At 37.1% G+C, this 144179-nt stretch overlaps 8 protein-coding genes across 21 annotated transcripts in view; 4 read left to right on the top strand and 4 right to left on the bottom strand.

Moving 5' to 3' along the window:
• Window positions 1-5424: 5424 nt before the first annotated feature.
• Window positions 5425-21514, bottom strand: mknk2a (MAPK interacting serine/threonine kinase 2a). Its single transcript, XM_067362953.1, has 14 exons — window positions 21343-21514; window positions 20828-21001; window positions 20640-20715; window positions 20342-20443; window positions 20145-20242; window positions 15540-15619; window positions 15057-15130; window positions 14764-14868; window positions 14616-14671; window positions 14271-14366; window positions 9866-10060; window positions 9188-9352; window positions 9027-9067; window positions 5425-8715 (listed from the first exon to the last, which is right to left on the bottom strand). The coding sequence occupies exons 2-14, from the start codon at window positions 20876-20878 to the stop codon at window positions 8424-8426; spliced, it is 1431 nt and encodes a 476-aa protein (XP_067219054.1). The 5' UTR covers window positions 20879-21001; window positions 21343-21514; the 3' UTR covers window positions 5425-8423.
• Window positions 21515-23058: 1544 nt separating this feature from the next.
• znf414 (zinc finger protein 414) lies at window positions 23059-30006 on the top strand. Of its 6 annotated transcripts, XR_010891921.1 has the most exons (8): window positions 23059-23195; window positions 23560-23637; window positions 23708-23839; window positions 23999-24104; window positions 24671-25224; window positions 28185-28255; window positions 28866-29018; window positions 29551-30006. XR_010891921.1 is itself a non-coding variant. In XM_067362865.1 (7 exons), exons 2-7 carry the CDS (start codon window positions 23628-23630, stop codon window positions 29625-29627), a joined length of 1029 nt encoding a protein of 342 aa, XP_067218966.1. In that variant the 5' UTR covers window positions 23059-23195; window positions 23550-23627; the 3' UTR covers window positions 29628-30001. The 6 variants fall into 6 exon arrangements, 5 of the variants coding, with proteins under 5 accessions (XP_067218966.1, XP_067218965.1, XP_067218968.1 ...); XM_067362865.1 differs by lacking the exon at window positions 28185-28255 and having other exon boundaries at window positions 23550-23637; window positions 23711-23839; window positions 29551-30001; XM_067362864.1 differs by lacking the exon at window positions 28185-28255 and having other exon boundaries at window positions 23711-23839; window positions 29551-30001.
• A 340-nt stretch (window positions 30007-30346) lies between these two features.
• On the top strand, window positions 30347-41853 carry mllt1b (MLLT1 super elongation complex subunit b). 5 transcript variants are annotated; one of them, XM_067362483.1, is made up of 12 exons: window positions 30347-30475; window positions 31711-31891; window positions 33299-33381; window positions 33944-34087; window positions 34191-34316; window positions 37313-37921; window positions 38003-38087; window positions 38177-38285; window positions 38470-38569; window positions 38661-38735; window positions 38832-38903; window positions 40034-41853. In XM_067362483.1, the coding sequence occupies exons 1-12, from the start codon at window positions 30464-30466 to the stop codon at window positions 40160-40162; spliced, it is 1725 nt and encodes a 574-aa protein (XP_067218584.1). In that variant the 5' UTR covers window positions 30347-30463; the 3' UTR covers window positions 40163-41853. The 5 variants fall into 5 exon arrangements, with proteins under 5 accessions (XP_067218584.1, XP_067218586.1, XP_067218585.1 ...); XM_067362485.1 differs by having other exon boundaries at window positions 38661-38726; XM_067362484.1 differs by having other exon boundaries at window positions 38006-38087.
• A 571-nt stretch (window positions 41854-42424) lies between these two features.
• Window positions 42425-60190, top strand: sap130b (Sin3A-associated protein b). Of its 2 annotated transcripts, XM_067362404.1 has the most exons (22): window positions 42425-42493; window positions 43275-43403; window positions 46423-46688; window positions 46826-46987; window positions 47404-47527; window positions 47609-47730; window positions 47835-47959; window positions 48048-48192; window positions 48288-48378; window positions 48490-48594; window positions 49484-49625; window positions 49770-49888; window positions 50022-50294; window positions 50436-50610; window positions 51231-51335; window positions 52627-52988; window positions 53251-53472; window positions 55324-55449; window positions 55558-55661; window positions 55747-55860; window positions 58307-58354; window positions 58451-58543. In XM_067362404.1, the coding sequence occupies exons 2-21, from the start codon at window positions 43298-43300 to the stop codon at window positions 58310-58312; spliced, it is 2994 nt and encodes a 997-aa protein (XP_067218505.1). In that variant the 5' UTR covers window positions 42425-42493; window positions 43275-43297; the 3' UTR covers window positions 58313-58354; window positions 58451-58543. The 2 variants fall into 2 exon arrangements, with proteins under 2 accessions (XP_067218505.1, XP_067218504.1); XM_067362403.1 differs by lacking the exon at window positions 58307-58354 and having other exon boundaries at window positions 58451-60190.
• Window positions 60191-62898: 2708 nt separating this feature from the next.
• Window positions 62899-96053, top strand: myo7bb (myosin VIIBb). Its single transcript, XM_067364193.1, has 48 exons — window positions 62899-62942; window positions 63089-63139; window positions 63345-63446; window positions 64567-64719; window positions 65265-65449; window positions 67645-67766; window positions 67847-67989; window positions 68156-68269; window positions 68542-68695; window positions 68807-68883; window positions 68997-69116; window positions 74358-74500; window positions 74753-74963; window positions 75047-75182; window positions 75252-75421; window positions 75509-75649; window positions 75743-75901; window positions 76470-76562; window positions 77110-77204; window positions 77286-77370; window positions 77461-77679; window positions 78204-78404; window positions 78638-78943; window positions 79066-79218; window positions 79663-79737; window positions 79851-79999; window positions 80119-80245; window positions 80930-81049; window positions 81131-81304; window positions 81399-81626; window positions 81716-81883; window positions 84714-84831; window positions 88680-88806; window positions 88983-89146; window positions 89611-89792; window positions 90258-90382; window positions 90517-90659; window positions 90826-90979; window positions 91060-91215; window positions 91304-91409; window positions 91487-91600; window positions 91687-91777; window positions 91888-91994; window positions 92862-93047; window positions 94698-94814; window positions 94897-94980; window positions 95086-95205; window positions 95295-96053. Exons 1-48 carry the CDS (start codon window positions 62916-62918, stop codon window positions 95385-95387), a joined length of 6588 nt encoding a protein of 2195 aa, XP_067220294.1. The 5' UTR covers window positions 62899-62915; the 3' UTR covers window positions 95388-96053.
• A 10351-nt stretch (window positions 96054-106404) lies between these two features.
• On the bottom strand, window positions 106405-113909 carry amotl2b (angiomotin like 2b). Its single transcript, XM_067362549.1, has 10 exons — window positions 113625-113909; window positions 112111-112848; window positions 111674-111836; window positions 110691-110892; window positions 109268-109563; window positions 108924-109111; window positions 108749-108838; window positions 108483-108652; window positions 107477-107614; window positions 106405-107288 (listed from the first exon to the last, which is right to left on the bottom strand). Exons 1-10 carry the CDS (start codon window positions 113663-113665, stop codon window positions 107203-107205), a joined length of 2112 nt encoding a protein of 703 aa, XP_067218650.1. The 5' UTR covers window positions 113666-113909; the 3' UTR covers window positions 106405-107202.
• A 16571-nt stretch (window positions 113910-130480) lies between these two features.
• On the bottom strand, window positions 130481-140573 carry aire (autoimmune regulator). 4 transcript variants are annotated; one of them, XM_067363693.1, is made up of 13 exons: window positions 140427-140573; window positions 140107-140281; window positions 139881-140021; window positions 136075-136140; window positions 135872-135985; window positions 135571-135710; window positions 135313-135434; window positions 134400-134463; window positions 134093-134224; window positions 131574-131695; window positions 131403-131475; window positions 131242-131325; window positions 130481-131118 (listed from the first exon to the last, which is right to left on the bottom strand). In XM_067363693.1, exons 1-13 carry the CDS (start codon window positions 140571-140573, stop codon window positions 131038-131040), a joined length of 1461 nt encoding a protein of 486 aa, XP_067219794.1. In that variant the 3' UTR covers window positions 130481-131037. The 4 variants fall into 4 exon arrangements, 3 of the variants coding, with proteins under 3 accessions (XP_067219794.1, XP_067219793.1, XP_067219795.1); XM_067363692.1 differs by having other exon boundaries at window positions 134400-134481; XR_010891982.1 differs by having other exon boundaries at window positions 131242-131510; window positions 134400-134481.
• A 1125-nt stretch (window positions 140574-141698) lies between these two features.
• The window catches only part of rab6bb (RAB6B, member RAS oncogene family b), a 7882-nt gene continuing 5401 nt past the window's right edge, over window positions 141699-144179 (bottom strand). Inside the window, exon 8 of the mRNA XM_067362386.1 lies at window positions 141699-144092. Within this exon, the coding sequence (XP_067218487.1) occupies window positions 144028-144092 (65 nt within the window). The 3' untranslated portion in view covers window positions 141699-144027. The remainder of the gene's footprint in view (window positions 144093-144179) is intronic.

Consider the following 144179-nt stretch of genomic DNA (forward strand, 5'->3'; position numbering starts at 1 on the left):
TTTCTGTGATTTGGGGGATTTTTGTTACTTGAATGTATCAATCTCATTGCTCATCACCTGATAAAATACAAAGCCACAGCCACAGCCAGTTATTTCCTATTGTTTACACGACATGCTCTTCAGAGTCTATTTCTACTCGAACTTCAACGGTCGCAGTTCAGTTCAAACATGTGCTTTCAGAAATTCATTTTGTTGCTGTTGATTCCATCATATATAAGTGGTAAGTCTCAAAAAAGGTACATAGTAACCTGTTTGTTTGTTTGTTTGTTTGTTTGTTTGTATTTGACTGTATTTGGAGAGCTACATGTCTATAAGTCTACAATAACGGTACATTTGTACATAACATCTAAATAGTTTACATTTGTAAATTACATAAACAGTACGCATAGTGGTAAATAACATCAGTACCTTTATTAAAACAAGTATATGTTTTTTCTCTAGTTTTCTACTACTGTATTATATTGCATTATTTAATTTTTTTGTTTTCTTATTTTATTGTTATATTTCATCTCTACTATATACAGTGGGGATCGAAAGTTTGGGAACCCCTTTCAGAATCTGTGGAAATTTTTAACAAAACAAGAGAGATCATACAAAATGCATGTTATTTTTTGTTTAGTCCTGTCCTAAGTAAGATATTTTACATAAAAGATGTTTACATTTAGTTCACAAGACAAAAAAAATAGCTGAATTTATTAAAATAACCCCATTCATAAGTATGTGAACCATTGATTCTCAATACTGTGTGTGGTTACCTGATGATCCACGACTGTTTTTATGTTTTGTGATGGTTGTTCATGAGTCTCTTGTTTGTCCTGAGCAGTTAAACTGAGCTCTGTTCTTCAGAAAAATCCTCCAGCTCCTGCAAATTCTTCTGTTTTCCAGCATCTTTTGCATATTTGAACCCTTTCCAGCAGTGACTGTATGATTTTGAGATTCATCTTTTCACACTGAGGACAACTGAGGGACTCAAACACAACTATTAAAAAAGGTTCAAACGTTCACTGATGCTCCAGAAGGAAACACGATGCATTAAGAGTCGGGGGGTGAAAACTTTTGAACAGGATGAAGATGTCCGCATTTTTCTTATTTTGTTGAAATATAATTTTTTTTCATTTAGTACTGCCCATCGGAAGCAACAGAAGATACTTGCATGTTTCCCAGAAGAAAAATTAAGTACAATTTACCTTGATGCTTTGAAATGATATGTATCGTGAAAAGCGCTATACAAATAATTGTGAATTGAATTGAATTAAATATTTGAATTCAGAAGTTGTCACCCCTCGGCTCTTAATGCATCGTGTTTCCTTCTGGAGCATCAGTGAATGTTTGAACCTTTTTTAATAGTTGTGTTTGAGTCCCTCAGTTGTCCTCAGTGTGAAAAGATGAATCTCAAAATCATACAGCCACTGCTGGAAAGGGTTCAAATATGCAAAAATACTTGAAAAAATGAATCTGCAGGAGCTGGAGGATTTTTCTGAAGAACAGAGCTCAGTTTAACTGCTCAGGACAAACAAGAGACTCATGAACAACCATCACAAAACATAAAAACAGTCGTGGATCATCAGGTAACAACACATTAAGATCCAAGGGTTCCCAAACTTTTGAACAGGGTTATTTTAATAAGTTCAGCTATTGTCTATATGTAAACATCTTTTATGTAAAATATCTTACTCAGGACAGTATAAACCAAAAAATAACATGCATTTTGTATGATCTCTCTTGTTTTGTTAAAGATTTTCACATTTTCACAGATTCTGAAAGGGGTTCCCAAACTTTCGATCCCCACTGTCTGCACTATGTCTGTTTCTTCTGCACTGGAAGTTCCTGTCGCCAAGACAAATTGATTGTGTGTGTAAACATTCTTGCCAATAAAGCTCTTTCTGATTCTGTCATTATTTCTTTTAGGTGGCTGTCAGTCCAACATTAGTGTAAGTGGAGGGCAGAATGTTTGCTCCGGTCAATATTTTAACCTCACATGTCAGTTTGCTTGCCATGGACAACAAAACCATGTAAAATTGATGAAAGAGCAACAATTATTGCACAGAGCAGAGTCTTCGAATAATAGTATCACACTATTTATACAAGTTTACAGTGCAAATAGGAATAATTCAGGAACATATAGCTGCCTAACAGAGCCATTGGATTCAATAAGCATGGCTTATTTAAGAGTGGAAGGTAAGTGTGAAATCCTCTCAGCTCATTTTTAACTAAAAAAAAAAAAAATTGACTAAGAATGTTCTTTTTTCTCTTTCTTCTTTTTCTTTTTTGTGATTCAGACTGTGTTTTTCCTTCACAATCATCGTCATCCCCTCTGGCTACCACATACCAAAGCCCCACACCATCAAGTAAGTCTCTCCAGTAAACATATCTAAGACTTAATCCATCAGTATAAAAAATTTGGATTATTTATATAAACCATAGCCAATATAATTTATATTAATGGCTTTATTGGCTTTATCCAGGAATGTGATACAGATCAATATGCAGGATAAACTAAATATAACTTACTGATATATTTCTGTTGACAATTGTAATACAATATTATTTATCTCTCCTATTGTCCTGCTAAGAAAATGCTCTGACCTGTGACTTGGGACAAACATTATCAAGTTTAAAAAAAAAAAGGTACATACACATGCCAGAGTAGATTATAATACACTCTAAAAATGCTGGGTTAAAAACAACCCAAGTTGGGTTGAAAATGGACAAACCCAGCGATTGGGTTGTTTTAACCCAGCGGTTGGGTTAAATGTTTGCCCAACCTGCTGGGTAGTTTTATTTAAACTATTGTTTAAAAATTGCTATATGGCTAGCTTAAAATGAACCGAAAATAGTTGGGAAATTAAAAACCAGATGCAATTAAAGGCAACAATAATAGACAAAAGGTGAATGTTTATTAATAAGCTTTAATATTTTATTAATATAAATTGAATAGTTTAATAGTTTATTAATATAAATGTATTAATAAGCAATTTAATAAATGTTTATTGTTTAATAATTATTCATTGAACATTAATAAATGTTCATTTCCAACATACTTTGGGTTCATTTTAATTAAGCAATACAGTAATTTTTAAACAATAGTTGAGTTAAATAAAACTACCCAGCAGGTTGGGCAAACATTTAACCCTACCGCTAGGTTAAAACAACCCAATTGCTGGGTTTGTCCATTTTCAACCCAACTTGGGTTGTTTTTAATCCAGCATTTTTTAGAGTGATAGATTTTTAAAATAAAATATTGATAAAGTAACACAATTTTTATAAGAAAACTGCAACTGTTGTTCTTTTTCCATGGATATTTCAATCACGTTTGGCATTTCATAATATTTAATGCATTCTAACAACTTTATGTGTTTTTCTCTCTGTTTCTGTAAGGGGTCTTGGCTCCAGAGCTGATATGGTACATACTGTTCAAGACAGGGGTTTTTCTCATTGGGTCAATAACTGCAGTGCTGAAAGTCAGACGCACTGAAAAATGAACAGAATTTCTGTCATTTCAATTAAAATATGCATCATCACTTGCATGCTGTTATACAAAATTCAGTATTCTTGTAAATGTCATATATAATTGCTATAGCTAATATAATATAATCTAATGTCAGATGTTCTCAGATCTTGGCCTTCTTACAAGAGAGAATGCAAATCATGACTTTTTGGACACATGCCTAACTGGACCAGTTCTTGCTTTCTGTTACAGATTATGATGTTAATATACAATACATTTTTCACAAGAACAGCTGAACTTGGCAGGTGTCTCTCAGAATTTTTACTAAGTAAATAAATAAAACTATGTATACGTATTCTCACAAATCTGATTTGATAGTGATATGGATCCCATCCTCTGATTCTTTTCAATGTCTTTTCAATACCCTTCGTTAAGAGTTTGTGAGAAAATGTGTATCCAGTCTGCTATTAGTATCTTGAATGACTAGTTGATTTTCTTGTGTTTGTCTGTTTTTTTTGTGTGTGTGTGTGTGTGTGTGTGTGTGTGTGTGTGTGTGTGTGTGTGTGTGTGTGTGTGTGTGTGTGTGTATACATGTTTGTTTTGTGTGAACCTTTATGAAAGACAATTTTCTATAAATTAATGTTTAGACAAAATAATGACAGGATTTCAACACTTGGGGGAGCTCGTGTCCGTAAACTCTGGAGGAAGCTTATTTCATGTGAACAGGATTAGATTGCATTTTTAAGCGGAGGTTAAAGTCTGAAACAGCCACTGCTGCTTTCTTACAAGAGTAGGTTACCTTGGTTGCCTAATAATTTGAATAATAATAATAATTTAACAACCAATTTTAAAATAATATAATGTTGTGTAGTCTATCATAATCTAGACACAGCCATTTTTACTAATTGAGAGATTTATTAGGGAAGGAATAATTACCTAATAATTTTATTGGAGTCTTACACACAAGGTTTCACAGACAGGGCTTAGATTGAGTCAGGATTAGGCATTGGTTCAATTAGGGTATTTATGTAGCTTTTATAAACATGCCTTAAAAAAACATTATTGGTGTGCATCTTGAGATGACACTGACAATTTAAGATACGGCAATACAAGTTGCTTTCACAGCTCAACATGCATTTTAGTCTGGGACTAGTCTTAAGCTTTGTCTGTGATGATGTAGCCAAGCAGTTAGTCTGAGCCGTGCATTAATTTGATGACAGCTATGTGACAGATAAAATAAATAGAAAAAATGCTATCTGCTTTACCATTAGAAAAATGTTCTTGACTCATAAGAAAATGTAATTAATGCTGTCACGTGACAAATCTGTTTCACTGTTAAAATAAAATAAATTGCTAACAACATTGAAATAAAAATGTAAAGCCAAGACAAATAATAGAAATTGTGAAATAATGGAAATAATTAGGCATTTTATTTATCGGTGTTTATTTAGAAATTCCTCAAGTTGTGAGTATCTATATTTGTGCCCTTTCTAAAGATCACAAGAACGCGCAGTAATTTCAGACAACTTAATCCAGATATTTTAATCAAATCTGCCAATTCGTTTGAAGAACCAAATTACCCAGAAATCAGTTATCACGATTAGAAGAACTTGCATCTGTCAGATCAAAGAATTTATTTAGAAATGCTTGTAAATACACACACACAAAAAAAAGGTCAGCCATAATTTTTTATATTTTTACTTTTTTTTTTTTTTTAAGGTATTCTGACACAATGTAACTCATCCATTTAGCCCTTTAAACGAAGTTTAAACTAATTAAATAGACATTCTGCAGTATTGGCCTGCAGTATCAGAAACTACCTTTAATTTATGCTTAGAGAAAGAGAAAAAAAAATATTTTTTGTTAAAAATACTCCATTAAATGTAAATCACCACTGAAAATAAAGAAAAACACTAAGAAGCATTACAGTTAGGCCTACATATTTCCCCAAACAGTAAAAAAAACCACACACACACACCATTATACAGAAATAGCTCTTCATGTTTTTCTAGGTGAAGGACTCGGTGATATGCAGGCTGTAAGCATTCACAAATATAAGCGGTTATGGCAACGTCATCCATGTGATTAGTACAAGTCTATTCACAATAGAGACTAGTAACTGGCATATGAAATACATGTTATGGCATACTGAAGTGTTTATTAAAGTTGTGATGTAAAAATGACCTCTGAGTGTGTCTACACAAAGGACAAAAGTTCAATGATGTTTGTGAGAGACAAATGAGAACAAGTAATTTGTGTGAATTATAACATTTTAATTTTTGAAAGAGTCATTTAAAAAGTTCAAGGTACATTCCACAGCACAAGATAATAGGCCTGGTCTGTCTGTATCTGAAATAGGGGAGGATAAAAATAAGCTGATTACATGGGTGCAAACTCCTCACCTTTCAGTGAGAACTCACCTTTTTGAGATCAAAATAGGTCACCTATGAGATTTGCATAAATCCAATGAGAAAGTGATTTTATGGTTGGGGTGGGTACAAGGGTAAATAAAGAACTGGTTGTTTCAATTAGTACTGTACAGTGTTTCCTTTACACTTTACTTTTAAAAACTGTGTATAATGGGTAATATTTTATGTATATGCGGTCTGAGATGTGGCAAACAGTATTGCAGTCCAATCAGCCAATATTGTCTTAAATATCCTGCGTAACACTACATCTTTTATAACATGAGGTTTTAACCAAATGTTGATTTTTGTAAAATGTTGCAGTAGGTTAATTTTTTCGTGAAAAATTTCAGTTTTGGAAATATAGGGTAATAAATACAAAAGCAAAACTTAAAAAAAAAAAATAAAAAAATCCTGTGCACAGCATGCCCCTGCCTGTGCAATGTTCTCCCCCTTACCCATTTGCATCCCTGTTATTATTAAAGCATATTTACAGACGCAGATGTTCACAATTTAAATGAACTATGTATGCAGTTTGTTTTTCCATCCTAAAATAATAATCCCCTGAGCTTAGGTAGCCAATTATGAGAGTGTTTTTACAAGAACAAAACAAAACAACAAAAAAGCCCCACATAAATAAAAGTAACAACTCTAGTTGAACATTTTTCCATGTTTTTTTTTTTGTTTTTTTTTTTATTTTGGCCCCCCTGGGTCAGGTGAAAAACAAAAAAAGGTACAACCACATGAAAATACATGAAAAAACATGAAAGCTACACCACTGGTCAATAAAATGAGTGTAGAGGGGCATCTATGAAAATGCAATGCCAAATAAAATAAAAACAAAAAACAAAAAATGAGATCTTTCTCAGAAGGAAAGATTAAACTCAGCATATTCCATCCAAGGTGGTTTCAATAAAAAAAAAAAAAAAGAAAAAAAAAAAAAGCATTTCAAGAAAGTCTTACTGTAAAATGTAAGAGACCGCCAACTTAAAAAAAAAAAAAAATAAATAAATAAAAATCCTCAATGATAGGCTTTTCTTTGTAGGAGCACTTGGTTTTGTTCCTGGTTTAATCGCCATATTTGCTGGTGACATTATATATATGAGAAAAACCAAACATTAAAAGTGTCTAGTCATTATAGACAACAAATATGGAACAACAGTAATGAGTAGTATTTTTGAAGAATTTGAGCCTTTGGTCTGTAAATTGGCACTTATTGAGGACCCAAAAAAAGGGGGGGGGACTCACATTCTCATAATACAAGTTCAACAACTTTTAAAAACAAATAGACAAACACTTAAAAAAAAGAGGGAGATGAAAATCTCCCTTCCTAACATAAAAAATAAAAAAGGGGGCAGGGGGAGAAATAATATAGCAGCACAGTACATTGGTGTCTGGAGGTTTCCTGCAAAGCTTCACCTTTCTCTCATAGGTCTGTCTACAAGCACAAAAAGGAGGCTAACAGAGGACTTAAGGTCTTTTCTTGGAAAAATCACCTTTATTCAAACAGTGAATGGAGTCATTGACAGAGCCTGTGTGTTGACGAAATGTTCAATGACTAACTGAATGAATGAATGGTGAACAAGGAGCTGGAAATGCAAATGCTAGAGACTTCCTCAGAATTTGCTGCAGAGCCTTGAAAATTCACCTCTGTCAAATCCTCAAAACCCCCATGGCATGGCATGACATTTCAGGTCAAAAGGGGAGGAAATGAAAAGGGGGTGGAAATATGATTGTGCAACCAATTCCTGTTTTCCTGAGAGGCCAAGTACAGAAGTTGTGCCATCTCCCTGAAAGAAGCTAAACTTTCCAGTGCAAGGACAGGACATGTAAAACACCAATGAATTAACATAATGGGTCTTTCAGCTTTAAAATCTGCTTTGGTTGTTCATTCAGAGAGAGATCCTGAGGTTTCTACTGAAAACACTGCTCAGATTTGCTTTTGGCAGAAAACAAGTGTTTTTACAGTAACACAGTGGACTGAAATTTGTAAATGAGGTCCTTGATAAATAAAAGGATAGAGAACCCTGCACAACATGGCTGCAATTTCTGCCCTGAATAACTTGAATGAATTAATTTGCCACTCAAGTCCCAGCAACAGTTGCTGCTAAAATACATATTCACAGTCTGCCATCATTATCACTGTGTGACTTTGTGAAGAAAAAATATAAGTCTGCAAGACTGCATAAGTACAAATGATTCAGTTGCTGGGGGTCCCGTGTGTGCAAACAGCAAGAGTTTTTTCTGATGCTTCGAAATTAAATGGCTTATGAGGGGTCCAGCTTTAGATGAATGGAAGCAGCTTGAGTCCTTTGATTCTCGTGCTTTTCGTAAACATTTTTTTATACTGACAGATTCCAGGGACTTTCAGACGTCAACAAGTCTTTTTCCAGCCACAACAGCCTATTTATCCAATCAAAACTGCACAGGGCCTTTGAGGTGCTTCAAGTGCTACATGAGTCCTTCCAACAAAGTAATTAGGCAGAGAGGTCAGAGGTCAATCACTGCCATGTTGAAGATTCTGATAAAGTTCATCAGGGGTGACCAGAGGCTGGAGAAGGTGGTAAAGATCAGGCACAGTCGCCCACAATCACAAGTGGAGCGAGGAGCTGGCGCAGTTCAGCAGCACACACCGGCCCTCGGTGCTGGCTGCCTGCGGTCTTCCTGCGGCAGGCCAGCTTGGACCTGGAGGGAGGGGACAGCAGCATGGAACCGGAGCTGCTGGAGAGGAGATGGGGGGAGGAGAGCTCCTTCTCTAGCTGTTGCTGCTCCTGCTCCTCGCTTTCTTCCCTCTCAGCCAGCTGCCGGTTCATGGCTACGGCCTGCCCTGCAAAGAACGTCAGGTCCTGAGCACTACCGCCCCTGGAGAAAGGACATTGATAGCCAGGACAGCATGAATATTAATTATCTGCTTCTAATAAAAGTGACATGCACACACTTTAAAGAAAGCAGCTTTACTGTATTTAACATAAAGCACTTTATACAATAGATTGCTTTATAAACATGACGTGACTTGGCCAAATTGAAGCGTTTTTAAATCAACAGTCATTTTTGTTGTGTTTGTTATTGAGAAGAAAGTGCGTAGCACACATTTACATATGTGGGAGACATTGGGATGTTCGCTAACAGTATACCATTACTCACGCATTTCAAATTTAGAGCACTTTACCCACCTCTGATGTAGTATAGATGCAGACACAGTGTTTGGTGCACACTAAAATGAAGGACAACAGAAATGGGTCACTAAACAATTTACAAGTCAGAGAAGCAAATATATGTTAACTAGGTTCAATAACGTCACCAGAGTCCTAGAGATTGGTGGGAATGGACATACCCCTTTAACCCATGGGTGCTGCAGCACTTGAGCGGCACTGAGGCGGTCTTTGGCATCCCGCACCAAAAGCTTGGTGATGAGGTCTTTGGCTGCAGGGGATATGTGTGCCCAGTCCTTCTCTGGAAACTCGTATTTGCCTTCCTGAATACTCTCAAACAGCATGCTCTGTGGATGCATTGTGATGAATAGTATTAAAAGTCCAATCTGAAGTAGTATCACTTATCAGGGATTTTTTTTTTCTACTGGTCTGGTCAGGACAGTGGTTCAGATTTTCATTTTTGCTGCCACAAAAATAACTATTTATTGATTAATATAGCAACTCAATCAATAAATTGAGCAATTCATATATTATATATATGTTTCAGGGATTGGCCTGGGGAAAGTTATTTATTTTATGTTTTAACTTTCTATTAGTTTGGCTAGTAGTTTTTGCAGTGGTATCGTAACAAGATATATATATATATATATATATAGTTACGATACCACTGCAAAAACTACTAGCCAAACTAATAGAAAGTTAAAACATAAAATAAATAACTTTCCCCAGGCCAATCCCTGAAACAAGATGGCTAGACCAGGTCCTAGTGGGTCTTTCATACTACAATTCTTTGGAAAGTTTTTAACTTTCTGTACTTTTGATACTGAATGATTTCCCAGAAAACTAGATGTGTACTGTACCTGGCAGGCTTGGCAGGGCTCTCCCCAATCCCAACCGCAGTCTGTTCCACAGCGACCCACAAAGGGCGGGTATCCACTCAGCATGATGTAGAGGATGACGCCGAGGCTCCACAGGTCACAGCGCTTATCGTAGATGCTAGCTTCTTCATTAAAGGCTTCCACAACCTCAGGGGCCATGTATTCAGCTGAGCCACACTGTAGGAATAAAACAAACTATAGTACATACTATAAAAGTCCTCAGACATACAAAGGAAAGTCCATAAATCTCCCACATGGTTTTTAAATGCCACAAATACACTATTGGGTAGAGCACAGGGGAACAATTCACTCGCAAGTTCTGGTTTCACTTCATGTTTACAACATATACACTCATTACTACATCCCATCAGAGTGTCCCTAGTTTGGACAACAAGTTCTGATGTATGGTAACAAATCAACCAAGAGCTATCATTTGTCAGATCTGTCAGCACTCCCTCAGCTAGGCCTCTCCTGTTTGCTTTCACAGAAGGAAAGATTTCTCAGAAGGAAAGATTAAACTCAGCATATTCCATCCAAGGTGGTTTCAATAAAAAAAAAAAAAAAAGAAAAAAAAAAGCATTTCAAGAAAGTCTTACTGTAAAATGTAAGAGACCGCCAACTTAAAAAAATAAATAAAATAAATAAAAATCCTCAATGATAGGCTTTTCTTTGTAGGAGCACTTGGTTTTGTTCCTGGTTTAATCGCCATATTTGCTGGTGACATTATATATATGAGAAAAACCAAACATTAAAAGTGTCTAGTCATTATAGACAACAAATATGGAACAACAGTAATGAGTAGTATTTTTGAAGAATTTGAGCCTTTGGTCTGTAAATTGGCACTTATTGAGGACCCAAAAAAAGGGGGGGGGGGGGACTCACATTCTCATAATACAAGTTCAACAACTTTTAAAAACAAATAGACAAACACTTAAAAAAAAGAGGGAGATGAAAATCTCCCTTCCTAACATAAAAAATAAAAAAGGGGGCAGGGGGAGAAATAATATAGCAGCACAGTACATTGGTGTCTGGAGGTTTCCTGCAAAGCTTCACCTTTCTCTCATAGGTCTGTCTACAAGCACAAAAAGGAGGCTAACAGAGGACTTAAGGTCTTTTCATGGAATAAATCACCTTTATTCAAACAGTGAATGGAGTCATTGACAGAGCCTGTGTGTTGACGAAATGTTCAATGACTAACTGAATGAATGAATGGTGAACAAGGAGCTGCACCTGCAGAGGCATTATCAAGTTCATTGTTCTGAGTTAAGCTGGGGTGGCCTGATCCAATTCAGACCTGGGAGCGTCAGCGGACAACTGTTCCAGCAGGGACCACAGGCTGCTGTCTGCACTGCGTCATGTGGAAACTAGGCCAAAAGGTTGCTGCTCGAGGGGGAAAAAAAGAAAAAGGATTTAAGCTGCTCTACACCGGCTGGGGATAAACAAGTCCCAAACCTGCTTGAGTGTTACATAACACACATACAAATGGACACCCTGAATGGTGCACTAATAATTAATGCAACAGACAAAAACACTGAGGAGGTTAGCAGTTTAGCGGGACAAGCAGACTGGTTTATTTTTATGGAAGTGCAGCGGTCTGGTTAAAAAAAATAAATAAATAAATATTTGTTACACAACTACTGCATGATTCACTGATGCAAACGGAGGAAGCTGCGGCTATTATGCCGATGTTTTGTGCAGACCGAGGGGAAGGAGACTACGTGTCCTGAAATATCCTAAATATATGGCTGTACTGCCTTCCCTCTGACCCTGACAAATCTAAGCCCAAGCCTTGGTAACCTCACAAGCACACTCCATGTTCCCTCAAACCATCAGAGCTCTCTAAATCTGTCAGGGGCATCACTTTCAAGGAAACGAGATAACTGACAAAACTTGTGTGCTGTGATAAATGTGACCGTGTGCTTTTTCCATAAGAGGTTTGGCCAGTTGATTTTATGACACAATGCCTTTGTAATCAAAAGTAGAAGCTATTGGTTAAAACAATTGAAGCTAATAAGATCACCTGATAGTGGAAGTGCAATTGGACCCCTTTCACTAGGGACACAGTGGTGCACTGTGATTCAACAAACCGAGAGTCCAGCAGTGATCCCCAATTGTCAGTTTATTGCCCAGCTGATTCTGCTTTCAGCATGACTGGGCTCTTACATAATGCTCCTCTGTGCAAGAGGAATCTTAGGAGTGTCACAGAAAGCAGTCTGTTGCTTATGAGCAGCCCCACCCACTTCCTCCCATCATTAAAAAGGAAAAACAAGCGTTTCCAGACAACATGTAGGCTACAGAGTTAGGATTAGCAAGTGATGTACACAAAGATAAGTCATCTTGTTTATATCAGTGACCTCAACCACTGTTAGTTAGCGCTGGCATTACATCAGTCTCAATAACTGTATGTTCTCAGATGGTTTATGAATGGAATGTTTTCATGGCAAGAGGACTTAAGCTCTGGCAAAACCAGGGACTTTCCCTGGTCACTATTCTAGCAAGTAAAACCACAGCTGTGGGTGAAAAATGCAACAAAAAGAGTTAAGGGGAAAATCAACCACAGTATTCAAAAGGGATAGTCCACACAAAAATGAAAATTGTTATCAAATACTTATACCCATAAGACTTTTGTTCAAGCATGTTTGAGGTTCTGTTGACCAGATTTTATGTATGAACAAAAGCTTAAATTAAATTGGTTAATCATATGAAGTTATAATGCCTCTTCAGAAGACTTGGATTATACTGTTTGATCTCATAAGGATTGCTTTTAAGATGAGTTTATGAACTTTTCGAAGCGTCAAATTTTAGTGGAATAACTTTAAATGGAGGGACAGAAAGCTCAGGTTTCATTAAAACATCTCCATTTGTGTTTTGAAGATGAACGAAAGTTAAGGTTTTGGAACAAGACGAGTTAAATTTTCATTTTTGGGGGAACTAGGCTTTTCACCTGGTATGCTCAGAGGGAAAAGTCATTTCAAATGAGTTATTGTGAACAAAAGTAAAAAGCCATGTAGAACTATGCCATGGATCTGTTCTTGAACATCCTGGTGCAGTTATGATCGAATTATATGTATAGTATATGGAAAGGGTACACCATCCAAGTTGTCCCACCCTGTTCCAGTTGTAAACATCAGGAAGAATAGACTGTACAAAACCACAAGCCTGTAGTAACCCAGTCTGAGTGCTTCAGAAAGTGTCTGAAAACCCCAGGGTGTGGTGGGAAGAGGGAGATATGGGTGAAAAGACCTCCATGAGGAATTTTGTTTATGTTCTCTGTACATGAAGGTGTTCACATTAGAAGACCTTTGCCTGTTCCCTTCAGACTCAGAGGCAATAAAACTACTTTAGGTCTACTATTCCTTGATCTGTAATCTTGACATAATTGTGTGACCTATGGTAACACTTCACATCAAAACAGATGTGGAAACCTCACAAAACTCAGTTACTGGAGGCGATCACTTGAAGGTTTATTGGCTGTAGCTTTAAAGCAATAACCTTTATCTCTGCTGTTCATATTTTGATATCAAGGACAGTGAATTGGCAATAAAAATGGCATTTAAAACACTGGCTACTTTTAGTGACTTGATTTATGTACACTAAGACCAAATGAAATGTAGGTGACAGTGTTCATATGGAAATAAGTTCAGTTTGTGGGTGTTTGCAAGTTATCAAATGCTACATAAATGTGAAGTCCTCACAACCTTTAAAGGGTTAGTTCACACAAATTCTCAAAAATGCTGTCATTTATTCCTTACCCTCATGTCGTTCCACATCTGTAAGACCTTCGTTCATCTTTGCAAGACAAATTAAAATATTTTTGATGAAGTGTGAGAGGTTTCTGTTTCTCCATAGATATCCAACTACCACTCCAAGATCCAGAAAGGTACCAAAAAAAAAAAAAAAAAAAAAAAAAAAAAAAGTACCCCATGTGAGTCAAGTGGGTTAAACTCAATTTTATGAAGCGACATGAGTGCTTTGTTTGTGCTCTTGTGAATGAGCATTGCAGATCAATACTGTAAGTAGAGTGGTAAATTATGTTTTTTTTGTGCAAACAAAGCACTCGCGTCACTTCATAAAATTGGGATTAAACCACTGGAGTCACATGGAGTACTTAAATTATGTATTTCCTATCTTTCTGGACCTTGGAGTGGTAGTCACGCTGGATCTCTATGGAGGGACAGAAACCTCTCGGATTTACTCAAAAAGATCTTAATTTGTGTACCGAAGATGAACAAATATTGACCTCTTAAATTGGCTTTCTGGCTACTTTTCCCTAGGCCTGTCCTGCAATCACCTGTCCTATAGCTCTTTTAGTCATGTTTTAACAATTTCAAACACTTTAACAGCATTACAGAACAAAGCAGCTAATATCCTCCTGGGTTAAACTCACCGGAGTCAAAAGTTCAGGGGTGGAGATGGGAGAGCGGTCACTATTCAGTTTGATCCCACTACCCAAATCAAAATCACAGATCTTCACTGGAGAAATCTACAGAAAAGAAAAAGAAAAAGCAAGTTAAGAAGAGTGTTGCATTGAGTACTCCTAAACCGGGGTCAATTCATGTCTTGTTCAACAGTTCAAAAAGAGAAAAAAGAAAAGAGAAAAAAAAAAGAAAAAAAAAGACAGCACAAAATGTTACTGTACCCAACAGATTCGTCAAAAATCTGCTCAGAAATGCAGTGCATGTGTGTTCTCCTCAGATGTCTCATGTCTCCTCATTTACAGAGAGAGACTCACCCTGTCACTATGCTCACAGAGGATGTTCTCTGGCTTTAGGTCTCGATGCGCCATCCCTAGAACAAGTAGAAGACATAATGAATAATCTATGTTGGTAATATATAGACTGCATAAAGACACTGTATGCATCAATAATAAAGGTCTCAACCTTTGTTATGCAGGAAGTTCAGAGCACTGGCGATGTCCTGCACCACTATGCTGGCTTCCTGTTCATTGAAGTGTTGTCTTCTGTGTATGTGAGTCAAGATAGAACCTGAGAAAATAAATAAATGCATGAAGATTGCTAATAATTTAGATTATCAAAAAGTTCAAAGTTCTCATCTTCTCATGATCCTTCAGAAATAATTCTAATATGATGACTTGGTGCTCAAGAAAAAATATATTATATTATATTATATATTATATTATAAAAAACATTTAATAAACCCACACACCACTTACCGCCTCTCAGTTTTTCAAAAACCAAATAAAATTTGTCCTCTTCCTCAAAGTATTCCACCAGTTCCAAAATGTTTCTGTGATAAATTATAACAACATTAGGCATTGTAACATGTTCTCTTAAAGGATTCTTAATGAGCTTCACAAGTTGTCCCAAAACCTAGTTAGCAGTATTGCAAGGTCTATGTAGGCAGCCACTTTCTACAGCAGCATCTTAACAGTCATAAGACTCAACCCACAATTGATTTTTATAGTTTGCCATTAGCATGTTGCTAAGCTAACTGCATAATACTCGAAGAATAAAAGATACACAACTTCAGGTAAAAGTAATCCACTTTAATTACATTCAAACTATTTAATTAACACATTAGTTTACAAACAGTATTAATGAAGTTCCTCTCCCCTTGTCCACCATCTTGGATTCATTTTTACCCACTAAACAAGGTATCAGAAAGGACCAATAGTCTCACACAGAGCTTTCCATACCTGTGGCCCTGACACTGGTAGAGCATTTCCACCTCCCTGAAGACACGGCTCCGACTGTGGCCCGGCCTCTTCTCAATTATCTGTATAACATTGAAACAACATCTTAATTACCTAATACAAACCCAAGGAAGGACACATAATTCTGCAATTCAAGGTCAGAACACAATGAGTCTGTTTTGATGGGCTCTTTTGCTACCTGGAGACAGCCCTTTAAGTACACATTTGCTTTTAAGTGGTAAAACTCAAGACATCTCAGTATTCAGCTTGAGGCAACAGATCTGCGTGTCCTTTTGTGGATCACCCACGCACAGCATGTGTGGGAGATTAGCAAGCACACAGATGACACGCCACTGCTCGTCTACAAAAGAACATCTCAGACCACTGATTCAGCAGGTCACCACATGGTCATCAGGCTTTACAAGCCAGCAGACTAGACGGATGATCAGGTTTCACAACATTCAGGGCACCCAGGGCATATGTAATGTACAACGTAGTGGCATGTTCTTAATCACAAACAAAGGGTTTACTAATGTTGCGTTCAAGTCATGTCATAAAGATTGTACTTACGAGTTGAATGCACATAAACGCTACCACAAAGTCATACATAGTAGTGGGAAACTGGGTCTTCTTTAAGTGGCATGTCACTGAGAATGGCAGAATACCACAATTCTTATTAGGTATTTAGCAGTGACATTGCCAGGCTTTTTTATTTACAACAAAATAAGCTAATTGCCTGCACAAAATACCATTGTAATATAACAATATATGTAAAGCAAAACACCTGATGCACATTCTTTGTTCTTCATTTTCTATATAGTTTAAAAACCATGCTGTATTTTTGTTTAGTTAAAGCTGCGGTCCATAAGATTTGCCTCTTCGTCGCCATCTCTGTTTGAAACCTGCAATTGCAGTTATATGCATAATCATCATCTTTACGTGCATTGGGTCTCATTCATGAAACATTCATAAATATACGAGTAAATATGTGAGTGATTTGCGCGTAAAGAGACCTTCCCGAAAACTCTTCTCCTGATTCACAAATACTTTGTAAACGTCAGAAGTGTTAGTGAAATGTGTGTGTTAATGAATTCCAATCAGTCGTAAATGGGACGCGCGTACACGCTCATTCTCAATTACCATAAATCCCGCCCATTAAATCCGACTGACAATATGGGCATCATATTATGACACCAAACGAAGGATTTTGGACATTTTATAGGAAACAATTTCCATAACAAATAAGGGGCCATTAGTTTGCCCAACCGTATTGAAATCAATCCATTATTTGATTAAAGTGCTCCGTTTTCAGATGCTATTAGTGGCTCTCACAATAAAATTAAAAAGAAAAAACGTATGTAATTACTATATATAATATGTTTTTCAAAATGCTGTGTAAATATGTACCTTATTAAGGTGAATTAAAAAGCAGCCTTTTTAATGACCAAAACGTTTGAATGTTAAACGCACCATTTACGCGTGGCTGGGAGCAGGTGTAGATTTCTTTCGTACCAACTAACATTTGGAAAATACAAACATTTTAATGAATCCGAAAATTTACGCCAGAACCACTTTACACACGATTTACACAAAAATCCGTTCTGCTCGTGATTCATGAATGAGACCCATTGTGCATCGATACGGCTCCTCAGCGCGGATGAATCTAATGTTTGCTATCAGTCACCATACCGTTGTGAATACTGTACTTCGTAATCACAGATTGTAGTAGGAAATTTCACTGGAAAAGGTCATCCGAACAAGTAATACGTCTGCCACTTTTGTTCTAACCAACTGAGGGAAAAAGCATCACAAATTGCGCTGCTAATGGTGATTAAATCTAACGTTTGCTTAGCTTATGTCGCATCAAACCGTGCAAATTATTGTTGTTCTACTTTCTCAAATTGTTAAGGTTAACAAAAGCATTGCATGAAAATGTGCATTTAGTGTGTATTAGCGTTACCAATAGATTTCAATTTCTGTAGCCACATTCTGAAGTCTTTTGCTTTTTGACCACAGCTGAATCTCCAGTTGTCACTGATGATTGTCATTTGGACCTTTCTGGATTACAATCCACCATAAAAATGATATTATTATTATTTATTATTATTATTAATTATTTTTATTATTATTATTATTATTTTTATTATTATTATTTTTATTATTATTATTTTTATTATTATTATTTTTATTATTATTATTAATATTATTATTAATATTATAATTATATTATAATTATATTATAATTATTATTATAATTATAATTATAATTATAATTATAATTATTATTATTATTATTATTATTAATTACAACTGCTGTGAGAAAAGGCTATAAATGATCCGCTACCAGCAGCATCATATATGCAGAGATTCCTTTCTTTCTGTTTACAGATGTGACGTAATGACGCAAAGACGAATGGCTGCATTCCTGTGGAAATCCGCCAGTATCGATTTATTATAAAATATTACTACAAGTTTACGGTTGTGAATCGGGCTAAGGTAAGGAGATAGTTTTGAACACTGGCTGGTTATGTACTTGCTCAAATTGATTTTGGATCATTTTTAACCAAAAATAGTTACAGACTGCAGCTTTAATTAAAAGATGGTACACAGCCATCTTGCTCTGACGAAAGGCATTTGAATGCACCAGACGTCGTAAACAGGACTTCCCAACTCGTAAATACGAACTTCCTAGGAGAATGCACCATAAAAGATGATGAAAATCCTTAAAATCAAATCATGCCACCTGGTTTTGTTTACTAGGTGGAGATCCATCACTAGGCCATCGGCAACTGGGAATGTTGTGATAAGTGGGGTATAGCAGTTAATTTAGATAGTACTGCTTCAATCACATAAAACACAGTCTATTGAATTTTACATTGCCATACAAAAGTATGGGGAGGTTGGTAAGGTTTTTTTGTTTTGTTTTGTTTTTTAAAAAGCAAAAAAAGTTTTGCATTCATTTGTTCAAAAATAAATTTGAATATATTTTTAAATATGTCATTCCTGTGATGCAAAGCCGAATTTTCAGGATCATTACTCCAGTCTTTAGGGTCACATGATCCTTAAGAAATAATTCTAATATGATGATTTGCTGTTCAAGAAACATATCATCATCATTGTTGAAAACTGTTCTGCTGAGTAATACTTTAAATGGAAATTCATGATTTTTCAGGATTCTATGATTAGAAAGTAAACAATTTTTTTGAACAGCATTCATTTTTAACAAACATTTTGTAACATTATAAATGTTTAACAGTCACTTTTTAATCAATTTAGTGCATCCTTGCAGAACTTTTTTGTTGTTGATGTTGTTTGAAAAAGAAATACTTGCTGACCCCAGACTTTTGAATGGTAGTGTATATTTCTGTAGGGCTTGTCCTCTCAAGATGTGCTGCCCCCATTTCCAAACTTTTCACCCCAATTTACATCAAATCGGATGCAAATTACAAATGATCAACAGGGAAACTACAAACTTTCTCCAACTTCCAGAAGAGCACCAGCTAATATGAATTTAACAATAATCCATGACATCAGCCATGTGGAGAACCTGCGGTTTTCAATTTTGTGTTTCCTTTGGTAAGTTACAGAACATTTCCTATGAAATGCCACATGAATGTCCTGCACATGCTTTATTTAGTACCCTCCGATTCCATAATATTACCTTTCCATCTACTAGAGGTCAAACAGATGTAACGAGAGGAACCACTCTGCTTTTTCAAAGATTACATGTCCTGCTACACAATAACAATTGAAAAGAGGAAGTTTCTCTGCTGAACAGGCACTATAGTCATTTATTTTTGTTTCACAGCTGCAGCAGGACAGTAGCTGGAAGGCCAATGTTCCAGAGAGAAGTACACAAACAAAACAGCATATAAGAACACAGCTCAAACAACCGTGAATCAAAGCTAGTGTCCGGTATTTCCTGATGAGGGCTGAAACCTGAAACACTGATACGGAGCCATCTGTTCCAGCATAACCTCCCTCATATTCTTATGTAACACTACATTGAAGGCAGGACACATAACTCAGAGCCAAAATTTGCTTGCCTCAATACATACACCAAGTGTCAAACACATCTTGTGGAGTGTTCATAAGTAAATGCAAATTTAAGTAAAGATACTAACAATGTGCACCTGCAATCCAAAGTTACCTAGATTTAGATGCAACTTTTGTAGCAGAATACACTCTAAAAGACAGTTATTTGACTACATGCATACATACATCTTAACACAAGCCTTTTGATTTGCTTCCTCCTTTAAGCTTTATTTTCTCATTGGTTTTAAGCACATTATCTATGCATTGCTCACTCACTCAAAACATTAACTTGGTTTAAAACATCAGTGTGTCATGAGTCAGTGACATCACAAGATCAGCTCAGATCATTTAACACACTTCGGCAACTACCATAAGCCTGATCTGGCTACAATCTGGTATTGCGATAGCAAAATCACAGCAATAATCATATGAGGAGGGTATTTTGCTTTGTAACTGGAGTTTAACCTGTACATAGATAAGACTAATTGTTTGATAGCCACATGAACAATGATAATTAGTTTAGCAATGTGCCGTTTTAACATTAACACTAAAAAAAAGGGTGCTGATACTTGCCTTAACTGCATATTCTTTATTGGTGATCAGATTGATGCAGGTCTGTACAACAGCATAAGCCCCTTCTCCAAGAACCTCATTTTGCAGTTTGTAAACATCTGTAAAGAAGAGGGAAAATATAATTTATCATTTTTTCTACAGGCAGTGAAGCTCAACTCCGGGCTCCAGAATTTACAAAACACACAAATAAAGCCTGCCTTCAAAACGTCCAGAGAAACTGTCAGTGGCTCTGCATCTTTTTTTCTTCTTATTTCTTTTCTTGGCATCAGGGATATCGATGGGCTTGCTGGATGGCATGTCTTTAAAAAACAAAACAAAAAAACAGTTAAGATAAACAATGTGTGGCAAGTTCATCCCTCTAATCTATGAACTTTGCCTAACACAGAATGAGTTCTTGAGGTGATATCTCTTATCTCTACCTCCTCAGTATACGTCAACCATTAAGAATGACAATAACTGTCAATATTAATGAAACAGGAGGCAAAATAGCTGTACCAGGCCTTGAGGAGAGGTCTAACTTGAAGGATGATTCTGAATCTATGAATTCATCAGTCTTGAAAGGATTTTGCCCCTGGGAACAGGAAGACAGGAACATTTCTGCCAAGTGTTACAAATTAAAGTCTGCCATTTTACATTCATTCAGGCCATTAAACCATTTTCTGTCAGAATAGCAAGTAACCAACCTTGAAGGAGCGATGGAATCCTGTGACCTCCGAGATTTTGTTTTGCACCATGTTTTCAAATGGTTAGATGATGAAGTTCAGTTTGGTGCCTAAATCAGTGCAGTGGCTCTTTTAAATCAAATATTTATCACCTCTGATCTGATCACCTCAAGGTGGTCGTGCAACAGATGACTCCTGCATACACAAGGAGATAAAAACAGCATTAATATGAGCTCAGACACTCTTCCAGGGAAACAGATAATCTGGAGTCTCAGAGATAGAGATGACTACGAGAGAGGAGAAAAGCTCGAATACAATTTCTCCATTATTATTATTATTATTATTATTTAGTTTTTTTTTTTTTTCTTCATATTTCAAAAGTCAGCAGTCAGAAATATGGCATGGAACAAATATATTAATTTGCTATTAAAATCGAGTAATATCAACTGACAATTCTTATGCATGTTTACAATCTGTTTAGTATTAGTTCACAAGCTATCAGTAGCCGTTTTAATCAAGCTGACCGAGTAACCTACCTCTGAGCTGCATGTGGTTGCATTTAGAAAGTGATGGGCTGGAGTTTATTCGCTCAAAAAGAGTTCTCAGAATCATTTCATAGGCAGAGGAAAGGGTTTCATCTTACCCCGTTACTAGCCGTGAGGCGCCAGCGTTCACGCCGTTGCTCCAACCCACCGTGTAATAGGTTTCTACTATGTGTTTGTCAATTGTAAGCTAATCTTGAGAGCACAACGTATATATAAGGTTTTATTCCGCACTCCGCCCACTCTATATGCCACATCCAATCAAATTGATTGCTTGGAAAGTCAGCATTAAAAACTCAGAGCACTATTGGACATTTCATTTCAGGGGCGAGGCATCCCTATCCATACGTCATCTATTCGGATACAAAACTGGACAGGCGCTTTAGTGGCAAATTCAGTGGACTTCTTTATTGCCCCATCTACTGGACAGTAGATAAATTAACACAGTTACACTTTAGATTTGAGGCAACATATTTTCTAGCTGTTTCTCACACTTTTCTAAAGTTAAACTACAACAAAAGCCAAAACTTTACAGATTAATTTATAAATAAATAATTGTTACCATAAGACATTTGACCTTGCAATAAACATGTTTTATATATATATATATATAAATTATGTGTGTGTGTATGTGTGTGTGTGTTAGGTCAATTACTGTACCTGTGGCTAGGAGTTACATTTTTAAAAATGGATGATTGCAACTTCTTAAGTAAAAAATATGTTTTTATTTACTGTCATAAAAATATGTGTATAGTTTGACTTAAGTATGGTTGGGAACAGATATTACAGAAGGGGCTTTCAAATGTGTTATTATTATATTTTAAAATTTATAATAATTTTTTCAGAGGAGGGGAGGGGGTAACCTTTTTTATTTTTGCATTATTTTAATATAACATAATATAAATTAGTTTAATTAATCTTGGTTTAGAACCACTGGCAGGATGTGTTGATCACTGCAGTCATCTGCTAGTCATTTAGGTCAATTAAGTCTAAATAACAAGTTATGTAAAATGTATTCAACACCATACAATGTCACAGATCACAATTTTCCAGACACAAAATTAGATCAAATAAACTCAGATTATTTAAATAAATTTCTGCTAATAATTAGAAGTGTAGCGGAGCTAAATTTCTTTTTCTTTTTTTTTAACCCACAAGGTTAAACAACATCAAACATGTATAGAAATAATGCTTGGAAAGCAACTGTAACAAATTGTACTACTTATCTCATTTACTTGCCATGTCTACAAGCTGTATCAACAATTATAGGATTTCCCTTGACATTATGGAGCCTTCTGATTGCTCAACTACAGACAGGAAGACATATAATAACAGGAAAACCTTTTAGACTGCTAAAGTCATTGAATATTTAAGAAAAAAAACCAAGTAGATATTACAGTACAAACCACACAATATATAGAAAATACCCTCAAGATGCCACTCCCACTAGCATAATGTATTTATTCTATCAACAACATTGCAGACTGAGCAGTATTTTAAATTCCTGTCTTTTTTATTAATCTCTATGTTGTGGATAACACATGAACTAAAACTAAAATCTGCTACAAAAATAAAATCGGTTGTAAAAATAAATCAGAAACTCTGAGTTGCGTGCAGTTTTGAATAAAAATGGAAATGAAAAATAATGTAATCATGTTGTCTGTCTGTCATCAGTCAACAGTATGAACTGGAACGCCCGAACGCGCGTTATGTTCTCGCGATATTTAAAGATGAACGTGTCGCACGTAGCCAGAGTGGAAATACGATCTAGCTTGGTAACGCCTTTCATTTGAATTACCGTGTATTTTTGAAAAGAAGCTTTGAAAACGCCGCGAAATCCATTCATAGTAAGTGTCATGATCATTGTGCACTATAAATAATTTCTCATGAATACATGTATTCTAAGCAGATAATGTGATCATTTGTTGTTGTCTGCTAGCTCGTGCGTGCGTGCTGTCCGTGCACGTCCCTGATTGTTTACGTTAGTGAGATGTTCTATTAGTTTCGTCAGTAAAGTCAATGGGTTGCTTATTGTTTGAACACTGTTATTGATCAAATTGCATGTTGCTCTACACTTATTTCTTTTAAGTCTACTATGTTGTTACTCTTTGCACACCCACATTAGAACTTACTACGTGCCATTCACTGAAAGTGTGCATGAGAATGAATGCGCTATATTATATTTTATTTCATTTATCTTGTCTGAACTAGAGCAATCTTAAAGTGCAGTTCTGGCTGGAAAAGCATTGATTCCATTTCCTTAACTCTAAGCAATCACCATGATGGAAGGTATGTCAATATTAGTACTATGTTTTAATTTGTTGTTTCAATGTTCATGCATAGTAAATCCTATTTTAAGTAGCAGACAATGTTCCACCAGGCTGTCAATTGTCCTGCTCGTTTTATGGGTGCAAGAGGACCTACAACAGTCCAGAAGCACTGAATAGTCATCTTCAGGACCATCAAAAGAACACAGCTCAGTCTCTTCCAGGTATAAGATCAACATGCCTGTACAAATTATTATTATTTTTTGTACTAGTGCACTTGATGGATGAAATGCTGTTTGTTATCATATAATCAGTTAATTTATAGTCATAAAAAGTGTCACATCAGCAATTTGGTGTCTAATGCACTCTCCTTTATTCTTCAGGGAAAGCTTTCCTGTGCTCTCAAATAGGATGCGATGGTTCATTCAACAACATGCAGCAGCTCATGGAACATATGAGACACCATCACAAGCCAAATTATTTTTTCCTGTGAGTTCCGCTTTGCATTTAGGCTTCTTTCTGTCTTAATAAGGATATGTTTATTTATAAATTGTCTCTTTCTGCTCTTCTGAGAAAATTTGCTTATTTGAAATATCTTGTAATAGTCTTGAATATCTTATTTAGTAAGTAGTTTAGTAGTATCTATATTAAATTTTAGTAGCGCATGTGTGATTTTTCGCCATGAAAATTGCCAAAGAAGCTGTCATGGCATTAAAAACAAACAAACAAACATTTCACTCTTTTTTGCCGTTGTTTCAGTATCAAATAAAACAACTAGCTCAGTTCACAATTTTCCCTTAGAGGTCCTCTTTTATCTGGAACCAAATTTGGAACCAATGTCTTTAAAAATGCTCTCTCAATTTCACTAAGCAATTTACAATTTTCTGTTATCAATGTATTTTTATCTTACCTTTTTTTGTGATTTTAATGTTTTTCTTTTATTGATTCATTTTTTTACATTTGTAAAACTTTTTTTAATCCCAAATCACTTCTGTTTTGTAATATTATATTTAAGAATTATGCTTCCTCATTATCATTATTTCTATGCCCTTTAGGTGCGAGAGCTGCAGGGCCAAACTGCGTTCTTACCGCACTCTCCTCAAACACCTGCAGACCTGTGCCAAGGTTGCTAAGAATAAGGCTGCAGTAAAGACAGAGCCTGGAATGGCACCTGACGCAGAGCACACCGGTGTTCCTCTCACTTCTGGTGACATGGAACCATCTGGACCCCTCTTAGCCCCAAATATAACTGAGGAGATGGAGTCTATGCCATCTATGCCCTCTTTAGCAACACATTCAACACCAGCAAACATGCCAGTAACCCAGCGGCCCCTAGAAAACAGTGCTTTCACGAACCCGACCCCTGCAGGCCCTGCATCTCTGCTCCTTGCCACTCTAAGTTCTGCCTCAACCCAAAATCTTCCTTGCAAACCAGAATCCCCCTACAGCCCATTTCCACCCACTCTGTCTCCTGTTAACCCAGCTATCCTGCCAGATCCGGGGCAACAGCAGCAGCAGAGGTCTCCCAGGTCTGGTCCTCCCAGTCTGCCCTCTTCACCGCCCCTGCCGTCATCGCCAGGATCAAACGCAGTCTGGAGGAAGAACCAAGGTGAATGGATCTCATAAAGCTTTCCTCTGTGAGTGAGGAAAGCCGACTTAAAAGGTTAGTTCACCTAAAAATTAAATTTCTGTCATTATTACTGTCACCATCATGTCGTTCCACACCAGTAAGACCTTCGTTCATCTTCGGAACACAAATTAAGATATTTTTGATGAAATCCGAGAGCGGTCTGATTCGTCCATAGACAGCAATTTAACCACCACTTTCAAGGTCCAGGAAGGTACTAAAGATGTTGTTACAACAGTCAATGTGACTGCAGTGGTTCAACCTTAATTTTATGAAGCAACGAGAATACTTATTGTGCACAAACACAAAACAAATATAACGACAATATCTTGCTGTTCACGTGAGGAGCACGATGCATGCATGTGATGCTGATGCAGGAGCCGGCCAATACTGAGCTGCCATTCTGACGTAGAACCTGGAAGCACTGAATGTAAACAGCGTACGAGAATGACACAGAAGAGAAGATATTGTTAAATAAAGTTTTTGCACACAAAGTAAATAAAATTAAGGTTGAACCACTGCATTCACTCTGACTTTAACAATGTCTTTAGTACCTTTCTGGACCTTAAAAGTGGTGGTTAAATTGCTGTCCATATACCTCTCGGATTTCATCAAAAATATCTTAATTTGTGTTCCGAAGATGAACAAAGGTCTTACGGGTGTGGAACGACATGAGTAATTAATGACAGAATTTTCATTTTCGGGTGAACTAACCCTTGAAAGAAAGTGTCATTGCTCACAATGGGTCTTATTCACTATCCATGCGTATGCACAAATTTGTTCAGGAATATCATCATGATTCATCAATAACTTTCATACAATTTTTTTTTCTTTTCTAAATTTATTTTAAAAAAGTGTAAGATCAACTGAAATCACATGTGCTCACAAAATCACATATAATCACATATATTATGTACATACAGTGCTCAGCGTTAATGAGTACACCCCCTTTGAAAAGTAACATTTTAAACACTATCTCACTGAACACAAAAACAATTTCCAAAAAGTTGACAAGACTAAGTTTTATATAACATCTGTTATAACATGAAAGTAAGGTTAATAATTTAGAGAACAAAATTTTCAGTTTTACTCAAATTAGGGTGATGCAAAAATGAATACGCCCCACTGAAAGTCTCTGGAGCAAAGCTAAATTTTAGACTACAGATGTCTAATTTAACAAGAATTCAAACACAGGTGAGTCTAATTATTCATTACACAGGTGTCCAGCAGACAGTTGACTATAAAAGTGTTAAAACCCCTTCCCATTTCATGCTGTCAGCAATGGCACCACATGGAAGAGAAATGTCACAAGACATGAGAAAGAAAATAATTTCTTTACACCAGAAAGGTGGAGGCTACAAGAAGATCAGCAAAGCTTTACTTATAAGTCAGAATACTATAGCAAAAGCACAAAAATTTTAAAAAGATGAAACCGCAACCATCTCACAGAGACGTCCAGGGAAGTTAACTCAACAGGAGCGTCTTCTGATGAGAAGGGTTGAAGATGCAAGTTCACTGCAGTTATCTAAAGAAGTAGAAAGCCAAACTAGGGTGACTATTTCCCATGACACAATACTGTGTACTCTGCAGAGGAATGGCATGCATGAATGCCGTCCACAAAAGATGCCTTTCCTAAAGCCCAGGCACAAAAAAGCCTGCCTAGAGTTTGCCAGGACCCATGCTGACAAAGATGAAGACTACTGGGACTCTATACTCTGGAGTAATGAGACCAAGATAAATGTTTTTGGAACTGATGGCTTCAAAACTGTATGGCGTCACAAAGGTGAGGTATACAAAGAAAAATGCATGGTGTCTGCAGTGAAACATGGTGGTGGCAGTGTCCTTTTGTGCGGCTGCATGAGTGCTGCTCTATACTGAAAGAGAAGATGCTACCATCACTCCGTGCCCTTGGTCGTCGTGCACTTTTCCAACATGATAATGATCCTAACACACACATCTAAGGCCACTGTTGGATTTCTGAAGAAGAACAGGGTGAAAGTGATTCAGTGGCTCCTGATCGGAACCCAATTGAACAGCTATGAGGAATTCTGAAGAGACAAGTTGAGCATCACTCTCCATCCAGCATCCAGTCTCTAAAAGAGGTCATTCTTGAAGAATGGAAAAAGATGTTGCAAAATGTCGCCAACTTGTTCATTCCATGCCTAGAAGTCTTGGTGCTGTCGTTAAAAATCATGGAGGCCATACAAATTACTAGATGTAGTAGTTTTTGTTGTGGGGTGTACTCATTTTTGCATCACCCTAATTTGAGTAAAGATTACACATTTTTCAGTTAAGTTATATTATTAACCTTACTTTCATGTTATAAGTTAAACAGATGTTATATTAAACTGAGTCTTGTCAACATTTTGGAAATTGTTTTTGTGTTCATTGAGATATTGTTTAAAATGTTACTTTTCAAAGGGGGTGTACTCATTTATGCTGAGCAATGTATATACACAATGAGTTAGATCTATAGATAGATAGATAGATAGAGATAGATGCTGCTGCCAAGGAAAGTTTGTGCGGAAAGCCCTTAAAATGAGATTGTTTGGGCATGTTTTATGCAAATCACTAACCGTGGGCACACATTTGCTCTTTTAGAACACTCCATATTCATTAACAATAGAACAAGGTTAACAAATCCATGTGTTGTAAACTAAGTGAATTTTTTTTTTTTCATAAGAAGTTCTCCAGTGCACATAAATCTGAATAACCCATGCAATTATTAGTGAATGAGACCCAGTGTTCCTTAAATCATCCTACATTTTAGACGCTGTTCACCTGTGTATTTTCCAGTTTGCTCAACTGATCTCACCTGCTTATCAACAGGTGTGAGTCCTTTTTAAAGGGAATTTGTAAGTCACTTGGGGGGGAAATGCCTAAGCCTTGGCCATGGCCACTTTGAGTGAACTGTGTTTTGTCATGTTGCACTGTCCTGCCAGACCCGCCCGGGCCCCTTTTGCACAGATGGAACTCTCCAAGCAGTCAGAGTTTAAGTAGAGATGAAGTCCAGGTGAGGCACAGAGAATCCACACACACATTGCTTGAGGGAACAATCAGATCATCCCTCAAATTATACTTTAGATGCTAATTCTCCTTCCCTTCCCCTGCTTTAACCGGTCTTAGTGTTTCCCTGGGTGTGCCATCTAGCTGCACGACTCAGTCCACTCCCATCCGATCCTAAATGCACATGTCCGTGGGCTTCACTAACATGTAATGAGACATCAGAGAGTCTGCTTTTAGGGCCAGTGTTCCTTTACTTCCACTTTTTTCCCTTCCCATTAGCATTTTGCAAATATAAGGTGGTCATTTCTGGCAAGAGATGGTGCTGTATCATAATATGATCATAAAAAAAATGTGTGGAGATGTTGAGAGCGCTTAATTTCCCATTTTCATCCGTCTAAACTGGGTTTAATCATTTTGATTGTGTGAATAATATTGCTTTTGTATATGAGCTGATGATCATTGGGGTTCTTTTTCCAGCTCAAGTCAATCCATGTTTTTACTGGTGAAGGTTTTCTGTTTCTGTCTACAAACATTCTCAATGAACGTATAACCATAAATATGATCGTCTTTGAGTTAGTTTTGATTTTAATGACTCGCCCATTAATTAAATCTTTCAGCTCAGTCCTTCAACTGCCGCATCCTGTGGGAACACACAAGAGGGAGATACAGCTGCCTACAGTGTGGCCACTGCACCCCAGACCGGGGGGAGATGACCGCTCACATTGAAGGCCAGCACAAGAACCCAGGTGGCAAAGTGAATGGTGATCATGGTATGATTCCCATCTTCAAAATTTTAATTATAATCCTTTTAATGAATTGAGTACACTTTCACTTTGTATTTCAATGGGTTAAGGCTGGAATACACTACACAACTTTTGCACAGATTTCTGATTTGCAGTCTGGACGAGTTGACGCAAGTTGCTGAAAGCCAGAGCCAGCCTGCAGATTTTGGGCAGTTGGAGTTGACAGATTTCACAGAAAGTCATGTAGTGTATAATGGGCACAGAGTATTATTTTATTAGCTTTAGACTCTGATTCCATCCAGTTGCAGGATATCAAACAGGAGGATATTTTAGAACACGTTTGTCATATGTCTCCTAGCATCTAGGCACACGTTTCTGCACAAGTTTGTTGTGCTCGGAGCGACTTGAAAGTCTGGTAACGCATGATCAGTTGGCAAGTGTATGATGTTTGGTGTTTTAGTAGTCGTGTAGTATATTCCAGCCTTTAGTCTTTTGAAAAATAATTACACAATGGAGTGACCATCATCTCACCAGACTGAACCTTCTGTGCATTTTACAGATACAGAGATTGGCACTGCTTCTTTACTGGCTAAGACTTCACTGCACACTGAGAACTCAACTTATACACAGCTCTAGCATGAAATGAGATATGAAACCTGCTGATTGTCAAAGAGCTTTTGTTGTAGCTTTTTGACTCAATGTTTTCATTTGACTGTCAGTGTGGACTTCAAGAATCTCTATGGTCTGGATCTAATCACTATCACAATTAGCACAAAGTTCTGCATGCCTTGTCTTCAGAACGCATTTGCCAGTCATCTAGGCTTAGAAAAAGACTTGTTAGGTTTCATTATATAATTTGGAATTGCATATAAATAACCTGAGTAATGTAATATTATGTCACCTACATTTTTTTTAAAATCTTTTTGCAGGAGGCTGTCTCTCCAGAACATTATTCATGTTAAAAAAAAAAAAAAATCTTGGCCACTTATTGTTTCTGTAGTGTTTACTACCTGCAAATAAAGCCTGTTAGAAAAAATGAAAAAGTGTGATGGGACTTTATCTTATTTTAATATCTTGCATGATTTTCTATGGTGGAATTTAAGTATTTAATAGTCTGTTTATAAATTGTATAATTTCACTTTTATGGTGTAATTAATTAAATGGATCTGTTAAAAATACTTTCAGAACTTCACGAAAGAAAGTTAGTGTGAACCTTTCCGTAATTTTTAAAGGGCGGAGTAACTTTATTTGCATAGTATGTAAGCAAATAAAGTAGATGAAACGTGGACTATAAACACAATTAGATGAAAGCCATTCTGCTTTTATTTTAAAAACTGTCAGTGTCGCGGCCATTTGTTCAAACTGTTCAGTTTCTCCCTTCACACTCCATCAGATGTGTAAGAGCGAGGATGCACATTCAATCTACTTCAACGCTTTTGTAAATAAACGAAACAACCGGAACACAGGCAACAATGGAGAACATGGTAATAAGACTTTACTGACACTGCCAGACAGTCATTAGAGACACATATGCATGATTTTATCATTTATAATGAAAGACGCGAGGCCAACGTTTTTCTGAAGATGGTCAGGATGCTAACTTAGCCAGCTAGTCACTCGTACGAGGCTTAAAGCTGGAAACCCGCGGAATTATATCAGTGTTTTATGTACATTTAAGTCGTGAAGAAGATGTGCTTACAGAAACAAATCTGTCTTTTTATAAACCTCAGCATTTGGCCTATAGGACAGATTTACTCTTGAGTTCCAACACTCACTAGCTGTCCGGCTAGTCCGGAGACTGTCACAAAACCTAGTGAGCTGTCTACATAGACAGCATTTGTGGGCGTCACAGGCCCGGCGCGCGCGAACGTTCGAACGCCCCCATCGCCAAACGTGCTGTCTAGATAGTGGGCTCATTTGCTTTTGAGACAGACATCATGAGAAAATTCTTTCATTGAATTACAAATAATTACACTTTATTAATTCAACAGCATCAGACGATTTTCAATAGAAAAAAAAAAAGGTACTCACCTGAATTCAAGACAGCTGATTCAATGACAGCTCATTAGATATGCAAAATTCCAGTGCTCTAATTGCTATCTGTCTGTCTGAATGCATGGCCTTAACCTTATTGAAACTACTTCAGTCTTAAAACCATAAAACTTCAAGCTTTTAAAATGTCTTTAAACTTAATGTCCAGGCCTTTTCTAGCCAACCTAAAGCCAAGGCCAACCTTTTTCTTGAACTTTTACTTTTTTTATCTAGTTATTTTAGACATGCACTGCTTGTGTAGTTTTGTATTATGCAGTCACTGGAGAGAAAAAATGCTTTAGGCGTGGATAGGATGCAAACTCAGTCAGCGTAGGCAAGGAATTTATTAACCACAATGAGCTATCGCATACAATCGTTAATTTTGTTTCCATACCAAGAAAAGCTGTAAACAATAAACCATCATGCGTGTGAAGAATGTCACAGAACTGTGAGTTTCCATCTCCAGCTGTCAGAGCGATAAAGCAGGTTGATTTCTCGCAGATATGAAGTCTAGATCTGACAGTAGTGTTGAGAAGTTAGTCCTTTGTAGTCTCACTCTGGTCTATATGTCAATCTCTGATCAAATATTACAATTCAGCAGTGCTTATTGTTATTGTGTACCCATGCTCAGAATAGAAAACGGCCTTTAGTCTTCTGGTGGATGATTGTTGTGTTCCTCTTATTACAGTGCACTGTGCAGGTGAAACTGGAGCTGGGACACAGAGCCCAGTTAAGGAAGAAAGTCACTAATGAGGGCTTCACACATGACTGGATGGTGTTTGTTCGGGGCCCAGAGGCATGTGACATCCAGCACTTTGTGGAGAGAGTTGTCTTCCGCCTTCACGAAAGCTTCCCAAAACCTAAGAGAGGCAGGTTATGTTCTGAGTGTACTTTATAACACTGTAACTTTATACCCACAGTGTTGTAGGTTAAGATTCCCTTTCAATCAGTATTAAAGAAAGGCCTAGTGTGTACACCCATCTTCTGTTGTGTTAAATCTGCCCTTTTAACTCAAGCTGCTGTCCAGACTAACATGCTTTGTGTAGTTATAGCATGTAAAACCTAAGATCTAGTATAATATAAAAGTAATTGTATAGCAACTACAATAACTAGCATTGAAAACATTACCAATCCTGGCAAAAATTACGCAATCACCACACTTGTTTTGCCACATTCCGTGTTGGATTTCCTTCAAGATGGACTTTCCATTGTTTCAGTTGACATCGCTCTTGTTGGGGCCATGTTTCCTTTCAATTAAAAACGTCCAACAGATTAATAAGGTCTGTTATTGAACTGAACTGAATTTTTCTTTAATAATTTATGAATTTCCTATTTATTACTGTGATGCTGCTTTGACAATCTGTTTTGTACAAAGCACTATAAATCAATGTGACTTGACTTGTAAGCACTCTCTTTACTGCTGATTAATTTTCAATAGGTAATAACTTTATTTGGTTGGTAACACTTTATTTTAAGATTACACATTACGACATGTACTTACTATAGTAATAAAAGTAAATTATGCATAATTACAAGTAACTGTCCCTAAACCAAACCCTAAACCTAACTGTAACTCTATAGTAAGTACATGTAGTTAATTATTATTATTACTCAGTACTTACTGGAGTAAGTACAATGTAACTATGTCACCTTAAAATTAAGTGTAACCCTTTGTGCCCTTGTTACATGTACTTACTGTAATAACAACAACAACAGTAAATTAATTACATTTGTTTCAGGAATGTTTTACAAAGCCAGATTTTTCAGTTATTAAAAAAATTGTTTTGTGTCATATCTGTGATTTGTTTGTTTGTAATAAGTAAAAAAAAAACTGGACGTACGTCCTCTAAGTGTGGTGATTCAATAATTTTTGCCAGGGGTTGTATTTAAAGGTGAAGTGTGTCCTTTTTTAATGTTACATTTTTCTATCCCAGTTAATTGTGCTAATTGTAGGTTGACTTCTTTAAAAGTGATAACACTTTGTCTCTGGGCTGCTTTCAAAATATCTCCCTGTTTGTTTGAGTGGTCTGATATGTCAACCTCTGGCTCAACCAATAGCATGATTTTTGGGTGGGGCTACCTGATTTTAGGAGTGCTGCAGAAACCTGTTCGGAAAAAATGGTTGTTTTTGCAATTTTGTGGTGTCAGTAGTGGCAAAGAAATAGCACACCTGACCTTATGTAGTATGTACATGTAGATTCATATTTCTGTTTCAGTGTAGATTGAAAAAAATGATAGCTAAACATTAACAAAGTATTTCTTGTTTTTTTTCACAGTTTGTAAAGAGCCCCCCTATAAAGTGGAAGAGTCTGGCTATGCTGGTTTCCTCATGCCCATAGAGGTCTATTTCAAAAACAAGGTGAGCACATCACCCCATATCTACAGCAGTATCTGCATTTCGTCACCTTTCACATGAATAACTGGTATTTCAGGCAAAACACATGAAAAGGCCGTCAGATTGTTGTGCTCAGTCTTTTTAGATGTGTGCCTGGCTGCGTTATTTTTAAGCGGTTTGTTGTCTGTATTGGAAAAACGTTGTGATGAAGAGTTTTGCAATTTGGTAAAGTTAAAGGTCACACAACTAGGTGAACTCAGTATTTGCACTGGGAGCGAACAGATTTACAGACAAGCTAACAGAGAATTGACATGAAGCTGTTGAACTGCAGAGAACTTGGAGGGGGTGTAAATGGTAAGAATATGTGAATTTGTTTTTCACTTACTTCCTTTTTATATTGTTATATTGTATACTTACTTTTCCAGAATTCATAGTGGAATATTTCTGGAGGTTTTCTTCTAACGTAATCTTTACTGTAAATGTTTCACACACTGCTAGATTGAGTTTCGGGTTTGATACTTATGTTCAACTCAACATATTTTTTTTAAATATCTATAAAGCCTAAACATGATTGTCTCTGTTACAGGAGGAGCCTAAAAAGGTGTGCTTTAATTATGATCTTTTCTTGAACCTGGAGGGCAACCCACCTGTCAACCACCTGCGCTGTGAGAAGCTTACGTTTAATAACCCCACACACGAGTTTCGACGCAAGCTGGTCAAGGCCGGTGGGGTGAGTGGGGCTGTTTGTTCTTGCTTTTTCTGTACCTCTGTAATCAGCTCTTTTCAACAGACTCTCACTCTCTCTTTCCATTGGGGTGTTATTCTTGTCTCAGGCTATAGTTGTTCCTGAGGGAGCAGAGATGATGCCAAGGCCCAGTCCAGATTATCCAATGCTGCCGACTATTCCACTTTCTGCCTTCTCAGACCCCAAGAAGATCAAGTCCTCTCATGCAGTAAAGGTTAGTAAAAAAAGTAATTCTTTGGTCAAAGAGTTTTTTAAATTATTTAAAATAATTATTTAAATTTGTTTTTGAAACCTATGTAAAGGGTTTAAACTTTAAAGGGAATATTGCAGGTTAGAGCTTTAGTGATTCAATGCATAGAAAAATAATGTATGAAATAGATTTTCTTGAAAAAACACACATAAATACGCTACATAGGCTTCTGGAGTCGTTTTTTGTGAGAACATTTTACTTCCGCATCTGAAAAATGCCCAATCGGACGTGACGTCAGTGAAGGGAGCGCGATCAATATAAACTATAGGAAAACAATGGATCGCAATGACAGTTCGGATGCTAAGGAAATTGTAAATGCTTATTTATACTCCTATAACTGATCACAGCCATACAATTAGCCTGCTATGTGGTCAAGAGAGCAGGGACAGGCCAGAATTAGACAGAATAACGGTCAAAAGAGACAAATTGAGCTGTTGTGTGAGGAGAAGCAGTGGAGAACAGGACAGAGACCGGTGTTAGCTTATAGATATAAAGTTAGGTAACGACATGTGCTCAGATCACAATATTGTACAGATTATTATAATGAATCAGGCAATCGCAAAGCTATTGGTCATCTAGGAGTAACTGATTACTAATAACAGAAACGAATAAACTTTGATCAAGCGTATGTCACACGCGTTAATATCCGTCCACACTAACGTTACGTGATATAGCCGTTTCTCATCACGACTGATTTGGTTGTTAGCAAATGTAATAATCAAACACAAAACTTAAAATGTGCACCGTAAGTCTTCATCGAGCTGCATCTCTGACGGATCCGTGATCATGTCTCCTGCCAGCGGCCAAACATTGTGCCTGTATGTGTTACTGAATGTCTTTCATGTTATCCTTTATTCATTAATTCTGTGTTTATTCCGTGCCCATTCACTGATAGTGTGAGGAATCATGATGCCGTGATTATGTAGTTGTGTGAACTTGAATGTAGGCCTATATATAAGTTTACATATATGGCATGCATGAAATTGGAGTATTTACATTACCAGCACATAATTCAAAACTGTTTTGTGTAAGTGTGAGACTGTATGCATGTGTACATAATTTGTATGTATCAGTGTTGAAATTGATTCAAGTAAAAACGGTGAAGAAGCGTAGCGTGTGTAAGTTTATTAATTTAATATAATCATTTACAGAAGTATTACAATGTTGAACTCCCATCATATCGCCAGGATGATAATCCTCCAGTCTAAAATGAAAGCGTTTTTCGACGCAGATGCAGAAGTGAAGTCCCGTGTCTTCACCTGCACAAAACAAACCCCAGCACAGAAGATAGCAGCGTAGTTTTTCTTGTTAGTAAACCTCTGTACTCGATGTCCTGACAGGCTGAAGTTTGTGCAACCTCCACAATCAGAATAATTTACCATTACGATGATAAATAGAATACAAAAACTACTGAAAACACACTGATTCACGGCCGCTGTTGCTAAATACCAATATATTCTGCACAGAGCTCTGCGAACATCTCCCTGTAGTGACGTAAAATGACGCGACGCTGAAAAAAAAGCGGTTTTACAGAGACCGTCACTTTATCTACTAAATTAATGCCCTTATGTCTCGCAAAACATTTTTAAACCCTGCAGTACCTTTTTATATGGTATTTTTGTCAAGGTAGAGATCTATTGAGTTTTTCTTGTCATGTTCCAGTAAGATTCTGTCACGCTTCAGTGTCATAGGCTACTTTTTCCAATACCCACACACACGTGACACTTCAGACCTCACTTTGTTACATTTGTCGCAACAGAAAAAAGGAAGGTGCTTTCACTTGCTGTCTCATACAACCCGACCCGAAAAACATTGAGAATATCCAACCCTGTGCCTCTAAACTTTTTTTGTTGTTGTTGCAAAATAGACGATTGACATTCTGTATCTTTAAAACATAAAATAAGTTTGAGTAACTTTTCCCACGCACAAATCAGTACCTTCCCTCCTGCACTCAGCAATTCAAAACTTGTTCCCTGCTGTAGTCAGTTGTGGCGAGTTCTGCGAATCCTAGGAATTCAGACCCTTATCTGGCTTGCGTTTCCACTGCCAATAGTACCCTTATTTGATAGGCATGGTGTATGCCAGAAAGTAGCAATCAATGTTATTCTCACGTCAAGAAGAAAGCGACACAGTAAACAACAACTCCAGCTATTGTGGTCTTTCAAGTTACAGTAGTCGCTCCACAGCTTCTTGCATTTAATGCGGCATTTCTCAGACGTCTGCTGGAACCCCTCAGCAGCCATCCTCTCAGAAACATGCTGGAAAACCTTTTCGTTTCTCACCATGCCATCGAGTTCCATTTGCACCTTTTCTTAACTGATGATACACAGGAAGGTCTACACCTCCTGGGTTGACCATGGTACATGGCTGAGTGCCGACATCGTGTTGCAACAGTATTGTGTTTCAACTGTATATTTAAAAAAAAATGGCACCTCTTGTGTTGTCATTCCCCTTGTAGCATGCGCAAATGAGGATTCTCTGTCAACCAATCAACACTCTGCAGTGAGTCTAGCTCCATCCTTTAGGTACCCGACTACTGTACTAGGTACCCCAACGGAAGTGGTAAAAAAAAGGTGGTACAGTACGGTTCGCTATTTTGGTACCATTCACAACTTCTGACAATTGAAACGTCAATAATTGCGTACTGTACTGTACCATATTGCTCCGTGGAAACGTGCCATAATTTGAGCTTCACTTGACCATATTTGATGATTAAACCAATCGATTCATTTTGAAGAGTCAGAATTTTGGTGGAGTACACGTTCAATGGAGCTTTCATTAAAAATAGCTTCAGTTGTGTTTTGAAGATGAACGAAAATCTTATGGGTTTAGAACGACATGGGGGTGAGTGCTTATCGAGCAAAACTGTAGTAGGGTCACAATGGTAGGGTGTTCTGGATAGTTTCCAAGCTGTTATGAGTATGCATTTAAAGATCAGTCTTTTAAAACCTTTTTTGTAGGAGTCAAGTAAAGATGGAGGAAGTGGGAGCAGCAAAGGCCTTAAAGCCCATAAGGTAACCAAAGAGCACAGAGAGCGCACGCGAAAGGACTCTGAGAGCAAGGCCACGTCCCGAGAGAGCGATCGTGAGGGCAGCAAGTCCTCACGAGACCAATCGTCATCCTCTTTTTCAAAGAAAGCCCCGGATGGTAGAGGAAAAGACGAGGGGAAACCTGTACCCAAAGCAGCCTTCAAAGAGCCCAAACTTACGGTCAGAGAGTCTAAGATGGATGGCATGTCTCCAAAAGGTGGTGGAGCAGTGACGGGTGGAGGGGGTCAGTTAGACACTCGAACCCCGAGCAAGCGGCCGTCATCTGCCATGGAGTCCCCGAAGCTAAGTACCAAGAAACAGAAGAGAATGGGCTCCGAGGGCATGAAGGGGCCTGTGAGCGGAGGCTACAGCAGCAACTCTCCCCGTATTACCTCAACAACACCCTCCACATACCCTGAGAAGAAAACCCCTAAAGATAAAGTCCACTGGCCCAAGATGAAACCAGAGGCGCAGGAAGTGAAAAGGCAGCCCGACTCTGATGAATCCAACTCTGAGGATGAAGCCTCTTCCAAATCAGAGGTATGTTTATGTCTTTCCATCAGCAGAACGGGGATTTGAATGTATTCAAATGTACTAAAGCTCCAGGATGTTGTTTTTTAGCAGTCGGCTCCATCCAGTCCATCAAGTTCCAGCTCGAGCTCCAGCTCTGATTCTGACTTTGAGCCATCGCAGAAGCAAGGCCAAGGTACTAGGAGTTTAATCATGAATTGTAAATTCTATGTTCAGTAGTGTCTCGCTTCATTACGTTTGGTTGAATGTAATGATTGTTTCCAGGGCCGCTTCGTTCTATGGTAGAGGATATGCACTCTGAAGGCTCTGACGATGACAGCAGCTCTGAGGTTGAGACGCCAATGAAATCAACTCCACCCAATCAGGACTCTCGGTTTGTACCATGCACTTTGTGATCCAGTTTGGTCTTGTTTGAATTACTGAAATGTTTACTGTAAAGGAAACTTGAAAATCTTTTGTCCACACTGTACACATCATTAATATCACCACAACCATGTTACACATTGAATACGATTTATATTCCTTTCACAAGTTCATTATGAGTTTCCCCTTTTCAGTTTAAGCATGGACAGTGAGAGTGATGGCAATGAGGAGTCCCGTCCTCCCAGCCAGGAAGCCCCCTCACCTCTACCCAAACTGAGCGCAGCAAACCTCAAGGTAAGATTGGCATTGCATTGCGATGAAACTTCAGACTGGTTTATATAAGGTTTATATTTAAAATCTTTTTGAAATACTTTGTGTTTGTCAGATGTTAGGAAAAAAGAGCCCAGACTCTTGCACCCGTGAGAAGATGCTCAAGAGGGGATACGACAAGGTAGGAAGGGTAAATAACTGAATTCTACTCATCAGTGGCTGAAATTCAGATTTTTATTGCACTTAAAACTACAATGGAAGTTTTAAACGAGTGATCTGATTACAGGCTTATACAGAAGAGCTTGTGGACCTCCATCGCAGGCTGATGGCTCTGAGAGAGAGGAATATTTTACAGCAGGTAACAATAAGTTATTTCTGTTTTTGAGTGCATTTAAAAGTATTCTTGTCACTTCATAACATTAAGATTGAACCATTGTTATATAATAATATAAAATGTCAAATATAATGTCAAAATAATATAAAATAATTATTTGAAATAGAAATCTTTTGTAACAATGTAAAAGTCTAAGGATGCGTTCACACTTGTAGTTCGGTTCGTTTGGTTCATTTGGTCCGGACCAAATAAGAAAAAAAAACATTTAGTCCTGGTCCGATTAGCATTCAGATTGGCAATTTTATCACCGAACCAAAACATACCGAACCTAAAGGCATAGGGATACTTTCACAACCTGATTGGTCGGATTTTATGACGTATTGCCTATTTTGAGAAGGAACTTACCGAACATCCAAAACATGCTGTTTACACATTATATAAGCTCTTCACGAGTTCCCAGCAGGCCAAAATTAACATCACATGCAGGCTACACACACACAACAAGCACATTTACCTCTGCAAAATAGTCAAAACAGCGGCGGGAATCCATCCGTCACACACACAAACGATCTGCTGCGTGGAGACGTGCGTCTGATGCCTGTGATGGGAAAACTTGTGACTATGACGAGAAAAACTGACATGCGTGAGGATTCTGTCCTTTTTAGGGGCTCTACTTCCTGTTTGTGGTTCGTTTACATGTCTTTGGTCCGTGTTGCGTTCATATATCATACGAACCGCACCAGAGTTCGTTTGGAAGCGGACCGAGACCCATCTTTTCAGCGGTCTCGGTCCGGTTGTTTGGTGCGCACCAGGGTTCGGATGGCAGCGTTCACACATGTTCAAATGAACCGCACTAACAGAGCAATCGCACCAGGGTTCGTTTTAATCGAACCAAACATGACAAGTGTGAACGCACCCTAAAGAACAATTTAACTCATGCTGAATAAAAGTATTAAAAAAAGTCTTACTGGCCCTTTAGAATAGTAGTGTATGTGAAAGATAGTTCGAAAAGAATCATTTTTGAACATTTTAGGTAGTAAAAAATGCCTGTCACTGGAAAACAGCTGATTTTTGGTTCATGGCACTTTTGTCACCTTTCAGGAGTGATTGCCGTTTGCTGCTTTTTTATTGACACATTACTTTGTTTCTTTTAGATTGTAAACCTCATTGAGAAGACTGGCCATTTCAACATCACCAATACAACCTTTGACTTTGACCTGTTCTCCTTGGATGAATCAACTGTGCGTAAACTCCAGAGCTACCTGGAAGCCACGTCCACATGACACAAGGATGCTGCTCGGCCGTGATTTTTTTTAAAAGTGTGAGAGAGGCCTCCAAACTAACTGGGGGAAGAGGGAAAGGTATTGAAAGCAACATATAAATGCACAGGATATGAACAAAAACAAAACGAACGAACAAAAAAAAAAAAAAACTTTATACTGTAATACATATAAGCAAACAAAAGGACCAGGGGCATAAAGGGGCGGCATTCAGGGTTTATCTAATAACAGCACTGCGCATTGCACTAAGAAACAAACTGTTGGCACAATACTGTCCAAACTGGACAAGATCTTGCATAGGCACCGTGGATGAGATACCTTATTACAAGTAGGTACATTTCAAGACTGGTTTTGCACCAAAGCTGTAACACTGGTAGACTGGATCCCTCACTCGGGCCTTTATGCAGGGGCGATGACTGAAAGACTGTGTCCCCTCTCTACCCTGTCACTCTTCTGCTCCATTCATGTCTACCACTCAGCACAGTGTGGTGGCATGGAAAGAGCCCCACTAGATCAAACCTTATCGGCATACTGTTTGTGTCTGCATAGCTTTGTAGCCCCATGTGTTGGATAAAGTAATACTCTCAAGCTTTGGTGATAGATGCTTCCTCGGATCAGCTAAAGGGGAAAAACTATCTGCCTTTGTAGTGCCTTTTTAAAATGTCATGTTTTTAATTATAATTGTCTGTGAGTCTCTCATTGGTCTTGGGATGACCAAAAATGATCCGTCAATATTGAAATGCCTGAAATTGACATTCAAAGCCCTTTTAAAAGCGGTTTAATACCTGTCCGGAGAGAACACATTATGATAAAGCCGTTCTGCATGTGTGATCTGAGAAGGTCTTGTGCATTATTCTGTTTTTTGATGGTCAACAACATGAAGTCAATTTGTTAAGCATTTAAGGTTTTTTTTGTAGTTTATTTAAGTAACTGTGCACTTTTTATGGTCACTTCAGTGCTTTGTAATTATCTGATAACTATATTTATGATTATTTTCTCTTTTTTTACATAATATTGACTTGCAAAAATGTACAGATTTTTGTCAATGTTTTTAAATGCATCTATTGAAGTCATATTATTGATTATTCAATCACTTGAGAGAATATGCACACAGAATGAAGGTGGAAGGGTTTGTCTGTATTTCGATGGTGCAATTGGAAAAAGAGTCTTCTGTTCACCTGAAGTATTATACAAGTGAAAATGTATTTGTGTCAGATACGTATTGTCTGATGACATTGCTTTTTAAAAAGCATACCTGCTTGACATGTTATTCTTCATTGTCGATTGCCAGTTACCCTTTTTGATTCTCAATAATGTATGGTTATAAAGTAAACAATGTTTTCAGTGAAACTTTTGTGGCAGATGTATGTTACATCATGGTTAAATAGCAGTGATCCGTGTTTGTGCATGATTAACACATGAATTATCACTTGCAGGAATATGCACACAACCCTATATGTTTGCTTTATCAACTTTTCTCAGGAATACAGAAGATACTCTTAAGAAATCCACACAATATAAACCCATATAACGTGAAGCACAAGCTAGAAGCTTCTTATAGATCTCTTGGTTGTGCTTTCTTCTGTAGCATTGTAGGATAGCCATATCAGAGGGAATGGGTTCATTTTACAATACGTATGTAAATATTTAGTTTAATGTGCATTAAATAGGTTACCATACACTGAAGGCTGAAATTGTGGAACCATTAAAGTTCATTCTTCATTTAGTTTACATCAGTATGTGTGTTTATAGATTTCCTTTTTATAAAAGTCATTCCTACAATTTGTGCCTTCTGGAATTAAAGGATTTTTTTTTTTCTTTCCTTTCTTTCTTTTTTTTTTCTCCTTTTCGCACACCTCAATCTCATGTCAATGACAAACTATTATTATTATTATTAGCAACATTTTAAACACATGAGTGACAAATTATCCATTCTGTTATGAACCAATAATAGCCTGATATACTATTACAGCCAACTGTAATCGGTACAAATTTAACAATATAAATGCCATAGCTTGTACTCGAGATTTCAAAGACACCAAATTTTTACCTATATGCATCCTAAAATACAGACCAAAATGACATCTAAAGCACATAAATCGCATGTGTGTGGAATGTAATTGTTTATGGTTATAAATAGAGTAATATTATATTGTTTATGGCTATAGAAGGCCATGTGTGATGCTTCAGGCACCATGTCAATCCGCGTTCGAGGACTTTTATTTTAAAAAATCCGGGACCGGAAGCGACTTACTGAAGCTAGATTCCCATTGATACCAATGGTCGATTTGCCGGGATACGAAGCGGATGGAGAGTGCTGGCGTCGTGTTTACGGTAAATCTGGGATTTTGCATTTGTAAACACAACAATGCTGTTAGGATAATGTACTCGACGTTTACACATTTCTTCAGTTGCAGGGTTACGACCGTTAGCGTGCATCTGAAAGTAATAATCATGTCTCTTTGAAATGACTCATAAGATTTTTGGGCTACTAGCAGCCTTGACCGTTTTGTTTTCTAAAACTTATTCTTAATCATAAAATAAATATTACATGGTTATGCAGTGATCAGTATTTTAAATTCGACTACATATATGTTTTTTAACACAGCTACATGATAAACTCAGGAGCTCGTCCAACATTGGGTAACGTACAAAAGCTAGTTCTGGTGTCCTGACAACCGTTAATGTTACAGTCAGCTGCGTCCAGAAACATTAAAGTCAGCTTAAATGCTTTTACTTTTTAATTTGTCGTTAAATTGAAGATCATTACCCTAGTCATAACCCCAATAAACGTATTTGAATGAGATGACACTATTGCGAGTAGCTGATATTTGTAGAAAATACCTTCAGTGGGTTTTTTGTGGTTTATTTAACTTTAATAGCTGTTATTATTGGGTTCATATTAAAATTAATGCAAGGTAAACGTCTTAAAAAGATATACCATGCTAAAGCTATTGTCTGGATTGTTTGTACATCACACGTCTTAGGTGTGAGCCATTCAGAGAATCCAGTAATATTCTGCAGCAAGTGTGATGTGCTCTTTGTTTGAAGTAAACGCGTATATCTTCTCTGTTGTACACTGCATTATGTCCTTTTTATGTTCTGCTTTTCTCAGGAAGAACGTGAGAGGTCGTGAAGATGAGTTCTCAGCACTATCCACGTCCAGGGCTCCCATCTGGCCTGGGACAAGGACAAACACCTGGCAGTAACACTACAGGACTTCCAGGAAGTCAAAAGAACACAGGTTTTGGACACTCTAACTTACACAAACTAGTATTAAACAAGCTAGACCTTCACTCCAACACCTCTGTAATGTTAATTAATGCTTACCATAAATGTTTATTTATATACATTACTATAAAATTTTTGGGGTCGGTAAGATATTTTAAAGTTTTTTAAAGAAGTCTATTATGCTTTTCATTCTAATCATTCGAGAAATCATTTTAATATGCTGATCTGGTGCTCAAGAAATGTCTTATTTTTAATATTGAAAACAGTTGTGCACCTAAAAGGATTAGTTCACTTCAGAATTAAAATTTTGTGATGATTTACTCACCCCATTGTGATCCAAGATGTTTGTCTTTTTTTCTTCAGTCGAACAGAAATTAAGGTTTTTGAGGAAAATATTTCAGGATTTTTCTTCAGATAGTGGACTTAAACCGGGTTCAATGGGTTGAAGGTCCAAATTGCAGTTTCAGTGCAGCTTCAAAGGCCTCTACACGATCCCAGCCAAGGAATAAGGGTGTTGTCTAGCGAAACAATCGGTCATTTTCAAAAAAAAAAAAAAAAAAAATCACACTGGATAGGATTACGTAATCACACCGGATAGGTCACGTATGATGTAGGTGGAAGTACCGAGCAAGTGTTTACAAAGCAAACGTGCAAAGACAAATACTGCGTTCCAGACAGATTGAATTTTGGATTTTTCCCACCTCTTTCTAGGAAATAACGTCTGGAACGCCACTCAGAGTCGGACATTTGGCACGTCGATCAACCCCCGACCTCAGCGCGACGTATCATTTGACATCACTTCCAAGCATCCTGCTTCCAATGAATAAAAACGTAAAAACAAGCTTTAAAATTAGACATTAAGTTCATATAATATTACCTTTGTTTTTGCTTTTCGTCAGCTGTATTTTTATTCTATTTTGCCACAATTAACACAAAAACACAATATGCTCTCATTGTGTCATGGCGACATCATGTGGTCAACATGATGAATGTCCAAACTTGTCTGGAACGCAGCATAAAGGCAGGAACACACAAAGCCGACAGTCGGCCATCAGGCATTTTTTGTTCATTGGCCGAGTAAGTTTTCTCAGTGTGTTCCGCACTGTCAGCTTATCAGCCGATTCAACAGGTTGAATTGCCGTCAGTCCATCTGATCATTCTGTTTGGCTGTTCAGCTACTGCCACCCGTTGGTACGGAAAGGCATTTCATCTTACGCAGGCGCAGAACGGACGTGCTACTTGGCTGTCGGCGTCGGTTTGGTGTGTCATGCCAACTTTGGACCCAGACGCTGCCGATGTGAGCCAACCCCGCAGTCTGCTTTCATCGCCACTAGTTTGTCAGCATCGGCTTGGTGTGTTCCTGCCATAAGTCAAACAGCCTAAAGCAAGGGTTGTTGGGACGATTTTGAAGTTGAAGGAGAAAATGGGATGGAGTTTTTCGCCCTTACGCGGTACTTCCGCCTGAATCACATGTGACCTTTCCAACATGATTACATAATGCGTGGCGCATTGCGGAGCGAGTTCAAGATAAGCATTTTTTGGTTAAAAAGTATAAAATTTATATTTTTTAGAAAATGACCAATCGTTACCCTTACTCCTCGGTTGGAATTGTGTAAAGCCCTTTGAAACTGCATTTGGACCTTCATCCTTCCTGGAACGTTTTCCTCAACCTCAGTTTCTTTTCAACTGAAGAATGAAAGACAAACATCTTGGATGACATGGGAGTGAGTAAATTGTCAGGAAATTTTAATTCTGAAGTGAACTAATCCTTTAATATTTTAGTGGAAACCTTGTAAAAAAAAAATAGTCCCCCTGTAGTCAACAATTTTTTTCATTAAAACACATTTTGATCACCAAAATTACACGTTTAAATGTTTTTTTGTTTTTTTTTCTGTGCAAATTATTTCTTCCTGCCTTAAAATAGCTTGAATGTAACTATGCCTTTGCTTTATTTACTATACATGAATCTATGAATATGCATATTATCCCCGCCTCCACTCAATCACACCAGCTCAGAATACCTGATCCACTCGGTCATTACTGTAGTAAACGCTGCACAATGGCATGTGGAAATACTGGTTTAATTCAGCCATATATGTTTGAACCAGAAACTGATTCAGAAGAAGTGTGAGAGCGACTTAAACAGGCTCGTCTACAAGTCAGTGTATCAGAATGGTAATGTGTTTTATGTATTGCTTTCTACATCAGACACATAATGATAATTAATATGATTAGCCTTTGGCTTGACTACGTTATCAAACAGCGAGTTGCTAATGTTACACAAACAATGTTTCCATTCATAATCTCAGAGTCAGACAGCTGCCTTCTAAAAATCAACATCCTTACAAAAGCTTTGAACAATTTAGAACGTCAGTGGAGAAAAGCATATAGTTGTCATCATCACATTGTAATATACATCATGTACATAATTCACCCGCTATATTGATAAATGTACCCTTTTTTTTTTCTTTTTCCATTTCAACATAAAAATATACCAGGATAATCTGGCTTCTTTTGACACCCCCCCTGCTTCTCAGGATAGTTAATGATATGCTAAAGCCCGCCCACACGTTGATGGGATTGGTTACATATTTGTACATATTTCAAACCATGTTTTAGAGACATGTCTTTTATTTACTTTAGTTTTAAGGAGAAAATACTAAGCAATGGTGTTGACTGATAAATTTGTACATGGATTGTCTATTAAAAACACCACATAGACATATAAACATAGACATTTCACCACAGAGTCTTTAATATTTTAGTGGAAACCATAATACTTTGTTGGAAGTTCAAAAGAACAGCATTTATTTGACACTAAAATCTTTTGTAACCTTATAAATGTCTTTACTCTCACCTTTGATCAGTTTAATGCACCTTGCTGACCCTAAATTTTTGAACAGTACCGCAGTTGAAAATAGACCCCTGGTTGAAAACCCTGGTATTAATGCATATAAAATGTAGATGACAACAAGCTTGTTTGTCATTAACACTTCACACCATCAATCCTGACCTAATGTGATTTCATTAAGGAGGACATGAAGATTCTAATCATGCTCCACGTGAGCTGATGTCCAGCGGAGCCACAGTGTTCAGAGATGACAAGCTGGAGACGGTAGTGGTGCGACCCTACCCCCAACCCCAGACTCAGCCCCCGCCCCACGGAACAGCTCCGACTCTGCCCCCTCCTCTCCCTCAGCACCTCCCAATCCAGCCAGGGACACCCGTCTCTGTGTCAGCAGCACCATCCCACCTCCCTCAGGGTCTTTCCCTTGCCTTCACTGAGGGTCCTCTGAAGGTACACGGGTCTTTTGGGGTCTTTGATAATCAAGTACCTTCAATTTATAAAGCTGATCCCTCTTGTCAAAAGTAAGCAAATGTAGAGAAAAAAAAGCATGTCCATGTTTACCTACATCACTCTTCTCTTTAATCCAGTCTGCCCTAAAGACAACCATGCCAAGCCGTGTGATAGCTCCAGCACCTGTGTCAACACCAGGCCACCTCACCCTCCCCCCTAAGGTGCCTGGTCATATCACCGCTACCATGGAGTCTACACAGGCTTCTGGTATTCCTGTGGCAACCATCAGTGGTCAGCAGGTTGGTAATAGTTTTAGATATAAATATAAATAAAAATCAGTTTTGCTGCATTAGAAGTTATTTGGTTTCTCGTGTGTGTGTGTATAAAATATATATATATATATATATATATATATATATATATATATATATATATATATATATATATATATATATATATATATATATATATATATATATTAAAAAAATTATTGCAGTTTTTTGTAATTGTGATTTTTTTTTTTTTTTTTTTAATTAACAGCTTTTAGATTAAATAATAAATATGAATTATTAATATACATTATTTTACTCAGTGAATAATAGTGATCTAATAATTTATTTAATATTTTGTTGGACACTAGTTATTTTAGATTAGAATGGTAGAAAAAATTATTTGATTATTGTTTTTTTGTTTTTGTTTTTTTTGTCACAATAAGGGTCACGCTGGTAACCTGCATCATCTAATGACGAACGTGCAGATCATCCGTAGTGGAGCCCCTGCACTGCAGATCGGATCCTCCACTGCTCCTCAGCATCCTTTCACCTCCCATTTACCCAGAGGTTAATTTGTAGATATATGCTGCTTCTCAAATCAAACAATTTTGTTTTGGTACTCTAACTGATTTTGTTTTGTTCTCACAGGAGCGGCTGCCGCTGCTGTGATGTCAAGCTCCAAAGGAACCACAGTGCTGAGACCAGCGGCCGGTCCAAGCTCCGCCACGGGACAGCCTACAGTCCAGCACATTATCCATCAACCAATTCAGGTTAATACATCTGTGATCATTTTAGGCATTCATTTTGGGATGTATATATTAAACACAGATGAGTTTACAAAGCCTGATGCATTTCATGCATATCTGTGTTACAGTCTAGGCCTATAGTCACTACCTCTACGGCAGTGCTGCCTACAGTAGTGGCTCCAGTGACTGCCACCAGACCTCAGTCTCCGGTCATCACCACAGTGGCTGCCCACTCTGGAGAAATGGTACACGGGTAAGATGCATCCAGTTTAAATAAAACACATGTACTGAATTTATAGCAGTTGAACTGTAGAAAATTATTTTGTCTTTTTGTATTCTAGTCGTTCTGCGGTGACAATCCACCCACCCCAAGCGACCTTGAGTATTCAACGCCCTCCACCCTCACGTGACACGCCCACGCGGATCACCCTGCCCTCCCACCCTGCCATTGCTGCTCAGAAAGCACTTCCGCACTCTGTTGCACAGGTTGAAATCATTCTGCCCCAGAATATTTTGGAAATATATATTTTTTTAAATACGAAGCATAAGGAAAATCACACCCCTTTTTTTTCCTCCCTTAGAAGCCCATTTTCAGCACTGTGACACCTGTTGCTGCCGCAACAGTGGCTCCAATTCAGGCCACCAATACTGCACCATCACCCACTACAACAGGTGATAAATCTACTCTACACACCTGTGATTCAGAAGCATCTATGCACATATGTTTACAGATATATTAGAGTACTAAGTATCTGATAAGTTATTTTAACACCTTTTTTAAAGGCTCCACCCCCCACACTCAATTATCAAGTGGCAACATTGTCACTATGACGGTGGCCTCCCACTCCTCTCATGCCACAGCAGTGACCACATCCACCATCCCTGTTGGTAAGATACCTTTAGCTTATCTGCTCTAGGATTGTTTTTATTTCTATTACCACAGAAATATAGGTATATATTGTCTCATAATGTAAAGGGGGTCGCATTCCAGATGACAAGCAACAAATTCGAACAAATTGTTTTCTATGAGCACGCTGGCGGTGCCACTCTGCATCTGTCCATGGCGCCCAGCTACGACTCAGGAGGTGGTTCAAAATCCTGCCTCACCACAGAGAGCCACTAACATATTTTTCTATTAAATTACATTATTTTTGTCCTAAATCATCATTAATGTACATACTGACTTCACCCTGTGCTACAAGGTTAGTTTTACAGTCATAGTTTTACTGCTTCTAAAGATGTAGGAAAATGTATATTAAAACGTAGCCCTTTCTAATCTTTTTTTTTTTTTTTTTTGCCCTGTTATGCCCTTTTTTCCTATATAATAACTTTAGTGTGAAAGCAAATGTAACTTTTGCATGTCATGATTATGTTCACTGTCGTGTGCTGCCACCTACTGGAGGTACAAGGTCACAAGTTCAGTTGACTTCAATAGTGTGGAGAAGTATAGCATACAGAGCCCCGCACATGACATGCAGGAAAAAAAAATTGTAAATCATGCCCACAATATAATAATTAATTCCCTAGTTTTGATTTAACCAAGGAACGAATTATTATATAGTGCGCACAATTTAGTAAATTGAGGGAACTAATTATTATAGTGATGTTACCAATTGCCTACATCCCAACTAGATGGCACAGCATCTTAACTATAATGCCTTTACAATTGTTTGCATTGTTTTTACTAGCAGATTTCCAGAAAGATTTTTCTTGTATAATGGTTAAAGTTGTACCTGGAGGAATTATCTGTTCATTTTGCCCCCTCTGTCACTTTTAGCTAAAGTGGTTCCACAGCCCAACACACACATATCACCACGTATCCAGTCTGAATACACTGGAGAAAGGGGCAACCTCATCCCTATCTCTGGTCATCGTTCCTCTCCCAACCCCATCACCATGGAGAACCGCACTGACAACAGGTATATATCAATATAATGAAGAATTTATGCTCTTTTCACCCACTTTACATTTGAAGTGTGCTTTTGGGCTCGATCTGGCAATTTCCAGATCAGGTTCATTCTGTTTGCCCTGCTTTTAAAATGGTATTTTATGGCTCCCCACAGACAATCTGTTCCAGTCCAGTTTCAATACTTCCTGCCTACCTACCCATCAGCACCATATCCGCTGACCCACACTTACACCCCCATCACCAGCTCTGTGTCATCCATACGCCCTTATCCAGGTACCATGTGGTGCTTAAATTAATGTTAGATAAAGCTAAATTACTTTCCTGCACAGGAAACATAATTAAAATTGGTAGGCACTAATTAATTTTGGCTTTTGGTTATTAACATTTGTTTTTCGTGTGGAAACAGTTACTGCTCAGGCACCCAGTGCAGCCATGCCTGCCCAAGCCAGTGTAGGAGTTGCATCTGCAGTTCATCTGAACTCTATGCAGCTGATGACGGTGGACCGCATTACCCAGATCAACACTCAGAACATCCAGCCGGCTGCCATGGCAGCGCAGGGCATCCAGCCCACACCCATCCCAGCCCAGGGCCTCCATACGTCTGCCCAGATCACCACCACAAGCATTCAGCCTACACCAGTCAACCAACAACAAGCCCCAACAGAGTCTAAAGCTTCAGGTGAGGAGCCTTAGATCAGCTCTGAATCTTACATTAGGGTCCACCTTTAGTTCTCTGCATGTGTTCATACCAAACCGCTGCAAACAAACCTTTCTTAAAGTCAAACATTTGTACTGATGAAGGTGTTGTGTTTTTCTTCAGTTGTACTGGCTGATGGTTCGACTCTAGTGGCTAACTCTATTAGCAATGCGTTCAACAACAGTCAGCCTGCTACCACTGTGGCCCAGACGCACAATCAGAGTGCCAACGCTGGAACCCCATCCCTTGTGACGTCCCCTCGACCCAGCATTCTGCGCAAGAAACCTGCCAATGAAGGGTAAACATGATAAACCCATTTTTTTCATGTTCTTTGCAGTATTGCTCAAGTGTAAATCTCACTATGAGATGTCCTGATCATATTTCACCTCAAAATTACAAACAAAAATTAAGTTTGATTCTAATAAAAAAGTTTTCATTACTGTAATGCAATAATGAATATCATCTTGTGCAGACACTATGATTTATAAAATGATAAACAAATGAAACAATAAATTAATTATAATATAAGTAAATAAATTACTACTGTCATGATTCCAAGTGCAACTTTACGAATTTACTTAAATTAAATCTTGTCACTCACAGAAGCCTTACAGAAGGCTGTGGTTAATTGCTTATTAATTATCATTAAGAAAAAAATTATATTTATTTTTGCTAAATTTTGGTTCTAAAATAGGCCTTATTTTCTTTACTTGATATATTTTTTCTTTCTGAATTTAGTGAGAAATACGACCAACACCTGTTCTTGAGAGTCAGTGTTAAAACTATTTTAGTTTTAACAATAACAATGTTGAATCTCCTGTAAAAAGTTTTTGTTCTATGTTTTAGTAGTTTAACATTACTTTTGAAAAAAATGATTGACATTCTCAAGATTAATCCATCTCTTTTGATTTACTGAAGTGCTGCTGTTAGGAAGAACCTGATCCCAGGTCAGCTCAGTGACTCCACAGCCCCCAGAATTGATGGACACATCAGGAGTGCGTCAGGATCACCTCGTCCTGCAGGGTATGAAGTATTCAAATTGATTTTGAGATCTTTAGGTTTATTTAAAGGGTTAGTTCACCCAAAAATGAAATTTGTCATTAATTGCTCACCCTTATGTCGTTCCAAACCTGCAAGACCTTCATTAGTCTTCAGAACACAAATGAAGATATTTTGATGAAATCCAAGAGCGCTGCAACGTAAACTGCGTAGGAGAATGACAGGGGAGAGATGAATTTGTTGAATAAAGTTAATTTTTGTTTTGTTTTTGCACAAATGGTTGCTTCGTTGCTTCATAATATTAAGGTTGAACCACTGTAGTCACGTTGACTATTTTAACTATTTTTACTACTTTTCTGGACCTTGAAATTCTCAACCTTTTTAAAAAAAAAAACCTCTTGGATTTTATCAAAAATATCTTAATTTGTGTTTCGAAGAATAACGAAGGTGATTAGGGTTTGCAACGACATGAGGGTGGGTAATTAATAACAGAAATTTCATTTTTGGGGGATTTAACCTTTCAACACCTTCATCCTAGTCTTTTAAATATCACTTGGTTTTCAATTGCAGCTCAGCTTTATAAACACTAAGGGCCAGATTTACTAAACGGGGCAAATTGGCGTAAGAGCGCAATTCCACAAATGCGCCGATGGGAGTGGCAAGTTTTGTGCGCAATCTAATGCTGATGCGAAAATTAAAGAACACAGATGCAGTCAAATCATTTACATAATGACCAACACAATCTAACAAGAGCAGCGCAAATTAGCGTTGGGTCACAAATAAGCAGAGCTGATGCTCTCATAAGGTGCGGGTTGACACAGGTGCCACTTGTTACATATAATCTGACAAACATGTACACATATATAGGCCTAATATCATTTAGCAAGCCATGTTGGCCTGTGTGTGTATATGCTTGGATATCGTCTTCCTCTGGCATTCCGAAGAAATTAATATGCGTGGAAAATAGTTTCTTCCTTCTGCCACGCGCTCTCTGTGCCATGCAGCCATGTTGCAAAATGGGCTAAGACATGCTTTTTTTGGGGTGTTAAATAATGGTGCAAATACCAGTAAATTGACGAGAGCAGAGATTAGTAAATCACGTTGCGTGATTCATTTAAATACACTCCTCCCATAAATTTTGCATCTAAAAGGGAAACTCCTAAAAATACATATGCAATGAGGTCGGCTGAAAAAACAACTGTCCACGCCTTTTCAGTGCTAATTTTGCACTGCGTGTCTTTAGTAAATCCTGACAGTAGTTTTTTAATGCCAAAAGAGCTGTTATCTAACTCTTTATCTCCAAACCCTTTGGCAGAGTGAAGCACAAACCTGACATCCACATGAGCCTCGCTCCATCAGTAGCTGCGGCAATAGAAGCTATTCCTAGCCAAGGAAATGAACAGCAACCACAACATGTGGGACCACCTCCCTCCCAGCTGGCCTCTCAACCTCTCCCCTCCCTAATGACGTCAGCCACGCCTCCCTCCCAACCCTCTCCTGCTCTCTCAGCCATACCCGCTGCCATGGCAGTCACCCCGCCAATCCCCTCCATGGCTAATGTGGTGGCCCCGCCTACTCAGCCAGCAGCCAGCACCACTTCAGCATGTGCCATCAGCTCCACCCTCCCAGAGATGAATATTAAGCAAGAGGCGGAGCCTATGGATAGTACAAAACCAGGTGAGATCTTTATACAAAAACGGTTTTACACTAGTAGTCAACCTATATATTAGCCTGAAAATTAAACCGCTTATATTTGACTGAGATTAATTTATTCAATGAGTATTTTGTATACTCTTCTCATTGTGTGCTACATTGTTTATAAACTGAAATACTGAAAAGATAATGATGTGATACTTTAGAGACACACATCAGGAGCCAGATTCAACTGATTTAACAGTTTAACTGATGAAGCAGTTTCTTTCACCTCAAACCCTCTCAGTGGCATCAGGTCCAAACAGCGGTGCACAGATGTTGGCAGTCCCTGCTACAGATGTCACCCTAGGAGCCTCACCCAGAAAGAAACCCCGCAAGCAACAGCACATTATCTCCACTGAGGAGAGTGAGATGATGGAAACCAACAGCACAGATGAAGAGAAATTCCCACCCAAACCCCTCAGCCTACGTGCAGAGAAACGCAAATCCCCTCCTAAAGAATACATAGGTAAGCTAGCGGTTTCTTTTTTGAAAATGAAGATGATTTACCAAGATCTAGAAAGGTTCTTGAATCTGAGGTTCGATAATCTGAGAGTTTTCAATTTAATTCAATTCACATTTATTACTATGAATGCATATCGTTTCAAAGCAGCTTTACAGAAATGCATGTGTCTTTACTGTAGGTTACTGTCCAAGTAATGTCCGTATTTCAGAAGCGTACAGTTCTAAGATAATATAAATCATGCAGTTAGCTAACATGTATTAAGTTTAAGCAGAAACAATAAGCTCATTAAAGTAATTATGACAAGTTCTGAACATAATGATTACAATATATAGAAAATTTGGCAGTAGTGCATGTGGATTCAGAGGTGACATCATCTGAAGTCTGAAGAGTTGGAGCCATCTCTCACAGGTGTTTGGTCATCTGTCAAGTCTTTGTAAGAGGCTGGATCTAAACTGGAGCAGTCATTGTCTCTAGTTACCTCTGTATGGGCATCCCGAGATAAAACAGAAAAGCAAATGGAAAATAATTAGTATAGCTGCTGTTCATAACATTTCAAGCAAAGATCATCGTGCATCTGATCTGATATAACTGGAGTACAAGGTTATGGGATGCATTGTGTAAATGTTTTGCTAAAGGCACTGGCTTAGGCTAAGCCAGGATTAAGCCTTATTTCAATTAGGACGTGTAAGTGTAAAATTTCATTTTATAGTTTTTTTTTTTTTTTTTTTTTAAGTTTTATACTGTCAGAATCAACATAACTCAACAACATACTGATAATCTGGGTTTTCACTTAATAGGACAATGTTTTATTTTTTTTTTTTTATTAGAATTGGCATAAATTAAATTCACTAGTCAAGTCACTTTTATTTATATAGCACTTTATACAATACAGATAGTTTCAAAGCAGCTTTACAGGGATAAATGGGAAAATGATTCAGAGATGCAAACAGCATTCAATTCTGCTGTAATGCAGCTCTAAGAAGACAATAAAAAACAGTGATTATTCAATTTAAGTCAGTTCAGTGTTGATTCAGTTCGGTTCAATAACTGTGTTCAGTTCATCTGTAAAGCCGCTGTTGTCATCATCCAGCACTTCTCATCCAATAGTGTCAGTGCACTGAAATCAATGAAGTGTCCCCAACTAATCAATCAGGGGGCCAGAGGAGAACTGCAAATACTAGCATGATATTTTGCATATTATTTCACATCTTTATAAATGTATTTATAATTGTTTTATAAAATGTTTTATAATTTAAATAAATAAAATGATAAAATAACGATTTAATAATTTAAGTTAAATTATTGTAGTAATCTGCATTGCAGAAGGCTACTGCTAGTTGGAAGAAGATTGCCATGAAAATAGTGGCACACTAAAATGCACAATACAATAGTCCCAGACTAAAATACATTTCTGAGCTGTTTTAACTTAAAGCAACTTGCACTGACTTATCTTAAAATATGTCAGTGCCATTGTTTTGATAATTTCAGCAGTGTTTTAGTAAAATTTTTAGATTGTTGTCTGGAAAAAAAAAATCACTTCTTTCTCTGTGGAACATTTTAAGACTCCTTACTGCCTTCTACCTGTGAAAGTCCGCCAACCTTTGTTCTAAATAGTACATTATGAAATGACAACAGCGATGGTGTCGTAACATAATTGAACTGAGGCCAAATGTAATAAGATAAATGCTGGAATAAGATAAATCCACGTAGAGATAAAGAACAGAATCCTCTTTGTAGTTCACAAGTTGTTCTGGAGATGACTAGTACCGACACTTCCTCTGATGGCAGCGATTGTGGGACTAGCTGTAGTTTTGACTTATCAAAAGCTGTGTAATGATTTGTGTTTCACTGCAGATGAAGAGGGAGTTCGGCATGTTCCTACCCGAGTCCGGCCTCCAATCACTCTGCTGCGGCACTACCGTAACCCCTGGAAGGCGGCGTATCATCACTTTCAGAGATACAGTGACATCCGTGTCAAGGGTCTGTCTAGGCTAATCACACAGTATCTTATTGTCCATTTTGCATTAATACGATAAATATAGTCTGTCATCAATCATTAATTAATACCAGCATGTGTTATCCAATCAGAGGACAAGAAGGGAACCCTGCAGGATGTGGCCAATCAGAAGGGCGTGGTGTGCAGAGCCCAGGGCTGGAAAATTCACCTCTGTGCAGCTCAGCTCATGCAGCTGGTAAAACTTTCTCTTTACCAGTAACCGGCTTTGATTCAGTCATAACAGTCATACATCAAGCTTCAAAACAAATGTTTGCCTGCAGACTAATCTGGAGCATGATGTCTATAGTCGTCTGACGACTCTCCAGGAAGGCCTCATCCCGAAGAAAAAGGCCGGAGCCGATGATGATCTTCACCGTATAAATGAGCTCATACAGGTAAGAGCCACTGATCACTTTTAACAACACATGATCACTTTCAAATGGGCTATCAGCAAGATTAAAACTTTTACTTGCTTAAAGGAACACTCCACTTTTTTTGAAAATAGGCTCATTTTCCAACTCCCCTAGAGTTAAAAAGTTGAGTTTTACCGTTTTCGAATCCATTCAGCCGATCTCTGGTTCTGGCGGTACCACTTTTAGCATAACTTAGCATAGTTCATTGAATCTGATTAGACAGTTAGCATTACGCTTAAAAATGACCAAAGAGTTTTGATATTTTTCCTATTTAAAACTCTTCTGTAGTTACATCGTGTACTAAGACCGGCGGAAAATGAAAAGTTGCGATTTTCTAGGCTGATATGGCTAGGAACTATACTCTCATTCAGGCGTAATAATCAAGGAACTTTGCTGCCGTATCATGGCTGCAGCAGTGCAATGATATTACGCAGCGTCTCTCACAAACGTCTCCATGGTTGCAAGGCACGTTCCCTGTGCAAGCAGGGGCTCACGGGTGCTGCGTAATATCATTGCACTGCTGCAGCCATGGAACGGCAGCAAAGTTCCTTGATTATTACGCCTGAATGAGAGTATAGTTCCTAGCCATATCAGCCTAGAAAATCACAACTTTTTATTTTCCGTCGGTCTCAGTACACGATTTAACTACAGAAGAGTCAAGTTTTAAATAGGAAAAATATCAAAACTCTTTGGTCATTTTTAAGCGCGATGCTAACGGTCTAATCAGATTCAATGAACTATGCTAAGCTATGCTAAAAGTGGTACCGCCAGAACCGGAGATCGGCTGAATGGATTCGAAAACGGTAAAACTCAACTGTTTAACTCTAGGGGAGTTGGAAAATGAGCCTATTTTCAAAAAAAGTGGAGTGTTCCTTTAAATCTTCTTCTGGAGATCTATCAGTATATGCACAATATATTGGTACCATGTCAGTTATCTGATATTAGAGCTATGTAGTTATTTTAATTAATTGGATATTACATGCTAGTTTTGTCAAATGTCGATACTGAAATTTTAAAAATGTGACTTTGAGCGCTGTTGAGTGAATTCAAAAACGCCTCTGATTATCCATTGTGTTCACGTGCTCATCAGATACAGTGCTCAGTGTAAATGAGTACACCCCCTTTGAAAAGTTAAATTTTAATCTCACTGAACACAAAAACAATTTCCAAAATGTTGACAAGACTAAGTTTTATATAACATCTGTTTAACTTATAACATGAAAGAAAGGTTGTTAATAAAACTTGGAGAACAAATTTTTCAGTTTTACTCAAATTAGTGTGATGCAAAAATTAGTACACTACACTGAAAGTCTCTGGAGCAAAGCTAAATTTTAGACTACAAATGTCTAATTTAACAAGAATTCAACCACAGGTGAGTCTAATTATTCATTACACAGGTGTCCAGCAGACAGATGAGTATAAAAGGGTGTTAAAACCCCTTCCCATTTCATGCTGTCAGCAATGGCACCACATGGAAGAGAAATGTCACAAGACATGAGAAAGAAAATAATTTCTTTATACCAGAAAGGTGGACGCTACAAGAAGATCAGCAAAGCTTTACTTATAAGTCAGAATACTATAGCAAAAGTGGCACAAAAATTTTAAAAAGATGAAACTGCAACCATCTCACAGAGACGTCCAGGGAAGTTAACACCTCGACAGGAGCGTCTTCTGATGAGGAGGGTTGAAGATGCAAGTTCACTGCAGTTATCTAAAGAAGTAGAAAGCCAAACTGGGGTGACTATTTCCCATGACAAAATACGGTGTACTCTGTTACGGTGTACAAACACTCCTGTGCATTGATCATTGTAACCAATTACAGACATATATGTTGAGCGCTTGAACACAAAAGCCAATCAGAGGTGTTTATGAATCTCTTGAACAGCGCTCAAAGTGTCACATTTTTAAAATTTCAGTACCAACTTGGTATCGAAGTCTTCACTATTACATGCTCATTTTCTCTATTTTTACATTTATATTACTAGCGAATCTCAAAATGAATATACATTTTTCATACTCTGTTATGGTGTGATGCTTAAATTTTCTTGTTGCATTTAAAATAATTTAAATGTTCTTTTAATATCCACCATTTATTGGTTATCTGTCAGAACATGAACCAGAATATCTGCATTTAAAATGTAAAAAAAATGTTTCTTCAGACCCCCGTTTTCTGTACTGATTTATTTAGTCAATCAGGCAAACTAAAAATTAGGCAATTTTAAAAATGTTTTTAAAAGTTTGGGGTCAGTAAGTCTCTCATGCTCACCAGATAAAATAAATGCAGTAAAAGCAGTACTATTGTGAAATATTATTACAATTTAAAATGTTCTATTTTAATACATTTAAAATGTAATTTATTGCTGTGATGCAAAGCTGAATTTTGTCAGTATTCAGTGTCACGTGATCCTTCATTATATTTTTTTTCCAGGATTGATGAATAGAAAGTACAAAATCATTTATTTGAAATAGAAATCTTGTAAGTCTTTCAAAAAACAAAACATCTTACTGACCCCAAACTTTGGAGTGGTAGTTACACAATTGATGTTAATCATAATACTGTTTCACCGCATAGGGCAACATGCAGCGCTGCAAGCTGGTGATGGACCAGATCACGGAAGCCCGTGATTCCATGTTAAAGGTGCTGGATCACAAGGAGCGTGTCATGAAGCTGCTCAACAAGAACAGCAGCACTAAGAAGCTAAATAAGCTGAAGCGTAAGGACAGAGCGTGAGATACATGGACTGGGCCACACCTACCTGATGTGGGACAGGGTTCAGCATGACCACAGAACCTCCTGCTCCATGACCTCTAGCATGCAGGCGCACTGCCCTGCCTCACTCTGTCTCTACCAGAAGAGATTCACTTTGAGTCCTGATCTGATGGCAAGACGTCTTTATCTGGCAAGCCCTTCCTCTCCCAGCACACATAGAAGCTCTAGGAAACGACAATGTTAAATTAACCACAACATGCATCTTTAACTGTATCTTCACTGAAATATGAATGTCTAAATGTTTTATTTTAAACAAGACAACTCGGTCACAAAGAGATCTTTTGGGGAAGTTATTGGATGTTGAAGACTCCATTTTTAAGTTATACATTAGCAGATATCAGTACAAGCAATGCTGTTTGTCTTCAAGTCCATAGATTATATTCACCACTTTATCATTAGGGTGCCTTGAACGATGATGGCCTGGTATTGACAGTTGTCTGTACTGTATTAAACACCAGATGGCAGTATTTCGTAATGGCCCTTCATACCAAAAGGTTTCCATTTTTGTATTGTAGCACTTGAAACAATAAGAATTGAGAAGCCATAACAACACCATCCTCGCTGTCTTAAAGGAAAAAAGACTGGAGTATTTTACCACATATGATTTGTGGGAAACGTTAAAGGTGCTTTGGTGAAATGGAGTATTGTGCCTTTCTGTGTGCCTCATAAAACATGGTTTTGTTGTGATGGAAGCAGTTTTTCTGCGAAGGTTAAACAGAGTCTGAATGTCTGACTCATATTGCATTCTCATGTCATTGTCTGTCGATTTGTGAGGATTGTTTCATGTATCATCAGTCTTGCAAGCGTTGCACCAGCTATGGCTCTCTGGGTTTGCTCTTTGGTCGGGTGTGATTTCATTCATGCATTAAGGGTGGTGAGAATCATGTTCAGATATGAGATGTCACTCAGAATTCAGAGATATTTGTATGTAAGTTAAACCTAAGTGTATATATAAATATAAAAAAATAAGCCCTCTTCCAATTTTTTTTTCTTCTTAATTGAACAATATTATGTTTATTTTTCCAGTTAAGTTGCTTGAAGCAGTGTCATTCGTGGCAAAGATAAAGCGTTGTATACTGTTTGATCACTCAGTTTCATTATGAATGGCATTTCATGTTGCACTTCACTGCTGAAGTAAAGATACTTTGTACATGTATCTGCAGATGTTTGGTTTTTTTTTTTAAGTCTTATTTAACTCTCAGAAATCTAAACCTAGATATTAGTGTATTCCCTCCCCCCAAATCAAGCTACTGGTTACACAAAACCATGGTTTTACCACTGTATTTAGACTTCCATTCACTGTAGGGTTTTTTCGTGCGCAAAAAAAACAAACAAAAAAAAAAAACCAAAATAACAACTTTATTTATTTTCTTCTCTTCCATGTCAGTCTCCGATGTTGTTCACGTAAGCACCACGATGCATAAATGTGATGCTGAGCTGACATTCTGACGTGTAACCCGGAAGCACTGCACTGTGTTAACAAAGTGAACAGTGTCAGAGGCTGACACGGAAAAGAAGAAATTTAATGAAGTCATTATTATTTTTTTTTATTTTATTTTTTTGTGCACAATGTTTTCTCATCGCTTCATAACATGAAGGTTGAACCACTGCAGTCACGTGGACTATTTTAGCAATGTCTTTATTGAAGTGTTAATCACTAGGGCTGGGTAAAAAAATATTGATTTCTCGATTTTAATCTATTCTCATTTTTACGAACCGATATCGATTCTTAAATCCCAAGAATCCTTAGTCTGTTTTCAGTTGATGAATGAGCAGAATATGTAGGGCCTCCCATCCAATAAATAGCAATAATCTTTGTGCTTTGTTACTTTTTATATGAAGCAAAGTCTCAGATTTCAAATGACGTCCATCTTATGAGATTCAAAAAATAAATACCGTTTTGGCGCTGTTTAATGTGACATGACACATTCTCTCCTCCGCTTTAGTTTAATACCAGTTACAGCGGGAAATAAACGTGACTAAACATCTGAAGGTATGTTAAAATATAGGCCTACAGTAAAACTTACTGAAATCCGTATCATGTCTCGTGTATTAGCTCAGTGTTTCAACCTCGGAAAGATGTCAATAAAACAGCTTGTAAACAATTTCACGTAACGTCACATTTACCTCAGAAAAATATATTCAGTGACCATAAACTCATTAGTCAGCTAGAAACTCTAGAAAGCTTCTGATAAATATAGCTATGCACGTTACATATTCATTATAATTTTTAATGTTCTTCAATAATGCATGTTTGAATAAATCAGTTATGACAGCCGCGATTTAAATGTTTATATTTAAAAAAAACGAATTGGAGTAGAAATATGATTATGTAATTCTAAACTTTATTTATAATAAAAACATAATTGAGTGTAATTTAAGTGTTTATATATATATATATATAAGTTAATTTAACCTTCAATATTATTATAGTAGTAGGCCTACCAACTGACTTAGGCCTATATGTTTACAGCATTAGTTGAGAGATTTGTTTCCTCTAGAAAATTTGCCATGTAGCTTACCGTAACTGAAATGCTACATCCAAAATAATCGAATCGAAAGCATGTGAATAGTAATCGAATCGAATTGTGAAAATTGTGTCAATATCCAGCTCTAGTAATTACGTCTATTGGGGGTCAGAAAGCTCTCGGACAAAAAAATATCTTAATTTGTGTTCTGAAGATGAACTTGAAGTTTTTAAGGATTTAGAACAATATGAAGGTAAGTAATTAATGACAGAATTTTTATTTTTGGGTGAATCCTTTAAAATCTATCAGTTTCCCTAAAATAAATAAATATTCAAATCAGCAGATTTTACTTTTGAAAATAAATTAAAATACTGATTTTACTTTATGCACTTATCATACACACAGAAAAACAGTAATATTGTGAATTTAAAATAACTCTCTTCTATTTGATTATGTTTTAAAATATTATTTATTCCTGTGGTGTCAAAGCTGAATTTTCAGCATCATTACTCCAGTCTTCAGTGTCACATGATCCATCAGAAATCATTCTATTATGCTGATTTGCTGCTCTAGGAACATTTATTATTATCAGTGTTGAAATCAGTTGTGCTGAAAACCATGATACATTTTGATCAGTTTAATGTGTCCTTTCTTAATAAAAGTATTAATTCGGACCCCAAACTTTTAAACGAGGCTATGTAGTTTTAACCCATATTAAATTGGTAATATTTAATTCATTAAAACAAGTAGCCCTTTATAGGTTCTATGGTTTTTTTTGTTTTTGTTTTTTTCTGAAAAACTGAAAATCGGGTGCTGCTTATTGTTTATTGTTATTTTTCCCTTTCTGACTATACAAACCTTTTTTTTTGTATTATTGTTTATATAATGAAGCCACTGTCCAAATCAAGATCATTGTCTGTTTGTCATAGGGGCTTTTAGATAAGTAATGGTTATCGGTTTGTAGGGTGTGTTCAGAGTTTCTATGCGCTTAAATAATTGATCCCTCCTTTCTTAAGTAATTTATTGTTTTCTAGGGTCAACCAGCTGTCTTATCTCCATGGAGACTAAATAACACAGAACTTAACACTTTGCTGTCCTTATTCCTCAAACATAATAATTAATTACTCTTATCTAAGTGACAGCTACAATACTGAAGCTTTTTTATGCTGAGCCCTTTACGATCAACCTCCAGGAAACGAAGGAGCATTTGTGTTATCCTTAAGTGTGCACTTTGAAACCTGCTGGCTGCTCCATAATCTATGCATGCAACATCACAGTCACTATGAAAACAACTGCTTATATGACGTCCAAGCAATTACATTACAGTCCAGTATCTGTTCACTGAGACTATGTAAATGAATGTATACTCTAGAATCTCACAATTTTACTGCTTAACAGCCGCTCTGACTCAAATAATAAAGATGTCCTCTGGTACCATCTTCCCCTTGCGTGAAAAGTCCAAAAGGCACATGTGGTGCGTGGTTAAAAGATAGGGGATTTTTTTTTGATAAGATTTCAAATTTCACATGTAAATGTCTCAAACCACTAAGAATCTCTTGGTTTTGAAGTCCTTGTCTAACTAGTGATTTGCTGTTTACTTTGTTTGCAGTTCAGCACATTGGAAACTTAAAGAATGAATCTCTCAGACTGGTGGTGACGTCCATTCCCAGCCCTCAGTGGTTGATGGTGAAAATCAGCACACGATGGAGCAAAGTCTAGGGGCCATAAAGAGATGAAAACTAGGGACACTTCCTTGTTGCTGTCACACAAGCGGATGCAAAAAGTATTTTTGGCCACGTATGATTTTTAATTCCTTCTTGGAACTGGTCAGTAAGGGTGTGTTATCTCCGGTTACAAACAAGATTGCCATTCATACAAGTCATAGTTTTTAGCTGTATATGCTTCGATGAGGGTTACATTTCCAGCCGGTTAATATATTTATTTAAGTGCCTTTTTTGGTTTTTCATTTTAGTTAGATGCCTGTGATACAAAAAGGATTGTCCAAATGGTGATGTTAAAAAAGGTAATTCATTTTATGACTCTTAATTAATTAATTTATTTGTTTCTCATTTTATTTGTCACAGTGATGTTTTTTATTTTACTTTATTTTACAGAAGCAATACATTTGTATTGATGTGAACAATTCATTGAATTACATTTTCAAGGCTTTAAGTTGGTTGTGGGCAGTGTTTGGTATTAAAATGTAGTTAATGTGAATCTGAATCTAGGGGGACCACTTCTGGATTGACTCCAGTATTGGGGTTCCTATTGGAGGGTGTGTGAAGATCTCAGAGAGTGGACGGTATTGCCTGGTTGATGATGAAGGGAAGGTAAAAATGATGACTCATAAGATGACTTATACAGTAGGAGAGACCGGGCTAGTTCTCACAGAGGCTTTATATAGCAGTGGGTTTGTGTGCTGGTTTTGAAATACTTAAATTAAGTAAATATGTATTTTTTTGTGAATTCTGTCCTCCATCTAAAATTACACTATACTCATATTTTTGCTAATGTGTGTTCTCAAAACAAGTGTATTTCTCATAAATGTCGTGTGGATCAAATTGTCACTTGTGTTTTAAATGTTATAGCCTACATTTTTCAATTAGTCCATGGCGATTATTAAACCTCAGCTGTAAAACCATTTTCTCAAACTGTCATTGGAATTGGGAGAATCTTTAGTAGTGCAGATATTTTTTTCTGTTTTTTGATTGCATTTTGCATATCATGCAGTAACTTTTACACTTAAAAGGCTTGTTATTGTATGTAGTCTTGTTTCTCATTTTACTATTTTTACAGTTTTGTAATTGTGAAGCAACATGTATGGAATAAATTAAATGAATAATAATAAATATTAATCATAATGTTAGTTTTTTTTAACAACTAAAAACCCATAATAGGCTGTTTAATGGCAGTTTCATTGTGATAACAACTTCATAAAATGTGTAATATCCGTTCTGTAAACCCTAATGCTCAAAATTAATTGGTTTGAGTAGGGTGAACTCAAATTAAACTAATTAGTTTAATCAAATGAACTTTTATAAGTGTTTAAAACTTGTTTTTTCTTTTGAGTTCACAAAACTGACACATTTTAAGCAATCTGAATTGTTTCATTATTTTGAGCTTTATGAACTTTATGAAGTTTCTTTTAATTTAGACAAACTTAAATTTACCCTAAAGCTGGGCTGGGATTTCTGTTTCCTCAAAGTTTTTTTAGTTTTGCCAATTTATCTGGTTTTTTTTTTTGTTGTTGTTTTTTGGTCAAGACTTTAAGAAAAGTGTCTATACAGAAAATTAATTAAATAAATATTCACTTGAGTAAAAATGTGACAACTTGCCACACTCTCCTCTATATGCCAATGAAATATTATATCACAACACATTCTTTAGTGTTGTAGTTAATCCATACTTGTCTAATCAGATGGATCTCAAATATTGTGATGGTTTTCCCAGGACCACTTTATCTCAGAGGGGGAGAGGGCCAGTCTTAAGCCTATGCACCCCACCTCAGTGGAGGGTGTGGATGACATGATCAGACTGGGAGACCTCAGTGAAGCTGGTTTACTCAGAAATCTGATGATGCGCCACAGACAGGGTAGTATATATGTGAGTAGATTCATGTTACTTTGTCATAACAAAAATGAATAAGTTCCCTTACTCTATATGCTGAAAAACTGTACCAGAGCTAATGGGATACTTCATGTAATTTTATGGTAAGATACTGTTAGATGTACAGTTTTTAGAAGTGAAAACGAACAAGTCAGTTTATAATTTACAATGAAAAACTTAAGAATTACCTGTTTAATAGCTCACATTTGATGGTTTATAGTTGAAATAACTAACTGCTTCCTCTTAGATTTTTCTTTCGGTTTAGTTCATTAAGGTTTTATGTTACATCATATGTTGCAGTAATGTTGCATCTGTGTTTCACGATGATGGTGTTTTTTACGACTGTGTGCTCCTCATATATATATATATATTAGTATTTACCTAAGCTTGTGGAAAAACTACTTGTGATGAATTTGGCTCATCATCATGTGGTTTTCTTTTTACCACCTGTGTTTTTAAGGTCTCAGATCTTTTACCTTTGGTCTCAGATGTTTAGATCCCACTGTGTGATGTATTTTGTTTTCTCTGTGTGTGCTGTTTAGACCTATATTGGCTCTGTCCTAGTGGCAGTGAATCCCTATCAGATGCTGCCCATCTACACAGCTGATCAGGTGCACATGTATCATGGCCGTAAGCTGGGAGAGCTCCCACCACACATCTTTGCCATTGCTGACAGTTGTTACTTCAACATGCGCCGCCATAACCGCAACCAGTGCTGCATTATCAGGTACATATTTGTTCTTTTCTTCTGAACATTGAGAATCTAATCTAATGGCTGTATTATGAAAGTAATAATTTTTATATGGTTAGTGTTGTAGCAAATTAGCTCAGAAAAAGGGAAATATGAATTATTAATCATAACTTGTTATAATTAATTATAAATATTTGGATCAGTTAATTGAATTAACTCATGTAGCTGAATTAATATTACAATCAGTTAATCTCTTTGTCCAGCGAACACTCAGTATTGGTCGTCTATTAACTCTTCAGAAAGGATATTTTCCATGGCCACAGAAAAGTAACTCTTAGCATGTAGCACAAACACACATACAAATCATGCATACACAGGAAATGAGAAAGTGGAAGTGAATTAAACTGTAGCATAACAGAGGAATGGAGCTAAGAAAAAGAGTCATTTAACTAGCTGGAAGAACCATCAGTTTCTCACTATAAAGCACCTTTGTTAACAAAGGGGTTCACAGCTTAATAGTAAATCGCTGTTTAGCGTTCAAGCGTTCTTTTAGCGCTGTTGAATAGATATGCAGTCTCGGGAAAAATTCTCGATGGTGCTGAAGTTGTAATCAATATCTTCTCCGTTGAATGAAGAAATGACGACAACCTTGCTAACTGTTAATTTGACCCTGTTGTGGTCGAGGAAGATGACATTTCTATGGGACTGCGTGTCTATCTCTTGTAGCCTGTAATTTTCTGAGCAGGAACTATCTCCCAAGTGTCTTTGACATGTATGAAGGGAACAAATGGTGATAGTTCTCAGTGGGGAAACCAGACATCACAGAGTCTGCTTGGGTTAGGGGTTGTGAAGATTAACTTTTACAGTTGTGTGTTTGATTGATACAGTCGTTACAGTATGTAAGAATGTAGAAGTAACTATAAAATGGTTATAAATTCAGGTATGCTGCTTTTGTAAGGGAATGTTGTTACATTTAGTCATAAATCATAACATCATAAAATGTGTGCATGTTGTAGTCAGTGTACAAAATAGAGTTCTGCTCTTTGCGTACTTGGATTAATGCTAGAAACAGTGGAATGTAAATATTCTATTCTATTTGCTAATGCTAGAAACAGTGAATGTATACAGCTATCAAACCCAATGCTGTAGAATGGCTTTGATTATTCTATTCTATTCTATTCTATTCTATTCTATTCTATTCTATTCTATTCTATTCTATTCTATTCTATTCACTAATGTCAGAAACAGTGAATGTAAAAAGCCAATGATGTAGAATGACATTGTTAATTATTGTATTCTATTCCATTGTTTTTGCAATGTTTGTTTATTATTAGCTTTAAAGGGTTAGTTCACCAAAAAATTAAAATAGTTTCATTTATTCCTCACCCTCATGTCGTTCCACACCCATAAGACCTTTGTTTATCTTCAGAACACATATTAATTCATTATTAATATTATAAAGCGATGAGAATATTTTTTGTGCGGCAAAAAAACAAAATAACGACTTTATTTAGTGATGGCCGATTTCAAAACACTGCTTCAGAGTGTTATGAATCTTTGTGTCGAATCATGATTAGGATCGTGTGTCAAACTGCCAAACTGCTGAAATCGCGTGACTTTGGAGCTCCGAACCGCTGATTCGACACAAAAGATTCATAACGCTCCGAAGCTTCCTGAAGCATTGTTTTGAAATCGGCCATCACCATAAAAGTAGTTATTCTGTGTTTTTGGCACACCAAAAATATTCTCATCACTTTATAATATTAATATTGAACCACTGTAGTCACATGAACTGATTTAAATATGTTTTTAGTACATTAATGGATCTTGAGAGAGGAAATGTCATTGCTGGCTATGCAGGCCTCACTGATTTCAACAAAAATATCTATTTGTGTTCTGAAGATGAACGAAGGTCTTAGGGGTCTAGAACGACATGAGGGTGAGTAATAAATGACATTATTTTCATTTTTGGGTGTACTAACCCTTTAAGGGTTTTCATCACCATCATATATAAATCAATAAAATAAAAATAACAAATGTGAAAGTAGCATAGTTCATTGCAGATTTAGCCTTTCATATTCTAATTTAATGTTTAATCACACAGCAGCTCTGTGTCAATGAATTTGAACACATTTATATTTCATAATTTATCAGACACTATTTATCAGTAGGGCCGTAAAAATCTTAGCAAACAATGAACGAATAATAAACGCTTCTGTTTTGTGTGTCAGTGGAGAATCTGGTGCAGGAAAGACCGAAAGCACTAAACTGATTCTTCAGTTCCTGGCTGCTGTGAGTGGGCAGCACTCCTGGATAGAGCAACAGATCATACAGGCCAACCCTGTTCTGGAAGGTAAGCACTGAACATCCTTGTTTGGTGGACTATTTCAGTCTTTTCCATAGAAAGCTGTCTCACTTATTTATATTTTACAGCCTTTGGGAATGCCAAAACCATTCGCAATGATAACTCCAGCAGATTTGGGAAATATGTGGAGATCTTCTTTAATAAACAAGGTGCTATAGAGGGAGCTCGCATGGAGCAGTACCTGTTGGAGAAGTCTCGTGTCTGTCATCAGGTGAGACTAAGTTGCACCCTACATGAGAAAGAAAAAGCATCAAGAGCTGTGCGTCGTTGGATTCGAATTTGCTTATGAAAATTATCTTTAATGTTTGATAAATACTGTAGTCTTGCATTTTAGTAATTAAAACCTAAAAACGAAATGAATTTATTTAATTTTTAAGGCACCACAAGAAAGGAACTACCACATTTTCTATTGTATGCTATCTGGGATGCAAAGTGAGCATAAGAAGACTCTCTCCCTTGGTAACGCATCACAGTTCAAGTACCTAACTGAGGTGAGCGCTTCAATTCGTGTTTAGTAAGTTTAAGAGAGGATAACTGTTACACGTTATGCTCATGATGTACTCAGTAAATGTTTAACTATAAGTTATGGAGTATTGCTGTGAATTTAAATGTATAATTTGATTCAGATACAATTAATTAATAACTACGTCATATCATTACTGGTGTTACATCCATTGAGTGTTACATTCACTCCTGCTCTGATATTCAGATTCCTATATCAGGTTTTGAAATACAATATCTGACTCTTCTGATGGTTGTCTAGGGTGATTGTTTGACATGTGATGGTCGGGACGATGCTGATGAATTCAGACGGATTCGTGCTGCTTTAAAGATCCTCACTTTCACAGACAGGGACTGCTGGGAAATCTTCAAATTACTTGCTGCCATTCTCCACATGGGCAATATCAGCTTTCAGGGTTAGTGTCTATAACCTTTCCATTACAGTAATATGTAATAATATCTTCCCATTAAAAAGTTTATTATAGCATAAATTGAAGTTGACCGATTTGCTCATAATCTTTTTTCAGGCACTGTAATAAATAACATGGACAGCTGTGACGTTCTGTCATCAAATCATTTTTCTGTCTCTGCCAAGTTGTTGGAGGTACAGACAAATGCTTCTTCAGAGATAATGCTGATTTCGCACTATTATCTTTTATGTAATCAAACATTTGGCTGCTGAATTTGTTTGATGACAGCACTTCTGTCACTTTGCAGGTAGAAGATGCAGTTCTTGAAAAGAGTCTTACCCATCGCTCCTTCATGACAAACAGAGAGAAAGTCACCAAACCCCTCAGCTCAGAGCAGGCCACAGACACCAGAGATGCTTTTGCCAAGGTAGCCACATACTTTTATCCAAAAGCCCAGAGATTTAACATAGAGGATTAGTTACATTATACTTTTCAAACTTTTATTTTTTTTCTCATTTGCTCACCAAGGCTCACAAAGGGCAGTAATTATTTGAAAAAAATTTTTTGGTAGCAATGTAAAAGGCTTTGGTGTCACTTTTGATTAATTTAATGTGTCCTTGCTGAATAAAATCAATACTTTACTTACTGACCCCAAATTTTTGAACATGGTGTATAAACAGTGGGTATGGAAAGTATTCAGACCCCCTTAAATTTTTCACTCTTTGTTATATTGCAGCCATTTGCACAAGTTCATTTTTTTTCCTCATTAATGTACACACAGCACCCCATATTGACAGAAAAACACAGAATTGTTGACATTTTTGCAGATTTATAAAAAAAGAAAAACTGAAATATCACATGGTCCTAAGTATTCAGACCCTTTGCTCAGTATTTAGTAGAAGCACCCTTTTGATCTAATACAGCCATGAGTCTTTTTGGGAAAGGTGCAACAAGTTTTTCACACCTGGATTTGGGGATCCTCTGCCATTCCTCCATGCAGATCCTCTCCAGTTCTGTCAGGTTGGATGGTAAACGTTGGTGGACAGCCATTTTTAGGTCTCTCCAGAGATGCTCAATTGAGTTTAAGTCAGGGCTCTGGCTGGGCCATTCAAGAACAATCACGGAGTTGTTGTGAAGCCACTCCTTCATTATTTTAGCTGTGTGCTTAGGGTCATTGTCTTGTCGGAAGGTAAACCTTCGGCCCAGTCTGAGGTCCTGAGCACTCTGGAGAAGGTTTTCGTCCAGGATATCCCTGTACTTGGCCGCATTCATCTTTCCCTTGATTGCAACCAGTCGTCCTGTCCCTGCAGCTGAAAAACACCCCCACAGCATGATGCTACCACCACCATGCTTCACTGTTGTGACTGTATTGGACAGGTGATGAGCAGTGCCTGGTTTTCTCCACACATACCACTTATAATTAAGGCCAAAAAGTTCTATTTTGGTCTCATCAGACCAGAGAATCTTATTTCTCACCATATTGATTGATTGATTGATTGATTGAACTTTATTGTCCAGTCTGTTTTCACAGAGAGGAAATTTTTCTTTGACACTGTAACATACATTCACTACTTAGAAATCACATCACACATCAACAACACAATTCTATAATTAAACACTGTAAGAAAGAAAAATTAAAAATATCAAAAATATCAACAGCCATTCTATCATTTCAATTAAAATACTGTACGATTCAAGATAATCACTGCCAATGGAAAAAAAGATCTTTTAAAGACATTTTTTCTAGCCAAGGGAATTTTTAGTCTACGTCCAGATGGGAGCAATTCAAAAGCAGAGTGAAGAGGATGTGTGTTATCTTTAAAAATCGCAATTGCCATTTTACCCATGAAATGATCGAACAAGCACTGAAGTGGCTGTTGTTTTTGTCCAGTAATCTTATTTGCTTGATTAATTATTTGTGAGAGTTTGTTCTTTTGTTTTAATGTTAGATTGCCGTACCATGAAACAATATTATATGTGAGAATACTCTCTATCATTGATCGATATAACATGGTTAGGGTCTGCTGACCGATATTAAAGCTTCTCAGTTTCCTGAGGAGACCCAAGCGTTGTCGTGCTTTTTATGAATGTACTCCACATTACTTTCAAAATTAAGTTTCTCATCTATAATTGTACCCAAATATTTAAAATTCGAGACCTGCTCTACAGTTTTTTCCTTTATAACAACTGGTTTATATTCGGATACGGTATCTACTCTTCTCAACTGATTTCTCAAACATAGCTCCTTTGTCTTTTCAATATTAAGATATAAAAAACTACTCTCAAACCAACAAATAATACTGTCAATATACTCAAAATATGAGGTGCAGTTCATTTCTTTCTGACATGAAACCAATGCCATATCATCGGCATATTTTATAAGGGTAAGGTTATCGTCATTGCACTTCAGTTCATTTATGTATACGGAAAAAAGTATTGGAGACAGTACACATCCCTGCGGTACCCCAGTATCTAAAACCAAGCAATCCGACATAACATTATTGACACAAACTCGCTGAGGGCGACCTTTTAAAAACTCCTTAATCCATAAAATCATCCAACTACTAGCACCTGACTCATAGAGGCGCTTTAAAAGAAGATGAGGTTGGACAGTATTGAAAGCGGATGAGAAATCCATGAAGAGTATTCGAACATAGGAATTTGAATTATCTAGATGATTTTGAACCTTATTTAAAAGAGTAAGAGAGGCATCCACAGTGCTCCTATTTGCCCGATAGGCAAATTGCATGGGGTCTATGCATGTCTCGATTTGGGATAACAATTCCTTACATACTATGCGCTCCATACATTTACACAGAATAGATGTGAGTACGATTGGGCGAAAGTCTTTGAGAGATTTAGCATTAGGTATTTTCGGCACCGGGATGACAATGGAATTCTTCCAGGCTAATGGTACAAAACCATTGTTCAGGAAGATTTGAAATAACCTTGTCCACACATGTCCAAGTTGTGCTGCACATTCTTTCAGGACTTTCCCCTTCAGGCCATCTGGGCCAGATGCCTTATACGGTTTAACTTTACGAAGCACTGTGACAACCTCCCTCTCCTGTATAATCATAGGCTGTGATTGAGTCATGGTCATCATTAATTCATTACTAACAGACAAATCATCATCATTAAAATCATTATCAAATCGTGAATAAAAAATATTAAGATTATTTGCAAGACAATGAGGGTCTTCATGTTTTTGAACTCTTTTCTTTTGTCTACCCATCATTGTATTTAAACCCTTCCATGCATCTCTTACATTCCCCGTTTTAAATTTCTCTTCAACATTCTCTTTATATTCATTCTGTGCATCTTTTTTATCTTACGTTTTACTGCTTTGTTTAACTCTTTTACTTTCTGCTGATCATTCTGCAAGAAGGCAATTTTCTTCATGTTTAGGTAATGTTTCAGATCTTTGTTAATCCACGGCTTATTATTTGGATAGACTCTAATGTTCTTTGTTTGAACCACTGAATTTACACAGAAATTAACATAACAGGTTATTGTATCATTCAACAATTCATGATTACTACAACAGTCATCATCGTTAAAAAATAAGTCCCATTCAGTGCACTCAAAACAGCCTCTTAGCTTTTCTATTTCGTCCCTGGACCACGTTTGAACCTGCTGAACGGCAGGCTTGATCCTCTTTAAAAGCTGCCTGTATTTTGGTAACAGATGAATAACGTTGTGATCCGAACGTCCCAGAGGTGGATATAGCTTTGGCACATATGCTCCTTCCACATTACCAAAGCATTTGTCCAGAGTCTTAACCAGTCTTGTCGGACAGGTTACATATTGCTCAAGATTTGGCAACAGCGTAGATACATTGCATTTATTAAAATCTCCAAGCAAGAAGACTGGGTCATCGGCAGAATTGCAAAGCGCTCTGTTGTAACTAGCAGCTATGCATTCAGCAGCAAGTGCAAAGTTTGGTCCTGGCACATAGACTAAGATAACTGTTATTTGTCCGAATTCGCGAGGCAAGTAGTATGGCCTCAAAGACACAGTCAATAGTTCATAGTGAGCAGAGCAATGTGTTTCACGTACCGTAATATTATTCGCCCACCTGCTACTAACAAACATACACAGTCCTCCTCCGATTGTTTTAGTTGACTTGGCACTGTCGCGGTCCAGACGGATTAATGAGTATCCTTCCAAGTGTATGTTGTCGATCGCCTCCGTCAGCCATGTCTCCGTAATGCAGATCAGGTTAGCTCTTTTAAAATCTCTGTTGTATTTCACCAATGCTGTAAGTTCAAGCATTTTATTTTGAAGCGAGCGAGCATTAGTTAAAGTTATTGTAGGAAGAGGAAACCGACTGCCGCGAGATTTAAGTCTGTTTCGGATTCCGCCTCTAGAGCCCCTCCGTTTTGTTTTCTTCTTTCTGTTTGTTGTGTGGATGGAACAAACTATTTCGGAAGGTTCATGAAAGAACTTTGGTGGGGTTCTAACATTGTGTCGGAATCTCAACAGATCTTCGCGGCTGTAAAACATTGTCCTCATTAATCCATTGTTCCTTAGATTTCCCAAATCCACTCCATCTTCCAACGCAGACACACAGTCTATAGCGCATTTTAGAATCCAGAACACAACGATTATCTTAAAAAGCATATTGCTTTTAAAACGTGGACTGTTTGAACAGTTTAAAACAAACAAACAAGCAAGCAAACACACGAGCACACCAGTGTCTGGGGTCAGCACTTGCGCATGCGCCCCCAACATTTTGTATATTGTATATTTTTTATTGTATATTGGAGTCCTTCAGGTGTTTTTTAGCAAACTCCATGCGGGCTTTCATGTGTCTTGCACTGAGGAGAGGCTTCCGTCGGGCCACTCTGCCATAAAGCCCCGACTGGTGGAGGGCTGCAGTGATGGTTGACTTTCTACAACTTTCTCCCATCTCCCGACTGCATCTCTGGAGCTCAGCCACAGTGATCTTTGGGATCTTCTTTACCTCTCTCAACAAGGCTCTTCTCCCCCAATAGCTCAGTTTGTCCAGACGGCCAGCTCTAGGAAGGGTTCTGGTCGTCACAAACGTCTTCCATTTAAGGATTATGGAGGCCACTGTGCTCTTAGGAACCTTAAGTGCAGCAGAAATGTTTTTGTAACCTTGGCCAGATCTGTGCCTTGCCACAATTCTGTCTCTGAGCTCTTCAGGCAGTTCCTTTGACCTCATGATTCTCATTTGCTCTGACATGCACTGTGAGCTGTAAGGTCTTATATAGACAGGTGTGTGGCTTTCCTAATCAAGTCCAATCAGTATAATCAAACACAGCTGGACTCAAATGAAGGTGTAGAACCATCTCAAGGATGATCAGAAGAAATGGACAGCACCTGAGTTAAATATATGAGTGTCACAGCAAAGGGTCTGTATAGTTAGGACCATGTGATATTTCAGTTTTTCTTTTTTAATAAATCTGCAAAAATGTCAACAATTCTGTGTATTTCTGTCAATATGGGGTGCTGTGTGTACATTAATGGGGGAAAAAAAATGAACTTAAATGATTTTAGCAAATGGCTGCAATATAACAAAGAGTGAAAAATTTAAGACGGTCTGAATACTTTCCGTACCAACTGTACCCAACAGACATTCAGGCTTCCTAAATGCTCGTTATTGTTGCACATGTCAGTTAATGTTTGTCCTACTCCTTGACAGGCCATGTACGGAAGGCTGTTTGTTTGGATGTTCACAAGAATAAACAGCGCCATTCACAAACCCCAGACTGATGAGTCCTCTTACACGCGCAAATACATTGGACTGCTTGACATTTTTGGCTTTGAGAATTTCCCTCAGAACAGGTACGTGTCTGTTGACTAAACTAATAATTAGTTTAAACTACAAAATATAATGTTAAAATAACATGGTTGTTCAGCAGGGGTTTAAAATACTTGAGTAATTGTATTTCGGCAGACAGACGGACAGACAGATAGATATATAGATAGATAGATTGGTTGATTTGTTTTTTACATTTGAGTATGTTTTGCTTATAGTTGTAAAATTTTGACACTAACCATGCTTTAAATATCTCTGTGCTTTTGCCCACTATTTAGTTTTGAGCAGCTGTGCATTAATTATGCCAATGAGCACCTGCAGCAGTTCTTTGTGAGACACGTCTTTAAGCTGGAGCAGGATGAATATAGTAAAGAAGGCATCTCATGGAAGCGCATTTCTTTCAATGACAACCAGAAAACCCTGGACCTGCTGGCCGTTAAACCTCTCAACATACTGGCTCTGATTGATGAGGAGAGCCACTTCCCTAAGGTGAGTTTCATCAGCTACATGGTCTGGTTTACATGGTAATATTTTGCCTGTGCTCACCACATGTTGTCCTTTTTTCAATGCAGGGAACAGATGCAACAATGTTAAACAAAATGACCCAAGAACACAATGGGAACAAACTGTACATCTCATCCAAGAGCAAACATGGCATGCATTTTGGGATTCAGCACTTTGCTGGGCTGGTTTATTACGACTGTGAAGGTACAATTCATTACTTAAAGACTTTAAAAAGCAAATTGTAACTGGTCTGAAAGATGTGTGTTTTGTCAGGTTTTTTGGAGAAGAACAGAGATGCCCTGAGCATGGACATGATGGACCTGGTTCGGAAATCTTCCAACAAGTTGCTCAAGCAGATCTTTGAGAAGGAGATGAATACAAACTCAGTCAATAACTCTAACAAAGCCAACAAGATCATCATGACGCCAAAGAGCTCATTACGTGTATGGGACAGTTATAGAGCGGATTGACAGAATTGACTCAACATTGACAACAGCTTTTCAATAAATTCTCTCTCTTGTGTCTCACAGCAAGTAAATGATTCGAGGCGACAGATATCTACTCTGAGTGGCCAGTTCCGTCAGTCTCTGGATTCTCTGATGAAGGCCCTGTCTCTTTGTCAGCCTTTCTTCATACGTTGCTTCAAACCAAATGACAAAAAGATGTCCATGGTATCAATTCACATCCCTTAAGTTACATGTTTTATACTGTGTAGCCATCAGAACACTTTTCAAATCACGTTTTTCTTTTATCTTCCTTTTCAGGTTTTTGACAGAGAGCTCTGCATGCAGCAACTTCGCTACTCTGGAATGCTGGAGACCATTAGAATACGCAAGTCAGGATATCCCATCCGGCACACCTTTAAAGACTTCCTGCAGCGCTATCGTGTGCTCCTGAAGACTGTAGATTGTGACCCCAAAACTGTATGGGACAATATGTTTATTTTCAGATCTGATGCTCTAAATATGTGAATTATTTAATATAAAGTGATAGTTGATTAATGTAGATGAGTTTTGTAGGCTAAATGTGTTAGCATACATACCTGGTCGTGAAACTTAATTCCTGTCAACCAATCATTGCCTTCTGATTTAAATATAGGTTTAGAGTTATGGCTTTGATTGGTTGCTAAGAATAATGTGTGTATGATGTTGATGCAAAGTGTATAATTTCTGCACCACTAGCATGCAAGTATCAGCAAAACGCAAATATTAATGACCAATTTCGAACAAGTTTCTCTAAACACTCCCCCCATCTGCTACTCGTCAGAAATTCAAAACCATCTTCACACAGCCAGTGCTAATGTGTGCCTGCATCACGCTAGAAACTGTTTACACTTTGTGGGAATCAATCTATGAATGGTTTATTAATTTTGTCTATGCATATTAAACTGAGAGGAGAAAGTAAAAGTATTACACACTTCAGCTTTAAACATGATGAATGTACCAGGTTGGCATAATTTGATAAATAAAATATCTGTTATTTGTTTATCAGGAGCCTGCTTCCAGCTGCTGTGCGGCCATCTGCAAGGCTATGATCAAAGATGAAGAAGATTGGAAGATTGGCAAAACCAAAATCTTTCTCAGGGTATCTCAGGCTTAATATTTGTGTAGTGTATTATAAGAAGTTTACATCAATATCTGTATACATCCCTGTAATGTTAAATCTGCTTTCCAAAGGCATTGTTGCCATTTTTAGTATTAAATTAAACATATACGTTCAAAAGTTTGGGGTCACTTATACAGTTTCGAATGACGTATAACACTTATCTGTATGACCAAAACTGACTGAATATTTTGAGTCTCTTTCACACTGAAAAAAGCAAGGTGGTCACGCCGGCGCAACTGCCAACCCCAGGGGGTTGAAAAAAAATTAAATTTCAAATAAATACTGTTCATCAAAGAATCCCAAAAAAATCACGGTTTCCACAAAAATATTAGGCAGCTCAACAATAATGCATAAAATCAGCATATTAGAATGATTTCTGAAGAATCAAATGACAGATTAAGAGCATAACATTAAACCCCCCCCCCAAAAAAGTCATATTGATCCCAAACATTTGAACGGTAATGTCATATATTTTTTCACACAAAAATGTTCTTGCATCGTGTGTGGTTCATTTCTCCCGTTACAGGATCATCATGATTCCTACCTAGAAATGTCGAGAGAGCAAGAGCTTTATAAGAAGGCACTTATCATCCAAAGAGTTATGCTTGCCCATAAGGACAGGTTTGTTCCCCACTGTCATAGTGTTTTGTTTATGTTGTTATATAGATATTTTAAACTAAGTCATTCTTCATCCACATACAGAGAAGCTTTTGTGAAGAAGAGGAGGGCAGCTCTGGTTTTGCAGAAAAACTGGCGTGGCCACAGAGACAGGAAAGACTTTTGCAAAGTAAGCTTTGCAGGAACATCTCATGTCTGTATGAAATAGCCCTATTAGTGTAGTGACATAATGAAACATTGTTTCTGTTTTCCTTGTTAGCTCAAGCAGGGATTTGCTCGGCTGCAGGCGAAAGTGCGCAGTCGGCAGCTCCATGCGGAATATAAGCGCAGGCGGGTTGCAGCCATCACTCTACAGACACAGACCCGTGGCTACCTCGCCAGGAAAGACCTGAAATGTAAAAAAAACGCAGTGATAATTCTGCAGACACAGACCAGAGGACTGCTGGCCAGGAAAACCCTCAAGAGAATGAAATCAGATGTGAGTTTATAGGGGAATGGAGCAGACCACCTTCTTGTAAGACTTTTTTGTAGAGTGTTTTTTGCTTTATATACACCACCAGTCAAAAGTTTGGAATATTTAAAATTTAATTAAAACAGTATTAGTGAAATAGTATTACAATTTAAAAGAGCCTTTTTCTGTTTGAATATATTTTAAAATGTAATTTATTCCTGTGATGGCAAAGCTGAATTTTTATCAGCCATTACTCCAGTCTTCAGTGTCACATGATCCTTCATGATTTCTGTACGATCATGTCACACTGAAGACATCAATTCAGTCCAAAAAAAGTAATGATGCTAAAAATTTGTCTTTACCATCACATGAATACAACTACATTTTAAAATATGTTCCAAATGAAAACAATATTTCACAATATTACTGTTTTTACTGTATTTTTGGTGAGCATTAGAGACTTCTTTCAAAAAATCTTACTTATTTCAAACTTTTGATTGATAGTGTACTTAATTTTTTATGCTTTTATTCATAACCTTGTCCTTTCTCAGGCGTTTTTGACTGCGCAAGAAAAAGAGGCTCAGGAACTGGAAGCACTGGAGCTTCAGCAACGCCTAGAGGAGCTGCTCAGAAAAAACGAGGAAGCAGCCAAATCCCAGAATAAAGAAGATGAGGAAATGGTGGAGAATCTCTTTGGCTTCATTCCGAGTACATTAGGAGGACAAGAGGGCCCTGCCCCTGAGGGTTTTGAGGTTAGCGTCATCTTGACAGTAGAACAAGGAAGAAGGACACGTATTTGACGGGAACAAACACTTCCTCGAGAATACAAAAAGCCTTTTATTGTCAATACACAATCAATTAATGCATACTGCTTATGCTGTCAGTGATAATACTGCATACTGTCTTTCAAAGACATTCAGGAATGCAAAACATTGCTATTTCTAGGTTAATACTAACTTTGTTTGAAATGTTCCTGATGTTCTAGGATTTAGAGGCAGAGCCGGTGAAGTTAGAAGAAGTTGAACTAGTAGAGAGCCCTGTAAGGGAGAGGATGTCAGTGCCAGACATCAGCGAAGACGATCCAGATGATAAAGAGGATGAGAAAGAAACTGAGGATGAGAAAGAAACTGAGGATGAGAAAGAAGCTGAGGATGAGAAAGAAGCTGAGGATGATGAGTTCTCTTTCGCTATATTTGCATCTCTACACTTCCAAGGATCTTCTACCCACTCACATATCAAACAGAGATTGCGGAAACCGCTGCTCTACCATGAGGATGAAGGGGATACCCTGGCAAGTGTTGTTCTCATTAGCATCATGTTCCCAATTAAAACGAGACTTGATAGCCAACTGGGACAATGTGTCTTGTATTGTCTTGTCTTATTTCTTCTCTCCATTTTTCCTATCTCCTCCAGGCCTGTTTGACAGTATGGTGGATCATACTAAGATTTATGGGAGATCTTCCAGAGCCGAAGCAGGAACGTGTTTCTGCTATAGCCGACCCCATTCAGAGAAACCTCGGTCAGAGACAAGCACGACGACTCAGTAACCTCGTTGGATTAGATCAGGTAAACAGTTGAGACACCATAATACACCTGCAGTCTTTCTCTCTACACCTATCAGATATACATATGGTTTGGTATTGATATATATTATATTGCTATGAATATTTAAATGTAAACACATATTAAAATATAGACTAGCCACTTCAGTTGTGTTACGCAGCTAGTGGCATAGAAGGTGACAACCACACATACAATTACATGTGAGCAACTGGTAAAGTGCCTCCTGCTGGAAATGGGAGGAATTACAATATAAAGATATGAATGTGGAAGAAAATTAAATATTTACTTTTTCAGAAAGGACAAAGGACCATAAATACAGAAAAAAAATATATTGTTACAGATGTCATACAATAACAAAACGTAATTATCCAACATATGTAACTAGTGCTTTTTTTATAGCATTATATCAAACAAACATTTTTTTTTTTTTTGGTCTTGTAATTGCAGAAATTTTTGAGAAAAAAAATGAAGCAGCAGAAGATGACAGGGAAACGAAAACACTCAGCCATTCCTGAAGAAGAGGTGAAATGTGTTTATATACTATGAGTACAACACTGAACATTATCTGCAGCTAAAACATTTTAACTACATCATAGCATCATAATTCTTACTAACAATTCTGATGACATTCGCAGCCAGAAGAAGTACCAACACCTAAAATGGAGGATGTTCAGGAGGAAGAGGATGTAATGTTTGGAGAGGGACCAACTTTTGATCGTCCAATGACACCCTTGGAGAAATTACACACTATTGTGGGATATGCCATTGTACGACAAGATATAAGGTTAATATGATGGGCCAATGGTCATTTACATTCTTCATAATGTGTGATACAAACTGCATTCCTCATACAGTGAGATAATGGTTACATAATCTTTATATACTTTATAAATGTTCTTTCAGAGATGAAATCTACTGTCAGATCTGTAAGCAGTTAACAGACAATAAGAACCAAAAAAGTGTAAACCGAGGCTGGATCCTTCTGTCCATCTGTCTGGGCATTTTTTCCCCTACAGACCGCCTCACTAAGGTATGAAATACTATTTTGATTTCTGTTCAGAAAATATCCAGTCATTATTGCAAAATAAACTTGACAAGGTGATTAGGACACATGAATAATGTATTGGACCATGGTCTGTTACAACATTTAATCATACTCCATGACTAACCAATCAAACCATTTATATGGTAACTCATGTTTTGTTGTTATATGTTGTTTAATGTTATATTTTGTGTTATGTTATGTCATTTTATAATGTCATTCTGTTAAATGTTGTATAATGCTGTTTTGTTATGTGTTGTTTTGCTGTTATATGTGGTTTATTTTGCAAGTGAGATGACCAAATGCTCACATTTAGTCTAGAACCACAATAACCATCATGTTTAGACAACGCACACAATTCCTCTGCATTTACTCGTGATTTCGCTCAACATGGGGACAGGATAGCTGTCAGTCAATAAAAAGAAGGGGGGGGGGGGGGTAACTTGGATTACTTATTTGAAAAAGTAACTCAGATATTTTGTTTTTAAATTTAATAGTAATGCATTACTTTACTAGTTACTTGAAAAAGTAATCTGATTATGTAACTCAAATTACTTGTAATGTGTTACCCCCAACACTGGTGTTATTTAATGTAAGGTTATGTTATTTTATTCATGTTATATTATGTAATGTTATGTTATAATCTTATGCTCCACAACCTTTTGGCCACAGTACCTAGATAGCTTTATACGCCATGGGCCAAGTGAATACTCTTCCTACTGTGCGGAGCGACTGCGGAGGACTTCAGCCAATGGAGAAAGAAGTGAGCCGCCATGCTGGATTGAACTACAGGTAGGTAATACCTGTCTGAAATGATAAAGAATACTTCCCTTACCCTAAACATGACCAACCCTTCTTTCCTCTAACTTCAAGTCTGTAGAGACCAAGAAACCCATTGCAGTGGTTGTGAATCTGATGGATGGCAGAAGCATCAGCCTCAATTTGGACTCAGCCAGCACTTCTGCAGAGGTGTGCAAAACAGTCATCCACAAAATAAACCTGAAGGACACTTACGGCTTCTCCCTATATGCTGCAATGAATGAGAAGGTTTGTGACATCTGAATGGCTTCAAGATGCATCTTCACATGTAACTAATGAGCAATAGTAACAAAAGTCTTCACATATGGATTTCTTGCTGCAGATGTGGTCTCTAGGCAGTGGCAGTCAGCATGTCTTGGATGCCGTGTCTATGTGTGAGCAGGAAGAAAAGAGGCAGGGGAGAGAGGAACAGCAGGCTCCTTGGCGCATCTACTTCCGCAAAGAAATCTTCACTCCATGGCATGACTGTTCATCTGACCAAGTCAGCACAGACCTCATCTATAGGCAGATCATCCATGGACTCAAACATGGAGACTATCAGTCTGATAAGGTCAGTCTAGGATCATATAGAATATATTATTTCAACAGGAATGAGATTTGTGACTTATACTCTGTTGTTGAACTATAATCTTGATCTAGGAGGATGATTATGTGCAGCTCGCAGCCAAACATTACTATATAAAGCATGGCTCTGAAAGCAGTATGGAAACTTCACAGAAGATTGTTCGTGAGTGCATGAACATGACTATAATTGAGAACAAGTCTTTGGTCAAACTAGTGCAGTTGGTCCATTCTGCACACACAGAGGTATATTCATTATGTTATTATATATATATTATTATATTATGTTTTGTTATTTATATATATATATAATATATATATATACAGGGCTTGACATTAACACCCGCCAACCCGCCAAATGCGGGTAGATTTCAGCTGTGGCGGGTAAGACAGCCACTCCCACTAGCCACTTTGAATATAATTTCAGCCCAGTGCCGTTTCTAGGCATAGGCAAGCAAGGCGGTCGCCTAGGGCGCAAACAGCTGGGGGGCGCCAGTGAGAGCCCCCGCCCCTCCAAGATTTTTTATTTATTTATTGTATTATTATTATTATTATTATTACTAATATTATTATTTCGTACTTTTGCTATTTTGAGGCATTATGATTAGGCTAACGTTAATTGCGATTATCTGAGTGACAAGTCTCCTGGTGATAGGCTAGTGGATCGCATCGGGATGTTAAGTGAGCTCTCAGATTCAACCACTGCTGTTAATAAGAGAATAGAGAAATGAGACGTAGAAGGCGGCAGGGAACGTCGTTATCCATGCTTACTGGATTAAGTGTTTTAGTTTCAGAAAGAGGATGAGAAAAAGAAAGCGAAATATGCAGGTATGTTACTAATTGATTAATTGTTCTGTTCTATACAAGTTGCTCCATCATCACGAGCAAAACATGACACTGCATATTAACACAGGACAGGTTTACCACGTCATGCTCATTTCAGCAACGGAATATTAATTTATAGCATAATAAAGTTGAATAAAAAAATCATTATCAGAGATGGCTGTTTAGTGTAAATTGACCAAGTGATAGTACCATAACTATGACAAGTTTGACAACCAGCGTGGACCTGCCAAACGAACATAGCTTCAACAGAAAAACAAACAAAAAATAAATAAATAAAAATTAGTTTACATGAATTCAGTGCATATCAAGAAATAACTTAAAAACATCAAATATATACATTTCTTCATGCTGTAATAGTGCAGTTGAAGTCACAGACAGACAGGCATTGTGATTTGGGTGTGTAGATCACGAGAATCTGTTTCTGCTGGAGAGTTTTATATTAATTCTACAAACAATCATAAGGTGCACTCAACACATTTTTGGAGAAACACAAGGCAGATGCTACTGTAGAAAGAGAAGCTAAAACAATTATAGAACATAAATGAGTGGTGTATTGTTATTCAACACATTTTTTAACTTTGGAGAAAAAAAAACATTCTTAAAAATATTTTATTTCTGTAGGCTACATGAACACCAAAATACCATCTTCATTAGATTGTATTTAGAGTTAAACTAATAACAGTTTCATGTAGTTTATTTTATTAACTATCATTTTTGTGAGTAGAATACAATTTTAACTAGCTTAAGAGTTTCAGTTTGCTCTGAAATATATGTTTAAAATTTTTTTTTCATCATCTTTTTTTCATGCATGGGTTCTTATAAATAAGGGGGGGGGGAATCTTAATAGGAATCTTGCCTAGGGTGCCAAAAAGTCTAGAAACGGCCCTGTTTCAGCCTACAGCCAAATGAAAAATAGCCAAGCTCATCGTATCACAAAATTACAATTCAGTCACAATTCTTTATCGATTAACTTGCAGTTAGTGAAGGCGGGATAGGCGGAATCGCGCTGAATGACACAACAGAAGCGCTCGCGTGCGCTCTCTCTCTGTCGCGCGCCATCAGTTCTCCTCGCGCCTGAATACACGCACACACAGATGTCAAAATGCATCTTGTGGAGTATCATGCGTGAATACAGTCGGCTATGGCTTACAGCTAAGTGGGTAAAAAATGGATGTGTCAGTATATGACGTCCATGCATTCAGCAGCCACCAAATAAATACCTGTCTGTCATTAATGTTAATCAAACATCAAAAAATGTTAAATAAATGTATACATGTATGCTAAATAAACATATGTACCTGAAATATATATATAAATATTAATATTTATATATATATATATATATATTTTTTTTTTTTTTTTTTTTTTTTTTAAATTACTATTTGAAAATTCTTTGTTCTTTTTATATAGCCTAACAAAAATAACTATACATACCTGATATATGCAATGTATAGTCTTGATTTGGGTGGTCAATCTGCATTTGTAAGTTTGAAAGGGTTTTAAATCTTGTAAATCAAGTAAAATGACTCAAAATCAAGTAATTTAAGCATGCCAGAGTCAACTTTAATCATATAAAATGTTATTTCCCCACAGCAAAATTGTGGCCAGTGAAAATGCTGAGTGGCTAGTAACTTTGGAAAACCACTAGCCACATTGGCTGGTGAGCAAAAAAGTTAATGTCAAGCCCTGTATATATATATATATATATATATATATATACTGCTCAAAAAAATTAAAGGAACACTTTTTAATCAGAGAATAGCATCAAAGGACACCATCCGTCGTCTCATTAGGAGCATACCCTGACGTTGTCAGGCATGCATATAAACACATGGGGGCCATACAAACCACTGAGACAAGTTTCTGCAATGAAATTTAAGCCAAATGGAACAGACTGCAGCATAATTTTTTCACTTTGATTTTCGGGGGGGCCTTGGTATTCAGCCCTCTGTAGGTTGATAATTTTCATTTCCATCAAGTGATGTGGCATCCTTTCATTCCTAACACTTTACCCAGTCCATATCAGTATATAAATCCAGCATGATATTTTTCCCCTTTGAGATCTGATGTGTTTTCAAAGTGTTCCTTTACTTTTTTTGAGCATTGTATATATATCATTGTTCACAATAGTTTGATTTGGCTGCAGCAGAATTTGATTTGGCAGCAGGGCTGATTTGGAGAATAATACGCAGTAGAGAATAATAAACAGTAATCTTGTGTAATTTCTCAGGGTCCTTACATAAACTCTACTACACCTGTCCATGAAGTGAAAGGAGAGATTGTCCAATATGCACGGCAGAAGTGGCCAGTCTATTTCTCCAAGTTATTTGAGGCTAACATGATTTCAGGTAAAAAAGTTCTTATGTTTTTAGTTCTTATAGGAGTACTTAATCCAAAAATTAATATTTTGTTGTTATTATCTTCATGTCGTTCCAAACCTGTATGATTTTATTTCTACTAGAGTTCTCAAGAGTACCAACTTCAGTACCACGTCGGCTGGGCCGCATTAATGCACGGGCTTACCTGGGCTTAAGCCCAGGGCCCCGGGTGAGGGAGGGCCCCGGTGATGCCGGAAAAAATATAACCGCATTTTCTAATGTGATGACTGTCGCTTTAACATCGCTTTGATATGAATACATGTGCTGTTCTGCGCGTGAAGTTCATACGACGCGCTGCGTCAGCAAGCAACTAAGTAGGCTATCAGTATCTGGACAACGCGGACAGACCCAGTGGCGCTGCCTGTGTGCGTACACAACGCGTTTTTGCTTTGAAAAACGCGAGACGCGGGCAGTGGAATGGGGGAAACCGCAAGGTCTCGAGACGCTTTTTAAAACTTTTTTTAAGCTGAACTGATTCATGGCTTTAGATCGCCATGTCATGCATCAAGACGCGAGCGCAGCGGTTCTGCACGTCCTTCTAGCGCATGTTTACATAGAAAAACAAAGAAAAAGTAACGCAGAAAAGCGCGTTCTGTGTGAACAGCCCCAAAGAAAACAATGTGTTCGAATTTTAAAGACGTGGTGCGTCGCTACGCTTCTCGACCGATGTGCGCCCCTTCACTCACTGAACCCTGCAGAGAACTGAAATCAAATGCATTTCTGATTTGTTTAGATATGTCTGCTGCATGACGATACAGTTTGCTTTCTCATGACACTAGTTTTAATTATGCAACTTTGCTGCATAACGAATCAATAAAAGCAACCAGCTGGATATAAACTAATGCAAATAGATGGTAACAATCATGACATTAAACATTTGGGTAGAACTTGCGTGTGTTTTTGTCACATTGTTTTAAAGATCAAAGTACAGGATAAAAAAGTAGCCTAATTTTTGCCTTAAAGAATTAATTGATTCTGAACTGCCGAAATGAGCAATTCCAGTCTCACTTCCTGTTACAAACCTACATAACAATGTAAAAATTTGTGTAATGGCAGCCGGTTGCTCGTGAACAACATCTATTTTGGCCCGCCTTCAAACACTGAGACTGGAAGACTGAGACTTCAAAAAGCTGAGACTGGAAGAGTTTGGTTTGTGTTGTTGACATGTTGACATGACATCTTTACGGTGCAAAAGCAAATCCACTTTGCATGCACTTCCAAAAGACAAGGACTCACACTGGAATTGAAATGGTAAAACTGGCGCCTTTGTTACTGTTCGAATCTGCATCTCGTTTCAGAGGCTGCGTCCTCCAGAGCTCGCATTTGAAGGGCTGCATACATCATTAAGGATGTCTTATTTAAGAAAAGTAACCATAATAAAATTGATGGTTATTCCTCATGAGGTGCAAAATGCTGTATTTTCTTTCTTACTTTGCAATCCAACGGTTGTTTTTCTTAAATGAGCCGGCCTCAATGACGTATACAGCCTTCAAATGCGACCTCTGGAGGATGCAGCCTTCGAAATGAGTAGCCTGTACAAATAGTTCAGACTATGTGCCAATATGTAGTTCATGCAGTGATATTTATATTTTATAACAGACCAATAGATTTGGATGTTTTGGTAATGGCATTTATTCATGCAAAATAAAAGGCTGATAACTTGCACTTTGTGATTAAGAAGATTGAGTGAATGTAGGCAGGGGTTAAATTGGGATTTGTTATGTGGGGGGCTCTGTGGTTTCAGGCTTTCGAGTGGTGCATGTGTATGCAAAGACTTCAAAATCGTATCATTTGACAAACTGTAAAATATAACAAGTTGAGAGAGCCCTCTGCTATGAACAATAAAATGCTGATCAAAATCATTCTATAGATGCTGGTAGTGTGAAAGCTACATCTGATGACAATAAAATATTTCTGTAGGCCTGTGCCTTCTCCTTTGTGTCAGTATTAAATATAAGTGATGCTACCATTAAAGAACAGAATATAAATACAAAATACAGTGCTCGACATTAAGCCTGGGTTCGTGCTTGTCCTTTGGACAACTAAATTGGTAATTTACTTGTCAGAGTAAAAAAGTAGCTTGTCTGGAAAAAAATAAAAAATTGTATTACTATGCAAATCTTTTATCTTTTATTTCATATTCTTACATTTGATAAATTAAAATAGTAAGACACTAGGGCTGTTACCAAATTAAATAATTTACACTGAAAAAGTACAACTGCGTTCAATAATGTTATGAGATTCTTTAAATATTTTTGAATAAACAAATAAGAAATGTTGGTGGGAAATTTATACTTTTAAACATGAAATTAAACCGCCAGTAGATGGCGACAAGTGACCGTCTTAATGAGTGAGCCACTGAGTCATTTATTCAAACGATTCACTCTGAATCAAGAATGAAGCAGTTGTTTATGAATGGGCGATTGAATCTTCACCCAACCGATTTGTTCAAAAGGCTGAATCATTCAAAACGGCTGAGCGCAGCTGCGAGATGCGCTGCTTCTGCTTTGTTTGGAACTATTTTCGCTGCTACAATAAAACAAAAAACAGGCATATTGCATCTAAAACGTAAGTGATTGATATTAACTACTTGTTTATTGAATTGTTGTATGAAATTAGTGTCAATTTCAATCGAGGTGATATTCAGGAATTCAGCACTTTCGGTCGTGTGATGCTTAACTTTATCATATGTCGTAAATAGCAAGCTAAACCCCATTGAATTTTTATTGCAACATGATAACTGAGTTTCTTTGTGTGAACAGAGCTCATTTGTTTTGAATTCTCCTCAAGAGGTTACATCCTCAACAGCGCAATATCACCGCCAGTACATCCACTAAGCTAGATTAATCATTCTCGCGTTTTGGTTGTTATTGACATTTTAATCAAGCTACTTATCTGGTCAGGCAAGTAAAATTCTCTTTCACTTCAAAAACTCCACTTGTCCCGCAGTCCCGGACAAGCGTATGCCGAGCCCTCGTAAGCCTATGTGCCAGGGCTCAGCCCCGGACGGCCCCGGCCCAATTTAACCCCTGAATGTAGGTAATAGTGCTGGTGGATGAAGGGCCCCCTCAAGAGGTAAAGCCCAGGGGCCCCTTGTAGTCTTAATGCGGCCCTGCACGTCGGTACCAGGGTTACCAGGTTTTCACAACAAAACCTGCCCATTTGCTATTCAAAACTAGCCCAATCACATTTCAGCGGGGGGGCCCCATAAAATTGCATTCTGGGGGGTAAAAAACTCATTTTTGGCAGGGTTCCCCTGCTAAAATTTGCTTTCCAAGGGCTAAATATGTTATTTGGGGTCGCTTCAACCTGCGGACATAAAAAATAACCCGTGCTAACAGTGTTAAAGTAGTCCAATTCCACAGCAAAACCACAGACTTGGCAACTCTGGTCGTTACTGAAATTTTAAAAATGTGATGTTTTGAGTGCTGCTGAGCAGATTTGTAAACACCTCTGATTGGCTATTGTGTTCATGGCCCATTGGATATGTCTGTGTTTGACTTCAATGATCAACACTTCAAAAACGTTGTAAATAGTCATCAATGATGCTCTTCACCAAGCGCTTACACAGATACACACGGGAGCGCATGAAAGCAGACATCTATCACCGGACTGGTCCTCAATAGACTGCTTTTAAATCGTGATTTCAAATGCTCCCATGTGTTGATCATTGTAGCCAATCACAGACATATCCGGTGAGCGCATCAACACAATGTTTCTAGAGATATGAGGGCGAGTAAAAGATGACAGAAATTTGATTGGGTGAACTATCCCTTTAATGCATTGGATTTGTGAATTCACTGTTGTATTTTGTTCAGGTCCATCAATGTTTGAAGAACAGTTTGTAGTTGTCGTGAACTGGAAGGGGGTCTTCTTTCAGGATGAGAGAGAAGCCGCATTTCTCCAGCTCTCTTATCCTGAGGTGTCAAAAATCGAAATGATGAGGTAAAAAAACTCTATGGAGAAGCACCTCAGTTACACCTGAGCATTAATGAGCTACTTCTACTTCAAATACTATTTCTGCAGAATCTCAGTCAAGTCTTTGAGATGAACCACTTTCACTTTTTTTTTTTTTTTTCCTGTTTCCTTCCTTTCTTCTCTACTTAACCTTTCTCCTACAGTGAGGAAAAGTCTAGTGGGATTGTGTGTTTGACAACTCCAAAGGGGATGTATGAGCTGAAGGTTGTAAAGGGAAAAGAATTTGTGCATCTGGTCAACAAGTTCATCTCCGGGCTTAAGAAGAGATCTGAGTACGCTGTGGCAAAACAGGACCTTAGCAGACAAGGTGATTCTTTTACATTGGTTACTACATTGTGACAAACAGCAATTTTCCTTGTACTATTCTCATCTGAGGGTGATTCTTCAATTGTAGGAGCGCTTTTGACTATTTAAAACCATTACAAATGATGTGTGATGGTAATAACATAATGCTAATAACATTTTTCACTTTTTGGAGAAAAATTTTAAGAAAAAAAACTTGGATTTAACTATTCAATCAGGAAGTAGTTACATTTATTACAGTGACACAGGGGAAGTTAAAAAAATCAGGATGGAGGGCCAGCCCACATTTAAAAATTCAGGTAACTGTTTTAGTTTTTAATTTTAAGTATTTTTTAAAACCATCTAATGAGACAGATATTCCGCTAATTGAAGCACTCTTATGTCAAGTTAGGGTGATGGGGTCTTCTAACCATTAAAATGGTCAATATACCTTGGATATTCATCTTTCTAATTTTTTCTTCCCTTCAGAGGATCCCACAATTCTGAGCTTCAGAAGGGGTGATGTGCTGTATCTCATAAAGGACGGAGAATATTCTCAGGAAGAAGGCTGGATCAAAGCGAGGAATGAGAGGACAAGTCAAACTGGAGCAGTTTCCTTAGATGCTATTGTGATTATACCGATGCTGACTAGGCCTACAGAAGAAACACTGGTAAACTTGATTTCTCTGGTTTCACATTGATTTGTTAAGGAGGTTACTCCTCAGCACCGGCTATAATTGTGTTCATTTTTTATCACCAGTGTTTTGAGGTTTTGTCTTGGAAATAAATACCAGAATAAAGCTAAATAAAAAAATGATGGAAAGGCCAGCAAACATTGTGCTATTCCTGCCTGTATTTGAAATGGGTTGTTTGTAAAGAAAGTTTAAATTCTTTAAAGAAATAATCTACCTTATCTATGTTTTTAAACTGCCTTTAAAGAATTAAAGAAACTGCCTTTAAAACAGTTTAATTCCAAGATAGAGTATAAACTGAACAAAAATAAAGCAGTTTTGGTCCTGCCTTCAACCATTAAAACTGTTTTCAAAACCATCAGTGAAGTTTTTTAAGTTTGTTTTGTAAGTCAATTTAAGTTTGACAAGAACAGAAATGTAAATAGAGTCATTTCTGTCCTCTAGAATTTGCTGAATTTGACCCCAGCACGGAGAAAGTCAGTGATGCCGGTGTTGCCGCAGAAGGAGGAGCTCAGCACAGAGAGAGTTGCCCACATGACTCTCAAGGAGTTCTCTTTCGATTATTTCAGGTGACAGTTGTACAGTTTGCAATCATCTCGACTGACATAAATGATAACTGCAGTTACAAGTTACAAGTTTTGATAACATCTCAGTGCTTCTTGAATGATAACATCATCACATACCTCTTTTCATTGTGTCACAGGGAGTCCGGTAAGGAAGGTGGTCGTAAGGGAGGAGCCAAAGAGAAACTTTGGGCCAACAGCAAAGAGCCTCTCAAACAACCGCTGCTCAGGAACCTGCAGGGCAACTCAGAGCTCTGCCACCTCGCTTGTGACTCCTTCACAGATATCCTTCCTGCTGACTGGTCGAAATATGAACCATTTGTTACATATCTAACATAGTTACAAATATGGTGTATTTTGTTAATTATTAGTGATAAAGACTTCAGTACATGAGACCTCAGGGAATTTTAAATAATGATGCTCACTGTTTTCTTTAACACGCTCTCTACCTATCCTTAAATATATGGGAGATTATCCAGTCAAGCATGTGCGGACACCCATAGATCTAACAAACCAGATCTTTGGGCCAGCAACAGCAAACGTGGAGCTAAGAGATGAGATCTACTGCCAAATAATGAGGCAGATGACTAATAACAAACATGGGTTTGTTGACTGCTTTTAAGTACATAGATATGATATAATGTTGCTTTCTTTTTTTAATTACTGTGTTGTTTTTCTCTCAGGTTGAGTATGGAGCGAGGTTGGCAGCTGTTGTGGTTGTGCTGTGGTCTGTTTCCTCCAAGTCAGTTGTTACTGAGGCATGCTCAACGTTTTCTGGAGTCCAGACCCAGAGAGCCACTGGCCTCCACCTGCCTGCAGAGGATGCAAGCCATGCTCAGGTAGAACTTTATTATTAAAATAATGTAAACATGAACAGAACATGAGGGCAAAGTTGAAATATAATGCGTTGTTTATTGCCCCATATAGTATCGAGGGAAGGAAGTTGCCTCCTCACCAGGTGGAAGTGGATGCCATTCAGAATAACAGCACTCAGATCTTCCACAAAGTTCATTTTCCCAACGATACATCTGAAGTAAGGAGTAACATTTTAGTTTTACCTGTTTTACTCCCTTTTTTCATCCATGTTAAAAACTCTCTTTTTTATTTCAGATATTTGAGGTGACCACCACCACAAGGATCAAAGACTTATGTCGCAACATTTCCAGAGATCTCCGACTCTCCTCATCAGATGGATACAGTCTGTTTGTGAAAACAGCCAATAAGGTTTCAAACATGATTCTTCTTTTTTTCCCTGAAGGTGATGTTTTAAGTCCATACTAATCTGTGTGTGGCGTATCTGATACTTTCAGGTAGTAAGTATGGATTCTGAAGAGTACTTTTTTGACAACCTCAGGCAACTCACAGATCAGGTCGTCAAAAAAGGAAAGAAAGTCAAGGATGGTGAGCTGTATATGCTAACATGCTAAATACTGTAATTAATCCAATATTTATTTAGGTGTGTGTTATAATCAGACTCTCACTATGAAAAACATCATTGATCCTGTATACAGCTCCTTCAACTATTGTTCCTTACCTGGTGCTCTTCATGAGGAAGCTCTGGTTTAATGTGATCCCAGGGAAAGATCTAACTGCTGACTTAATGTTCCACTTTCCTCAGGTATGTTGTCTATATGATCATTCCTTACCTGGTCAAAAACCTCTATAGTCCCATTTAGCACACATAAAGGCTTAACAATAATCATTAATGGGGTATTGCTGATGTATTTTATGTCGTATAAATAACCAAATAAAACAATATCTTGAGCTTGTGTTAACCACAGACATTATTTCAGACATTTAAAGGCGGGGTAAGCAATATTTGAAAAACACAGTTTGGAAGTTAGTCGGACCGAAACACCAGAAAACAAAAACAAACGTGTAGCCAATCAGAATTAGGGGGCGTATGATGGTCGAGGAGAGAGAACGAGCAAGATTTGAAGAAAGACTGCAGAAAGAGAGATGAGAGACACAGTACAAAATAACTCAGAAGAATATCAGTGGAATGAAGGGTTATGACTGAGATCTTTAGGACCCGCAGTAATATTAGAAAAGCGCTGGAGAGAGCTAAGCTAATTTTTCATAAAGCATTATGTTGTTGCACGTCAGCTGTAATACAGAGCCATCAAGTCTCGCATTGAGTGTGTAACAGAGGCCAGCTAGTAAGAGATGTGTAGTTAACCTATCTCAAGAGATGCACTGACAACCGCTAGAAAGTGAGGTGTTTAGCTTAGTGCACTTAGGTTGTTGGGCTCGGAGGGTGAGTTTTGAAGGCGGAGCAATGAAGAGAGGGGTGTGTTTGTTTTGGGTTTATTTCAAATATCAACAATGTCCAACAGCATTTTTGAAATATTGCTTACCCCACCTTTAACCAAAAACCCTTTTAAAAAATCCCATTAGGAATGATGGAAACAGAAGTGAGGAAATGTAGAAATTTTTAAAATGCTGTGCAACTTTGCCCAAAACTCTTTTCTCTTTATTTTCCTAGGAAGTGCCGAAGTACTTGCGGGGTTACCATAGTGTGTCTAAAGAGGACATGATCTTTCTGGGAGGACTGCTGCTCCGTACTCAAATTGATACGGATAAGTCACAGTTTGTCATGATCCCTCGAATGCTGAAAGATCTGGTGCCAGCTGATCAGCACAGGATCATGACTCCTGAGGACTGGAAAAAGGTGATCCTCAAGCCTCTTACTGATTGAATATATTTCACAGATTTGACTCTGTGTGTTTTGACTTTGTTTCAAACCTTAGTCAGGTGTCTGCATAAACATGTACACTACCGTTCAAAAGTTTGGGGTCAGTAAGTTGTTGGGGGTTTTTTTGAGAAAAAGGCAAATTTTTCAGCAAAGTCATATTAAAATGATCAAAAGTGTTACAAAAGATTTCTAATTCCAATGAATGCTGTTCCTTTGAACATTCTATTAATCAAAGAATAGTGAAAAAAAGTGTCATGTTTTCCCACAAAATATTAAGCAGCACAAGTATTTTAAACATTGATAATAATAAATGTTCCTTGAGCAGCAAATGAGCATTTTAAAATGATTTCAGAAAAATCATGTGACACTGATACGGAAGAGGATTAGGGCCAAGCAATAATAAAAAAATAAAACCATCTCGAGATTAAAGTTGTTAAATTTCGAGAAAAAAAGTCGAGATAAAATGTTGAGAATAAACTCGTTAAATTATGAGAAAAAAGTTGTTAAATTACGAGAACAAATTCATTAAATTATGAGAAAAACGTCGTTAAATTTCGAGAAAAAAGTCGAGATAAAATGTTGAGAATAAACTCATTAAATTACGAGAAAAAAACTCAGTAACTCATTAAATTACGAGAAAAAAGTTGTTAAATTACGAGAACAAATTCGTTAAATTATGAGAAAAATGTTGTTAAATTTCGAGAAAAAAGTCCAAATAAAATGTTGAGAATAAACTCGTTAAATTACGAGAAAAAAGTCGTTAAATTACGAGAACAAATTCGTTAAATTATGAGAAAAAAAGTAATTAAATTACGAGAAAAAAGTTCAAATAAAATGTTGAGAATAAACTCATTAAATTATGAGAATAAAGTCATTAAATTATGAGAATAAAGTCAATAAATTACGAGAAAAAAGTTGTTAAATTACGAGAACAAATTCGTTAAATTATGAAAAAAAAATTTTACATTTCGAGAAAAAAGTCGAGATAAAATGTTGAGAATAAACTCGTTAAATTATGAGAATAAAGTCAATACAAGAAAAATGCCATAATTTAACGAATTTGTTCTCTTAATTTAACGACTTTTTTCTCATAATTTAATGAGTTTATTAAATTACATTTTATCTCGACTTTTTTCTCGAAATGTAACGAGTTTTTTCTCGTAATTTAACAAGTTTATTCTCAACATTTTATTTTGACTTTTTTTCTCAAAATTTAACAAGTTTTTTCTCGTAATTTAACAACTTTAATCTCAAGATGGTTTTATTTTTTATTATTGCTTGGCCCTAATCCTCTTCCGTACACTAAAGACTGGAATAATGACGCTGAAAATTCAGTTTTGCCTTCACAGGAATAAATTACATTTTCAAATGTTAAAAAAAATATAAAAAAGTTATTTTTCACTAGTACTAGTGTTCACTAGTAGTTTTTACTGTATTTTTCAAATAAATGCATCTCTGGTGAGAATCTTAAAAATAAAATAAAAAAATCTTACTAACCCAAACTGAAACCTCATAATAAATGATGTTCCATCAAAATGTATAAAGCATTATTTAATAATATATTTTAGTACCCCTGAGCCTAACATCATGATAAATGACAGAATTGTTTTGGCCTTTGGTTTGCAGCACATCATCAACTCATACAACAAGCAGGCAGGCATAACTGTAGAAGAAGCCAAACTCCAGTTCCTGAAGATGATCTCACCTTGGCCCACCTTTGGATGTGCTTTCTTCGAAGTAAAGGTAACCAGTGCAACACTAAAAATAAGCCTAATTGATAAGAAGGAAGTTGTTTTCTTGATACTGACTGTGCTTTGACTCCCAGCAAACATCAGAGAAGAGTTACCCCAGTGTTATCATGATATCAATCAGCAAACTAGGAGTTAGCATCATCAACCCTAAGACAAAGGTACCGATCTGTCTGTATATACATAATACAACTATAATGTACAGCTCACCTTAGCATTGTGTGGCTTGTGAAGTAAAAAAGTGTTTTTGGATGGCTTGCCTGCAGGAGGTGCTTGTGATGCATCTATTCAGCAAGATCACTTCCTGGTCTAGCGGAAGCACCTATTTTCACATGACCATTGGCAATCTAGTGCAGGGCAACACTCTGCTCTGTGAGACCTCACTGGTAAATATAACACACACACACAACTACAGCAAGTGTCGTACCTGTGCATATATGTTAATATCCTCTGTGACTGTTTGGTTTTTTTGCAGGGTTATAAAATAAGTGATCTCCTGTCCTCTTACAAGAACATGTATATGAAGGAGATAACAGTGGTGCGGCCCAGAAATCAACTGTTCTCTTGAATCATCATGTAGTATGATCATTTTTGGTAGCATTTCTTTTTTTTTTTTTAATGTTTTACCATAATTTGTTTTGGTAATTTTGGTGTACACTGTATGTAAAATTAAAATGTATCATTACTGTTGAAAATCACTTTTTAATACGTATGTAACAGACACTATAGGTCTGTCAGTGAATCAGCTGTTTAAATCATAATGCTTTTGTTGTTGCTTCTTCTATGTGCACATATGTCTTAAATAATAATTTTATAGGCTTGAATATTTATTATTATTTCAATAGTCCACCTTTTCATTGACTTTGCATTGCAATGTTACACTAGGTGGCAGCATTTTTACAGTCTAATTCTAATCTAATACTGCTTTGAAGGAACAACTATTTAACAATAAAATGTGAAATTTAAAATGGTTTTGAATTTACTTGTCAGTGAATGATGACTTTGAACAATTTGTAATCAATAATAGTATTCCATAATTAGGGGCCAAGCACCGAAGGTGCTTAGGCACCTCTTGTTATTGTTGGCGTTCCGTACGCTTATTAGGGGCCAAGCACCGAAGGTGCTTAGGCACCTATTGTTATTGTTGGCGTTCCGTACGCTTATTATTATTCTTCTTCTTCTTCCGCTCTTGAAGTCTATGGCAGCCCATAGAACCGCTGGCGGGAAAGTTGTGAAATTTGGCACACAGTCAGAGGACAGTCTGACCTTTGTCCATAGCAAATTTGGAGTCTCTAACTCAATCCCTCTAGCGCCACCAGCTGTCCAAAGTTGCACTTATGTTTATGTTAATAACTTTTGAACCATAAGGGCTAGAAACACAATTCTTTTTTTCCTCTTATTCCTTGGCTCAAGACGAATCGAACGCACCATATGACGTCATTTTCCGTCATGAAAATTTTTCCCGCCATTTTGAATTTTCTGAAAAACTTACTTTTTCGAACTCCTCCTAGGCCGTTACTCCGATTTTCATGAAAATTGAATCAGATCATCTTCAGACCATGCTGACAAAAAGTTATGGAATTCAAGTTGATTCCTCAAACCGTTTTCGAAAAACTAACGAACGAATTGTACGTAGTGCTTGCGAAAACAGAAGTAAGGCTGTATCTCCGCAACGCTTTATCGTATTCAGACCAAACTTGGTACATGTCATCACAAGCATGACCTGAGGTACCATGCAGTGTTTCGGCGCAGCGCCACCTACTGGTGCGGAGATATGAAAAATGGGTATTTTTGCTTATAACTTCTGATGGGTTTGTCCAAAAATCATAAATTTGGTCTCGTTGGATTCGGGGAATCATGCCGAGTCGAATGATATCCAATTTTCCCAATTCGGCCATTTTGGCCGTCGGCCATTTTGAATTTTGTGCTAAAATGCTGTATTTTACGAACGCATTAACGTATCTTTACAAAACTTGGTATGGGTCATCAGCACAATGCCCTGAAGGAGACTGAGAAGTTTCGGCACAGCGCCATCTTGTGGTCAAAAGTTAAAACAAAATGTTACAAAAATGCTAATAACCTTTGACTGTATTCACCTATTGTAATGTCACTGGTCACAGTGGATTCCTTGGGTCATGCTGAGAACATAGATATCAAATTTTCCATAGTCAGCTGAACGTCCTGTCCGCCATATTGTTTTTCTTTAAAAACCTACTTTTTCGAACTCCTCCTAGACCGTTGCTCCGATTGTCACCAAAATTGAACCGTATCATCGTCAGACCATGCTGACAAAAAGTTATGGATTTCAAGTCGATACGTCAAATCGTTTTCATATACTGGAGCAACGAATTTGAGTCATGATGCAAAACCCACTCCTGAAGCTGTATCTCTGCACTGCTTTATCATATTTAGACCAAACTTGGTACATGTCATCACAAGCATGACCTGAGGCATCATGCAGTGTTTGAGGCGCAGTGCCACCTACTGGAGTGGAGATATGAAAAATGGCTATTTTTGCTTTTAACTTCTAATGGGTTTGACAAAAATTCATAAATTTGGTCTCTTTAGATTCGAGGCATCATGCCGAGTCGAATGATATCCAATTTTCTCATATGGGCCATTTTGTTCTTCGGCCATTTTGAAATTTGTGCTAAAATGCTGTATTTTGTGAATGCATTTGTGTATCGTTACGAAACTCGGTATGGGTCATCAGGACAATGCCCTGAAAGTGCTTGAGAAGTTTCAGACCAGCACCACCTTGTGGCCAAAAGTTATAACAAAATGTACAAAAATGTTAATAACTTTTGACTGCATTCACCAATTGAAATGAAACTGGTCTCAGTAGATTCTTTGGGTCATGCTGAGAACATAGATATCAAATTTGCCATAGTCAGCTAAACTTCCTTTCCCCCATATTGTTTTTCTTTAAAAACCTACTTTTTCAAACTCCTCCTAGACCTTTGCTCCGATTTTCACCAAAATTGAACCGTATCATCTTCAGACCATGCCGACAAAAAGTTATGGATTTCAAGTTGATAAGTCAAACCGTTTTCGTATACCGGAGCAAAGAATTTGAGAGATGATGCAAAAATTACTCTTGAAGCTGTATCTCTACAATTCTTTGACATATTCAGTGTCATCACAAGCATGACCTGAGGCATCATACAGTGTTTCGGCGCAGCGCCACCTACTGGAGTGGAGATATGAAAAATGGCTATTTTTGCTTATAACTTCTGATGGGTTTGACCAAAATTCATTAATTTGGTATGGGTCATCAGGACAATGCCCTGAAGCAGCCTGAGAAGTTTCGGACCAGCGCCACCTCGTGCTCAAAAGTTATAACAAACTTGACAAAAATGCTAATAACTTTTTTTTCTAATTGCTCACTGCTGCTGTTGGTCTGATGCTCACGGCCATGTTGGCTGGCTTCTTGTGCCGTTTTTGTGCTTGGCCCCGTAATTGCTGCTTGCAGCTATATTTTAAATTATTACATATGTCCTCCATGTAATGAGGGATTTCTTAGTATTTGTTTTTTTAGTAGTATTTGCAGTTTGGTAAAGCTTATAATTTACATTACAGTAACTAAAAATGGGGAAGATCACATGACTGACTTTCTTTACACACCAGATCTGATTATATCTGATCAAACACCAGGTCATGTTTGATCAGATATGAAGTATTTGACTCTTGATAGTTTAAAACATGATATATAGGGCATTTTACACTACTGTTCAAAAGTTTGTGGTTGGCAAGATTTTTTTGAAAAGTTTCTTAACAGCATAATATTGTGAAATATTGTTCAAATTTAAATGAAATGTTTTGTATTTAAATGTATTTTAATATGTAATATATGTGATGGAAAAGTTGAATTTTCAGTTCTTCAGTGTCACATGATTCAGACGTCATTATAATATGCTGATTTGCTGCTCAAGAAACATTTCTTATTATTATCAATGTCTTTTATAATGTTACAAATGTCTTTACTGTCACTTTTGATCATTTTAATGCATCCTTGTTGAATAAAAGCATTCATTTCTTTAAAAAAAAAATCTGCCCAACCCCAAACTTTTGAATGGTAGAGTACATTTCTATTTCTATGTTTTATTTTACTCTTAGGGATTTTTGTTGTGCATGTTGGTCAGACTGCTCCCAATGAATGTATAACAAACTGATTTTGAACAGCAACGGTTTAGATTAACATACGTTAGTTAATCTCGCAGCACTGTTAAATTAGTTAAGACACTGGATATAACATTAAAGTTGCTTATTTCTTTCCAAATCCATTGAAACATGCAGTGGCTTTGGGGATTTTCACAGCCTCTCTTGCCATTTAATTCTTCCACTAAACCAAAAATATCCTAGAGTGCCTCTTTCAACCCCTGGCCTCTTGACCAGCAATTCAGCCTTTCCATGAAACTGAAAGAAATCCTTGTGCTAAAACTGGAAAATCCAGCATGAATACTCCACAGCAATCATGGTAATCGAGTGCAGTTTTTGGCCCTGGCACACACTTTGCCATGTGCTCACTATTACCAAATAATAACACAGGACTAGTGAAAGAGACGTCAGAGAACAACCCTTCACTGTGGGAGAGAAAAACCATTTCGTTCATGTCATGCCTAAAAGTGAAATGTATCCATTTCTCATAGCCATCAGCTTAATTTTTTTCTTACTGACATGAGCCTTGTGTTATTAGAATCATGTTCCTGATATCACAACATCACGGAGACTCGCTAACCCAGGCTGACATCTGAATCTGTCTGGAGCTTTTACTGTTAAAATCTTAGGATGCTGGTGGTTGCTAAAAAATAGGGTTCTTTATTACAATTACAGCTGTCTCTGAGCAGTTATGGAGCAGTTGTGTTGGGGGTAACACATTACAAGTAACGAGTTATGTAATCAGATTACTTTTTTCAAGTAACTACTGTAGTAAAGTAACATGTTACTTTACTAAGAGTTATTTTTTTCAAATAAGTAACGCAAGTTACTTTTCCAATTTTTTGACTGAGACTTCTCCTGTTCTCATGTTGAGAGAAATCGTAAGTGCAGAGGTGTTGTGTGCGCTGTGTAAACATGATGCTTGTTTTTGTAGACTAAATGTGAACATGCATTTACTCATCTCACTTACACAAAACAGATTCAGTATTCCTCAAAATCAATAAAAACTGTGAAATGCAAACCCTGAATGTTAAAGGAACAATCCACTTTTTTTTTTTGGATATAGGCTCATTTTCCAACTCCCCTAGAGTTAAACAGTTTACCTTTTTCGAATCCATTCAGCCGATCTCCGGGTCTGGCGGTACCACTTTTAGCATAGCTTAGCATAGTTCATTGAATCTGATTAGACCGTTAGCATCTCGCTCAAAAATGACCAAAGAGTTTCAATATTTTTCCTATTTAAAACTTGAAAGTTGCGCTTTTCTAGGCTGATATGGCTAGGAACTATACTCTCATTCCGGCGTAATAATCAAGGAACTTTGCTGTTGTACCATGGCTGCAGCAGTGCAATGATATTACGCATGGAATGAGAGTATAGTTCCTAGCAATATCGGCCTAGAAAAGCGCAACTTTGAATTTTTCAGTCGGTCTTAGTACAAGATGTAACTACAGATGAGTCAAGTATTAAATAGGAAAAATATCGAAACTCTTTGGTTATTTTTGAGCAAGATGCTAACGGTCTAATCAGTTTCAATGAACTATGCTAAGCTATGCTAAAAGTGGTACCGCCAGATCGGCTGAATGGATTTGAAAACGGTAAAACTCAACTGTTTAACTCTAGGGGAGTTGGAAAATGAGCCTATTTTCAAAAAAAAGTGTAGTGTTCCTTTAAGTTAACCCACAATAATTAAATGTTAAATAACACAAATTTACTTTATGTAGGGTAACCAAATGTCCTGTTTTCCCAGGACATGTCCTGTTTTCACGTCCTGTCCTGGCCGTCCTGGTTGTTTTTTATAAAGTGATGAAAATGTCCTGGTTATTACGGAAGAGGATTAGGGCCAAGCAATAATAAAAAAATAAAACCATCTCGAGATTAAAGTTGTTAAATTTCGAGAAAAACGTCTAAATAAAATGTTGAGAATAAACTCATTAAATTACGAGAAAAAACTTGTTACATTTTGAGAAAAATGTCGAGATAAAATATTGAGAATAAAGTCGTTAAATTACGAGAAAAAGTCGTTAAATTACGAGAACAAATTCGTTAAATTATGAGAAAAATGTCATTAAATTTCGAGAAAAAAGTTGAGATAAAATGTTGAGAATAAACATTAAATTACGAATTTGTTTTCATAATTTAACGACTTTTTTCTCGTAATTTAATGACTTTATTCTCATAATTTAATGAGATTATTCTCATAATTTAATGAGTTTATTCCCAACATTTTATCTTGACTTTTTTCCCGTAATTTAATGACTTTATTCTCATAATTTAATGAGATTATTCTCATAATTTAATGAGTTTATTCCCAACATTTTATCTTGACTTTTTTCTCGTAATTTAATGACTTTATTCTCGTAATTTAATGACTTTATTCTCAACATTTTATCTCAACTTTTTTCTCGAAATTTAACGATTTTTTTCTCGTAATTTAACGAGTTTATTCTCAACATTTTATCTCGACTTTTTTCTTGAAATTTCTTTGGTTATGGATAGCATTTTGTAATATAACAATTTTCTATCCATACAGAGGAGGCATACTTTAAATGTATTGAAATTATAAGGCATCGTTGAGTAAACTTCAAGCGTCATTTGAGTATCTCATTGCTGGGCCGAGTGTCCTGGTTTTCGGTAATGAAAATACGGTCACCCTACTTTATGTATTTAATCTCACTTTATTAACCAGTGTCTTTGCTGCTGACCTTCAATTATCTAACTCAACAATACTAATAAGCAAATATGACTCTAGATAAAAATCACATTTGTGTTTCATTCTTTTGTTTTTATTGTTTTAGTAAGAGTGTTGTACTTTCTTCTCCTACAACCTGCAATCCAGAATAACAGCACATCTGAAAGGTTTGTTGGAGCTGCGCCCTCTACTGTACAGGTGTGAATTTGCATTTCCTTCAGTCTGAGGCTTATTTATTTCACTTTTGATGTGAAAGTATATGTTTTATTCAAAAACAAACAAGCAAGCCCAGCCTAGATGAGTAAAAGTAACGTAACACATTACTTTACATACAAAGTAATGCAATTAGTTACTTTTTTAGTTACTTTTAAAAGTAACTTTCAGTCCCTTCTGTAAAAATTTAAAGGATTTGCAGGACAAAAACAAGGATTTAAATAAAAAAGTTGCCCTGGAACAACTTCAAATTGAATAATATATATTTCATTTTATAGTTGTGTTAAATATTTAAACTAAACATATTTAAATGATATCTTTCTTTAACTTCGACAACCCTATAAAATATATTTTCTAAAATCTTCTTTCTCTGGGGGAAAAGTTGTCTTCTGTGTCTCAATTGTGGCCCCAGACCCCAGTTTGAAAGCCTCTGTATTAATTATCTACAGTATCTTCCTTATATACCGCTTAGTATAATTAAAAAGTGAGTGGGCGCAATCTGTTTTGTTTTGGGACTCACACAGGCAGGTTTTTGGAAAGCCTTCCATTGTGTTCTGAACTGTCACATTACTCATGCCAATTAATTGATCGGGAATGCTTTAATGCATTCCTCTAAATAAAGAGCCCAGCTAATGCAATCATGGCCAAGTGCTGAGCTCTGAAAAATGAGCCCATGCACGTGACTAGCATTTGAAATGTTGTCATTCCTAACCATGGAAACACATCATGGTAAAGCTTTAGTCATGAGTGGGGTATGTGTGGCTCCTTGTGGTTTTACTGCTCTTCATCATTGCACTTGCACCACTGCAGTCACGAGGAATGGTTCAGATTGTGGTATAGTTTGAAAATATGAAGGGAAGGCTGCTTTAATTTATACGCCTTGCAGCATGTTTCAGATCTATTCAGAGAGAGTCCAAATTGAAGGTTATTCCATCCAGTCATCAATCAATGCTGGAAATGTGTGGGGCTGAAGTAATCAATCTACTCTCTGAGAGCACAGAACATCCAACCATCATGTGTCAGACAATGAACGGGACAATCATTTTATTTACAGAAAGCTGCTTGGTTTGTTTGAAAATTAATCTGGTTTTAAACATTGTTTGGTTCCTGACTAGACTGATCCAAAATTCGTCTAATCTAATGTTGTTTTTTTTGACAAACACCAATGTTCCCAACCACTTTAATTCTGATTTGTATGGCGGATTACTGCGCCCTCACTCAAATAGATAGAAAAATTGATATTTGCTGGCGTTCCACATTTCAAGCTTCAGGAATGTGCCCTTTGACTTTGAAATGCTCCACGGCCCTCCATTTTGTTCATGTTGAGAAAGAAACTCAAGGTTAAAAAATGTCAAGTGCTTCTCAAAAGTCGAAAGAATGTTGGCAGCTTTTCTGGCTGTGAGGAGGAAAAGGCCCCCACTGCTCTTATAAACAAGATGAATTACAGTGTATCACATGTTTCCCAGTTCCCATACAGGCTGTAACCGCCATAAAAATGCTAAACCTGTTCATTCCAACCAAGAGGATTTTCTCTGCTTATATAAGCTTACTTACGGCCAAGTTTGTTCTTGTGTAGGTATGGATATCCAGTGCCACAATGTCGTCATCATATTTGCCTGTTAGAATTTTATTTGGTGGAAGATGGTTTATAACAAATATTGAAAGCACATGTGAATAATGTCAATGTATAGGCGAGGGTCATGAACTCCCCCACATGATGGAGTGATGTTCCCTCTCTTTTTCTGTTATCAGTTTAAATGGGAATGCTGTTATGATTTATAATCTGTACTTAAAACGTTCTGAAACTGAGTCTAAGATATGACAATCCATCACTGAATGTATTACTACTACTTTTTTTTCTTCTTTTTCTTTCTTTTTTTTTTTTAAATAAAGTCTGACCTTATCATGGTTCTACTAGCATGTGCCCTTAATAACAGTTGAATGTCTGTTACAAGATCTGCATTTGAGACATTCTTAAAAGGACTTCAACCTGGTACCAAAAAAAAAAAAAAATCAATGAAGTATCACAACTGACCCTTCCCACCTTACTGACCAATTTTACTTTTTTTGTCATATTATCCAACAAAATTTATATATACATACATACATACATACATACAGTTATGTCAGTCCTCTGAGTTAGGGTAGTTTTAAATTAAATTTTAGAAAACTATTCAAACATTTAAGAGAAAATAAATGAATCCTTCTGTTAAAGGTGCTAAAGAGGATGTTTTGTTTTATACATTTTTGCAATATTACTTGAAACTGCAATATTACTTGAAACTAACTGATAAAAGACTATTTATTAGGTGCACTGAAAGGAATAATATTAATATACATCATCTGTCCATTAGGTAGGGCCTTAAAAACATCAGCCAATTGTTTACGCAATCATCACGTAAACGATTGGCCCTCTGGCTTGTCAATCACTGCCGTGACATTCCTTATGAGAGACGTGCGCGGATTGGCCCTCTGGCTTGTCAATCAATGCTATGACGTTCCTTTTGAGAGACAAACGTGGCTGCGCGCTCCAGTAACTTTCCACACTCCACAGGCGCCGCATACAATGTTTTTGTCAGGAGACAGGAGTAACAACTGCAGATTATGAGTTACCTGCGGTGAGTCCGACATAATGAATCCACTAACACGATATTCCGGTGGTAAACACTCTTGTTCCAATACTCGTGCACGAGTTTTGGGAGGCGTTCCCTTGAAATGAGCTGTGAAGTAGGGGGGGCTGTTCTTACGCATGCGCTCATTTCAAAAACTCACTAACAGTCTTTGGTTTCTCAGTCGACGAAAAGATCCTCTTTGGCACCTTTAAAGGGATAGTTCACCCAAAAATAAAAATTCTGTCATCATTTACTCATTCTCAAGTTGTTCCAAACCTATATGAGTTTCTTTGTGTTGAACACAAAAAATGTTGGTAAGCAAACAGTTGACGGTAGCCACTGACTTCCACAGTATTTTGTTTTCTATGGAAAACAATGGGCCCCCTCAACTGTTTGGTTTCTGACATCCTTCCAAATATCTCCTTTTGTGGTCAATAGAACAAAGAAACTCATACAGGTTTGGAACAACTTGAGGGTTAGTAAATGATGACAGAATTTACATTTTGGATGAACTCCCTTTAATATGTTCTTTTAGTATGTTTGTTTGTTTGCTTTATTAGTTGTCTTATCCTCTGTTTCTTGTACTGTATTCTCATAAATACCCTTTTTAATGCTAAAATACATTGCTCACCACATAAAGCTTTGGTAGCTACATTTAGTATCTTTTTAAATATCCTTTTTTAAAAGGGGATAGTTTGACTAATTTGTGAACTGTGGCTTATAACTTGGTACAGTTTTAAAGTAGCTTCACCAAAACATTTTTCAGGAAAAATAGTCAGGGTGGGAACATGCTTTAATTCACATGCTTGATGGCCACGTCTTACATACTAGTTGTAATGTCTCATAATGAGTAGTAATTATGGGCCTTGTTTTTGTTACAACTGAGATCTGAATTCCTGAGATACTTTCATCACTCAAATTTTTGTCTGCAAAATACCATAAATAGTGAAGCATCCTAGCATGCTTTAGCTTACTTTCCATAGATGATATCACTATGTTGTATTTTTTTCTCATTGCACCCTAAATAGTGTTAGATGTTTTGAATCTCCTATTGACTTCTTAAATTTAAGTATAATTAAGTATAATTAAAACCATAGACCATATTTTGCCCTTTCAAACTATTTTAATTGCCATTTGTAACTGACAGTAATTAGCCTCCTTTTACAAAGAGAACATGTGAAAACGCTTCCATTTGACATTTTCCTTTTAATCCATTTTGGTTTTATTACAAATTATATTATTGGCATAGTTTGATCGAAAAGTTATTTACCTGAATTAATCTGGGGTACATACATGTGAGGTGCCCAGTTTTCACACAGTCGAGTACTAGCATGCCATGCACAACTGACTTACAGTAAAATCACAACACACAACTTCCTGATGAGCAATGCATATCTGAGATGCCTCTCATTACAGTCACAAAGATCAGTTTTGTTAAAAACTAAACAATGCATCTATACAGATGTAGCCTTGTCCTATTTGGAAACAGAGTATGACATCAACACTAAATGTTAAAAGGGATGTAAGAAATACTGAGTTGTCAGTGAGAGTATTCACAGAATAGGAGGCTGGATAGGTTGGGCAAGTCAGCTTTGAGCAAGGTATGTATTGTTCTCTCTCAAAAGCAGAATGTTTGTCTGATTGACTCAGAAATCTGAGTCTAAAATGCGGATAAAGGTGAGCCTGAGGGAAATAGTGCAAGGTTTTCTGTGGTGAAATGTGAGAGCTGGAATGCCCCTCACTGGCATTCACTTATAATTACTCATCTTTCTCAGACTGTATGTGAAAACCCCGGAATAACACGACCTAGAATGTGCGAAATGGGATAAAATCCAGTAGATGCTGCTTGCTAGAACCAACAACAATTTCACAAGGGCTTCACAAACCAACAGACACATTTTTATATATTAATAGCTTTATTGTAAATGTATGAAATGTTTCAGAACATTCACATCTTTCATGGATTAAATAGAAGAGGTCAACCCTTGGTCGTGTGTTTACACAACTTTACTGAAATGCTCTTTGGCACCAGTTCCTCAGCATTACATTCCAACACAACACAAAATAATTGTACAAAATATATATTAATATTTATTTTGAAACGACACCTTGACCAGCAAATGTGCCATTTAAGAGCGAACACATTCAAAAACAAAACACAATTCAGAATTCACTTAGACTCTTAGGTCTAAATAATGTTTTTGTCTTGCACAATGTGACAATGTTAAGCATGCAATGTAAAATAATAACTTCAAATAAGGGCGTAGCAGCCATAAATAGAAAAATATGAGAAAAATGTAACCATTTATAACAATCAGTAAAGGTGGGGTGGAAAAGATGCATGTGAGAGCCTCAGTTTCAAGACGACAGACAACTGAACTGGAATGTGGTGAAGTTACCACAGTCTTCTGAGAGGAGGGACAATGCAATAGTAATGAAAAATTAGGGTTTTTTTGCCCTTCTTCCTGTACGGGAAGGCTTTAAATACCAAAAACGTAGGATTCTCGCCAGAAGCGTAAGTGTCAGTAATGTGGTTTACTACTTAATCTGTCAAAACATACCAGACTGGAGATGTACTTTTAAGAGAAGAGCTCAGCTCCCTCTTTTGCATGAGATTTTGAGCAGCTCTGTTTTTTAGCTGGACTCTTTCTTCACAACAGTATAGTGATGTGGTGTCATTTAATATCTTCCCATTCAAAAATGTTCTTCATCAAATGAAGATCTCCACTGCATCAGCTGCCACATCATCCAAGCCCTTAAAAAGGTCCACAGCAGACGGTGCTTTCTGGATGTTAACTGAAAAATATTAACAAAAAATAACCAGTTATCACACAATGCGACTTAATTTCTTATTTTAAACTTTGTCTCTCAATTATCTTATTTTTACTCTGAGACGAATGATGGGCTTTCAAACTGGAGTGTGTCATTTTTTAGTTACTTTTTCATATCCCATATTATGCAGAAACAACTAAAAGTTGACTCACTGGGGTTGGGCTCTGTGCAGGGGGCTTGATCTGTTGTCTGTTTCTCTGACAGAACTGGCTCAGGTTGTCCCCGGGCTGCTACCGGAGTGAGTGTGGAATCAGACGTACCAGCCGCCTGGTCATTGGATTGACTCTTCCCTGGAAAAGAGATTCATAAGACTTAGTTACAATTTTAAGATCTAGTTCTTCTCAGCTAATTTTGTCAAACTGAGAACCCAATGCTTAACAGTGAACACTAATGCTAATGTTAGTCAGACACTAACTTAACTAGTAAACAGTAACTAGTATGGAAGAATGTTGCTAATGTTAGTCAGACACTAACTTAACTAGTAAACAGTAACTAGCATGGAAGAATGTTGCTAATGTTATTCAGACATTAACTTAACTAGTAAACAGTAACTAGCATGGAAGAATGTTGCTAATGTTATTCAGACATTAACTTAACTAGTAAACAGTAACTAGCATGGAAGAATGTTGCTAATGTTATTCAGACACTAACTTAACTAGTAAACAGTAACTAGCATGGAAGAATGTTGCTAATGTTATGCAGACTATAAACTTAACTAGTAAATGCTAACTAGCAGTGAACACTAATGCTTAAGTTAGTTAGAAACTAACTTATCTAGTAAAAAAAAAAGTGAAAACTAATGCCAATGTTAGTCATAACATCTTGGCTGTAGCTGGGGTATTCAGTCACCCCCTTTTTGCCCCAATAGCAACAGCCCTGCATACAATAACTTAGCTAGTAAAACCTTAGTAACTACTAGTAAAAGTAAATAAATAGTAAAAACAAACCTAGTGAATGCTAATTAGCATTGAACACTAATGTTAGTCAGACAATAACTTAGCTAGTAACTTACCTAGCAAAAGCTTACCTAATAAATACTAATTAGCAGTTAACACTAATGCTAATATTAATCAGATGCTAACGTAAATAGTAAAAGCTTAGCTAGTAACACTAATTAGCAGTGAACTCTAATGTCAATGTTAGCATTCAGACACTAACCTTTGCCATGGGCCATGTGTGTGAACATTGAATGAGAGATGGTGATGGAGGGCTCAGTAGTAGCTGGGCGGAAGTCACCTGACTCTCCCTTCTGATCCTGGTGCAGCTTCTGCTTCAGGAAGCTAATCACTGTGTCCTTCTCCAGGATTTGAGCATACAGGGCACGGATCCTGACAAAATATGAACCTTATGAGTCTATACAATCCAAAATGGTTCATTAAACAACAGAAATTTAATTTTAGATGCACTGAAGGTGATTCTCTTACCTGTTTTCAACTTCCTGGTTTCGGATCTCAGATGATGGGAACTCCTCAATGAAGGAATGACAGGGTGAATGGTTGATGATGGTTGTGTCTCTATGAAGTATAGGAAGGAAATGATTAGAAATTGCTTCAAAACTCAATATGCTCCAAAGAATTTGAAAATGAGCTCATCTTTTACCTCTGAGCTGCAGCAGTGGCAGCGGCATCCATCGCAAACTCCCTCATGGTTTTCTCCTCAAGGTATTTCTGCTCCCAGCGCATCTTGTCAGCTTCCAGGGACAAAATGCGCTCTTCTTTCTCCCGCAGATGTTCCTGCAGTGTGGACACACTCACATTGGATGCTCCTCCGACTGGCTGAGACTGCCGCTGTGGAAACAGAAAAACAAACAATGTGTAAGATTGTTGTTGATGTACCGATTTCAAGTCTCAAGCTATTCTTAGCTTCACTGGAAGGAAATAACCCAATGCTAAGTCACATCTGAACAATTAAAAACAAAAACAAAGCTCCATTTGTCTCGGTACCTGCTGATTTCGGAGGCTCCGCAGTTCCTGCTCTAGTCTTGTCCTTAGGCGTGTTTCCAACCCTTCTCTTTTTTCGCATGTTGCTTGCAGCTGAGCCAAAGCCTTCTGTAGACGCTCAACCTTCTCAACATATGCTCTCTTCCTCTGCAGCTCCGTCCACAGCTGCTGGCTGCGTGTCTGTGTGGACCTCAGGGTGCTTTCCAGGGCCTCGCTCCTGCGCTGCTGGTTCTCCGCTTCGTTTCGCAGATGCTGAACCTCCTGCTCCAGATGTGCACACTGCAGCTGCTGTTCTTCATCTGTTAGAGAACAAGATAGAAAGAAAAAAAATTGAGATCTGTGTTTGTAAATTAAATTGATATGAGTAGGTCAGATGCTTAGAGAGTCAAAAAAAATCCAATTTGTTGTGCCCACATGCCAAGTTTAAGCACGTCCATGAGCATTATTTGGTATTACAAAAATGGTGGGGACGGTGGTGTTTTTTTTTGCGCACATAACAAAACTACTAAAACTTAAACTAAAATTATTAAAACCGATATAATTATAATTAATTTAAAATTAATACTAAATGTTCTACAGCCAATTATTATATTATATTATATTATATTATATTATATTATATTATATTATATTATATTATATTATATTATATTATATTATATTATATTTTATATCATATTTCTCTGTTTCGTAAGTGGTGGTGACCTTTTGACATGTTTTGTGGCTCCTAGGTTCAAATGAATAAATGCCTTGAAGGCAATGTATGTTGCATATATGTTTTCGGTACAAACTAAGCCATTATGTCCAGTCATAACAGGCATAGGCATTTATGTGAGGACGTGAGAAAGAGGCTGAAGGAATGTTTATGCAGGCCCTTTCCAGCACCACTCCCCATTGACTTCCTGCTCATAACAAGAGGAATTCAATCGCAAAGTCCGGAGCGCCTCATTTACGCAAGCGGTTAAGGAATGCAGAGGGAAGGAGAAGCAGCGACCCACTCTCCCTTTGACCCACATCTCTGAGCTTCAGATTGTTCTGCTTATTTCCCACCAATCACTGCAAAACTCATCATTTTCCCCACCCCTTCCAACTTTCAGCAAACAGGAAGTGAGGCTGAGCAGAACATGTTGTTAATTGTCAATGTGGATCAAACGAGAGCACTGACAATGTTTGGCAGCGCCAAAACTGTCCCCAGGCGTTCTCCCCCACAAAGCTAAGGTCACATCTAACATTTAATCCTATTTTCTGATCATTCAGATGCAGTTATGTGTCTGAAATTCCTGTTTTGGAATGCTCTAATTGGAAACACATTCCCTCTTTAAGCAAAATGACTCAACAGAAAAATAGATCTAACATTTGGGTTAAGAAGTTTCCAGAGCATGTGAAACAGTAATGAGGTTTAATGTGGCCGTGTTCATGAACTCACTCTGCAGAAGGAGCTTCTCAATAACATGCTGGTTCTGGTCAGCAGCTTCGGCTTCTTTTGCCGCTTGAATGCTTGATTGCTGCAGCCTCTTGATCTCAGCCATCAGCTTATTTCTTAGCGCTTGCTCCAGAGTTTCTCTTTTCGCACAGCCCTTCATCAGAGTGTCATAGGCCTCTGAAATCCTTTGGATCTCTTGTTCCAGCTGGTGGAAAAATAAAAAGACATTTAAATAGCATGTCAGATGTGTCCGTCTGACAATGACGGCCTCAGAAATACTCAAAGGTGGTTAGCAATGTTTCTGGTTATGATTAAGAGAACAGAGAAGCTGTTCAGGAGTGCCATATGGAAAGACCAGGATGGCATTAACCATGACTCCATCATCCCAGGCATGTTTACACAAGGCAGTGGCCTGATGGGTAAATGCTCAAACCTGTGTAATTATCATTCTTTCAGAGTGAGCAACAGCTTAACTGCACTGATGTAATCCACTGGAAACACTTCATGGCCTTTTGGAACTTAGCCAAAGTGAAATCAAAAGCTATTAAAAAATAATCTTCTATGTATTGCATCGCTATGTATTGTCATTTGATAGTTGTCATCACTCACTTATATATAAATATAGTGTCTATGTCTATGTGTGAGAAATTATTATATATTATAATAATAGTATGTATAAAAATATATATTATAAATATATGAAAATATATTATTTTCAGACAGATGTCCCATAAAGATCTGTATTTACAGCTGAGCCTTGCTCAAATGCCTCCAAAACGTTTGTATCCATAGCCATTTTGTATTCAGAGAAACAGTGTTATTACATATAACCTGTTGTAAACAGCCTGTGTCTTTTTATTAAACTTTGTTATCTTCAGATGGGTGTCCCATTAAGGTCTGTATGTACTGTATTAGCCTTGCTCAAATAACTATTCAGAAGCTAATTACCACATTTTTCTTTTCACAAAAATGTCAGGGTCTTTTACCTTCTGAATTCTGAGGGCTTTCTCAGTGTGTCCCTCTAGCTCCTGTCTCAATCTCTTATTCTCGTTCATGAGCATTTCCAGTTGGATGCGACTGCAAGCTGCGACCTCCCTGCCAGCAGGGGGAGATGAGGAGAGTCTATGGCAAACTTCAGGTGTTTGAAGTCTGGAAGTAGAACAAGGTAAAAATCATCATGTTAGATGAAAAACGAAACAGTGGGATTTAGTTCATCTCAGTATGTTAGCATAGTTAGATGACAAACTACTTTAGCATGTAGCATATTGCATACTTCGCCATAGCATCAGCCAACAGACTGTTAGTCATAATGACACATACTACAAAGTACGTCAGAACTGCAGGAAATGCATACACTGGGTTACAAAATCTAATGTGGGCTGTGGTTAAGTGTAAATTAAGCAATTGATTGGGTCTTCTCTACCTGTTGTGTTGGGAATTAAATGGTGGTGGTGCTTTGTAGCACTGTTCATACTCCGCTGCTTGTCGCACAGGAAAGGGGTGCTCAGTATAAGGCACCTGCTTATTGTATTCCAGTCCTTGCTGGCTATATTGTAAGTGCTGGTTTGCATGATATCCATGTATCTGAGGGTAACTGGCAGAATATGTTGCAGGCATTTTATTGTGCTCCATTGAAAATGGCAGAAGTCGCTCACTCAGTGACCGTGCGTGGGCTCGCTTCAGGTCCCAGCTGTCTTCTTCCTTACAGGGCATCTGGCTTGTTACACTATCCTCTAGTGAGCAGCCCCTGTGCGGTTGGCACCACTGGGAGGCCAAATACTGAGACTGGGCCTTGGCTTGTTCATAGGTAGGCAGCTCCTCATCATGGTGTGGGTGTGTTGTGTAGTTCTCAGAGTGCTGGTAGTCAACCTGGTGCTCTTGACCTTGGGGTTCTTGGCGGGCAGAGAGCTGAGGAGACTGCTGCTGCTCCTCCTGGCTGAGGCTCTCAGATGAAGACTGTGGAGAACAAGCCCCTCCGCTGCCAGATCCAACACCTCCTCCTCGTCGCAGGGCCTGCTGCTGGATGGCCAGGAGTGTGCGGGCATCTGTGGGGTTTCCATAGCGTAGCTGCTCTTGGATTAGTCTGTGCAGAACAGTACCAGATGCTTCTTCACCTCTCATTTTATTTGATGAAGACGAGTATTTATGAACTGAACTGGACCTAGAGGGCAAGAGACGCATTCAAAAAATGATTCTGGTTTTTAAATTCCATTAAGTTAATAACAGTTATTTGTAAAAAGAAAGAAAGAAGCCATGTTTAAACTCTCAAAAGTTTGTCATTTTCATCACTGCATCATTTTTTCATCAGTTTACAGAAAGTGTCACAGACACATATTTAAGCAAAAGTACCAAAATAAATCTAAACAAACACTAAAAACTACATTTAAATGTTTTAATTTGTTGTAACATCTGATTTAACTGGTTTTACTTAAGCCAAATATGCAAATATTTAATATGATAAAAATCTAAAACTATACTGAGTTACACCAAAGAAAAAAAATACACATTGTACAGTATATTTGAAGTTATATTTTAATATTTTTCTATTATTTATAAATAATTAGGGCTGCAATAAGTATTTACAGTATTGGAACATAACTTAGTAATACAAAAATGAACAATACAAATTCTAAAATAAAACCAAAACACAAATTCACCAACAACTATTCAATTATATAGCTAAACAAGTTTTCATCAATAGAAACGCAGCGCGCTCACGCGAGCTCAATGTCAAATCTTCATTATTCCTATAGCACGTGCCAAGCTAATTAAACGTCATAAACATGAAACAGCTTCGTCTAACAATGTATCCTCCTCAAAGCCATTCGTATTAATCGGCGTCTCATTTATAGTTACATATATTAAGTTTTTCTGCCGATTTAGTCACTACGCGTTCGCTGCCATTGACCATTAAACTCCATAGAACGACTAACTTACCAACTACCACTTTCATTCCACACGGATTCCGTTAATGGCATGTGTAATAATCCAAGTAATCCAACTAATATCTTCTGTTTGTGTTTTATCTCCTCGTTTTGTTTTGTGTGCGCGCGCGTTTAGGTCTGGTTGGGTTATGAGCTGGTAGGCGCGCGCTCTGCTCTCATAAATAACTAAGCGCGCCTGGAATGATCGGAATGTGTGAGCTCAGGGATCAAAAGTGAAAAGAGCCATTTAATACAGCAACTGCAGTTCCACTTTCGTCCACAGGGGCTTTCACAGAAAGCAGCTACCAGAGCTCAGGTTTTAACTGAAAGTCCTGTAATTTAAGAAAACAGTCCAGTTGTTGTGGTCAAAGAAAATCCGTGGCAACATAAAGCCCTGTGTTAGCCTACTACAGAGAGGCTGAGAAGTGATGTCACCTTAACAGAGAAAAGGTGTCAAAAGGTGTGACCCAATCTGAAAGGTATGCAGACGTGTTGACACAAGAATAATAAGCTAGAAGATCACCTTTGTGTATTTAGGCATTTCTGGTAAATATTTAAGCATATTTTCAAGTACTAAATGATTTTACTTTTTCTTTCCTCTTGTATTTTACTTTTATTAAAGAAATATACTTTCATAGCACCCATACCTTCAAAGCACCCTTTATTTGATTGAATGGTATGAGCATCTGAAAAAAAAAAAAAAAATGTTCTCTGGGCACAGTTCTTTAGTTTATCTGTTCAATCTGAACTATCATTGTCTGAGTAGACGGAGAAGGTTGTAACACTTTTTTTCCAAGAAAACATCAAATGAAATCATGAACATTGCACAAAATGGGACAGTTTATACCTTTGCCCTGTACTTTCAGTTTATTTCAGTAGTCTAAAACCAGTAAGTCACCAGCAGCAAACAGGGAGGTAAAACCCAACAGCAGACAGGGTGGTAACTTCTCTTAGCTGCCTTGTGGTTGTGTATGAATCCTCAGGTTCCTCTTGACTAAAGCAATAATAAATGGGTAAGGGTTGAATTCCACAGAGTTACTCTATGAGATCAAGCACTAGATTTCCATTGAAAGAGCACTAGACCAAGAGAGGATGTTTAAAATAACTAGGAAAATACGTTTATTTGCTCTCTTGTTATGATATTGAGCAATCCACCATATACATTCACCTCTTGATTAGACTGATAGTAGGGTATTTCCAGTTAAGTCTCAGACAGTGACTCAATGGGAAACAAGCATGTTGTGGACATGTAACTACTTGATTGCAGGTGTGAATGAATGAAGCAGTCACTGGCAAGTCTGTACAAATCTGTGAAAATCTTAGTCTTCCTCAGTATCACTCCTGGAAGCAAAAGGAAAGACATCAAAGCACCTCCTAGTGCGATCTTCCATTTGACACCCCTCAATAAGAGCTCTCTCACTTTTGTTTTTCTCCCACAACCCCTTTGGGAGCCAAACTGGAATATCTCCATTCCTTCAGCCTCCACCATGATATCTTAGACCTCTGAGTTATAAACTGCTTTGTGGGCTGTTTAAAGTAATCACAAGACTTAGAATAGAAGACAACTGAAAGGAGAAAATACGGAGAGAATTAACTCAGCACAACAGGGATCAGATGTGGTTGTTCGGGTCGTACAAAGCAGGCTCTTGGTATGGGGGACAAGAGAGGATGCTCTATTCTCATCACAATTCTGCCTTTATTGGCCCGCAAATGGCCTGGCATATTTTCATGGCACATTTGTGATTTAAGATGCGATTGAAGCATGAGCCACTGAGATATCCTACAATGGACTAAGTTGTTTATGGACCTGCACTGCTCCAGGCCACTTTATCTAGATATAAAGAACAAAACTCTATTAAGACAAGCCTTTGATATCAGCATAAATATAAGATGTCTTCAAAGAAAACCAACTGAACTCTTCTTTTTAAAAATATTTTATGAACACGCTCTAACAGGAGCAATTTATATGTCCTCGCCAGTTACAAATGCTCTTAAATTGGCCAAATCATGTTCGTATTAAAATCTAATGCAGGTTTCTGTTAGGTTTAGGGGTCAGGATAGGACATTTAAAATATTATTAACCAATAAAAACAAAAGTCTATATGAAATGTCCTCACCTATAAAGTCATACAAACGTGTGTGTGTCTCTCTGTGTGTGTGGTCCTGGTAAACCCTACGTTGTGGGTGGGGACTAAATGGATTGTAATACCACATATTTTTGACCTTGTGGGGAATTTTTTTTGTCCCCATTAGGAAAACAGCTGATAATTCATACTAAGTTATGTTTTTTTGAAAATGTAAATGCAGAAAGTTTTCTGTGAGGGCTGTGTTTAGGGTTAGGGGATAGTATATACAGTTTGTAAATCATTATGTCTATGGAAATTCCCTATAAAACATGAAAACTTGTTTTTTTCACCCTGAAAAAAACTACACTTCCATAATGTACTTAAAGTGCTCTATTTCCACACACAATATTCTTCTTTAGTACTTCTTAACATAATCTTAAGAACATCTAAGTAGGGATGTCCAGATCCGATCATGTGATCAGAAATCGGGCCCGATCACGTGGTTTCAGACTCGATCGGAATCGGACGTTACCTCCCGATCAGGACTCGGATTAGGGGTGCAACGATTTTCGGTAAAAAAATCGAACCGTACCGTATGGTTTGTTTAAAAAAGCAACGTGGAAAACAGACAGAGTTGAAATAATGTACGTTTCATTCGATGGATGCGCAAAACGTTACAACAACGATAATCAGAAAGCGTGGACAAAACAGTCACTCTTTGTAAACTGTTCTCTAATGTCCAGTCATTTACGCCGTCATCACCCGGGTGTTGATACAGATACAGAGACCTGAACAGCACACGTTGCTGACTGTGTTTAAACTAACTCATTTAAGCCTTGCTGATTTAAACCTTCAAGAACAAGTCGCGAAAGAGAACTCGCACGCGCTGTGAGAAGATTTGTGTGCGCTCATCCGAAGCGCGCACACGCTTATTCCAGTCAGCGCGCAAATACTGAGTTCTCTTTCACGTTTTGCGCTTCAGCGGACAAATTCATACAAAAATTATTTAAAAATGCCCGTCCTAGCGAGTATCCTAGCAAACATAGTCGGTTATGTCTTAAGTGAACGTATATTAGTCGAGAAAGACAGCGCATGTGTAACAGTATATGGATTGTGCATGTCTTAAAGGGAGAAAAACTTTTCCTGCTGCCTGTTTTTAATGTTAAATAAAACAACAAATAACAAAGAAATCACTTACTGCTCTTGACTGAATAGTTTTTGTAACTTCAATAATGATTAATCTTTATTTATTTTATACAGTAAAGATGCAGTGATATTTTATATTTGATTACTTTATCCATTTTCTGTACGTGAAAACGACTGTCAGATAGCCTACCTGAAAAACCTGAAAAGCACTGTTCCTGGATCTGTTTTTTCGCTCTTCTTTATTCTTTTATAGAAGTATCGGATCGGGACTCGGTATCGGTAGATACTCAAAATCAAATGACTCGGACTCGGACTCGAGGGCAAAAAAACGTGATCGGGACATCCCTACATCTAAGTGTACTCAACTGTGCTATTTTGAGACACCATGAATGTTCTTTTAACATACTATCTCTGTATATATATATAGTTACCACTTGAACCCATCTTTCATACACTTTCTTTTCATACACAGGTTTAAATAAGTGGTAGCACAGTTGAGGTCACTTAGATGCTTTTATGATTATCATAAGAAGTACTAAAGAAAAATTCTTGTATATTAAAGGATTCATATAATGCCACTGTGACGAGCAGGGCGGGCGAGAGCCGTGAGGGAATTGCGCGAGGCCGGTGACGCGAGTGATAATGAGCGAGTCTCTCACGGAGGAGCTCCGAAGGCATAAAAGGAGGAGCGACTACAATGAAGGACGAGAGAGGACCAGGCCTGGACTTTATGTTATGGTTTTGTTATGTTTGTGTGGCCGGCAGACGTCTGCGAGGGTCTGCCGGCATTACTTTCGTTTTGTTCTTTGTTTATTTTGGGATTAAAGTTACATTGAATGTTCGCCGGTTCCCGCCTCCTTCTTCCCATTTACGAATTGTGTTACAGCCACTTTTACAAGATGTAAAATAAGTCTCTGATGTTCCCAGGGTGTGTATGTGACATTTTAGCTCAAAATACCCCACAGATAATTTTTATAGCATGTATGTTACGCTCAGTTTTTGTGTGTCCCTTTAAATGCAAATGAGCTGCTGCTCCCAAGAAGAGGGCGGAGTTTCAAGAGCTAATTTTAGCAGCTCCGATTACCTCATGCAGACTCATTGAAAATGTCAGAAACTGTTCAGCCTTTTATGTTCAAAACAGACAACGATGGAGAGACTCAAGAAGTGACAACATGTAGAATGCAAAAGGATCGACGTTTCTGAATGGTTAGTTGATGAATTTATGTAGCTGATGTGGAATTAACTGAAAGAAAGTTATTGATTAGCATATTATGTCATGATAATCTATAAATCACTTGTGTGGGAACTGTTGTAAGATCCTACAGAGCCAGAGAATATATGCTGCATGAAGATAGAGCAAGTATAGTTTAGTTTAATTACGGTTATAACTTATGTTGTCATCTTGCTTTTATGACATGCTATTGCATTTGTGTTATGTTATGTACTGTAATGCAGTAACATAAAATACCCCCCTTTTCTTTGAACGTCCTAACTTTGCAGATGTTGTTAATGCTCAAATAGCAACATTACACACTAACTAAAGATGATAAAAAAGTGAACCACCCCTTTAAGTAGAAAACTAAATACATAAAAATAGAGTACTTTAAGTACATTATGGAAGTGTACTTGACTTCACAGGTTCTTGGCCCTTTGACTTTGATTAATTATTTCACTTTCAGCAATTGTTTAAAGTGCATGCTGTCACTGTTGTCTACAATGTGTCATGCTCCTAACTGCAGTGAAATTCTTTTTACTATGTGCTTTTTTACATTTATTTATTTTACTAAATTTACAACTGCCTTGGGGTCAGTGGCTGTCGGCTGTATTTTGACACTTGGGAGTTCCCAAGTGTGCATGACACTCTTAAAAAGAACTTGATGCAACAGAAGTACAAAATGGTAATCACATACTACTGATGTTTATTATTTTGCCTCTAGAATAAACTGTGATTCACATTTTACCATTTTACCAAAATTTCAGATGACTATGCTACTCCACCAGCTAGGGCGGGCACTAAATCATCACTAACCAGCATAAACCAGCTGGACCAACATGGAATTAATGCTGGTTTATACTGGGTTTTTCAGCAGGGCTATTGCTATTATACAATAGCCTATATTAACTTTCATTCTAATAACACTATGTTCCCAATCACTATTTCTGTTATTGCTCTGCCATCAAAAATAGTTTCAAACAAAGACCGGAGTAGACCAAATTTTGGTGGAGTGAATGTTTCAATGACTCATTCATAAAGATAGCAGTTTCATTCCTATATGGATAATTGTTTAATCTGATTCAATGACTTGCTCATAAAGTCACTTTGCGCCACCTACTTGAGTATTGATATATCCTGCTAAAAGAGTCGCTGTAAAATACCCACCACTAATGCAACGCACAAACACAGTCAAACGAAGTGATGCAAACAGTGAAAAGTTCAGGTCTGACTTTGAACGCACACATTCGAGGACAAGAACTAACTGTTGTGCATATAGATATAGTATAAACATGGGATACAATGGAAACAGACCCACTCTGGTACTGTGGATGTGAGAATGCAAATGAGAAATAAATAGACACATGACCTTCTCATGAAACCTATCGGTGCTGGTCACATGAGCACTATCCTCGCAACAATAGATAAAGAAATGTTTATACAAGTCACAATTGCTGTATATTGTTCCCTAATGTAATTCTGTTTTAGAAGATGGAGTGCTTTAAATACAAAGACATATGTCTTATGGTGTAATCATTTGTCTGTATGTCTGTGTGTGAATGTGATGCTTTGTACCCTCTCTCACAAGTGTCATTAGACATTATTAGCCTAATCTACAACATTCCTCACCTCTAGTGTCTCACACTCAAATTCTTCTCATGACTCACTGAGAAACTGTAAACGTGGAATGAGCAGCACAACAGTTGTTCAACTCTGATTTTTCTTCAGAATTATGGATTACTCCATAAAATCAAACAGGGACTTTATGGAATTGCAAAAGCAGTGAAATCAATTCATGACATGGAAAGTGACAGGCAATACAACACAATTACAGATGGAGTTGGTGCAGATCCTCTAAATAGTTTTTCACTGGATCAGGAGAATGCCGTTTATTCATGCGAGTCCCTGCTTTAACCGGCCATGTGTGCCCCTGAGCAAATAGCTGCCCCCACTACTGCTGATCCAGCACATAGTTCACACTCAGTGGTTTTGCCCACCAAGGTGATGGAGGACAAGAGGAAGAAGGGTCTATATATAGACCCTAAAAAGTTTATGGACACTTAAGGAAAACTTTGACATAATGTAACAATTACAACTAAATAAATGTAGCACAAATGTAACACACTGTAAAAAAGAAAGTTAAATATGGGTTTAAGAGATGTACTAGTACACTCTAAAAAATGCTGGGTTGTTTCAATCCAAGTTTGGGTCAAAAATGGACAAACCCAACCATTGGGTTAAATTTTTAAATGCATTTTTTTAACCCAATGGTTGGGTTTGTCCATATTTGGGTTGAAACAACCCAGCATTTTTTAGAGTGTACACACACACACACACATACAAAAAAAAAAGTTTTTAAAAAATGTTTTAGCATGTATTTGATCAAAACTATACTAAAAACAGCAATATTGTTAATTAAATTGTTTTTACAATTTAAGATAACTTCTATTTTTATATGTTTTAATTTATTTAACCATTTACTATTAACTATTTATCTATCAAAAGTGGTCCAAGGAAGGAACAGTGGTGAACCAGCGACAGGGTCATGGGCGGCCAAGGCTCATTGATGCACGTGGGGAGCGAAGGCTGACCTGTGTGGTCCGATCCAACAGACGAGCTACTGTAGCTCAAATTGCTCAAGAAGTTAATTCTGGTTCTGATAGAAAGGTGTCAGAATACACAGTGCATCTCAATTTGTTGCGTATGGGGCTGCATAGCCGCAGACCAGTCAGGGTGCCCATGCTGACCCCTGTCCACCACTGAAAGCGCCAACAGTGGGAACGTGAGCATCAGAACTAGACCACGGAGCAATGGAATGAGGTAGCCTTGTCTGTCGAATCATGTTTTCTTTTACATGGATGGCCGGGTGCGGGTGCGTGTGCATCGCTTACATGGAGAACCCATGGCACCAGGGTGCACTATGGGAAGAAGGCAACTCGTCAGGGGCAGTGTGATGCTTTGGGCAATGTTCTGCTGGGAAACCTTGGGTCCTGCCATCCATGTGGATGTTACCACCTTCCTAAGCATTGTTGAAGACCATGTACACCCTTTCATGGAAACCATATTCCTTGGTAGCTGTGGCCTCTTTCAGCAGAATAATGCGACCTGAACAAAAATGGTTCAGAAATGGTTTGAGGAGCACAACAACGAGTTTGAGGTGTTGACTTGGCCTCCAAATTCCCTAGACCTCAATCTAATCAAGCATCTGTGGGATGTGCTGAACAAACAAGTCCAATCCTACCTCGCAACTTACAGGACTCAAAGGATATGCTGCTCTTGGTGAAAGATACCACAGCACACCTTCAGGGGTCTAGTGGAGTCCATGCCTCAACAGGTCAGGGGTGTTTTGGCAGCAAAATGGGGACCAACACAATATTAGAAAGGTGGTCATAATGTTATGCCTGTTCGGTGTATATATATTACATGTTTGTGACAGTTATTATATTATAGACATCATATTAACTGTTGCATGTTTCACAAAGGTAGTTCATAGTTTTTAGCACAAGAACCATCTCATTATCTTTAATGGTGCTTGCATGCTGAGTGTGTTTGTCTTTTGGAAGATCATATTACAAATGCTTAAATGCTAGATTTGTTTTGTACTTACACACATACTAAACACCACTTCTTTATTGCGGAGAAACTATCAGCTGAGTGAGCTTAAAATAGTGTTTTGTCATGTTGAAAAAGAGTCATTGTGTAGAAGGAACACAAGCAGACTATTTTTACCACTGTGGAAGAATGCCCTTAAATACAAGTCATTTTAACTGACCACATGATAATGTGTGGGATAATACCACCATCAACTTTAAAATACTTTTTACACTACAGATTTTTGTAATGTAATACATCTGATCCACAACTCAGCTAAATATAGTTTATCAGCAGGGTAGGTTGCCATCTGGTAATTATCTGAATCTAGATTACATTGTATAAGTACAGTAAGTGGTGTCTGACTTGTTGCCAAAACATATTTTGAGAATTCACCCAGCTTTTTTTCCATTTGGTTCTGTTCAACTGGGTGAAATTATGTGACCAAAGGCTCTGTTTACATGTAACCAACCTAGTTCTCTGTGTGCTATTACACTTCAGTGGATAAGAGGCACAAATGCAGCCATTTCATGCAGGCTGATATTGACTTCAGTGTGCCATTATATAACGGAGGTTACATTGAAGTGAAACGAGAGTCATTCATCTTGTAACAGAAGAAATCCATGGAAACAGGCCTGATACAACACAACAACTAAAGAAGAAAAATCCTGCAAGACACCCTCAAATTATGATGCAACAGGTCACTTCCTTCACTCAAGGTTGTTTTAAAGTTGCGAGACATTTGCTGAATTATTTTCATTTCATGAACAATGATAAAACATTTGATCATATGGTAGTGTTTAGAGTCTTTAGAGAAATAAGATATTTCAGGGATTGTTCACACAAAAATTAAAACTGTCATCATTTACTCACCCTCATGTTGTTTTAAAAAAAAACCTTTTCTTCTGTGGAAAAGACGAAATCAGTGAGTTGAACTTTAGAACTGATTCAATTAAATATTGTGAAATGGATGTTGCTAGATTTTATCAATGATTTTATTCATAACACAGTGTTATCGTAAGACTTAAAGGGTCAGATCATCTATGTCATTAAGTACTCACCCTCATGTCGTTCTACACCTGTAAGACCTTCATTCATCTTCGGAAAACAAATTAAGATATTTTTGATCAAATCTGATGGTTCAGTGAGGCCTCCATCGCCAGCAAGATAATTAACACTTTCAGATGCCCAGAAAGCTATACTAAAGACAAACGCTCATTGAAAGGATTATTAGGAACACCATACTAATACTGTGTTTGACCCCCTTTCGCCTTCAGAAGTGCCTTAATGCTACGTGGCATTGATTCAACAAGGTGCTGAAAGCATTCTTTAGAAATGTTGGCCCATATTGATAGGATAGCATCTAGCAGTTGATGGAGATTTGTGGGATGCACATCCAGGGTACGAAGCTCCCGTTCCACCACATCCCAAAGATGCTCTATTGGGTTGAGATCTGGTGACTGTGGGGGCCATTTTAGTACAGTGAACTCATTGTCATGTTCAAGAAACCAATTTGAAATGATTCGAGCTTTGAGACATGGTGCATTATCCTGCTGGAAGTAGCCATCAGAGGATGGGTACATGGTGGTCATAAAGGGATGGACATGGTCAGAAACAATGCTCAGGTAGGCCGTGGCATTTAAACTATGCCCAATTGGCACTAAGGGGCCTAAAGTGTGCCAAGAAATCATCCCGCCCACCATTACACCACCACCACGAGCCTGCACAGTGGTAACAAGGCATGATGGATCCATGTTCTCATTCTGTTTACGCCAAATTCTGACTCTACCATCTGAATATCGAGACTCATCAGACCAGGCAACGTCTTAAACTGTCCAATTTTGGTGAGCTCGTGCAAATTATAGCCTCTTTTTCCTATTTGTAGTGCAGATGAGTGGTACCCGGTGGGGTGCTGTTGTAGCCCATCCGCCTCAAGGTTGTGCGTGTTGTGGCTTCACAAATGCTTTGCTGCATACCTCGGTTGTAACGAGTGGTTATTTCAGTCAAAGTTGCTCTTCTATCAGCTTGAATCAGTCGGCCCATTCTCCTCTGACCTCTAGCATCAACAAGGCATTTTCGCCCATAGGACTGCCGCATACTGGATGTTTTTCCCTTTTCACACCATTCTTTGTAAACCCTAGAAATGGTTGTGCGTGAAAATCCCAGTAACTGAGCAGATTGTGAAATACTCAGACTGGCCCGTCTGGCACCAACAACCATGCCACGCTCAAAATTGCTTAAATCACATTTCTTTCCCATTCTGACATTCAGTTTGGAGTTCAGGAGATTGTCTTGACCAGGACCACACCCCTAAATGCATTGAAGCAACTGCCATGTGATTGGTTGATTAGATAATTGCATTAATGAGAAATTGAACAGGTGTTTCTAATAATCCTTCAGGTGAGTGTATTTAAAACAGTTCATGTGACTACAGTGGTTCAACCTTAAAGTTATAAAGAAACGAGAATACTTTTTGTGCACCAAAAAAACAAAATAACAACTTTTCAACAATATCTAGTGATGGGTGATTTCAAAACACTGCTTCGAAGCTTTACAAATCTTTAGTTTTGCATCAATGTTTCTGATCGCGAATCAAACTGCCAAAATCACGTGAACTACTGAAATTTCAAAACACTTATGACCTAATGAAGCCTCGTTTACTGAAATCACATGACTTTAGTGCAACTGATTCGAAACAAAAGATTCGTAAAGCTTCAAAGCAGTGTTTTGAAATCACCCATCATTAGATAGTGTTGAAAAGTCATTATTTAGTTTTTTTGGCACACAAAAAGTATTCTCGGTACTTCATAACATTAAGGCTGAACCACTGTATTCACATGAACTGTTTTAAATGTTTTTAGTGGCTTTCTGGGCATCTGAAAGTGTTAATTGTCTTGCTGTCAATGGAGGCTTCGCTGAGCTCTCGGATTTCATAAAAAATATCTTAATTTCTGCTCCAAAGATGAAGGTCTTACGGGTGTGGAACCACATGAGGGTGAATAATTAATGACAGAATTTTCATTTTTGGGTGAACTAATCCTTTAATAATAAATTATATGTCATCGTAAATACATTTAATTATGTTTTTTTTGTTGTTGTTGTTGATGGCCTTCATTCACTTTTAATAAATTGAAAAGAATGATCAGGATATGCCTTGCTTTTGTTACACAGAATATCAGAGTTTAGAACAACATGAAGGTGAATAAATATATCTTTCATTTTTGCGTGAGCTATGGTTTTAATCTTTATTATATCTGTGTGCTTTGTTTTAGCCATAGTTCCCCACCGACTTATAACATCCTCTTTACAACAATAGGAGCTTTTCAAAACATCAGCACAATCAAATCAGTCAAAGGACAATGCAAATATTTAGTGAAGGCTGGCACAAATATGTGTTTTGAGTAATGGTGTGTATGGTGAGCAAAAGCGTGGGAATTATGGGAGGAATGTGAAGGGCATGACCAACAGCATATCACAGGAAATTCACAGAGAGCATCCGGCGAGGATGAGAGGGGTAACAAAACATCGGATTTGTATAAGTATTTGAAAGATGATAATAACGTCTGTGCCTTTCAAGGATTATCTCTAATCACCAGAGTCAAATTATTCTGTTGAACTAAAGAAACAAAAACACGGCAAGACACTGACATGTAAAAATACTTTAAAAGTAAATTAGAAAATTAGAATTTATTAGAAGTGTGCCAAACTGTCCAAGTCATAGCAATTAAAATATATACAGATTAAAGAGTACTAACTCAGAATTTATCTCAAACAAACACATGACAAGTATGTGGAGAAATGACAAGCATGTGGTTCCTGATAATTCACTGTTTGCTTTTGCATAATTGTGGTACCATTTGTTTGAAGGTATGCAGAATATGTGCCTTTTAACCTTTTATAGATCTATTCACATTCCTCTGTGCTGGCTTGCGCAAGATTTGTCAGAGATTAGATAGAAGGCAGCTCTTACTGGGATTATTGTTATGCATTGCAACTAATCTTCACTTTCTCATTCCAACAGATAGTTTGGTCATGGGTTTTCAAGCTAATTTAAAACAGGTGATCTACTTGACATTATTTAGGGAGTCATTCCAGTAAATGGAGGTCCAGGAGCAGAGGTTCAGTGATTTTATTTGTGGTAACTTGGGTTTTCCATGCTGCTATGCTTTGAATCTGCCAACAATTATCTTTCCAGCTGGAATAGATGTGCATAACTGTGCAATATGCTGTATTGCAGTAATTATGAATGGAAAGGGCCAAAGGGGCATTAGTAAAAAGCTTGAGCAATCTGTGAGAATACTTGAAATGGTTACAGATCTCTTTATGAGGTTTGAGGTCATGCCCTCTTTTCAAATAGATCAAAAAAAAACTGGAAGGACCAGTCTTGAAATATACACATGCATCAAGGAAGCTGTTCCAGCATGTTAAAGACATGAAGCTGAATTTATGGTGGCAGCGATGAGGAAAAATGAGCATCAGGTGTATCCCATCACTGTTGCCAGCAGTGATCCATTCTCACACCCAAACGCTCCTGTTGTGAATCTGGAAGGGGTTGCCGATAAGACTGACTGTAACTGAATGGTCATTGGAATTTGTAGTTCAGGAAACTGAACAATGTGTATTTGCAAAAGTGAGACAAAAGTGCATGGCCTAGTGCAGGGGTGTCCAATCCTGCTCCTGGAGGGCCACTGTCCTGCAGAGTTTAGCTCCAAGCCCAATTAAACATACCTGAACCAGCTAATCAAGCCCTTATACTATAGGAACTTCCTGGCAGTTGTGTTGAGGCAAGTTGGAGCATCAGAGAAGAGATGAGATGTCATTGCAAGAGGGAGGGGAAGTTATTTTGATTAAATATTACAAATGAATTAAAAAAATAATGTTGTGAACAGTTAAATCATTAATAATAAACGCTGCACTATTCCATTAAAAATAAGAATTGTCAATTTTGATTTCATGGTGACTTTAAGGCTATGATATGTTAACGTATTCTAACAATATACAAAATGACACGCTTCGGCTTTAAAAGGTTAGTTCACCCAAAAATGAAAATTCTGTCATTAATTACTCACCCTCATGTCGTTCCAAACCCATAAGACCTTCGTTCATCTTCAGAACACAAATTCAGTTATTTTTGATGAAATCCATGAGCTTTTTGGCCTCCGATAGACTGCAACGTAATTGACCCTTCGCCGGGAGTTTGATTGACAAGTGATCTAACCAGAACGCTGAATCCGCCATTTTGTCCGACAAAGCAGTTAGGAGTTAGAAGATGAAAAATTGTGTACATTGACTTTTTTCCGTGTTTGAAACAACATTCCTTCTCATGTTCATTCATGTTTATTTGATGCTATAAATGGACTAGTAGGAAGAGATCATCAGGAGAAATATTAATAAATATCCTGATGCATCCGAGTTTTATAATGGCAGTAATGCATTACCAAATGTGTTTGAGCGGAAGAAATTGTCTCCATCCACATCCATCCATCATAAACATATTCCATGCAACTCGGAGGGTTAATAAAGGCCTTCTGAAGTGAAGCGATGCATTTGTGTAAAAAAAATAAAAATAAAAATATATATATATTTAACAAGTTGAGAAGTAAAATATCCAGCTTCCGCTAGACAACCTTCCGTATTCAAATTACAGAAAAAACTGAACTGGCATCACGTCAGTTCCGTAAGTTGAATAGGGAAGGTGTAGGACATACAGCGTAAGCTTTTTGAAGAATACGGAAGGCGGTTTGGCAGAAGCTGGATATTTTACTTCATAACTTGTTTAATATGGATTTGTTTTTTCACACAAATGCATCGCTTCGCTCCAGAAGGCCTTTATTAACCCTCCGGAGCTGTGTGGAATATGTTTATGATGGATGGATGTGGATGGAGACATTTTCTTCAGCTCATGCTCTTTTTTTTTTAATGCATTACTGCCATTATAAAGCTCGGATGCATCAGGATATTTATTAATATTTCTCAGATTGTCTTTGTTAGAAACAAGAAAGTCATATACACCTAGGATGGCTTGAGGGTGAGTAAAGCTTGGGGTAATTTTCATTTGAAAATGAACTAATCCTTTAAAATGGTCCATGTGACAGTAAATAAGTGCATGTAATGCGTGAGATGCTGATGCAGGAGCTGGCCAATAATGAGCTGGCATTCTGACGTAGAACCTGGAAGTGCTGCACTGTATTTACTACGTGAATAGCATAGGAAACTGACATGGAAAAGAAGAAATTGTTGAATGAAGTTGTTATTTTTGTTTGTTTTTAGGGCACAAGAAATATTCTCGTTGCTTCATAACATTAAGGTTGAACCACTGTAGTCACATGGACTATTTTAACGATGTCTTTACTACCTTTCTGGGTCTATCGGAGGCCAAAAAGCTCATGGATTTCATCAAAAATATCTGAATTTGTGTTCCGAAGAAGATTGAAGGTCTTACAGGTTCAGAACGACATGAGGGTGAGTACTTAATGACAAAATTTTCCTTTTTGGGTGAACTAACCCTCTAAATTCTATCAGACACCAAACATTTCACAAATGTATTTCAGAAATAAAACATTTTACTAATTTCAATTTAAATGATCTTTTCCTGTCATTGGGATGGAAGCTTTACTATACCACTCTCTTGCTTTTAGGTAGAACTTTAATTGGCACCAGTGTCAGACTTTACAAATCAAGGATAGGACATGAAGGATATAGAATGTCTCTGATATATAAAGCAGGACTGAATGCTAGACTAACACATCATAAACATGAAGTATCTTGGCACTGCAGGAGATAAAACAGAACCAGCCTTCAGAGTATCCTGCAGTCTGTCTCATTGATACATGCTGTCTGCATTGCCAAATGTCTTCTCATATAAAAACATTTTCGTTCACGCTCTACTGAGATTTAGGGTCCACCGTAATACATTCCCCACTCCTTATTTGTTGGGCCTTAAAGAACAAGTATCCATAGCAACCCTGCAACATTCCAACAACGTCTGGCCCCTGGCCTGTCACAACACCATCTGCCCGAGAGCGAGCATTCAGACACTTTAAAGACTGAGGTGGAAGAAAACATTGATAAACTGAGACTTCTGATAAATTCCCACTGCACGGATCACTTCACTGTTTTTGTACGTTGCCTTACGAAAGCAAACGAGCAGCTTTGCCTTGTGTTGACATACGTTATGCTTTGACATTAGCAACAGCACATTTCCAGGAGTCCCACATGGTTCTCATTAACATTCCAAGCGCTCTTTTTCTTTCTCCTTCTCTTCCTCTCTCACTTTCCCACTCTCTTTTGTCTCCTGAGGAGGCCAAACTGACAGTGCTGGCTCCAGACCATGCATTCCATGGGATGTGTCAAAACCATTCTCTAAAGAGCACAGAAGGCCCACATAGGGGCACTTAGAGACACGCACACTCACAAATATAGAGAGTGATGGAGAGATAGGTACATGTTTTCCATATTTGCTATGGTAGAAATAGAAATCCATTTATTTATGTTTGAGCCATTGTCTCATATCTAGAGGTTATCACATAAATGTTAACATTACAGAACAATACATACTTCATCAAAATGTGAGTTTTATTATTATCTAGACCAGAGGTCTTCAACATTTTTTCAGGCCAAGGACGTCTATAGACCTTATTCAGAGTAGTGCCTTATTTGATTTCTGATGAGTGAAAAGAAAGGTTGTGAGAGACAGAAGTATGATCTGTGTTCAATGCATAATACTGTTTAACAGTACAACAGCTGCTTAGCTGATGAAACATCTTTTTAAAAGTCTTTCCGTAGACAAAATCTCGATGAAACAGAAGGTTGTGAGTTGAAAAATAGGATGTATTTATACTTTATATACTCTGCATGCCATTGTCAAGACTGTAAGTCTATCCATCACAGCCTAATTTTCATCTGCAAGTTTTCATCTGATATATACATCCGTGTCGTACCATAATCATGTATTTAAATACTTCATGATACTTACAATGCAATGCCTTAAAATAATCATTATTGATGTACAGTCATTTTTATTTTACTTAATACATTTTAATGTAGGAAGTTAAAGGTGCCCTAGAATTAAAAATTGAATTTATCTTGGCATAGTTGAATAACAAGAGTTCAGTACATGAAAATGACATACAGTGAGTCTCAAACTCCATTGTTTCCTCCTTCTTATATAAATCTCATTTGTTTAAAAGACCTCCGACGAACAGGCAAATCTCAACATAACACCGACTGTTATGTAACATTCGGGATCATTAATATGTATGACCCCAATATTTGCATATGCCAGCCCATGTTCAAGGCATTACACAAGGACAGCCAGTATTAACGTCTGGATCTGTGCACAGCTGAATCATCAGACTAGGTAAGCAAGCAAGGACAATAGCGAAAAATGGCAGATGGAGCAATAATAACTGACATGATCCATGATTACATGATATTTTTTGTGATATTTGTGTATTGTCTTTATAAATGTTTCGTTAGCATTTTGCTAATGTCCTGTTAAATGTGGTTAAAGTTACCATCGTTTATTACTGTATTCACGGAGACAAGAGCTGTCACTATTTTCATTATGAAACACTTGCAGTCTGTATAATTCATAAACACAACTTCATCATCAGCTTCTTTATAAATCTCTCCAAAAGTGTAGCATTAGCCATTAGCCACGGAGCACTATTAAACTCATTCAGAATCAAATGTAAACATCCAAATACAGCTATGGAAAAAATTAAGAGACCACTTAACATTGATTTCTAAACTTGGAGTGGTCTCTTAATTTTTTCCATAGCTGTATATACCATACTTACGCGATTAGACGTTGCATGACGAACACTTCAGAGATCCATTTTGAGGGTTATATTAGCTGTGTGAACTTTGTTTATGGTGTTTAAGGCAAGCGCGAGCTCCGTGGGCGAGGAGCGTGAGCATTTAAAGGGGCCGCAGCCTACATAGGCTCATATTTAATGATGCCCCAAAATAGGCAGTTAAAAAAATTTATTTAAAAAAATCTATGGGGTATTTTGAGCTGAAACTTCACAGACACATTCAGGGGACACCTTAGACTTATATTACATCTTTTAAAAAGACGTTCTACGGCACCTTTAAACACTATCCTCTTAATTTTAGCTTTGGTTGAAGTTAATTCAATGTATTTTACATTGGTTTTTTTGTTTGTTTTTTCACCAAAATTTATTTGACATAAAATAATAATTGTAGTAGCAATGAGCATTTGTGATCTACAGTAGACCTAAAAAAATAATATCCTGAGAAAAGAAAAAAAAAGGATAAGAAAATGCATTGATTTTCTTCACATTATCAAAACTGTGTGTTCTATTCTTCACATCAGTCCATCTAACACTGAAGAGGAAGCTGATAGTGAGATTTGGCCACAGCAGAGATGAATCTGACTCAGTGAATCACTGGAAATAGCCTTGAGACTCAGAAAGAGGACGTGAAATGTTGTGGAAAGCCCACTGCAGGATCCCATCTATAGGGCTCTGAATTTATCAAGACAAATATACTGTTAGTTATCTCATCTGGGGCCTCAGGTACATAAAGTTTAAATTGCTCACTTGCATGTATTATTTTTTTTAATATACTGTTAAGAAGCATGACGTCACCTCTCCCATTATAGAGTCCATTTCATCTCTGTTGAACAGCTGCTCTGATGGCGTTAAGCCCTGGTCACTCATGTGTTGACTCACCTTTGGGAATAAAAAAGACTAATAACATCTGTGAGGTTAGGAGGCCCAAAAGTGTTATTTTAGTGTATATGATATACCTGAAGACTCCTGGATGATGTTTCGCTTTCAGGGCCCCAAGACCTGGAGCAATTCCTGCATCTTGTCTTTCCACTGAAGAGGCGATTAGGGGAAGAGAGAGAAAGAGACTGAGCTTCAGTGCATGGTAGAATTCACAGTTATTCTATTATAAATAACAGTAGAATCAGTACTTTGAGAAGTTGCAGAGAGCATGATAACTCTGCAGGCACTGAGGGCAGGTGACCAGCTCTCCCTGGATGAGATGGCAAATTCCACAAGCCATCCTGATCCCAACCATTTGACCATCAGAAGACTAACAAAGATTGAATATAAAAATAGCTAAAAATTACCATCATCCTGCCACTCATCAGAGATATTTGATTCAAATGACTGGACTGAAATGAGGGTGTGTGAATAAGATCTTTAACTAGAAAGACAAATATATTAACTTCCACACCAAGGTATGATAAAGTTCTGTTTATTATAAGATTGCACTGTGCTGTTCTCTTAAAGCTTGTTCATACCAAGAACAATAGCTATAAAGATAACTGTAATGACTATTTTAGAATGACTCTAATAATGACTATATGACTATATTAAAGGCTTTTATTCACATGTAAACATTCATGAACTCATGTTTGCTTGATATGTGAGAACCAATGAGGTTCATTCTTGTGTGTTACGCATTACGTTTGAGTTTCCGCAAGAGGTTTGTTCAGGTTCGATTGAGCTTTTATTTATGTTCACTGATTGATGTTTATATGTGAATGAAAGCCTAAATTATATGTTTTCATCAAGTGATTGAGTCTCTTCAGAAAATTAGGACTAAACCGCTTAATTCATATGGATTAGTTTTATGATTTCTTTATGAATATTTTGAAGCTTCAAAGTGGTAGTCATGTAGCTGTCTATAGGGACAGAAAGCTCTTATATTTCATCAAAAATATCTTAATTTGTGTTCTGAAAATGAACAAAAGTCTTACGGGTTTGGAACGACATGAGGGTGAGTAATTTATGACAGAATTTTCATTTTTGGGTGAACTATCCCTTTAATTGTCATCTGTCGCTTTAAATGCTAATGGTCTTTAAAGTCAAGTGGATTCTGATTGGCTGGCAATATTCATCGTTCATCAGGTGAAAAAGAAAAAAAAAACAATTCTGAAAGTTATTGCAACTATCATTATTGTTATATTTGATGGACTTCCATGATCTCATAGAATTAGAATAATTATTAAAACTTAAAGGTGCCCTAGATTCAAAAACTGAATTTACCTCGGCATAGTTGAATAACAAGAGTTCAGTACATGAAAAAATGACATACAGTGAGTCTTAAACTCCATTGTTTCCTCCTTTTTATATAAATCTCATTTGTTTAAAAGACCTTCGAAGAACAGCCAAATCTCAACATAACACTGACTGTTACGTAACAGTCGGGGTGTACGCCCCAATATTTGCATATGCCAGCCCATGTTCCCAACATTGTGAAAGCCATTAGACAAGGGCAGCCAGTATTAACGTCTGGATCTGTGCACAGCTGAATCATCAGACTAGGTAAGCAAGCAAGAACAACAGCGAAAAATGGCAGATGGAGCAATAATAACTGACATGATTCATGATAACATGATATTTTTAGTTATATTTGTAAATTGGCTTTCTAAATGTTTTGTTAGCATGCTGCTAATGTACTGTTAAATGTGGTTAAAGTTACCATCGTTTCTTACTGTATTCACGGAGACAAGAGCCGTCGCTATTTTCATTTTTAAACACGTGCAGTCTGTATAATTCATAAACACAACTTCATTCTTTATAAATCTCTCCAACAGTGTAGCTGTCACGATCACGTCTGTTCCTGTCACATCCCGGACTACATTTCCCATGATCCTCCATTGCTTATCACCTGCACTCACAATCACTCCACACTAATCACCACACCCAGCTGCCACACATTACTTGGACTATAAAAGACTCATACACACACCACCTCACCGAGAGGTCTTGTTTTCCCTGTGATACATTTCCAAGCGTTTATATCTTGTCTGCCTGTCTGTTTCCCATCTACGATCCTGTTTCCCATCACCTGACCTGTGATTGATATCTGCCAGCCCTGACCCTCTGCTTGTTCCTGACTACGATTCTGCCTGTTCCTTGCTGTACCTGTTTGCTGTTATCTGACCCCTGCCTGTACGACCACGCTCACCTTTTAATAAAGCTGCATTTGGATCTTACTCTGAGTCCCGCCTTCGTTACAGTAGCATTAGCCGTTAGCCACGGAGCACAGCCTCAAATCAATGTAAACATCAAAATAAACACTGTACTTACGCGATTAGACATGCTGCATGACGAACACTTTGTAAAGATCCATTTTGAGGGTTATATTAGCTGTTTGAACTTTTTTTTATGTTGTTTAAGGCGTGAGCTCTTGGGGCGTGGAGCACGAGAATTAAAGGGCCACACACCCTGAATCGGCTCATTTCTAATTATGCCCCAAAATAGGCAGTTAAAAAAATGAATAAAAAAAAAGTCTATGGGGTATTTTGAGCTGAAACTTCATAGACACTTTCAGGGGACACCTTAGACTTATATTACATCTTTTAAAAAAGAGTTCTAGGGCACCATTAATTATTAGAGTTATCGTCCTTGGTATGAATAAGCCTCAAACGTTTTGCTCCCATGTCAGTGTGTCTCTCATTGAGTCACATAGGAGTGTTACCTGGAGGCTCATTGGTGGAGCGCTTTTGCCTCCTGTGACCGTGGAGAGTGAGGTGGAGGACAGAGAGGAGAAGAAGGAGAAGTCCACAGCAGAGCTGGAGCTTGCCTCGGTCACTGGAGGATGAACTGTGGGCTAAAATAGGAGCAGAGAAGTTACCACTGTCATGACTACAAATAATAATCTCCCATCACTGCTCATCATATTGTACGTATATGTGTGAGCAACTGTAATGCAAGTGAATTAGTTATTGCAAATGGGAAAATTTTGCTTTCAATACATTTCTAACGTGAATTTTGTCATGTTTTACCTGCAAGGGGGTGTATGTCCTGTCTTTCGCTCTGTTTTGGCATAGCTGACAGCGCCATGTACCACTGGAAACAAACACATTCCTAAAACTAGTGAGAGATGCCCAGTTTTTGTTTTGTTTTGTTTTTTAATAAACAAACTGGGAAACAAACAAAATTTATTTAGGGGAATACAATTTTAAAAGAAATATGATTTCTTATTTTATTGTATTTTTATTAAGTTAGATTATTGTGATATATTATTAATATAATACCATTAATATTAATTGTATCAATAATAATATATTTTAATAACAATTACATCATCCTTATAATAATTACATAACATTTTAGGGATTTACTAATATTATAGATGTATTATTAACATTACTTGTGTAAATAATAATATATTCACCCTTTGGAAGTTTGCTGAGGCCCCCTAGTGGGTTCTGGCCCCCTGGGTGAGAAATATTGATGCAAAGTCTAAAAATTTCATAAACTGAAATTTAAAATCTCTTTTAAACCTGGAAATATACAGTTTTAAGGATTTTGTGACATTTAAAAATAAGAAACATAATGATGTAAAATGATTAATAATTATTTCAGATTCTGCTCTATTTTAGGTCAATAATTTTTGACATTGAAAATTAATTTAAAGTTTGTGACAAACTTAATTTTTTAAATTAATATTTCACTTAAATTATAATGCTAATGCTATCATTTGTAATTTAAAAAAAAAATCAAATTATACATTTTCACTAGTGTTTTTAGACTGTTGAATCATATTGATTGTACACAGTTTCATATTTTAGATTTTTTTTTTTTACCATGCAATTTATCAGCACTGACTAAAGCTTGACAGATAAAGACTAATGATAAGGTCAACTCAAGGCTTGGTAGGGTTAGTGGCCTGTGTGTCACATGACTGCTCTGTACCTGGGTATGGAGGTGAGGGGCGGGACCAGGCAGGTGAGGTGGAAGGCGCGAGGACACCCATCGCAGCAGATGAGCTCTCCACCATCTTTACACACTGCACACTCATCATCATTATGCTCTACCTGAACATATGCATCATAAACGTGATGAATACTGAATTACCTACTGTACCAGGTTAACACTGACAACTTGCCTACGTAATATTTTTCATATAGTATATTCAGTGTTTGTACTTTTCCATGAATCTTGTTCACTTACATCCATGGCTCTGGTGCTTGGCTCTCCCTGCTGGTGACTATAGTTTTGTGCAGTCTGTGCCTTTTGCGCTCCAGCTGTCTCATCCAGTTTGCCAGAAGAGTAGAATTCTCCTCCTACCTTGATGCATTTTTTGGCACCTCCTGCAGGAAAGCGCAATTGAGACATCTGTGCTGCCAAAGTGAACCGCCAAAGTGTTTACATGGCAAGGTTACACTATCAAAAAACGTTAAGAGCTAGAGCATTAGCTAAGTAAAGGCTTTCATCACAGTTTGGTAATACTGTATTAAAGTGCTGAGCTCACCTGACTCAATGACCTGCTGGATCAGAATCCCCTCCACTGTCCCGCAGCCAGTAGGATGCTCACTGGCAGACACAGCCACGGCCCTCTGGACTGAGGTAGATACAGCCTGGACTCCTGAGTTTTGAGAGTCATATTTATTCATGGGCAATTTCATTAATCTACTGAAATATATAGTCATCTAATAACAAACATCATGTGATTACCGTTTCCCACTGAGACCTGAGAAAGTGCTGCTCCATCTGTCTTCCTCATCGGCTTGCCTTTGCTTCCTGGAACAGTTTAGATATTGAGTTATCAGGACTCGACTGTAAGCATCAAATCATACCTGTTCAAACTGGGATGTGTCAGATTTATTGGTTTTGTTAATAAAGTCATTTCGGAAAGATAATATTTATGAGTTGGAAAGATGTAAGAAAGTTGGAAAGAGTGTTAAACTATGAATTTGTTAAAGATGCCATGAAACAAAAGTTGCAATAGTCTTTTCTTCCCTATTGTGACAATGGCTTCTCAAACAAGAAAAATTTAGAGTGGGATTTTGTCCATTGAGAATTGGTTGTGGTTTGCTATTGCTGTGATCGCATGCGAGTGACTTTGTCCCGCCTTTTCGCCAGTAAACACATCATCAGAGAAGAGAATAAATGAGGGGAAGAAATTTTCATTAAAGATTACAAAGGAACATTAATTTAAAAAATAATGATGTGCACGGATAAATCATTTATAATAAATACTGCAATATTCCATAAAAAAATTAAGAACTGATTTTACTATTTAAGTTGTATGTACAAAATACCATAGTATTGTACAATTGTGATAAAAATATGTAACGATTCAATTTAGACCACATAAATTAAATAAAACATAAAAACACACGTGATGCACTTTCTTTATTCACCATTTTGTAGATGTAAAGTTGTTGAATTTTATGCAGAAAAAAAATCTTGTTGAATTTTATGCAGAAATAGTGTGGCTTAACATACCAAGCAATAAAATAAAATAAATTAAAATAATGAAATGAAATGAAATGAAATGAAATGAAATGAAATGAAATAATGAAATGAAATAAAATTAATTAATTAAATAAAATAAATAAAATAAAATAAAATAATGAAATGAAATGAAATAAAATTAATTAAAATAAATAAATAAATTAATTAAATTAAATTAAATTAAATTAAATTAAATTAAATTAAATTAAATTAAATTAAATTAAATTAAATTAAATAATGAAATGAAATGAAATGAAAGGAAATGAAATAAAATAAAATAATGAAATGAAATAAAATTAATAAAATAAAATTAATTAATAAATAAATAAAATAAAATAAAATAAAATAAAATAATGAAATGAAATGAAATTAATTAATTAAAATAAATAAATAAAATAATGAAATGAAATGAAATAATGAAATAAATAAATAAAATAAAATAAAATGATGAAATGAAATAAAATAAAATAATGAAATGAAATAAAATAAAATTAATAAAATAAATAAACAAATAAATAATAAAATAAAATAAAACAAAATAAAAAATAAAATAAAATCTACTTCGGGAATTTTCACCCCTCTCAACGTCTCCAAAGAGTTCTGGAAACATGTTTTGATCGCAAAACGTCACATGATAACTAGAAAAAAGGTGGTTTTGCTTGCGTGCATACATCCAATTTTTTTTTTCTTACAAAACGACACAACACTAAATTCTTTTTTAGCATTTTATGAGATATTTATTATCCACTAAATAATGAATTAATTAATAATTAATTAAGTAAGCCTTACATGAACATTTCTCTTTTGCTCGGCCAAAAGGGTAGTTTTCGAGTAACTGTAAATTCTGATTTTACTATTTAAGTTGTATGTACAAAATACCATAGTATTGTACAATTGTGATAAAAATATGTAACAATTAAATTTAGACCACATAAATTAAATAAAACATAGAAACACACCCGATGCACTTTCTTTATTCACAATTTTGTAGATGTAAAGTTGTTGAATTTTATGCAGAAAAAAAATCTTGTTGAATTTTATGCAGAAATAGTGTGGCTTAACATACCAAGCAATAAAATAAAATAAATTAAAATAATGAAATGAAATGAAATGAAATGAAATGAAATGAAATGAAATAATGAAATGAAATAAAATTAATTAATTAAATAAAATAAATAAAATAAAATAAAATAATGAAATGAAATGAAATAAAATTAATTAAAATAAATAAATAAATTAATTAAATTAAATTAAATTAAATTAAATTAAATTAAATTAAATTAAATTAAATAATGAAATGAAATGAAATGAAAGGAAATGAAATAAAATAAAATAATGAAATGAAATAAAATTAATAAAATAAAATTAATTAATAAATAAATAAAATAAAATAAAATAAAATAAAATAATGAAATGAAATGAAATTAATTAATTAAAATAAATAAATAAAATAATGAAATGAAATGAAATAATGAAATAAATAAATAAAATAAAATAAAATGATGAAATGAAATAAAATAAAATAATGAAATGAAATAAAATAAAATTAATAAAATAAATAAACAAATAAATAATAAAATAAAATAAAACAAAATAAAAAATAAAATAAAATCTACTTCGGGAATTTTCACCCCTCTCAACGTCTCCAAAGAGTTCTGGAAACATGTTTTGATCGCAAAACGTCACATGATAACTAGAAAAAAGGTGGTTTTGCTTGCGTGCATACATCCAATTTTTTTTTCTTACAAAACGACACAACACTAAATTCTTTTTTAGCATTTTATGAGATATTTATTATCCACTAAATAATGAATTAATTAATAATTAATTAAGTAAGCCTTACATGAACATTTCTCTTTTGCTCGGCCAAAAGGGTAGTTTTCGAGTAACTGTAAATTCTGATTTTACTATTTAAGTTGTATGTACAAAATACCATAGTATTGTACAATTGTGATAAAAATATGTAACAATTAAATTTAGACCACATAAATTAAATAAAACATAGAAACACACCCGATGCACTTTCTTTATTCACAATTTTGTAGATGTAAAGTTGTTGAATTTTATGCAGAAAAAAATCTTGTTGAATTTTATGCAGAAATAGTGTGGCTTAACATACCAAGCAATAAATAAAATAAAATAAAATAAAATAAAATAAAATAAAATAATAAAATAAAATAAAATAAAATAAAATAAAATAAAATAAAATAAAATAAAATAAAATAATAAAATAAAATAAAATAAAATAAAATAAAATAAAATAAAATAAAATAAAAATCTACTTTGGGAATTTTCATCGCTCTCAACGTCTCCAAAGAGTTCTGGAAACTCGTCCAAACTGAAAGTCATGTTTTGATCGCAAAACGTCACATGATAACTAGAAATAAGGTGGTTTTGTTTGCGCCCGTACATCCAAATTTTTTCTCTTACAAAAGACTCTCTTATCTGTCGACACAACACTAAAATATTTTTTTAGCATTTTATGAGATATTTATTATCCACTAAATAATGAATTAATTAATAATTAATTAAGTAAGCCTTACATGAGCATTTCTCTTTTGCTCGACCAAAAGGGAAGTTTTCGAGTAGCAGGGAACCTGCGTCAAAAGCCTGGCCTCTCTTATTCACAAAACAGAGATAAGGTGCAGTTTAGACTAGCTGTGAACAAAGCTGCTGATTTAAATCCATTGCAAATAAGTGACAAAATATGTACAACACGAATGGTCTTGACACTGTACATAATTCAGATCATAACCATAAGTGACAACATAAAATAATTATTCATTTACTTGAACTGGTTAATTGATTCAAACGTCATAAATCGCACTTCTCAACACTAGATTGGGCCTGTAAGTAGTAGGCCTAATACAGTGAAACGGAAGTAGGCTTTATAATAAATAATAATTAACCATTAATCGAAACGAAAACTGCATCGACTATCACATTACCAGGAGTGCCATGAATGACATCCCACTCTGCACAATTTTGATATGACCTGAACTATAATTTCTTGTGTGCCTTACCTGATGTTATGGCTTTCTTGGAGTGGTGATGGGACCGGTGGGTCAGGTGTTTTTCAGCCACCGCTCTCTTTCTTCCTGAATGGCTGCGGATCTGCAGCTCAAGCCTGGGGTTCCCAGCGTGTCTGGCCACCTGCTTTAACCCTGCCAAATGAGATAATCATCACTTAAACTGTGATTATCCTCCAACCCACTTAGTGTATGTTTTGCCAGGCCTGTGCACTCTTACCTTTAGGGAGGTTCATAAACATGGTTTCCAGTTTTGGGTAACACTCTTTATTATACTCTTTACAGAGGTTGCTCCAGAAGGCCTGGAGGACAGTAGCATCTTGGTCCAGTAGCAAAGTGAGCAGTGAGTAGACAGCTTTGTGGATCCCATCCTTTTTCTTTCGCTCTAAAGTCTCCTTATAAGTCGGTGATAGTATTATTTAGTTGTTTTAGGATTTCAGGAACTAACTACAACTGTACAATCATCTGAATAAAACATGAAGACATTCTTCACAATATGCATGTTGACTTGAAATAGTGCTTTTGTATGAAAATGTTCACCCTCAGAATCTCTTCAGAGATTATGTCGTGATCCGCCAGCCCATACAGCAGTGGGAAGGGATCATGGATTGCCATGGCGATCTCAGTCCTACAGGCTCGTAGCTGTGAGCGCAGGTCATTCTCTCCATAACCTTCCACCCTAGACATGCTTCTACAAGAAGTACTGGAGTCCTGTAGTATAGATCACAACTAAACTCACACTGAACTTCTGGCCCTGATATTCAAAGAGCACTCTATATTTCTTTAGATATTATAGATCGTGTACATGAATAGTTTTTAAACCCCCCTTGTTGGATAAAGAGATGGAGAAGGTTGCATATTATACATTTGAGAGTTGTATTTTAAACTGGCCAATATTTAAAATGCTCTTGTTACAGTGTAATTATACATTTAAATACTGAGTATTATTAAATAACTACATGTACTTACAGCATAATTAGGCTTAGTCGTTTGTAATTATGCATAATTTACTGTTTACTACATGTAAGATGTGTAACAGGGACACTGTAAAATAAAGTGTTACCATACATTTTTAATGTGGCAAGAACATTGAAATATTTAGATTAAAATTAATAAATGTAATATTTTGGTGTAAGCTTTTTATTTTTCACAAAAAATAGAGATCAAACCACCCCTGAGAGTCACAGACCCCTATCCTAAATAATAAAAACTATCAGTCATCATGCAACCTTCAGAGATAATGGTACATATTGATTTTTTTGTTACCTGACATTAAACACACACAAAAAAATGAACATAGTACTTACAACAGATGCTGGTGATGAGGACTAGCGATACCTTGCTTGTTTCCTTTTATTTAGTGTGATGGCTGTCAGTGATTGACATGGCGTATTTGTGGTCAATAAATGGCTCTTGGCCTCCAGGGGCCACTGATTCATAGACCTTTAGTCCTGCTGTGATAAGTGGTGACATTGAACTTCTATTTACAGTTAAAACACTAACTTGCCCCTTGTAGGTTGGATAAAAATACCTGCCCCTCATTTGTTCGCATTTATGCTCATTTGTGCGGTATGGCTTGGAAAGTCCACAGTTGGGCAAGAAACGATTTCTCGATCATGTGAGCAGTCTACTTTTAGTCACCTGTCTCTCCTGAGGACTATAGTTTCCATGCCAAGGGGAATCCCAGTCTCTGTGCATCTCAATAAATGTACTAGATGTGGATTAGCCATTAATGCAGCATTTGAAATGTTGTGTGGGAATTATTAATAACGTCTTATGCTCCAAGTTATAACTGCTTTCAGCTTTCAGTGAGTCCTAGAAAATATAATTTTGCAGTGAGGCAGGTGAATTTAGATTTATGAAATCAGAACTTCATTAAAACTTCCCTTTTTTTCACACTTTTTATACAGCAGTTGAATTGCTGTATAAAATCAACATCACACTCAGCATTGTAATAGCAGACGTTAGACAGTATGGTATTAAGACATGAATTTTATTGATTTTTTTTTTTTCAGACAGATGTCATGCTCATAAATGTCCTTACAGAGTGAATAAAGAGCCAACTACACTGCTCTACACAACCCTACGGCAACAACTTTGACAGATTCAATCCTCTCACACTATCAGCAGCAACTTCCTGTTCTTACATACAACCTTCCGCTTGCACTCGACTGTTCTGCAATTCTTCTCAACCAACTGTGAATTGGCTAGATGGTGTAAATACAATAATGTCATCATAAATCCGTCCCTTCTATAACATACGTGTTCTCGGGTAGCCATACAATGAAAGCTTTGCATTGTGATGCCACAATAACAGAAGGCACAACTAGTGTACAAAAGTGAAAGATGACAAAACGAAAGAAACGGAAATGTGAAAGATGACATACTCTGTGCCCTGTTAATGCAAAACTCATTAACATCAGTCCCTCCCCATAGTTAATATCAGCGGGCCCTTCAATTATCCGAAAAACTAAAGTCAAGCCTAGTACCAACAATTCAGTCACAGTAATTCCTCATGTCCATTTTTGTTTGAATTAATAGAATTATTGGCACCAGAAAGGAACTAGCACTAACATTAAATATATTATAAATACCTAATATATCCTAAATTATCTCTATACAATCAGTGGTGTTAATCAGTGCATTTATGTAAACAATTCAAAATATAAAACAAAAAAACAAATACATTAAATATTAAAGATACTATGTTTCCAGAGTTTTGTAAACAACTTCTTAAACGTACTGTTGCAATAACCAGAATGCTGTGAGTGGACTACAGACGGGTACATTCTCTCTCAGCGCGGTTTTAAAAAGGTCTTCACGTTTCAGGATTCTCTGAGATGTAAGCGTTCACCTGCAACATTTTGAATTTTAATCTACACATCCATTCGACACGTGCGGGAGACTACAAGAGCTTTACTACACAGATATATGAGGGATACGACAATCATTTGTCTGTTTCATCACTTCATGATGTGGTGAACCACACATTTCCTTGTCAGAACCCATAACAAAGTGCATGTATTTGAAATGAAAATCTGTTGTTTCCTAAGGCTCACCTCAAAATCGCCTTTCTCGCCCCAACCGAATGAATGACACTTATCTCATTCTTTTTAGTTCTAGTTGGCTGCAAAACGTAAAAAAAAAGGAATAATAATAATTTAAAAAAAGATTTAAAACATCTGAAGGGGTTTAACAGGAATAATAGTATTATTTCAGATATAATTTCTCTTAATCAATGAGTAAAACGGTGTAAGGCAACAGCAAAATGCCCAAATCATAAATAATAGTTTACTACCAGTGTATGGCTACGGGTGAGACCGACAAAATAAGAGTGAAGCCCTTGTCATATTAAAAAAAGAAGAAAGAAAAAAAAACAAAACACATTTGTACAGGTGAACATAAACCACGTCTAAATGATGGATGTTCACAATAATATAAATACTATATACAATACAGTACCGCCTGGCGGATCTAAAGTGTATACATGAAGCTAGCAGAAAAATCCATTGGTTCTTTGCAACAGTGCCACGGCACTTTAAAGGTTAGCCAGGTTAGTACGCGCACCTCTCGTGGAGGCTGGTACTGGATTAGCATGTAGGATGTATACACTGACCCACACTAAGACTTTGAACAGGCCCTCTCTCTCTTGTCTTTTTTACATTAAGTTCATCGTTTCGTTACTATTGATGTGTATGGACCAAAGGACATGACAGATTCTAAAAGTTGTCTCACATGCATGCTATAGACGAAAGACGGTTACTCCGCCATCCGTCTTGAATCTTAAACTCATTTTTTGTGAAGGCATCATTTAGTGCTTTTTGTAATGTACAAAAATACAAAACATAACAACTGATAATCCACTCTGAATGTTTTTGTCCGAAGATGGTACACATGCCACTTCCTGTCTTATATGAATCTGTTAGCTAGTCACTTTGAATTACCTATGATATTATTTTGGCAATTGAACAGACAGTGTAGATTTTTTTTTTTTCGTTCTTGCAACTGAGGAGTATAATTTTAGACTCAATCAGATAGATGTAAAACGCCTATATCCGATCATAAAGTTCAACAGGACGTGGACCCATAGGAAGCAACAGAACAAGCGTGTGGTGTTAATGAAGGTCCGAACCGCTTTCTACTAACAGGAGCAGCCGCTTTCAGTGGCCGGAGGATCCGGCTGTTTGTCCAGCTTAATGTCGATCACTGGGAGGGGGGTGTGTGTCAAGGAAATCAAGGAAATGGTGATAAGTAGCTTTCCTATATACACTGTAAAAATTATTTTTCAAAGTT

This window comes from Chanodichthys erythropterus, chromosome 16 (assembly GCF_024489055.1).
Source record: "Chanodichthys erythropterus isolate Z2021 chromosome 16, ASM2448905v1, whole genome shotgun sequence".
Taxonomy (NCBI): domain Eukaryota; kingdom Metazoa; phylum Chordata; class Actinopteri; order Cypriniformes; family Xenocyprididae; genus Chanodichthys; species Chanodichthys erythropterus.

Coding starts and splice junctions, on each gene's coding strand:
- mknk2a (XM_067362953.1), bottom strand. CDS start 20,878: ATGGTGCAAAACAAAATCTCGGAGGTCACAGGATTCCATCGCTCCTTC. Junction 20,243..20,341: donor TTTCTCTGGACGTTTTGAAG/GCAGGCTTTATT, acceptor TCTTCTTTACAG/ATGTTTACAAACTGCAAAAT. Junction 15,131..15,539: donor TACCAGTGTCAGGGCCACAG/GTATGGAAAGCT, acceptor AATTTATCACAG/AAACATTTTGGAACTGGTGG.
- znf414 (XM_067362863.1), top strand. Junction 23,840..23,998: donor CACAGCTCAGTCTCTTCCAG/GTATAAGATCAA, acceptor TTTATTCTTCAG/GGAAAGCTTTCCTGTGCTCT. Junction 29,019..29,550: donor CAAAGTGAATGGTGATCATG/GTATGATTCCCA, acceptor TGCATTTTACAG/ATACAGAGATTGGCACTGCT.
- mllt1b (XM_067362483.1), top strand. Junction 33,382..33,943: donor AGGTCTATTTCAAAAACAAG/GTGAGCACATCA, acceptor TCTCTGTTACAG/GAGGAGCCTAAAAAGGTGTG. Junction 38,736..38,831: donor GATACGACAAGGTAGGAAGG/GTAAATAACTGA, acceptor ATCTGATTACAG/GCTTATACAGAAGAGCTTGT.
- sap130b (XM_067362403.1), top strand. CDS start 43,298: ATGAGTTCTCAGCACTATCCACGTCCAGGGCTCCCATCTGGCCTGGGA. Junction 47,731..47,834: donor TTATCCATCAACCAATTCAG/GTTAATACATCT, acceptor TCTGTGTTACAG/TCTAGGCCTATAGTCACTAC. Junction 47,960..48,047: donor TCTGGAGAAATGGTACACGG/GTAAGATGCATC, acceptor TTTGTATTCTAG/TCGTTCTGCGGTGACAATCC.
- myo7bb (XM_067364193.1), top strand. CDS start 62,916: ATGATTTTTAATTCCTTCTTGGAACTG. Junction 67,767..67,846: donor GGCCAACCCTGTTCTGGAAG/GTAAGCACTGAA, acceptor TATATTTTACAG/CCTTTGGGAATGCCAAAACC. Junction 77,371..77,460: donor ACAGGAAAGACTTTTGCAAA/GTAAGCTTTGCA, acceptor TTTCCTTGTTAG/CTCAAGCAGGGATTTGCTCG.
- amotl2b (XM_067362549.1), bottom strand. CDS start 113,665: ATGCCATTAACGGAATCCGTGTGGAATGAAAGTGGTAGTTG. Junction 108,839..108,923: donor GCCACTGCTGCAGCTCAGAG/GTAAAAGATGAG, acceptor TATACTTCATAG/AGACACAACCATCATCAACC. Junction 107,615..108,482: donor ACACATGGCCCATGGCAAAG/GTTAGTGTCTGA, acceptor TCTCTTTTCCAG/GGAAGAGTCAATCCAATGAC.
- aire (XM_067363692.1), bottom strand. CDS start 140,573: ATGTCTAGGGTGGAAGGTTATGGAGAGAATGACCTGCGCTCACAGCTA. Junction 135,986..136,074: donor TCAGGTCTCAGTGGGAAACG/GTAATCACATGA, acceptor CTCAAAACTCAG/GAGTCCAGGCTGTATCTACC. Junction 131,326..131,402: donor CATCATCCAGGAGTCTTCAG/GTATATCATATA, acceptor TTATTCCCAAAG/GTGAGTCAACACATGAGTGA.